This window comes from Microcebus murinus, chromosome 23, assembly GCF_040939455.1.
Source record: "Microcebus murinus isolate Inina chromosome 23, M.murinus_Inina_mat1.0, whole genome shotgun sequence".
NCBI classification, from domain to species: domain Eukaryota; kingdom Metazoa; phylum Chordata; class Mammalia; order Primates; family Cheirogaleidae; genus Microcebus; species Microcebus murinus.
The window spans coordinates 34,541,454-34,685,632 of NC_134126.1; the positions used below are offsets into that span (position 1 = coordinate 34,541,454).

At 42.2% G+C, this 144,179-nt stretch overlaps 2 protein-coding genes across 3 annotated transcripts in view; one reads left to right on the forward strand and one right to left on the reverse strand.

Moving 5' to 3' along the window:
• Positions 1 to 231: 231 nt before the first annotated feature.
• On the reverse strand, positions 232 to 112,624 carry CRB1 (crumbs cell polarity complex component 1). The gene is made up of 11 exons (XM_075996990.1): positions 112,465 to 112,624; positions 77,146 to 77,715; positions 62,691 to 62,886; positions 59,434 to 59,573; positions 53,008 to 53,181; positions 19,704 to 20,666; positions 16,368 to 16,918; positions 14,297 to 14,462; positions 10,671 to 11,586; positions 7,120 to 7,248; positions 232 to 3,141 (listed from the first exon to the last, which is right to left on the reverse strand). Exons 1-11 carry the CDS (start codon positions 112,532 to 112,534, stop codon positions 2,892 to 2,894), a joined length of 4,125 nt encoding a protein of 1,374 aa, XP_075853105.1. The 5' UTR covers positions 112,535 to 112,624; the 3' UTR covers positions 232 to 2,891.
• A 19,703-nt stretch (positions 112,625 to 132,327) lies between these two features.
• Positions 132,328 to 144,179, forward strand: part of ZBTB41 (zinc finger and BTB domain containing 41) — a 36,245-nt gene continuing 24,393 nt past the window's right edge. Inside the window, exons 1-5 of one of the 2 annotated variants that reach the window (XM_012744379.3) lie at positions 132,328 to 132,426; positions 133,048 to 134,288; positions 140,011 to 140,218; positions 140,939 to 141,008; positions 142,702 to 142,849. In XM_012744379.3, coding sequence (XP_012599833.2) covers positions 133,166 to 134,288; positions 140,011 to 140,218; positions 140,939 to 141,008; positions 142,702 to 142,849 — 1,549 coding nt within the window. In that variant the 5' untranslated portion in view covers positions 132,328 to 132,426; positions 133,048 to 133,165. Of the gene's footprint in view, positions 132,427 to 132,455; positions 132,838 to 133,047; positions 134,289 to 140,010; positions 140,219 to 140,938; positions 141,009 to 142,701; positions 142,850 to 144,179 lie in introns of those variants that run through there. The other variant, XM_012744380.3, reaches the window with a different exon arrangement.

Here is a 144,179-nt window from a genome sequence, read left to right on the forward strand (position 1 = left end):
GTGTGTGTGTGTGTGTCTGTGTGTGATGTGTGTGTCTGTGTGTGTGTATGTGTGTGGTGTGTGTGTGTATATGTGTGGTGTGTGTGTCTGTGTATGTGTGTGGTGTGTGTGTCTATGTATGTGGTGCGTGCCTGTATGCATGTGTGCGTGTCCAGCTGGTGGACATTCTACTGTGCAAGACACAGTCCAGGCAAACGAAGGCACGTACGTCAGAGGATGAGAAACAGAAGATACAGAAACAAAGGTTTTATTTTTCTGTGCAAACATGTAAGAGCCACAGTCACACACAGGGCAGTTGAAAATACAGAAGAACAAAGAGAGAGGGGACAGCTTTCTAAGTCAGATATCGAGTGACAGCAAGACATTTGGAAGACTGAGAAGCGGTTGACAACTACAGTGACAGCACACAGAGGAGGACTGTGAGTGGCTGTTTCTTACATATGTTTGGTGAGGGACATCTTACATCTGGAACGACCTTCACCAAAGAACGGGCATGTCTAGGAGGGCAGTAAAGGTGAAAACTACACACAGGGTCTTTGGCGATAATCTATTTTTTGCTTATCGAGAATACTCGTGAATGCAAGTATTGATGGGGAGGTTTTCTCCAAGATTCTCGCCACAAAATCTAACTTTGGGACGGATCATCGGAAGCAGCAGTCTTGGAAGTGAGGGAAATGGGTGAGTATAAAAGGAAGTTCAAGGTGAGTCGCTCCCAGGTTGAAATGACTGCCCATCATCCTCCAAAGTATGAGTTTGCTACGTAAAATCTCCTATTACTGTTGCAACATAAAATGGGATACATTTCCTTTGCCTTTGTAGTATTCTGTTTTAGCTTTGTTTGTTTGAATGGTATATTTAAATTTACCTTGGTCATTTCCACAGAAAAAACAACTTTCTTAAAACAATCGGTGTTCAATGAGCATTGGATATCGTCCAATGAATAGATCATCCTCACATTTTCAAACCAGGGCAGCTCCTACAGACATTGACAAAATGACACTGGCAGGCTGTTGTTATTCTAGTTGCTTTCTGAATTAATTCATAAGATCAAACTATCTTCATTTTAAATGAATATAAATAAAGCCTCCTTTGGAAGGATATGTCCATACGAAGATATTTAGCGTAAATGATAACATGTCAGTAGAAACCATAAAAACATTAGCAAATAGCCTTTTTCTTCTTACTATTTTATAATCTCTATAATCTTTATAATTAAGAATATATTAATTTTTGTATCTCATTAATTTACTTTATGTAGCCATCATTCCAGACATACATTTCTTTTGAAAAATTATAATGCCAAAGATATTTTTATCATAATAGGTACTATGTTTTTATGGTTTTTTTTTTTTCCAGAAAGATACTTGAAGAGTATAAATTTGCTTGCCGATTTCAGATCAACATGCCTCTAGGAAAACTCAAGTTTTGTAATATATACCTTTTTGGTGTGTGCAGAAACTACAGTCCTTATTTTCATTAAATATTCTGAAAGCAACTGAAATCAGTCCAATAGAGAACTCAACAAGCTCACAAATTCATAAGCAATTAACAAAAAATTTTTTCTATTTGTGAAAGGGAAAATATCACAGGAAAAGAAAGAGAAAAAAGATTATCACTTTGTTGCAACAGGGTAGTTTTATGGAATCAAAAATTATCTTGGTGAGGAATGATCTGAGTATTGATACCAGATAATTCTCTTTCTACATCTTTAGGGATGATTTGATGTGGTTCCCTGCCTTCTCTTTACATATTTATCACGCATCAGAGAACTGGCAACAGTTCATTTAAATAGCTTTGTATGAAAACATAAATGAATATGCTCAGTAAGCTTAATCAGGAACTTTCAGATTTTCATGCCATGAATAACAGATGAGAATGGAAGAACATAAATGAAAATAGAATCGTGGTGATTGAGGGCAACTTACAATATGAACCGACTTACGTACACGGAATGGAGTGGGAAGAGAATGGCTCCTAACTGCAGACGGTCATTCAAATATAGAAGGTGTTAAGGATTATAATATACCTGTACCAAATACCCTCAAAAATGAGGTATTTCTGATTATGCAAAGAAAATATTTTTTTTCATATTTAAAACTAGGGAGGGAAAATATTTTATATGCACATGAAGTGCTTGTGATATGCTTATACGAGGTCTTGAATTTATTCTAATTTTCAAGATGGTTTCTCCCCCCCTTTTTTTTCAGAGATCTGAAATGAGTCAAGGAATTTCTTCTTTCTTTGTTTCTTTGTTTCTCTCTCTTTCTCTCTCTCTCTCCCTTTCTCCCTTTCTCTCTCTCTCTCTCTCTCTTTCTTTCTTTTTTTAGACAGAGTCTCACTTTGCTGCCCAGGCTAGAGTGCCGTGGCGTCAGCCTAGCTCACAGCAAACCTCAAACTCCTGGGCTCAAGCGATCCTCCTGCCTCAGCCTCCCGAGTAGCTGGGACTACAGGCGCGCACCACCATGCCCGGCTAATTTTTTCTATACAATTTTAGTTGGCCAATTAACTTCTTTCTATTTGTTCAGTAGAGACGGGGTCTCGCTCTTGCTCAGGCTGGTCTTGAACTCCTGGCCTCGAGCGATCCTCCCGCCTCGGCCCCCTGAGTAGCTGGGACTACAGGCGTGAGCCACCGCATTTGGCTAATATTTTCTATATATTTTTAGTTGTGCAGCCAATTTCTTTCTATTTTTTTTTTTTAGTAGAGATGGGGTGGGGGGGTGTCTCGCTCTTGCTCAAGCTGGCCTCGAAGGAACTCCTGGCCTCGAGTGATCCTCCCGCCTCGGCCTCCCAGGGTGCTGGGGTGACAGCCACTAGCTGCCGCGCCCTGCCCATTGAAGGCATTTCTGGAAAGCCCGTGGGGGCTCTGCCGTCGGGGGGTGCCCAGGGCCGCGCTAATACTCCTGCTCGCCCCACTCGACCACGGGCTGGTCGCTCATGCGCAGCAGGAGGTAGGAGAGCAGCTGGAAGAGGTTCTGCCAGAGCAGGAGGGAGACATAGAAGGACAGGCCGCTCACGTCCAGCTCGCAGCGCTCGCCCGCGAAGGCCGCCCCGCACAGGCACTGGAAGCGGCCGCGCAGGTCCCGGCACCGGCCGCCGTGGAGGCAGGGGCCCGAGGCGCACTCGTCCACGTCCTCCTCGCACCTGGAAGGCAAGCAGAGGGGCAGACAGCCGGGGCCCCGCCGGGTAAGTCGGCTGCAAAACAGGGAAAGGAAAAAACAACAACACAGAACCCTAACCCTCAGCCTCTGCCCGCTCCCACACAGTCTCTCTGGGCTCCACGACGCGGGAGACGTCCCTTACAACTCCCGTAGCCGGCTTTGGTTTTAGCGGAGACGGTTTGCAGTTTCTGATTCTCGTTAGAACGAGAAAACGTGCAGATACCGTGTTTCCCTGAAAAATAAGACGGGGTCTTATATTTATTCTTCCTCAAGAAGACAACCCAGGGCTTATTTTCAGGGGATGTGTCATTTTTTTTTTTTTTTTTAAAGCACGGTACAACCGTCTACATTTAAATTCAAATAGAGTGAAGTCGTCTTCTTCTGGAACATCATCATCACTCTCCAAACCCCGAATCCCATCCTGAATGTCTTGCGACTCTATTTCCTTTAGAACCACTGGCCCGAGTCTCTCCTGTGGAGCCACAGAGCTCTCCTGGGGCAGATGGGAAGGGCTGCTCGGCTTCTTTCCCGCTCCGCGACGACATGCACGGGTTGTGCAGATGCGCTGCGTAGCCACGCCCGTCACTAGGGCTGATTTTTGGGGTAGGGCTTCTATTGTGCACATGCTTAGAAATCCTGCTAGGGCTTATTTTATGGGTGGGTCTTATTTTCGGGGAAACACGGCATTTAGAAACCAAAAGGAAACTGGGCCGTGCATGGGCCAATCTCTCCCTCAAGAGCATCAATGGGGTTGCCACTTCACCCTGACGCTCGGTTCATGAGGGGCCCACTGGGGTCACGAGGGTGAGGCTGCATTTTGCCAACCGGGAGTCTGCAGAGCAAACCCGCATTCAGGCTGTCTGGACTCTGATGCAGCAGTTCCCTCCGGCTGAGGGGAAAAATTTACCAAAGATAGATTAAAAAAAAAAAAAAGGTTTATTTTGGGAGATTCTGAATTATTTTCTTTGAAATGCCCCCTCCCTTTTTTATTAGCAAAAGTAAATACTTCGAACATTTTCCTTGCTAATAAATGTGTTTCCATAGCCAACCATAATTCCTGAATGTTGGTAGAATGACGTTCAAAAAAGCCAAATTTTGCAAAGCAAGAAGACATCCATTCTAAGGTAAATTGAAGGTTTTCCTTTCCCTGGGACGCTGTCATTTTTTTTTTTTTTTTTGCCTAATTTCCCACCAAGCACTTCTTTGTCTGTGTAGTCATTGATTCATCCCCCAATCCTTCATTCAGTTACTCAGTCGATATTTATTTAACACTTACTATATGCCAAGTACTCTGCTAAGATCTTGGGCTAGAGCACTTACTGTTTTACTTCGGGAAATTCATACAAAAATCTTAGTTTCGGGACTCTCTGCAGTGCAGCTTAGGATGTTGAAAAGTTTGATATAAATGACTTTTTTTTTTTTTTTATTTCCCCCTTTTTCTTTCCTTTACCTCCCAAACGGTAAGACTGGCCTGTCTTGAGTCAGAGACTCGTGGCCAGGCGCAGAATGAAAGGGGGTGAGGTGGCGAGCACGGCCAGCCCAAGGCATAAAGGAAAACAAAGATCCCTTCCAAGAAAAACAGCTCCTTATCCCGCGGGATGCCGAGCATAGCTGAGACATTCTGTTTTTCCTTTTTTGGCTCATGCTTCTGGGTTGGAACAGACTCCTGTGATTAGGTCGGAGCGGGACTTGAGGATCCCCGACGCCTGCCAAGCACTCTGTCCTGGGTGGGCCGAGCGTTCGCGCCATCTATCACCCCAAACCTGCCGGGACGACACCAGAAAGTTGGAGGTTTCTGCGAGGCCGGGGGGAAGCCAACTTATTGGAGGATAAATATCTTCAGTGTCCTCAGGCGTTGTGGAAGGCACATCTTCCTGGGCTGTGGGAGATTGCCCACTGTTTTCTAGTCTTCCTCTAGCTAGCTGCCCTTTTTTTTTTTTTGCTTTCTTACCTATTTTTTCTTCTGAACTAAACAGGGAACAACACACACACACGTGCATTATAAGCATCATTGGAGCTTTCATGATTCATCCAATTAATGGATGCAAAGTAAAAATAAATCCATTAGCAGTTAGCGAAGGAACAGAATGGTGGCTGAGGTTAAGGACTTCGTGAGAACAGAACCTATTGAACACGGGTTCACCGTTTGAGAGATAATTTTGCCTCAGAGACGTTTATCCAGATGAAAGGTTTACTGGGAAAGGGGAGTAAAAAGTCTGAGCTTTCTTTCCTTTCCACGTTTCAAATCAATCATTTGAATTTAAGTGCCAAATATAGATTTTTTTTTTAAGCAAATACAGAGGAAAGGGAAACATTTGTTGTAAATAGAGACAATGTGTGAGTAGCAGAGAAAAATCCTGCAAGGCTTTGGAAGAGCTGTAGGCAGTGTGCCATGAAGCGGAAACTGTGGCCATCAGCCAGGAAGTTACCAGCCCCTAAAGATAGTTAAGGAGTTGTTCAAAATGTAGGACAAAAAACAAAATGGCAATATTTTAAAGATACACAGAATTGGAGGCCAACCGAACGGTTTCAGAGTGAGTAAGTTGCATGACAGAAATCGGTGCGGTGGAAAGCAGCATGTGACTTGGACCTGCTCCTTCCTTCCGCTTGGGCTGCCTGCGCCACTTAGCGCCCAGCGTGGAGGGCAGGCCGCAAAAGGAAGGATTAGACTGGCCATTGAACGGAAGAAGGGTAAAGGGCAAGCATACCCCAGGTTCCCTGCTGTTTTGTAAAACTGGCAAAAAAAAAAAAAAATCTGTATATATGTGTGATACCAAAAGAGCCAGCTGAAAAATAGAAAATTCAAATTAATCCTAAGTGTAATCATTGTCATGGAGCACATGCTTTTACTAATTACCCTTATGGGGAATTTAATTCAGTCAAAATCTCTTTGTCAAATGTGTTTGATTTTAATTTATTTAATTCGTTCAAGGTAGAAAGCCTGGTCAGATATCACTGTATCTTACCCTGGGTGGTATAGGAGACAGAGGAGCACTTTTTCCACTTTTAAAAAATTACGGTGAGCAAGGAATTATTCACACAGTGTGGCCGGCACATGGAACAGATGAGCAGAGGCCTTGAAGGCAGCTCAGCCTTACTGCATGCAGCCTTACTGTTCCTTCGGATCGGAACCTCGCCTGTCGCTTCTCAGCCTCAGTTTACCCACAGGCAGAGCGAACACCGTAAAACCTTCCTTGCAGGGCTATGAGGGTCAGGGATGGCGTTTGTAAGGTGCATGGCATAGAGCTCAACAAACGGTTGACTGCTTATCATCTGTCTATATAACGCCCGTATTCAGCAGAGCCCTGGTTTGCAACTGTTTTCGGAACCGAGGTCCCTCTGAGAATCTGATATAAAAGCCATGGAGCATGCAGCCCTTCTACCCTCGCCCCCACCCCTGGCCAGTCAAGGACATATCCGAAACGTGCCACATTTTCAGCAGGTCACAGGTCACCTGAAGCCATCGACCAACTCCGTCGTAATAATTCCTGCGCTGGTTGAAGGGGAGTCTCCTCTGGGAAAGGCAGACTCACCTGGATCGGGTGCATGCACTTTCTGGGTTGTGGGCAGTTCTGTGGGGCCGTTCTTTCAGGTGCGTTTTATTCTACTTCAACAGCCAGCATATTGGCATCATGTGTTAGAGTTAGTGGGGGGAGGGGAAAAAAACCCTGAATTTTTCTTGTAAGCACAGAAGTACTTACAAGAAAGAAAAATAGCACATTTTGCATTTTTAAAAATCATATTTTCCCATTTGCAGTCTTGGCTGATAAAATGTTCTCTCCTTTGACCTAAAGGGTAATTTTTCTTCTTCTTTTATTGCTTGGCTCTGTCTGGACCCATATTTCAGCACAGATTTTCCTATGGGAACCGAGATGAAAAGTTGGAGGGAAAAACGAACTTCGAGCACTCCCACCGTTCTTGAGCCCGGAATTCTCTTCCAGGAAGCCCTCACGTGACTCACCGCTCCCCGGCGAAGCCTTCCCCGCACAGGCAAGCGGGCCCGGCCGGCAGCTCCGTGCAGTTGCCCCCGTTGTAGCACGTGAGGTTTCTCTGCTCGTTCCCACAGACTGTCGCGGGCAATCTGCTCTGCCTGGAGAGATAAGAGCAGCAGTCACAGCTGTTCATCACGTTCATTTCATTCAGGAAAAAAAAAATTTCCGATAAACTCGTATGCGTTAGTCCCTGCCAAACTAATCAAGCACTCGGGCTGGAGGGGCTGCACATGCTGAATTGTGCTGTATTCTTAAAAGCATCCCTTTCTCCAGCAAAAACCTCCTGCCAGAGGGTCCCGAGACAAGCACGGGCTATAGATCTTCCGTTTCTACGCAGTTTTCATTTCTGAGACAAGATCTATGCCACCAGGCGGCAATAAATTCAGGGGCTGGAAAAGAACTCTTGCTATAACCGGATTTGCCGCTGCTTTGCGAATAAATCAAGCAAGGCCATAGGAAAATCGCATCTCTGTAAAGGCCAGCGGAGCAAGGCCAGCACTCTGGTACCCAAGCACTCATGTGATTTCTCCACTGGCTTTCGGAGCTGAACTCCGGTTGCCCTGCCAGGGCTTGCTGCTCCCTGTCTAGTAAATCACAACCGCACAGAACGCGAGCCAAATGCTGTCCGGGAGGTTTGTGTGTAGCACTGGACGGTGACTGCGTGTGAGTTCGGAGAGTGGCTGTCTTACATAGCAACAGAGCTGTACGTGTTGCAGAGTCCTTGCAGAAGGAAACGAATTGTTAGCAGATCAGCAGAGCTTATTTGCAAGACAAACTCCACTGGTTTGGAGGCACCCACTTTTGAAACGATTTGAACGGTGTTGCTCAGGCTCTCTGGCACACCGTATAGGTGCCTGACATCTGATACCTAGTAGACGTCCAGGAAGTGTAAACATGAATCGAATTCTGTCCTGTGGCGTGTGCTGCGGCTAATTTAGAGAAACGGACTGCAGGATGCTAAGTGTGTCTCTTCCCACAAGAGCTAATCAATGCTACTTTTAAAAAAGAAGATATCATAAGGACTTTTCAAAAGAGCCAAAAATGTCAACCAGCTTTGAAAGGCGTCGATTAGCAATGCAAATATCGAGCTTCCCTATACGTCTTAGGTTTAATAAACAATTCCTGCATCTCATTAGAAGGTGCTTTTGAGAACTTGAGTCTTTGAGAACTTGACTTTGATGAATTAGGAAGGAAAAAAAAAAAATTGGGGAGCTAGTTGCTAGGGCCTATATGTTTCTTTTGCTCATCAAGAGTCACTGTGGAATACTACTGATCTTGATCCTGAATTTCTCTTGCTTTTATATAAGCAGATTATCCATTGGCAAAGGAGTTGGCTAACTCATGGGAAATAATACCTCACAGGAATGTCAACACTTGGCGCCTGTCACTGTGTCTTGCCTTCATAGGCTCTGAGCTACAATAAACGTTACGGAGAGATACAAAACTTCTTTTGGGTGCGGCTAAATGTTATGTCTGCTAGGAGATTCATGCAACTAAGGTGCCACCTCTGAATCAGTGTACTGTCTACAGGCCAACCCACTCCAGGTGTTCTTGCCAAAGTCCTGGAATGCATTACTTGTTAATAATAACCCTCTCACCTCCCCATAATGACTCAGTTATTTAGTAAGTTTAAAGCAGTGTAAGTTGTAAAAACAATAACGACTTCTACTTACATGGAAATATTGAAGCAATGTGACTTAGAAGGAAAATATTTTTCTTATCTCTGTTTATATAACATGAAATGGAGGTGGTTACCAGAATTAAAACACTGCTTTTGCAGTTTTAGGGAAAAACTGGGAAATACTTTGAAATGGGTAAGAGATGACTGGGTATTCTTTCAGTGGAATGCTAGGACCCGCTAAGGATGCCTGATTTTGTAGTGATGTGTGCTTTAGATTTTCTTTACCTAAGCTATAGAAGAATCCTGTAAGTTTTAGAAAATGATATTAATATGTATGAACCTTGTTTGCATCAAAATGCAAATGAATTTGTAATGAGCAACACAGTTGATTGTCAGATTACAGAAAAGATGATTTCAAACATCAATTTTCATTGCCTTATAGGATAGTAAGCAGTTTTGCATTTATTTGTAAACTCATTTCCTTGTTCTTATGTAAATATAAATAGACCTCTCTCTCTCTCTATATATATATATGTATATATATATATATTCTTTAGATTGTCTTTTGACCAGGTTTTTATATAAGTTCCCTCATTAAATCACAATAAAATTATCAAAGCATTTTCACTTTATATTTGTCTGGGAGTCATATTTCACATTTTTGAAATTACACTTGACCTTGAACAGCACATGTTTGAATGGCAGAGGTCCACTCACACAGAGTTTCTTCTGCTTCAGCCAGCCCTGAGCCACCAAGATCAAGCCCTCCTCTTCCTCCTCCTCTTCCTCTTCCTCAGGCTACTCAATGTCAAGACAAGAATGAAGACCTCTACAATGATCCACTTCCACTTAATAAATAGTAGACATATTTTCTCTTCCTTACCATTTTCTTAATTGCATTTTCTTTTCTCTAGCTTACTTTATCGTAACACATACCCGAAGCATGCATTAATTGACTGTTGATGTTATTGCTAAGGCTTTTGGTCAACAGTAGGCTATTGTTTGTTTTTTTGTTTTTTTTTTGAGACAGAGTCTCGCTTTGTTGCCCAGGCTAGAGTGAGTGCCGTGGCGTCAGCCTAGCTCACAGCAACCTCAAACTCCTGGGCTCAAGCGATCCTCCTGCCTCAGCCTCCCGAGTAGCTGGGACTACAGGCATGCGCCACCATGCCCGGCTAAGTTTTTTCTATATATATTAGTTGGCCAATTAATTTATTTCTATTTATATTAGAGACGGGGTCTCGCTCTGGCTCAGGCTGGTTTCGAACTCCTGACCTGGAGCAATCCGCCCACCTCGACCTCTCAGAGTGCTAGGATTACAGGCGTGAGCCACCACGCCCGGCCAACAGTAGGGGCTATTAATGATTGTTTTGGGGGAGACAAAGCTATAAGTGGGTTTTCGACTGCACGGGGGTAGGCACTCCTAACCCTGGAGTAGTTCAAGGGTCTGCTGTGTCCTGTAACATAGTCTCGTCAGGATTTTAACATTTACCTGCATGAAGTGACCCAGGGCATTATTTTAGCAGTAAGAGTCATGCCTTCCCTGACAGCACTCAAATTCAACTTCTGTATGTATTGTAAATGTACCTGTTTCCTGAGGCCTTAAAGCCGTCAGACCCTGGGGCTGCAGGTGATGAGAGACACTCTAACACAGACGGCCGAGAAAACACTTTGCTTAAAAGTCTGGTGGAAACACCACCGTTCCCACTTGTGGAACACCCCAGCCAGTGAGACCCTGTCCTGGCGTGAGCAGATCACGGTACAAGTGACCAACCAGTGCCGGGCCTGTCCAGCACGGCACACGTGCGTACATCGAAGAGAGAACTTTCTGGTCCGACAAGAAAAACCCATGCAGAGAGCTCAGCTCCAAAGACCACCCTTCACGAGGACGTTAACGCTCACCTGCAAAACCTTCCTGTAAAATTTCCAGGACAGAGGCAAGCATAGCCGTGAATGCCACTGAGGCAGGTGGCCCCGTTGGCACACTGGTGGCGCTGGCAGTGGTCTGTTTCCACCTCGCAGTTCGCCCCGGCGTAGCCCGGCTCACATCTGCAGAGGTAGGCCGCCGCGGCGCCCGCGGCGGAGCAGTTGCCATGGATACAGGGGTTTGGAAAGCACCCGTCCAGGCGGAGCTCGCAGCGTGCCCCGGACCACCCCAGGGGGCAGGAGCAGTGATAGGAGCTGTAGGCGTCTTCGCAGTCCCCCCCGTGCAAACAGGGGCTGGAGCTGCAGGCATTCAGCCGCAGACACCCCGTCGCCACGGAACGGGCGGAGACCCTGAGAAACTGCTCTTCCTGGGGTCTACTGGCGGAACCACGAGCGTCTCCAAAGTACGGGAGGTGGATGCCTCCGATTTCTATCGTGCCGAGGCACCCCTCCAGGCCCCCCGTGGTGTTGCCAGTGGCCCGGTCGCCCACGTGGATGTCTGTGTCGTCCTTCAGAAAGGCGAGGCTTCCAGCCGCAACCGCGCTGGCCACGGGCGGTGCCCGGCTGTCCACCTCCATCCGCCACCCGGAGGCCTGGGCCAGCGGGTCTGCCATGGCAAACGTCACCTCGTGCCACGTGCCGTCGCTCACCGGCTGCGGGCTCGCCAGGCGCAGCACGTAGAAGCTGTTGCCGCTTTGCAGCTGAAAGAATAACCTGGAATCCCGAATGCTGATATCGAGAAACTCGGGCTCTCTTTCTGCGTGCAGTATTATGGCGTTCTCGTCCCTTGTCCTGAAGCCAAATGTGATGTTGGTGAGTTCTCTGGTGATGTTCCCGTTGCTCCTGAACACGACTGCACCGCTTTGCCCGTGGAAGACGGCATTCGCAACGCCTAAAGACAGAAGGCAGTGCTGATCAGCAACTTCGTTAAATCCATAGTTTGCTTAAATGCCTTTATTAACAGTAATGACCATCATGTTAATGACATCACATTTTGACTGAGACATGCCAGGTACTGTGACAGTTGCTTTCATACCATTCCTAATATAGGACTCCTCAAGACAGGTCTTATTATTGCCATTATCCCTCTTTTACGAAAGGAGAATTTGAGGCTCACGGAAGTTATTTGTTCACGGTCATGTAATTAATAGATAATAAAGGCAGAATGTCAAACCTGGATGGTCTGACACCAAAACCCAAACCACACGTTGGTTTTCCGTTGAAGTCCTAATAATGCATGCCGATTTTTATTTCGCATTTGCTCCCACAAACAAAGCATGCATACGTTGTCCATTTTATACGTAAAGAAATTGAGCACAAAGAAATTACACATCTAGCTACGGTGACAGACCAAATTGACAATGGAGTCTGGTTTCTGATTAAGCCAATCAGCAGGCAGATAAAAACAGTATTCCAAATTACTGACCTACTTGCCTGGCAAAACACCAAAATTACGTGCCAAGCTACCAGCTCTGCACTCTACCCAAGGACTTTCACATGGCTGGGAGGAAATATGTAATCGCGTCCACTGCTTCGCTCTATGCCCGTATATTACATGGGAGCAGGAACTGCTGGGCAATCTTATTGCATCTCTCTATTAGAAATATTCTTTCCGTTCTGCAAGGTCATTAGCTCACAGCTTGTTCTGTCTCTTAGAATATCTGATACTATCTCAGCGTATTATCTACAGTGATACTTTCTTGAGAAAACAGGAGAAACAGTGACTGTTCCTGCTTTCCACCAGATCTGGAAAACTAACGGTGTCTGGACGCTCTCTGCCCTCCGTCCGGTTACAACGGATGCGCTGACTGTCCCTACTCCCATCCTAGACCAACCTTCTAGTGGTGCGCCGGAGCCCTTCCACGCCCACCTTTTCGAGGCGTGATCCCTACAGACAGCCTCGTTCTGTGCTGCGTCTCCATTTCCCCTTCCTTTTCGTTGTTTCTCATCAGTATGTGCAACTAGGCTGTAACTGTTTCTCGATCTTAGAAAGTAAAAACAGGCACAAGACCCAGAAACACTACCCTGGCATCCCCCACCCTGCTGCTTTCTTATTTCCTTATTCGCTTTGCCAGCGGAACTTCTCCCGGTCATTTCATGTCCTCATCGTCTCCACTTTCTCACGTCCCAGTTTCTCTTTCACCCACGCCACTCCAGCTTTCGTCCCGACCACTTCGCCGAGACCACTGTCGCCAAGGTTACAAGGAACGATGTCACCTTACTCAATCCAGGGGCCAATTCTCTTTTCTCCTCGCATTCTGCTTTTCGGTAGCGACTGACCTTAACCACCTGGTCATGACCTCGCTTGTCAGGCACGACACCCAACCCTCGCCATCTTTCAAACGGACGGACCAATCCTTCTCGGCGTCCCTGGTTCCATCGCCATGCAGACCAACACTCAACCGCTCCTCAACCCAGGCCCGCGTTGGCCACCACCACATCTAGAGAGAAACCCTAGATTCTAAACACCCACAAGCGTGGTAAGTGATATCAAGAAATATGAAGCTGGGCCGGGCGCGGTGGCTCACACCTGTAATCCTAGCACTCTGGGAGGCCGAGGCGAGAGGATCGCTTGAGGTCAGGAGTTCGAGACCAGCCTGAGCAAGAGCGAGACCCTGTCTCTACCAAAAATAGAAAGAAGTTAATTGGCCAACTAAAAATATACAGAAAAATTCCATGACTGTGGCTCCTTGAGGGCTGGGTCCTGAAAAAATATATATATATACAGAAAAAATTAGCTGGGCGTGGTGACACATGCCTGTAGTCCCAGCTACTTGGGAGGCTGAAGCAGGAAGATCACTTGAGCCCAGGAGATTGAGGTTGCTGTGAGCTAGGCTGACGCCATGGCACTCACTCTAGCCTGGGCAACAGAGTGAGACTCTGTCTCAAAAATAAATAAATAAAAAATAAAAACAAAAAAAATGTGTGTGTATGTGTGTGTATATATATATACATATATATATATATAATATGGTTAATATGTGGATATGTTGCAATTGTGGATATAGGATAGTATGCAAATTGCTAACACTTGGGGAAGTGTGTTCTGCAGAGCAGAAGATGGGCGGGAAGGCATTCATATTGAAGGCAATTCCCATAATGCATTTGACTGCCTACACAGGAGATTATATAATCATCACAAAAATATCTACAAAATGGATATTGTTATCTCTCTTTTACAGGTGAGGAAGCTTCAGATCAGAGAGCTCACCTGAATTTCCTGAGACCTCACGGTTAATAAATGACAGTGTGCTCACAGGAGCACATTTGCTCTGTATTCTCAGTAGAGAGGAAAAGAAGGTCAAATATGATGATCCCCAGCTAATTATTTCTTGAGAAGTCAGCTCTCAGTGATCACACATCTAGCTGTGGTGCCGCTGTGGCCTGCATGTGCCACGCAGACACCCTCAGGGCAGGTGAGACAAGAGGTCCGAGGGGTCCGTCATTCTGCCCATCTCAGGCGCGTGAGCCTGCTCAGCAGGGGAACAGCCCAGATTCGTCTGGTGAACTGGCTGTGTCTGTGTGCTTTTTCTGCGATTCCTCCTGGGACAAATAAGATGCCCCAGCTTAGTCGAGGGGTGCTGGGTTTGAACTGCACCTACATTCGAATCCTCGAGGCACCGGCTGGCACTGGGCTCCGGGAGGGCAGGGGCTGAGCTCGCACCACCGAGCCTCCTCGCACGTCTTCCCGGCGGCGTGCGCGGGGCAGGAGCACGAGAAGTCGTCCCACAGGGAACGGCAGGCGCCTCCGTTGTGGCAGGGCTTGGACTGAGCGGAAAAGAAATGGAAGGCAACTAAATACGAAAATGGTGAAGCTGAGAACACATACCGCGTTTCCCCGAAAATAAGACAGGGTCTTATATTTATTTTTCCTCAAAAAGACACCCTAGGGCTTATTTTCAGGGGATGTGTTACTTTTTTTTAAGTACAGCACTGCTATCTACATTTATTCAAATACAGTGAAGTCGTCTTCTGGAACATCATCATAACTCTCCAAACCCCGAATTCCATCCTGAATTTCTTGCAACTCTATTTCCTTTAGAACCATCGGCCCCAATCTCTCATGTCGAGCAACAGAGCTCTCACGGGGCAGATGGGAAGGGCTGCTCATGTTCTTTCCCGCTCCGCGACGACATGCACGGGTTGTGCAGACGCGCTGCGCAGCCACACCCGTCACTAGGGCTGATTTTCGGGGTGGGGCTTCTCTTGCGCAAATGCTCAGAAATCCTGCTGGGGCTTATTTTATTGGGAGGTCTTATTTTGGGGGAAACACGGTACCTGTTATTTTGAAACACTAATTTCCCTGTATACTTACACTTTAAACTTTTAAAAACCACTGTTTATTAAACAGCATGAAACTGACTACTCCCATTGCAAACTCCTCTCTCAAAGAGAGTGAGGGAGAGAGGGAAAGAGGAGAAGGAGACAAAAAATATGTAAAATTGATCAATAATACAAGGAGGATTTTTAAAAGTATAACCATACTCTCTGTGATTTACAAATCACCAGCTACTTTTTCACATGCACTCATGATCATTTTAGGTAGAAGCTGTTAAGTGTTTATTATACACATGAGGAAACTGAGGCCTCTATAGTTTCCCAAGATCTTATAAATGGGTGAAATAATGAAACTTGGTACTTAGATCCTCTGGGTCCCAATTTGGTGAACGCCCCAACCCGCCTCCACCCCCCACTGGTCATTCTACCTCTGAATCAGAGACATGCTGTTATGGGAGATCTCACAAGATAACTCACAAAGTATTCAAAATAAAAGTATTTAAAAAGAGCTTTATTAGAGCTTGGACTGTATTTGTTCCTAATTCACCATTAACATGTGACTTGGGCTAGTGACACGACCTTTCTAACCTTCAGTTTCTTTATCTGTAAATAACATCAATTGGGACCACAACGCCTGCTCTATGTAGTTAGTAGTCCTTCAGCAGAATTAAATGGATTAATTCATGCGGAAATAGTGCCGGATACATTGTAAGTATTCCTATAATAATGTTACAACAATTCATTTGTTTTGCGTTTAGAACCAAACTTAATGCATGAAAATGGTTGGAGACACACATATAAATATGTTTCTTTCTTTTCCTTCTGGGAGGTCATGCAGGGTTGACAATTTCTTATATTTAAGCAGCTCTTAGAGGAGCACACAAAACATGTAAGATAAAAGCATGGGCTCTGAGAAATTACATTTCAGAAGATTTAAAACCCAACTACCAAAAGGAAGTTACCTCTCAGGTTTTCTTTCCTTGTTAACTTAATCAGAGATCAAAACAATAGTAGCTGGACATTTAAGATAAAGTTAATGGCATCTTCCTAAAAACGTTAATTATGTTAAACCTCCGGGATGTCATTAAGAATTTAGGAATGAAGATGCTATTATTGTTAAGTAATCTGATTGTCGTGAGCTAGGAGAGCCCTGTAGCTGGAGTTACTTTGATTGCTTAAACAGACCATGATACCAGTAAGATGAAGGTCGTGTTTCTGTGGCTCGCTGTAAACTGCCCAGTCTTGCTGGGGAAAACACACAGGAAGCTGTATTCTGTGTCTGAAGGCTCAGTGGCATTGTCTTCACGGACCAGGAATGGTTTTAACGAATTGTTCTATTCAATAAAACAGAAGTTTAGCATATGATAGGTGCACTGTTGGTACGAACACTCCTACCTTACACATGTCGTCTCCAGGGCAGCCTTGGGTCACGTTGACGAGAACAGGGTTGAGAGATGCATCATTATCTGTTGAATTGGGGAAGAATTCCAGGTTCTGACTGTTCAGTCTTACATCTTGGATACAGCCTTTGAAAAACCCGCCGTTGAGCTGGGTCTCTTGCCTGTCAGGCAGGCCACCCAGGTAGACCACATCTCCCCTTTGGATCTTCCAGGCGGGAGCAGCAATAAATCCCAGGCTTTGCGAGGACTGATAGAGCTCAATTTTGCCTGGCTCGATTCCCAGAGACACCGAGTGGACATGTCCGTCACTGATGGCAAACTTCCCGGCCAACCCGGGGGAGCCTGGAGCCAGCATGGCCAGCCTTCCGTGCTCTATCCAGACGCGGACCTGTCGCCGGGCGCCGCTCTGCAAAGCCAGAAGCAGGCCCGACGGCCGGCGCGTGCGGACGAGCATGGAAAAGCTGACGTTCTCCATGTTGCTTTCCTCAAGCGGGAAGGCAGCGTACCCCGTGGAGCCCTCGTGGCCGAATCTGCCCGCGACGTGCTCTTCCGTGGCAACATAGAGGAGGAGGAGGAAAAAAAAAAGAAACATCTTGAGACTCTGAAGTAAGAAGGGAACAGAAGATGAATATTTTGTATACACATGTGAAAATTTTGCACACACACACACACAGTTGTACATACTTTCTAAACTTCAAGGCAGGCTTATTCTATAGAGCAGGGGTCCTCAAACTTTTCAAACAGGGGGGCCAGTTCTCTGTCCCTCAGACCGTTGGAGGGCCGGACCATAGTTTAAAAAAAAAAAAAAACTATGAACAAATTCCTATGCACACTGCACATATCTTGCCTTGAAGTTAAAAAACAAGCGGGCAAAAGCACCCGCGTGTGGCCCGCGGGCCGTAGTTTGAGGACGCCTGCTATACAGTAATGATTTGGCCCCATTTTCTGATCTTCCGAGTACATCCCTCAAATAACTACATTTTGGTTTATAATTTAGAGAAGAGTCCCAGTGATTAAAAAAGAGACAAAGAAGACCTCTGCACTGATGAACTGAAGAACCTCCCCTTCTCGGCCCCCAAATGCCGGGGCCTAACGGTGGAACGTCAGTGCTCTAACTTGGTGGAAGGAATTTCAGGGCAAAGCACTTCACCTAACATCTGTAAGCAGACGGTTCAGGCAGTCGTAACCTCTGCAATTTGAAGGCATGCTGAAACAAACCTGTCATTAAACTTGATTTACTCTTTGCAAAGAACAGAAATCAAGAATTAGATGATCATATCCTCTTTGGGTATAATTTTTTCCTACGTATTTTTAGTTGGCCAATTAATTTCTTTCTATTTATAGTAGAGACGGGGTCTCGCTCATACTCAGGCTGGTCTCTAACTCCTGACCTTGAGCGATCCACCCACCTTAGCCTCCCAGAGTGCTAGGATTACAGGTGTGAGCCACCGTGCACGGCCTAGATGATTTTTTTTTTTAAAGATCAACTTTAGAATATTGGAAATGCCTCTGTCTTTTGTGTTTGCTCATCCAGCTCGATCCTCTGTCCAGTCTGATTGGTCATTGCGATGTGTCCCATGGTTGGGAAGCATTGAGCCAAAATCATGAATTGGGTCAAGTCTGCCTTTGTGCTTTAGTATGTCTCCTCCCTACGGAATATACACGTACGATGGCAGGAAGACTTCACCCTCCCATTGCTGCTTTGAAGCATCATTTGTAATGGGAACAAATTCTCCAGAAACATTCTGAGGTGTTACGAAAAAACATATAATTTCCCTTAAATTTTATACCAAGAATTTTCAGAAAGAAAAAAATTTTACAGAACTCCCTCCCTATAATCTTTTGAAGCCAAACATTTTCATGAGCAGTTTCGAATTGTGTAGGGGGAAAGAAGCTGAGAGAAAGCAGAGGGAAGGGTCACCCATTCAGGACCTTGGCTTAAAAAGTTCATGATTTTCCAAGTTGGAAAAAAATAAACTAAAGAAAAAAACCAGAGCCCACTGCCCTGGCATCGCCTGAACCTATTCACCAGGACAGTTCAGCCTCACCGAGGCCAGTATTGACCTCACGGGTCACTGCGCCCGGAAGCCGGTCAAAATGAGCCGGCATCTGTTTGTTATTTTGTATATGTAGTAAAAATATTGCCTCAGGTCAATTAAATTTTTCTTCAAAAAGTGAACATGGCCTGAGCATGATTTCCCCCTTTTCTCCTTTTAAAAAAAACCACAACACAACTTGCCATTCCATGTAAAATATTACATGGAGCTAGGAGATGCCATACCTCATCCTCAAACAGGTCCCTGATTTGTAACGAATACTGTGGTCGGGAGGAAACCCCTGAGTAGTTTCTAATAATTCTTAGCCATTTGAACAAGGCGTAGGGTATAGGCCGAGACTGGTTTTAATTTTGCTTCATATAAAGCAGGGAAGAGTATTTACCAGATGTTGTCCCCCTTCAAGGGACTCTCAAGTCTTGGGGCAAATTACAGCTGCACTTCAAAGCAGTCTGTTACAATTACCTCTCTGACTTTTTTAATGCATGATAATAATAATAATAAAAAGAAACAGGTATGTATTGATCACCATCAACAGCAATCCTTGGAACCACGTTGGAAGTTAAGGATTTTGAAATACTTTTCAAACGGTGATTTGCTAGAGAAACTTGATCAATTCGTTTACGGCATCTACCAAGTTTTACTGCTGTTACTTCCACGTTTCCTTCCTTTCTTTATTTTTTTCCCCCTTTAAGATGCCTAAGTAGACTATCTGTTTTCTCCAAAGCCACCCTAGGAAACATGCCTTTGAATAAAACTGGCGTTTTCATAAAAGCGCTAAATTTAAGTAGGACTTTGGAGCAAGTGTGAATTGCCTAGAAAAGAGAGCAAGGGAGTGAACATTTACCGAGAATTTACAGTGCGCAGATATCTTGCTCGTACGTGGTGGCATCGACAAGTTTGGTGTCTAAAAGTCCTTTTTTTGTTCCCCCCAAAAGAATTCTCTTTCAGCTCAGATTTAGGACACATTTCTGATGTGCAACCAACGGTTACATTGTAAGGGCGTTTTGCAAACGTCAAGGCGAAAACGCGTTTGGAAAGGAGCTCTCTGCTTATTGTTTCACCTCTCTGTAGAAGCGAAACTCTGCTGCCAGAGGCATCATCCACTCGGAATCAGTGAGCGCACATCACCGCCCTCTTCCTTTCTGTCTCCTCCCGTCCCGGGCACCCGGCACACAAGCCCTGCAGGACCTCAGCGCGGGCAGAGGCAGCCCCGGCCGTTTCCGCGGCGACCGCCCCGCTGCTCTGGGGATGGCACTGCAGGTCCCCGCACCTACCTGCCAGGCAGCCGGGGCCGGCGTGGGGCGGGTCGCAGTCACACAGGCGGCCCGGCTCCAGGTGGGCGCAGTGGCCCCTGCCCCCGCAAGGCTGGCCGTGGCACGGTCCCCTCCTGGCACAGCCTGCCCCGACGTTCAGCGACCAGCCGGGCGACACGCTCTCCAGGGTGACGCGATGCCCGTCGATGGTGACGTCTTGGAGGCAGCCCTCGAACGGAGGTGCGGGTGGCACATCGTCCGCGCCAAGCAGAGCAACGCCGAGGCTAGCCATCCCCGCGGGAAAACCACCCAGAAAGGAGCTCCGGAACGCACAGGTCACCTGGCCGCCTGCGAACGGAGAAGGGGCCTGGGCGACGCAGCCCTCCTCACAGGCGCCGCCGGTCAGGCTCAGGGTCACCGTCTCTGCAAACGCCACCTCCACGGCGTGCCACTCCCCGTCGCTGGTGTCCCGGGGGACGGACAGGAGCACGCCCGGCCCGTCCCGGACCCGGGCCGACAGGTGCAGGCGGCCACCCAGCAGCTCCAGCTTCACGGACGCGTCCCCGTCGCCCCGGAAAAGCAGGAGTGTGTCTGGCCGGTCCGTCTGGAAGCGCAGGGCCACGTGGCACGCCTGGCCCCGGGCGGGGGCCGCCGCAGGGCCGCTGGCCACCCGCAGGAAGCCATGGCCCGAGAAGGCCAGCGTGGTGACGGCTTCGCACACGGGCCCGGCGTGGCCGGGTGGGCACAGGCAGCGGAACCCGTGCCGGCCGTCGCGCAGGTGGGGCACGCACGTCCCCTGGTGCAGACACGGGTGGTGGGCGCAGCCCAGGAGCACGTCGGAGCAGTCCCTCCCTCCGTAGAACGTTCCGGAAGGGCCGTCCAAGGGGCAGCGGCAGGTGTAGCCCCCGGGCAGGTTCTCACAGGTGCCCCCGTTCCGGCAAGGGTGTGAGGAGCATTCGTCGATGTCTTCTTCGCAGTGGATTCCTGGGAAATGACAAAAAAATATATATATAGGTGAAAGTTACACACATTCAAACCAGACACAGGGGTTTCGCGGAATTCCCGCCTATAATCTTGCGGAAGTGCGGAGCCCGCCCAGGCCACAGCCGGGATGCAGGGAACCGCATCGGTTACTCAGGAAACCAAGATCGGTTACGCCGCCCCACAAACGCCGCGAAGACAAACCCGCAGTCACGGCAGCCTTTGAATTCTGCCTCCAGAAACAGATAATTTGCCAAATTCAGTCTTTTACTCCAGCTACTGTTGCCAAACACGCGAGACAGTGAATGCCATGAAAATGAAAACGGTTGCCACTAGTGAGGCTGGGCACAAAACGATGCATCTGGGGACTCAGTTTCCCTGATACCGTTCTCCTGTCCCGGGAGGCAGACTTCACTCCGTCCTGTTTGGAAACAGCGATTTGGCCTCCTGTCTTCTCCGCACCTCCCCGTAGCTCCTGGGACCGAAGTTTGCCGGATACACAGACAGTCTGGAAACTCCCACCAGGGAGGATTTCTCAATATGCTTCACCAGGAAAGGTTTTCCTTGCTTCTGGGTAGAGTCCCCAGACTTTTCTGCTCACTCCTGCATAAGAGTGCCATGATCACTTTTAGAAAACCCACAGTAGGCCGGGTGCGGTGGCTCACACCTATAATCCTAGCACTCTGGGAGGTCGAGGCAGGAGGATCGCTCAAGCTCAGGAGTTCAAGACCAGCCTGAGCAAGAGCGAGACCCCGTCTCTACTATAAATAGACCTCGGGGTGCGTGCACCTTGACCTGGAGTCAGAGGGGACCTCAGGGTGCATGCACCTTGACCTGCAGTCAGAGGGGACCTCAGGGTGCATGCACCTTGACCTGCCATCGGAGGGGGCACATTCACTCTGCAGCTCAGCATCAATTCTTTCACCCTCCGTCCTGCCGCCTCAGGTCAAGAGTCAGCCTTTCATCTGCAGAGTCCTCAGGCAGGTGGAGAATCTAGTCTGAGCTGCCCATTCCTCCCCACCCCCAAGTGTGGGTGACACTGGGGGTTCTTTGAGCTCCTCTCACTCTGCCTGGGAGCTCCGAGAACAGCTTCCAACCCTAAATCCCACGGGAAGGGGCACAGCGGCGAGTCTCTTCATAGGACAATGCCCTCGAATTGCCTCTCGAGAACTGTCACCAACCCTGGAAATGAAGAGAAGCCTGAGAGGCCCATGCAGTTTGACGTTCTGCATGTTGGTCCCTCTCATAATTCCCAGTGGTAACTGGCAGCGACCACACTGCGACCCCCTAGCTGAGACTTCAATGCGCCGTCCCCTCACATCTGCAGAGCGCCCGTTCCGAGACCGACTCCCAGAGCGAGCTGCAGAAGATACCAAGCAGAAGACGCCGACCTGGCCTCAGCAGGTCGGCCGTATAGTGAAATGACAAAACGCACACTTATGGAAACACATTGTCCGCGGTGGCTCACGCCTCTAATCCTAGCACTCTGGGAGGCCGAGGTGGGAGGATCGCTCAAGGTCAGGAGTTCGAAACCAGCCTGAGCTAGTGTGAGACCCTGTATCTACTATAAATAGAAAGAAATTAATTGGCCAACTAATATATATAGAAAAAAATCAGCTGGGCATGGTGGTGCATGCCTGTAGTCCCAGCTACTCGGGAGGCTGAGGCAGGAGGATCGCTTGAGCCCAGGAGTTTGAGGTTGCTGTGAGCGAGGCTGACGCCACGGCATTCACTCTAGCCTGGGCAACAGAGTGAGACTCTGTCTCAAAAAATCAATTGTCCAGGGCAGGTTCCCAGTGGATGTGGATAACAAGTGAGAATCTAAGCGCAGGCAACGTGAGAGCATGTTTGGAGACGTTTTAGGGAAAAGGCTTTGAATGGTAAATAACACTAAATCTTTAGATGTGAAAACTATGAATTAAGTCAAACAAGCAGATACTGACTGTGTATCTGCAAGTCACAGTCAATATCTGTGACTTGCAGATACTGTGCAAGATGTGGTGGGTAGCATGGCATATTAACTAGTCCCTGCCCTCAGTGAGTTTAATAGAAAAGTAAGACAAATTTGTGAAAAAGCAGACGATAGTGAAAGTCAAGATAACACTGAAGAGACACCACTAGGCAGCATATAAAGTATTCTGAGTTAATTGTATCGTCAATAGCTGCTGCAGAACCTGGAGAAAAGTATCTCTTGAGGCTGGGCTGGGAAGGTTTCCATGGAGCTGGGACTTAATATACAATTGCAAGTACCAATCAGATTAACAAAGTCGTCATTGTATGTGAAAGTGAGCGAATAAGCAAAATACTCCTCAACAATGAGTTTGCCAATCCGATCAGCACGGAGGATTCATGTAGAAAAACCAACTCAGAAAGGTTATATTTGGTTAGCCAGACTGGAGAAGGTCTGGGAACTCAAGATTTTTATTGTTTTCTTTTATTTTTACTCATTTACTGATTAATTGTCTGGCAGTGGCTAATCACAGGTAACTGTTGAACAGAAGACCCACATGGTCTCTCCTGAGGACCCATTTCCCAGGGAAATGTAACACGGAACGAAGTGAGAAGAAACTAAAGACAGGAAGACCAGCCAGGCAGCTACTAAGACTACTGTGGTCTGAAATTGGATGTTTATTTCTTCAAAATGTACAGGACTCTTTCATTTCTCCCTGATGAGCACATAAGTGCAGATGGTAGTTAGTGTCTTCTTGACTGTTGCTGACTGTATTTTTTCTGATAATTGCTAATGTTTCTGAATTTGATCTTTCATAAAATAGCTACCAATAATTTGATTATGTATTTCCTTTAAATATAAACAGAGAAACTAGTTTTAAATTTTTATCATCTTTTAACAAAAAAAGAAAAATAGAGAGGAGAGAAAGCCTGCATTAGGGTTAATGGTCTGAAGAACAATAAAAAGAACTAGGTATGAAAAGGAGAATGACAAATAGTGATTTATGCCTTTACCTCATTTAAAATCAATTCTATTGACATCTGCAATGTAAAATAAGGTCAGACGTAGTCATTTGATGAACCCAGAAAACTAAAAGTGGGAAAAAGATCAAAATTTCTTTTATTGGTTATTTGACTAGCTGGGCAAAGAACAATATCTGCTGTCAATCAAGATAAAAAGATTAGGCGATATTTATGGGATTATCTGGGCCATTCAGTCTTCTTAATTGGGTATTTTAGTTAACTATGAATTGATTGTTTATGTCCAGATATTTATAGTATGGGGTGGATTACTTGAAGCTTATTGTTATTCTATGTGAGGTCCATTCATTTAATTAATTAAAAGCTGTCATTTCATTTTATTTTTCTAAAATTCTTTTAGTTTAGCATTTGACTCTATAATAATACTGTATTTTAAAAATAATCATAACAGGAAAAATTTCTACTATCTAGTATATCTCTTATTTTCATCAGAATAAATTAAATTAATGGATAAAAAAGATATCGGCTTTAGGTTTAATATACATATAATTGGATATGGAGATGATTTTGCCATAATTCTCACTTCCTTGAAAGTCATGGTTAATGAAATAGCCAGTAGAAAGTTACCTCTACAAAGACTTATACACAAATAAGTTCTAGCTTGATCTGTTTTAACTGACCTAAACTTTTTCTATTTTAATAGATAGAAATCCAAGAAGACATTATGTAAGACCAAGGGTTCCATGCGTAAGTACATCCACTTTTCCCTACCCGAGAAAGTTCTGATTTTCATTGGATAGTAATATCTGTCATAGCATTAAACATTGGTTGCTAAATACACATCTCAAAAACTCTAATGATGGTACAAATTAGCTTACATAAGTAATAAGGAAAGAGGGAGTTACCTATGAGCATGGCCACGAATATCTGAAAACCATGTGTCCTGGCGCCAAACATTTTCTGTAGAAGAGTAAGATCCCTCCAAACACCTAGTAGGTCAACAGAATGCGTTTCTGATTATGTTGTACCATTTCCGAAGCTGTGGGCTTGTTCTTCAATGTCACCTTCTTCCTTTCAGGTAGAGAGTACGGGGAGCCAGTTTGGACTCATTTCCCCCAAGCTGGATCAGCAGGGCTTAGGGTAAGACTCATCTGTGCTGCTGACCAGGCAGGCCTGTTGTATTCTTAGATCCCTCCCTGCTTAACCCATGTGCCTCCTCCCAAGTCACGCTAACGGACGTTCACGCTATTGTCATGGGATCCCAACACAGACTGGCATTCTGGGCAACTTCTATTACAGAAAACTAGGATTTGCTTTGATTTTTCTCCCCTACAATGGAAATGCTGTTTTTTTGTTTTGGTTTTCATTTTTTTTTCTTTCTGTTTTGCTTTTGAAATGTGGTTATGAAATAAATATAAGGCAACTTCAAACCTATTAGATATCTATGCACGGAATGGAAAGGAGAGTATAATTAAGAAAAAAGAAAAAGGAGCAGGGGCTTTTATCCATTGAGATTGAGGCAAGAGTTCCTTGCCTGGTGCTCTCAGACTTAAATCCTACCCCGTATGAAAAAATAACTATGCTCTAGTTTTAGATCCGACGGCATTTGATTTTGTACAACAGAATCATTTGAATGTGTGAGGTGCTTGAGATATACTTAGAGTAAGTGGTACTCGACGGGTTTTTTTTTGAACATCTTTTGAAAAGGGGGAACCTCATGATCTGTAGAGGTCTCATGAGGCAGTGCAGGCTGGGAGGTCACTAAGCCCTCCCCAACTCTTGCAGCGCCTAAAATTCCTACCGCTAGAGCAATTTCCCTAGGTTGAGACCTTGTCTCTCAGAAGCCTCAGAAGAGATACGAATGTTACCTGAGAGGGGAGCAACTGCACCCCGGGGCAGGTGTTAGCGCCCTCTCACAGAGCAGTATGAGAACTTGAACACCTGCAAGCAACCGAGGTCAGACTGAAGGAAGAAGTCAATCCACAGGACTAGGTGGTGAGGGGGAATATGAGAGGCACCATATCCAGAGCCCCGATCAATGGATCAGCGTGGAGAGAAGTTTCTAGCAGTCCCCAGGGAGCCAGAGTAATGAAGCAGAGTAAACACGGACTAGGACTCAGACTAGCAGTCCCCAGCTTTGATACGAGGCTGTGACAACTTGGGCAAATTGGCTAATTTCTATGTCTATAAAGCGAACATAATACAAAGGCTAGTGAACAACTATTTTTGTTCTGACGAAATGAGATAACTATAAATGCTCCGCGCATACCAGTCCTTCAGAGTAGTTTCAGTGACTTTTGTGGGCTGCATAAGTGAACTCTTGGACACAGATTACTCGGATAAAAATATAGAAGGCATTCCGGCGGGCGCGGTGGCTCACACCTGTAATCCTAGCACTCTGGGAGGCCCAGGCGGGAGGATTGTTCAAGGTCAGGAGTTCGAGACCAGCCTGAGCAAGAGCAAGACCCTGTCTCTACTAAAAATAGAAAGAAATTAATTGGCCAACTAAAAATATATATGGAAAAAATTAGCCAGGCAAGGTGGCACATGCCTGTGGTCCCAGCTACTCGGGAGGCTGAGGCAGGAGGATTGCTTGAGCCCAGGAGTTGGAGGTTGCTATGAGCTAGGCTGACGCCACGGCACTCTAGCCCGGTCAAGAGAGTACGACTCTGTCTTAAAAAAAAAATATATATATATATTAAAAAATATAAAAAATATATAAAACATATATATTTATATATAATAAATATAAAAATATATAATATATAAAATATATATATAAATATATGGCATTCTTATCAAATTGATGTGAGCCTGTAGAAGGCCATGACTACTGTGAAGCAGAAATACAGTTGCTGACCTGGTAGTCATTCCCCAACACGCCTTCCCACTTCCCTACAGGTAGAACACGCCTCCCACCATGAAAAACGCAGGTGACGAACATATTCAGATGCTGACACTCAACCAGGTGGTGGTTGGTACCCAGTTTGCCTAACTCCTGTGATGAGACCTTTTGTTTCTCTATAATACGCTGCCTTCAAGGAAAATAATATGATGATCTGGCATAAAATGATATAAAAAAGCACAGCAGTGTGGAGATAATTGAAAATATGTGCAAAATCAATAAGCAGCATAGGACAATCATCAATAACAGAAGTTATCAATAAGATAAACTGTGTGCAATATTTTTTAACCAGAAATACAATAAAATGATATAATATACTTCTGAAATATTTTAATGTGAAATGATTAAAATAAAACAATTTTTCCTACTACAAGAATTATAAAAATGTATTAATGTCAAAAGCTCTTTTATCTGGGGCACCTCCAAACTTAATGATTTCAGAAAAGCGTGGTGTTACTTTTGGTAATTTATTTTATTTTGTATATTAAGATTGTGAATACGCACAGCATAAAGCATGGGATTGTTTCTTCAGGATCCATTCTTTTGCTCTACTTTATTATTATTATTATTATTGGTGTTTGGTTTTTTTTTTTTTTTTGAGACAGAGTCTCACTCTGTTGCCGGGCTACACTGCTATGGCGTCAGCCTAGCTCACAGCAACCTCAAAATTCTGGGCTCAAGCGATCCTCCTGCCTCAGCCTCCCGAGTAGCTGGGACTACAGGCACGCACCACCATACCTGGCTAATTATATATATATATATATATATATATATATATATATATATATATATATTTAGGTGTCCAGCTAATTTCTTTCTATTTTTTCTTTTCTTTTTTTTTTTAGTAGAGACAGGGTCTCACTCTTGCTCAGGCTGGTATGAAACTCCTGAGCTCAAACGATCCTCCTGCCTCAGCCTCCCAGAGTGCTAGTATTACAGGCGTGAGCCACCGAGCCTGGCCTCTACTTTATTATTACACGATTATAAAGGTACGATGCAAGACATGCATGGGCACACTCTCCAGACCTGATATTTGTTCAGAAACATTTGGTAGCTCAGGTAAAAAATACAGAGCCCGGAGGAAGACCTGATTTGGACTATTGTGCGAAAAGTATTCTGAGATCTTCAAACGACAGACAAAATAGCTGCAAAAAGCTGTGCATTTCAGCTCCACATTTCGCTCGATTTTGCACTTCAAAAGTCGCACTTTTGAAGCCCAGTAGATACAGGTAAGTGATTTTCAGCTATTTTACAGACTAATAACTACAGTGTTGCACATGCTCAACTGTTGTTGACTTCACTTTGAAAAGTAATTTCAGAGAAACTCAACCCACTTCAACCAGAACCATCCTAATTGGCTTTGATCAGTAAATCATCAGAAACCTGCTGTTGCTCAGTCCTTTTTTTCCTTCTTCTTGTCAAAAGTGAGTGATTAAACACTCAAGTTACCGTGAATTACAAAAACCTGCTTTGTATCGGGTTGGATGTGTCGCTAAGCTAAGTAATGTTTGCTTTCTTTCTGCTGTGGTAAGAATCGACTTAATGTTCTTTAGTAGAGCTGTTTGACATGTCTCACAAATTTATTAATATTTTTGTTCTGTACAGCTATGGAAATGTCAAAGGCCAAGTATATTATTGACCTGGTAAGACCTGACATCCCAGGCCCCCTAAAATCTGGCTCTTATTTATCTTCCAGGATGACTTTCCATTGCCCATTACATAAATGGTTGTATTAAAACATATTTTTAGTAGAATAAAAATTAAAACACATCCAAAACTTTCTCTCTCCCTCTCTCTCTCTCTCTCCCTCTCTCCACTTATTCAAAACCCCAATTTTCTTTCAGCTCAGCTACTACTGACCCATACTGAAATGCCTTCCCTTAATAACTCTTACTCATGTTTGTTCTTAAACATCTGGGGCTTACACATACAAAACCCAGCATGCAGGACGTTGTGTGGCTATTTATTGTTTAATGTTTGTGATTTACTTTCCTTAACTGTGTTGTCAGACTTACCAGTGTGAGTTTCTTTTTCTATGTTTGCTTCCTAGCGTGCTGTATTAGATAACACAGCATATGGTCCTATACAATAATACAGTGTTTGGTGTATATCTTGACAGAATGTTTGCGATGCCATCATCAATTCCATAAATTAAAACAAACATGCATTCCTTCTTTGCTCATGCATAAAGAATCTAATGTATGGGAAGACAAATCTAGTCTTTATTCAGCACAAATGTTGCATACCTGGTACTCACAGATGCCTTTGTGAGTATACATTACGGGTCTATAAATTATTTGAAAGTATATGCAATATTTTGTGATTTATTGTTTTTGCATTTTCTGGGGAGACAATTTATAGCATTAGCTCTTTAAAATTTAATATCGTAAGAACCCCTTATTGGGGTGGGGGTGGTTAAAAATGATGACTCTTAGGACACATTCCTAGAAATTCTGACCCTGTGGATCTAGATTGGGCCTAGATATCTGCATTTTTTTTTGACATCTGCATTTTTATAAGCACGCTAGGCAATTCCGATACTGGTGCTCCTTAGACCTGGTCTAAAACTTCAACAAATTTTCAAAGGAGTATTTGATCCAAAAGAGCTCTAAGAAGCTCTGATTGAAGGAAATAAAATTCTTCCAGATATATGAATTGTATCTACCCTTGTAAATATGCCAAATCAGGACAGCTGGCTTTGGGTTGGCATTCAAACTGTCCCTAACCAATAGAAATGACTTTTAGAACAAACAGATTAGCTGACAGAGGTTTCTTGTTAAAAGACTAGAACTACTTCACTAAAACATTTCTTTAAAATTTCTATTAATATTTGGCCAAAACCTGAGGTCCTAACATATTGTGTATCACAACTTAGCTGCCAACTAAATGAGTAGATTTCTTTATCGCCTTCATAAAATAAAAATAATGTGTTAAATATGCAACAAGGAATTTCCCTACACCTTTTTTATTTTTTTTATTTTTGAGACAGAGTGTCGCTCTGTTGCCCAGGCTAGAGTGCGGTGGCGTCAGCCTAGCTCACAGCAACCTCAAACTCCTGGGCTCAAGCGATCCTCCTGCCTCAGCCTCCCGAGTAGCTGGGACTATAGGCATGCACCACTGTGCCTGGCTACTATTTTGTTTCTGTTTTTAGTTGCCCGGCTAATTTTTTTTCTATTTAAGTAGAGATGAGGGTCTCCCCTTTGCTCAGGCTGGTCTCGAACTCCTGACCTCAGGCTCGTAGCATCTCTTTACCTAGTCTCTGGACCATCAGAAACATCCTACTATTTTACACAAGGAGTTGTTTGGCATCAGTTAAAGAACAGCAAGTTCACACAAGCTGTGTGTGCAGAACCCGGGCATGGGCACCAGCGAAGACAGGGTATTGAGTGGAGCATACTTAATGCTCTCCAGGGAGGGCTGGACAGAGAGATCAGGTGTTCCTCAAAGATTTTTTTTTAAAAAAATGGGGGAGAACGGGTGGCAGCAAATATAGAATCACAACTTAAGTTATTTTAATATGGTATTTCTTTCATGTTCCAAGGTGGGACTTTATTTCCAGGTAATCTTCTCTGTTTGTTTCACACGTCTGTAGTGCCTGTAATGCAATATTCTAAGCAACTCACCCGAGCAGTGGACATCCACATGTAACTTTTGACTCCCCAAAACGTAACCACTAATAGTCTGCTGTCGACTGGAAGCCTCACCATTAACATAAACAGTTGATTGACACACGTGCTATATGTTCTATGTATCATATACTATATTCTTGTGACAGAGAGGATGGCTTCAAAAATGGCAAAAATATTTTCTGTCTCTTTAAACATCTTCCACTCCTCTCTGAGAACTAAAACCTGCATCCTGCCTCAGGCCCGTGGTTGGGAGGGGCAGGGTAATATCCTTTTATTCTTTGTGCTGCAGGAGTTGGCTCAGCCCAACCTGGCAGGGGGAGGTCCCGGGTGTGGAGGTCATGGGGTTGTCTTCAGCAGAGACGGGACAATTAGAATCATCAACTGGGCCAGGCGCGGTGGCTCACGCCTGTAATCCTAGCACTCTGGGAGGCCGAGGCGGGCAGATCGCTCAAGGTCAGGAGTTCAAAACCAGCCTGAGCAAGAGCAAGGCCCCGTCCTACTAAAAATAGAAAGTAATTAGTTGGCAAACTAAAACTATATAGAAAAAATTAGCCAAGCATGGTAGCATATACCTGTAGTCCCAGCTACTTGGGAGGCTGAGGCAGGAGGATCGCTTGAGCCCAGGAGTTTGAGGTGAGCTAGGCTGACACCACGGTACTGTAGCCCGGGCAACAGAGTGAGACTTTGTCCCCCCCCCCCAAAAAAAAAAAAAAGAATCACCAACTGCAGTTGAACAGCAATTGCCTGAAGCTGAGAACCCCTCGCCCCCATAAAAGCTCTGTGTTTCTGCTTATTGTTAGGACGATGGCATATTTCAGACAGTGGCCTCCATGCTCCTGTTTTGGTGGCAAAGTAATAAACTTCTCTTTCCTTCTCCTCAAACCACTTGTGCTCGTTCTTCCCATGAGGCCCCGAGGACAAGTGTCAAGCTTTCGGTAACCTTCCGACAATCAAGTAAGCCAGAGGAAACAAAATGTCATTGAGAAAATAATAAGAAAGAGAAAAAATATTTTCTATTCATTCAGTGAAAGTGGGTCATCGCTTGTTGTCTTCACACTGAGAAGGGGAGGAAGAAGAGGAGGGATTGGTCCTGCTGTCTCGGAGTGGCACAGGCAGGATAAAATGGGTGTACAAGTGGAACCATGCACTTCACACCATGTTGTCCAAGGGTCAACTGTATACAATGCCACCCACAACATCATAAATATTGATATTATGGAAATTTTAAGTATGCCTCAGCACTATTTATATACAGTGAGACTTTAAAATTGGTCTTGAGATCATTATTCTAGTTTTTGGGGAAAAAAATGCAGAAGCACCTTATGTGACTATGCATTCAACATATCTTTTATTCTGTTTTCTCAGTGCTTACCGAAATGCATTTTATAAAGCCAAGCAGTTTGGGAAAACTAGAATAAAAGAACAGACGAATGTGACTTAATCTTCATAAAAATTTAATTCTTGCTGATGGAAGTAGAGTTCACAATGGGCAACGATTGCAATAATGTGTACATTTTAAATTGCTTTGGGTGAAAGAAACATGAGCTGTAGTATTAGGTTGAACTATTGGGGCAATACTTTTTTTTGGCAGGAGTTTGATCATTCAAATCCTATAAATCCTTAGTCCTTTTCTAGTAAAATAATAGTATTTTTCCCCGTCGGCTTCACCTCTTAAATAATGACGTTTTTATCCTTTGAAAAAAGGACTCCTTTTCAAGCAATTACTAGTGCTGAGAGTGCTTGGCATGTTCACTTAGGTTTGCAAAGGAAGACTGGAAACAGTCTCGCTGTTATATTTAACTGCAAGTCTTAGCTACTGAGCAACTCTAGCCAGCCTTCCTCCTGTTACGTTGTAGCTGGGCTCTACTGATCCTTATTTGTGGATTTTCCATCCAGCACGCAGTGTAGACTGAGGTCCTGAAGCCATTAACTTAGCAGCAGCAAACCTGACTCTAAGAAACCCTAGTTCATGTAGTCTCCATCACTGCTTCTAGAAAGGAAGACAAACCCCTCAACAAGCAATCCTATTTTTCCATCTTATGTTCATTCCTGTGCCTCTTTTGCATGTGTTTTTTGATTCTAATCGATTTTTTTGTCTCTATTTTTAACTCTATAAAAAAATACCGTTTAATCTGACTTACGGCTCTAAGTACATTTATGTTTTAAAAGAGATACCCAGTCCGATTATCTACTGCAAATTCGGATCCTACACAGTATATGCATTTACACATACATATATTCCCTGGGAAACAGTAAGTACCTTTTCTGTGGACGTTACTTCATCAAGTGCCGGGTTTAAAAGCTGCCTGCGTTTGTAACCCGATCCCTGCTTGGCTACTGCTGAGGCAGGTCCAGACAATGAACTCCCCAAATCTGCACTTGCCCTTTCTCCTTTCGAATAGGGCTAAATTTCCTGGTCCGCTGAAGAGCTGGTGAATTTTGCACATCTTACATTTGATCCATAGTATTTTTAAAGTTATATTTTATTAGTAGTAAAAGTGCTCTGTAGTCACACTGAGTCATTTAAGCGATGCGTCAGAACTCCAGAGTTTGTGAAAACAGTAGTTTCATTAAAAAAAAACAACAACAACAACAATTCATCCTGATTACTTTTCCCCTTTTAGTTCCTTGGGTCCCTTCTTGGGATTCTACAATATTGCCAGCAGAGTTTGGAAAGTGAATACCCAGTCTTGGTACCAGGAGAAATACTTATTAAAACCTGGCTAAACATAGCTTAATAATTCCAAATATCAGTGTAACAATGCATTTGTTTCCATTTGAACTCTTTTCTAAAAAAATTAGGTAGACTTTTAAAAATCCTGCCAATCCCTAAATTGGTATCAGTTATTTTTATATTGTGCTTAAGCATACATTATTCTGTATATTCTCTGAGCAATCTATTTCTTTACTACTCAGAGTATGTTCAACTAAAAAGGGTCGAAATATAAAAATTATGGAAACAGCCGGGCGCGGTGGCTCACGCCTGTAATCCTAGCACTCTGGGAGGCCAAGGCGGGCGGATTGCTCGAGGTCAGGAGTTTGAGACCAGCCTGAGCAAGAGCGAGACCCCGTCTCTACTATAAATAGAAAGAAATTAATTGGCCAAATAACATATATATAAAAAAAACTAGCCGGGCATGGTGGCACATGCCTGTAGTCCCAGCTACTTGGGAGGCTGAGGCAGGAGGATCCCTTGAGCCCAGGAGTTTGAGGTTGCTGTGAGCTAGGCTGATGCCGCGGCACTCACTCTAGCCTGGGCAACAAAGGGAGACTCTGTCTCAAAAAAAAAAAAAAAAAAAATTATGGAAACAAATGATCTGAGTTATCGTCACAGCATCTGCTCTATCCCCAGCAACCCTTTCTCCAGCTGTCTGTAATTACGATCCTGTTGTCCTGGAGGTTTTCTCACCCAGCTGTGCAGACTTTGAGGCCTTAGCTAGACCAAGATATTTTCAGCACTTTTTCTCACTTTCAAGTGGGAAATCATGTGTGTGAGTGTGTGTACTGTGTGTGATAACACATATATGTTATATGTGTGTGTTGGTTTCCTTGCCTTGTCACCAGAGTGAAAAATCAGGAGCTCAGGCTTGGAGGAAGAGGAAGGACAGGAAGGACTTAGGTGCGTGTGATAAGGACCTCTAATTGCATGTGATGAGACGATACCAGGATTCCTTTTCTTTTTTCTTCGAGACAGAGTCTCACTCTGTTGCCCAGGCTAGAGTGAGTGCCGTGGCGTCAGCCTAGCTCACAGCAACCTCCAACTCCTGGGCTCAAGCGATCCTTCTGCCTCAGCCTCCCGGGTAGCTGGGACTACAGGCATACACCAGCTAATGCCCGGCTAATTTTTAATATATATTTTTAGGTGTCCAGCTAATTTCTTTCTATTTTTTAGTAGAGACGGGGTCTCGCTCTTGCTCAGGCTGGTTTCAAACTCGTGACCTTGAGCGATCCTCCTGCCTCGGCCTCCCAGAGTGCCAGGATTACAGGCGTGAGCCACCGCGCCCGGCCACTACCAGAATTCTTAGGTTCCCCCTTCCCCAGGATTCAGGCAGGCACTACCTGACACCAACTCCTGTGCCACTTGTAAGCCCTCTGCTGGCCTCATCCGCAATTTCTCAGTTTCTTGGATACATTTCCCAGAATAAAACCCACCTTTGCACGGGAACCGTCAAGTTTCAGCGGCAAACTCTACAAGGAGATCCACTCTCACACTCAGACCTTCACTCTCTCGGATACTGGCTCCATCCTAGACTTGAACTTGCGTTGTCGCCTGGTACGTATTACCGAGGGAGAGTCTATTGCTTCCTCCTCACATTTTTTTTTTTGTTTGTTTGTTTGAATTCGTGTTTGTTCTACCCACAGTCTGACTCACCGATGGCTCTTAGAAAGCCTTTTAGTTATGGCAACACACTACTGAGACCCGGGTAAGCTCAACTCCAGTAAACAAGAAGTCAGCCACTTGGAAGTCTGTGAAACCCAAGAGTGGAATTTATTATAAAGTTTCGGGATGCGACTATCAAAAGCAAAGGTGCCTGCCAGTCTGTGGAGTTATGGATGGCGTTCGCTTTGCTTGTTATCAGCAAACTACAAGGCAACTACAAACATTTTTTTTCCATTTGAACTTCTTCTGATGTAATCATCTTCCATTACAGTGACAACTTCACAGCAGAAACTTGGTTTGCTTTCTTCACACTCTTCAAAATGATACCATTAAACAACTCTTCTGAAGGGATCAGAAGAAACCACAAGAAATTTATGAGGCTCCGTCTAGCTGTAGACCCCTCGCCCCTCAATCAAAGTGGGTTGAAATTAGCCTGTGGGATCGATAGTTATTATAGGAGGCGGACAGGCCAACAAGGCAAGTGATCTTATACGGTTTCTTTCCTGAGGCTACCACACTAAAAACAAATTTGTTTTCACTCCAACAACCGCTTAAGGGAATTCCAGGGGTGTTCGCTGTTTGATGAATGCCACTGTTGAGGAAGATTGGGAATGCTTCTGACATGCCATAAAAGGAATTGTGTTTTTGGTCTCCGGGTGAATTCTCTTGCTTGTCCTAATTGCGATCCGCACGTGCTTCTCTGTGCTGTAACCTGTGAAATGGTTTCTGCCTGCAACCCTTGCTTGGGGAAATAGTTTCCTGAGAAAGTATTTCAAAAATTCTTAGAATTTTAAAAAATCTTTGCCCCAGAATATATGAATCTGCAATGGATAAGAGACTAAGGTTTATATAACCTTATTACCAAGGCCTGCTATTGTATATTCTTAAAAGCCTCAGGCTAGAAAATGACAGTTTTAACAGGACATATCTCTACCTAAACAGAGATCAATCACCAAGAATCAAGTAGAGACCCCTGGATTATCGTTTCCACGGGAGGAAAAAAGGGAATTAAAAATATTTTGATTTGCTATTTTCTTACATACAAATTACAAAGGTTCACGTCCTTAATTTAAAAATTTCTGAGGCAGGGCGTGGTGGCTCACATCTGTGTTCCCAGCACTTTGGGAGGCTGAGATGGGAGGATCACTTGAGGCCAGGAGTTTGAGATCAGCCTGGGCAACATAGCGAGACCCCGCCTCTATATAAAATTTTTTAAAAATTAGCCAAGCATGGTGGTGTGTGCCTTTAGTCCCAGCTACTCAGGAGTCTGAGGCAGGAGCGTTGCTTAAGCCCAGGAATTTGAGATCACAGTGAGCTATGATCATGCCACTGCACTCCAGTCTGTGGGCCAGAGCTAGACCTGCCTCAAAAAAAAAAAAAAAAAGAGTACAGCAAAAATGTTTGTTGTCTCTTTGGCCATGTGTCTCCTCTAAGCACAGGAGTATTTAATTATTATAACTACAGCTGAATTTCTTTCTTTCTCATTTGTTATTTAAGGCACACAAATGTGTTTATTATGTAGTGACTCAATAACAAAACAAAACTTTAACGGGTATATTTCCCCCACCTCTTCTCTGGGCTCTTCTCCCTACCCTCCTCCAGGAAGCAGATGCTAACACTGTCCCTTCTAAAGATCTCACTTCCTATCTGCAATATCTCTCTTCCCTTTCTTGATATAGGTTGATACTCATGGCTACAGAAAATAAATCTGCAGATATAACTATGGAATCGCCTTTTATAATAATTATAAAATCAATGACAAATGAGTAAGTTACTAGACTAGTAAAACAAGGAAAATGTTCATTCTGATTTTTTTTTTTTTTTTTTTGAGACAGTCTCACTCTGTTGCCCAGGCTAGAGTGAGTGCCGTGGTGTCATCCTAGCTCACAGCAACCTCAAACTCCTGGGCTCCCGCCTCAGCCTCCCGAGTAGCTGGGACTACAGGCATGTGCCACCATGCCCGGCTAATTTTTTCTATATATATATATTTTAGTTGTCCAGTTAATTTCTTTCTCTATTTATAGTAGAGACCGGGTCTCGCTCTTGCTCAGGCTGGCCTCGAACTTCTGACCTCAAGCAATCCTCCCACCTCAGCCTCCCAGAGTGCTAGGATTACAGATGTGAGCCACCGTGCCCGGCTCATTCTGATTTTCTTAAGAGAGCTTAATATTAATATATCCCTAAAAAAAAAAAAGTTTAAACAGAGAATTCAGTAACACTCAACGTAGCAGACTGCTTATTTTCCCTCCTATTTATTCACCCCTTCTTTCATTGTGTGATAGAACTTCCTGAGCTAACCAGGAGCATGTGATAGCCATATAAAGACTGTCAATATAATTCTCCCTTGCAGCTGGTTTTGACCATGTGATTAAATTCTGAGAAATAGAGTATGTGGAAAAATAAAGTCATACAACTTTCAGATCATGCCTTTTTTTTTATATCAAAGTTCTATGAGAGGTGAATTCAGGTGAGTGCTGTTTGCTTTGCACACTAAGACTCTTTTCCTATAGTCTGCAATAAGCTGACTGGAGGGTTGGTAATTGAGGCCTCAAAGGTCTGGGAAAAAACCGACAGTTTTGAAACCCTAAGGAGCATGAAAAGAAATGCAAAGATAGTGAATAATAACAGACATTTACAAAGCCCTTACTGGGTACCCCAAGTGTTCTAGGAGCGCTACATTTATCACATCGTTCGATCCTTTGTCATTAGGTCCATTATGAGCACGCGGCAAGTAAATATCTGTTCTTGGTTACACAGCAGGAATGTAGCAAGGGCCGGTTTCTGAGCCCAGGTGACCACATTCCAGACCCCAGGCTCTCAAAACACCCTCTGACCGCAGAGGGTATGAAAATAGACACGCGAATGTCAGAACGCATCCCTGTACACATTGCTCTAGAAGCATGAAGATCAACAACCTTGCTGGAGAGTAGGCGGTCCCTCTTAGAGAAGTTTCAAGATAATTGAATCTAACTCAATTACAATTTCAAGTCCTGAGACTTTAAAAAAAAAAGAAAACATTTCTGATTTTATTAACACCTTTAACAAGAAAAGCTCTAAACTCATCTTTGTCTTCTTTGGGGCATTAAAAAAGAGATGCTTAAATGTTAACTATTGTTTTTCATCCCCAAAGTGATCATTACGAATATCGGTTCACAGGGGTTCCTGAGGTGTTCGGCACGCCTGCCACTGCGTCCGAGCAGCCTTTTCCAATCCAGGAGAATTACAGATCGCCTTAAATTTGCAATAGTGATAATAACAACGGCATATTTATAATAGTATGATCATATATATTCTAGCATATTATTATTGTTATTAACGGTAACCTGTTGAGCTTGGCTTTCTGAAGAGTTGGGGTGATATGGGGAGAAGGACTTTGGAGGAAGGAGAGAAGTCTGACCACTTGCTCCCCGATCCACAGTTTAGGGTCCTGCATCAGAGACACACACCTTCTTGATAGAATATAAAAGAGAAAACCAAACAGCAGCTTTGTATCTACATCTAAAACAAAGCATTGTTTTTTTAGGGGAAAGCAATTTTCAACTGCTTTTTTTTAAAAAAATTACAATTTGGGAATCGGTAACGCACTTTCCCCAAAGGAAAATGCACAATCAATCGTGCGACTAATCGGCAATAGCGGGTTTGTCTGGGGGCTAGAAGTCGCGGTTCGGGTGCAGGTGGGGGCCGGGGGGAGGCGATGGCTGCATTTCAGAGGAAAATTCCCTTTTCAGAAACAAGTTACCTGAATTAATGAGCTTAGCCGACTCGCTGACTAAATCATATTCCTTTCCTCCCTGGAAACTCCTCAGATAGAAAAACCCTTCAAAGCTTTCTGCTGATCCTCTGAAGTGCAGAGCAAGCCTCGTTTTATTAACAGCCTTTCTACCTTTAATGAAGGAGATTAGCTTTCCTTTTGCTTTTTTTTGTGTTTTTTTTTTTTTTTCTATTTCAGAATCTTTAACAGAGAGAACAGACAACTGACAGAGAACAGGTGGCACACGAGTCTTTCCGTAGCAGTCGCTGCTGCCCACGGGGCAAGCGAGCACTATAAATATGCAAATGTGGCCATGCCTGTCCTTACCATCCACAAACGCTAAACAATTAAGTGCGAAATGCTCTGGGGAATAACCGAGGCAAAACTGCTTTTAGGGGCTGCGCTGCGGTGAAATGCAGTCGGCTCTCCTTCGGCCGTTTTGTGGTCCATGCTGAGGGCGCCACAGGAAGGAAGCTACAGAAGGCCTGTGGGACTCATCGGCGTTCATTAACTTCCAGCAAAGGCCGCACCTGCAGGACGTAGAAAGTGCGTGGAAGACCCAGCTCCCGTCTCCAGATGATGCTCGAGGGTCGGAACCGAAATGCCTGCGGACACAGGTGACGTCTGGAGGGCCAGCGTGGCTTTGGTTCCAGCCACCGATGCCAGATCGGGAAGCGGGTCCGTGTTATCAGGCGGGACCGCGGGTCTAGGCCTCTGGACCGCTCTTTGCAGGTGACAGCATGGCCCACCTGGGAGTGCCTGGAACCTGGTCGTCCAAGTTCAGGTCCTCGCTTTGCCACCTGACCCTGGGTGACCCTGAAAAATAAGCTATGGAACCTCTCTATGCCTTAGTTTCCCCATTTGTGAAACTTGGATGATGAGGATAATGGTACTTTGGAGGATTTTTTTTTTTTAAAAGGTCAAATGTTAAAACAGAGTCTGGCACAGAGAGTACTTAATTAATGGAAGCCGCCCGTTATTATCATTTAAGGGAAGCCAGAAGTCCAGGTTCGTATTCTAAATCTTCTTTCAAATGTATTGGTAACTTACTTTTGTCCTAAAAATTATTGAGTCTGCTTAGTAAATCACACCCCAGGGCTCTCAGTTTGTGGCTTCTGCATTAGGCTCATTGGAGTCTGTTAAAAAGCTCTTGCAACTTTCCACACGTTTAAAGGCTCGGTAGCCATCATTCAGAGTCACTTACTTGCGTACACAGTCTCTCTACTTGCCCAAAGGACTTTTGGTAGCTTGCACTAAGAGGCATAGTTTCAATTGAACTGGTAGTCAGTAAAATGAAATAAAAAATACAAGAGCCATATAATAAAGACGCATCAAGAGGAGAGAAAATATCCCAGAAAAACCAAAGCTCAGGAAACCTACTGACATCGAGGAGAAAAATAAATAAATAAATAAACTCTGAGTTTCCTGGCGGTCAAGACAAAAAGAGAAATACTGTCACGAGTTTGTTCTGGTCACATTGCTCAACAGAAGGAAACAGAATATCGGATTGTCCAAAGAGATCTCTTTCCACTTTTAACTCTAAAATTCCTCAGAAGAGTCTTTGTAAAAGGGACACCTGAAAATTTAATAAAGAATATCTTAAGCAGCAGTTGTATTGAAAAAGCAGAGAAGTTCTGCGTGTCGCAGCTCCTCAATCCATCCTTCCGGACCAACTCCCGGCTCACTTAACTCACAGTCCCTGAAACACATTTGCAAGCGGCAGAGATTGGAGACGGTGGTGGGTCCAGGGGCACCATTTTTAAGGTTATTGACAGGTCAGAGATGAAGCTCAGAAAATTTCCAGGGATGAATTGTCAGTATGATCCTTCTTTTAGTTTCCCCAAACATCAATAATTTCAGTTTGAGTTCCCATGGAAACCCTGTGGCTATTATGGATACCTTATCTGTTGACCAAAAGATCCCACAAGAGGGGGGTGAGTGGGGGTGGGGGATGGGTGAGCGGGAGAGAGTGGGAGAACCCCACGGAAGGGCCAGGAATCCTCAGAATGTGACTTCGGACCCATTCAAGTCCTTGAGAGATTCTACAACAGAGGTCTAGGATCTTGCACCAGAAACAGAGGACAAGTAATTTTAGCCTCAAATTTCTGAAGGGGGTTCCCGATTTTGTACGTCTGTTATAGAAGGACCTTAACCTAATCCCCGCAGAATGGCTGATGGCAGCAGGCCTGCTTCCTGCGAGGTTGGGCTTTGGAAAGAGCCGCAAACAGAGCCCTGAGAACGGGTTCTTGTGCGTGAGCTGTCCTCGTTTCTCTCCCGCTGTAGAACGTGAATCGCACAAGCACAAGGATCACTGTGTGTCCGATATTTTCTGTGCACGTGAAAATGCCTGGTACAGAGCCTGCTCTTAATAAATACTTGACCAGAATGTTTTGTTACCGTTCATCCGGATACACACGTGCGTCTTATTTTTTTTTTAAGACAGTTTTGGTTTTGGCATATTTTCTGCTTTGCAGCTTCCGCTGGATACAATGGACAAACAGATTCATCGGATACTTAAACCGGGCTACTTCAAACATAGACATTTCTTTGGAAAATGTCTCGCCATCTTTGAATCATCTCTGTAGTGTCTTTTCTGAGATCTCCTTTCTTATTCTGATAGATACATAAATCACTGAACGAATTAGCAAATTAAAATGCCCATGGATATTGTTAAAAGCATCAAGATTTTCTGACTGATCTGTTCACCGATCACGTATCTCACGGGTTGCCAAGTCGGGGCGGGGGTGAGGTGTGGTGTCGGGTTTTGGAAATACTTATACTGGGCTTTCCGGGCATTTTGAACACACGAACTCGCTTATTCCGTTTACAACCCCCCTGTAAGTTAGTGGCCGTTTTTGTCCGTACTTTGCGGATGGAGAGACGGAGGGACGCAGGGAATAATTTGCGTTCACCCCGAGAAGCCTGGCTGGGCGGCCCAGGATCCCAGTCCCCGCCGCGATCTCACTCCAGGCCGCCGAGGAAGGACCGGCCAGCCCCGGGCCGGTGCACCGCGAGTGTCTGAAAGTCCCGCGGCCTCGTGGCCCAGGGAGGAGAGGCCACTTGGAAGGCGGCAAGCGAGTCTGCAGGGAAGAGCTTACTCCCCACCACCCGCAAATTATCCGGCCCCTGCACAGTAAAGAGCAATAAAGAGCGCAGGGCGTTAAGGAGCTCGGCTAATCTCCGAGGTTGGTATGCAGCAGCTCTGCCAGTCGGGGCGCGCGTTTCTAAAACTTTTCACGCTCCTTAGGTGGCAGTGGAAGGTGTCCGCGTTCGCTTGAGACCGCAGCCCTGCTCCCTGTCGCAGCAAGTCACGCCGCCGGCCGACAGGTGGAAGGCTGGCCTCTCGCGTGTCCTCAGTCATTCCCGACAGGTTTTCTTGGTTTCACCGAATTAAACGCACACGTTACAGCTGGAGAATTCACTGCCAAGAGCAGAGAGGACCGCGTTCGTTGAGGAGACGCTCTTAGTTACACACACACACATGCACGGAAGTGATGCCTGGATTCTTCGCAGAGAAAACCTTTGTGAGGAACTAAAGAAAACAATTACTGATTCCGTGCAACCGAAACCGGAATCCTGCACGTGATTGTTATGTCAGCGTGCTTATTATGACCGAAATCTCCCCGCAGAATGTGGAGTCCATGGGCATGTTCTTTGGCAGACAATCTGAGTGACTCAAGTACAGTCCCAGTCTAGCCTCCTTTTATTTCTCTATTACAGCGTATTTCTTAAACCCACGGAAAAATTCTCTCAACATCCCAGTGCACGACGTCTGAATTGGCTAAAATATCAGCAGGAGGAGGAGGAGAGCGAACTGGAATGAGGGGCTCATTTCACAGGAGCCGGCCACAGGCCCTAGAGAGGTGCTGCTCAAATGAACACTCATCACAAGCACGGTATTAATTAATGACTTCTCAGGATCTAAGAGTAATAATTCCAATGGGAACGGTTGTCAGATGAGATATTGGGGTCGTGGAAGGAAACACATCCTTCACTAGAAACAGGGACAAGCCAAGGAACCTCTTTCCCTTTCCTACTGCCATTTTTTTTTTTTTTTTTTGAGACAGAGTCTCACTCTGTTGCCCAGGCTGGAGTGCCGTGGCGTCAGCCTAGCTCACAGCAACCTCCAACTCCTGAGCTCAAGCCATCCTCCTGCCTCAGCCTCCCGAGTAGCTGGGACTACAGGCATGCACCACCATGCCCGGCTAATTTTTTCTATATATATTTTAGTTGTCCAGCTAATTTCTTTTTATTTTTAGCAGGGACAGGGTCTCGCTCTTGCTCAGGCTGGTCTCGAACTCCTGACCTTGAGCGATCCTCCCACCTCGGCCTCCCAGAGCGCTAGGATTCCAGGCGTGAGCCACCGCGCCCGGCCTTCCCACTGCTTTTAGGGGTGTGCTTTTTGTGCTGAAACGTCCTCACCAGCAAGGACAGCTCAACCAGGGAGACGCTCCAGATGGACTTGGGCTGGCTCCCGGGCCTTGTCCGTCCTGCTGGGCTGATTTGTGCAGCTTGGCACCGGGATCTGCCCAGACAGGGTGGATCAAAGCACGCAAGAGCCGACTATGAGAATTCAAAGGCAAAAAAAAAAAAAAAGGCTTCAGACGATCTGAAAAGCATCTTGGCGTAAAGCTTCCTGGTGTTTTAATTTCTTGTAACATTTCACCTTTGGGGGCTTCACAAAACTTGACTACAGTCGAAGTTAAGTGCTCAGCTGGGGGCTAGCGTCTGTCGCTTTTCCTAATGCATGTACTACGGGAAATGCTCAAGAAATTGGATTACCTTATTTGGATTTTCTTACCTATTTGTCTAAAGCTGCTCACATCTTTGCACTGGAACAAATTCACTGAGCTTCCTCCTGCTTCTGTGGGAAAATGAGAGATACAGGGACGCCCTGAGCTACCAGATAAGTCTAGCTATTCTTGAGTGAATGACCACAGCTGGACGCTGCTCCAGGCAGTGTTGTTAGGAAAGGGGGTTAAGACAAGAAATATAGGCCCTTGTTAAAATTTCAAGGGCGATGGAGACAGGCAAAATATAATGAATGGTGTTGGAGTTCAGCCAGGTCAGTGGTGTTAAAACTCACTGAAAGAAACAGATAAATTCGAGGCCCTGCTCTCTGTTTAACCTCCCACCCCCCAAAAACGACTCTCTCTGCCAAAACTTTTGATGCTATTCCAGAGTGTTGTCTCGGAAGGTGACTGGGAAGGAATGCTGCCCCGAATCTGATCACCTTTGGCTCTGAGGAGCCCAGGTGTCAGGTAGAAATCAGACCATTTTTTATCTTTAGTTGCTTTTTTCCCCCCTGTTTATTAAATCACTGAAGCAATTAAAAACATTTGAAATCGCAGAACGAGATGATCACACAAGGCAGAATAACAAAGAAACAAACGTTTTGTGAAAAAGTGCACGAAGATGAAATCTTAATCCTGTTGTTGAATCTGGGGCGCATGGCTGCAAAGATTTTGTTTTTGTCGCCATCTAAACCTAACGCTTTTGTGCTAAAATAAACCTATGTTAGCATTAATAGGAAGAGACATCGTCATTTCACCATTTGCCAACGTTCATCCAGGGTAGAGAACAGGATTGAATATAAATCTTCCATCTTATGAAATTGACTATAAATTTTCCCTTCAGACTTCGCTGATAGAATCCTTCACTGATATCCTGAGAAGGGTGAGTTTTGAAGAAAGCTTATTGTAGAAGGAAGTAGACATACTGCAGCGTATCTGTGACGCTTACAAAATGTTTCCTCAGACCTCCTTCCTTGCTGGGGCCAAACTACCAGGGCAGGAAAATGAGCCTGAAATTTGCACCGCTGCAACCCAGAGGCACCAAAAGTGCCTCTTTTGTCAGGAAGTGTTGATAGAGTTTTGGAATTTGAGAATCCTTCCTGTGATGGATGTATCCAGAACCATTATAACTGAGAGAAAGAGAAAGCAAGAGTGAGCAAGAAAAAGATTAAAAAAAAAATAGAGAAAAATGGAGTAAATCAGGTTGATCAATATCTACAAAACAGCAATATGACTACCTGGAGACATTCGATTATAAATACATCTTGATCTAAACTGTGAATTCGATTTAAAGAAAAATTAGCTTCTTGGGGAGAAAGAAAATTCTGCTTGATTGAATTTGGAAAATCTCAAACAGTTGCTCAGCACCTGCGTCATTAGATGATCGCAGGAACTTGGAAAGCGTTGATAGTTTTGCATGTGCCAAAAAGGGCTTATTCATATATAGCCTTATTCTTCCTATCCTCCTGCTTTTTAAAACTCTATAGGAGATAAATGTGGAAGTCAAATTGGAAAAAACAACCAGACAACATTGCATGTCAACAAAACCTTGAGGCTCCGTCTTGAGAAGCCAACTCAGCAAGGACGGCTCTACTAAAACATCTAACTGGTAAAATTACTTTCATCATAAAACAATGAATGAAAAATACATACATGACTCAAAGACAGTGCCAGAGGAGAACAGCACAGAGCTGGACCAACTTGGCTCTATTACCCAAATGATGCTAATCACATTCCCAGTAATAACTCCTGCAGATTTGGCAAGACCCGTTAAAAAAAGAAGTCATGAAATCATAAAAGAGGGTTCCATAAAACTTTAAAGAATTTCGTTTTTAACAAAAGACTCTGTCACAAAAATGCAAGCTCTTATTTTTGAGTTTTTCTTTGTAAACTTTTAAACTCTTGATGGGAAGAAAGTGGAGCTGAGGAACTTGAAGATAAGGCATTAGACGCTCCTAAAAATTGAAGATCAATCAGAAGTAAGGAGAACACATTTTTCAAATTATAATACGTCAACTAGCATGGAAAACTTAATTCATCAAAATTGGCACAGACTATAAATCGGAGCAAGAATTCCAAACCTCAACTAATTGCATCTGGTTTAGAAGAATGAAAGAATCTTCCTAAGGCTTATGAAACTTTTTAGCTGCCCAGGGGAAAACTTTACCTGATATGTGTGAGTTGATGATCAATACTTGCCACTGAGAGCCCTGAGATTTCACTAAAGCTTCAACGGAGTGATTTTAGCCTTTTTTATATTCAACATATAACATGTTCGCCCGTGATGAGCCGGGCACTGGGCCAGGTTCCGGAGATGCTTAGTCAACTTGGAGGCGCAAAGTCTCCTTCGTGGTGGGCAGTTCTAGTCAAGGCTGAGAGAGGGGAGCTAAAAAAGAGACAGACGTGTGTGTGTGTGTGTGTATGTGTGTGTATGTGTGTGTGTGTATGTGTGTGCGTGTCTGCAACTCCTTGCCGAGAATGCCAGAAAGGCAAGGCCCCGACTGCTCTCTGCCCAGCCATTCTGGAGGGCTGGTTTTGCAGCAAGCAAACCTGAGGGATGAAGTAATGTCTTCCTCTGGGATGAGGAGCAGGCTTCTTACTGCTCCCCGTAAAAACAGCAAATCCCACAACTCAGTGTTGGTGGCACAAATCTGCCTGCGCAGTTCCCATCTGGGCCCACGCTGTTCCCCTCTGGGAGTTGGGTGCGAGAGCTATCGACATAAACATGAGGCTCGAGCTGCTTGCCGTGCCTTTTTATCCTGACCCGAAGGTTTTTTTTGTTTGTTTGTTTTTGAGACACAGTCTCGCTCTGTTGCCCGGGCTAGAGTGCCGTGGCGTCAGCCTAGCTCACAGCAACCTCCAACTCCTGGGCTCAAGCAATCCTCCTGCCTCAGCCTCCCAAGTAGCTGGGACTACAGACATGAGCCACCATGCCTGGCTAATTTTTTCTCTATAGATTTTTAGTTGGCCAATTAATTTCTTTCTATTTTTAGTAGAGACGGGGTCTTGCTCTTGCTCAGGCTGGTATCAAACTCCTGACCTAGAGCAATCCGCCCGCCTTGGCCTCCCAGATTGCCAGGATCACAGGCGTGAGCCACCGCGCCCGGCCAACGCCAAGGTTTGGTTCCTTTCACCGGCATCCGCAAACCTTCACACGATAACTCATGAGCTTGTAGAAAGAATGAGATCAGATCTCAGAGCTGGCGATACTTCTGGTGGAGGGAAGACGAGGTTGTCCTTTTCCCTGAGTAGAAGTTTAAAACTTGATGATCCACTCAGATGACAAAGAGGGGGGAGGTGCTGGCAGTTGGAAGAAAGGAAAGATATAAAAACGTCATCTCTGGAAGAGGGGTTCTGAAAGGTTGTTGTGTGATGCTAAAGTCCCCCTTGAGATTTAGGGCCAGAAATGTAAAAACGGCGCTCATCGGTTTGGGCTACGACTTGTGATTTCGTTCTCCGGCCACATTGGAATTGTGTGTGGGTGCAGAGAAGGTGGATGGTTCCATTGAACCATAAGTGTTCTTTTTCAGTGCAACGGAGAGAGACAGAATCCAGGGAGGATTCTGAGGCCAGAGGCCGGGGAAAGTTACAGGGCTGGACCCTGGAACCTTAGCTGAGACGGGAGGCATGTGAGAGGCAAGGAGTAAGGAAAATGGTGAAGACAATAGCCTGGGAGCAACGAGGAGAACACATTGGAGTAGACACAAGCGCACCGGGGAAAAAAATCGAGGCTCTGGTCAGGGAACAGCATGATTTAAAGTGGGGGTTCTAGGGAGGTGACCGGAGATGACAAGGTTTCGGTTGTGACCAAAGACGTGGGCAGAGGTCGTGGAGCGGTGATCGCCGTTGTCGGAAATTATGAGATCAAATGACAGGGACACACAGTGGCCTGCGTAGACTGTCTACATGGGTGTCGCCGCCTCGCGATGATGACAAGCGGAAGAGATTAGATAGTCGGAGACTGAAGGGAAGGTGCCAGGAGGCAGAAAGAGCATGGCAATAAAGAGAGGCCACGGGCAGCCTCGTCCAAGCACGTGTGCCACAAAATGAGCCGGGGGGGTTGAATGAAGACGGAGAAGGAATGGCCTGCACGCAGCCACGAGGTGAAAAGGGCATTTGACTCTTGAAAAGGGGCAGGGAAACACGGGGTCTCTGAAGGATAAAAGATGCCGCCATTTGAGGGGAGCGCATAAGAAACAGCGTTCCGAGAAACACAGCGAGGTCTCAGCTTAAGCAAGGAGGCGAAGGAAACGTTCAGAGAAGAAGCGGAGGACATCGGCGACCGCCTGGGTGTGTGACCGACTGTGGGATCTTCAGTGTGTAGTGGGAGGTTCAGAAACGGGCGGAAAACGGCACAAAACTAGGGAACGTGCAGATCATTCTGGGATGGGAGACCAGGGCTTGTGCGGGGACCGGGGGAGCCAGGACGTCTGGGGGTGACTGAGGGAAGCAAGTCAGAGCGGGCCGGTCCTGATCGACTCTAGGGCAAGTCACAGTCAATTTGGGTTATAGCCTCTTCGGAAATTGTTGCTTGAGCAGGGGCAAGGGGGTGGGCGAGGAGGAGAGATAGGGGCGGATTTGGCAAGAGCAGGCACAACGAAACCTCTTTTGGGAAAGAGATTTCCAGCCCTTCAGTAAGGTAACGGGTTGGTGTAAGGTTTGGGATACCTCCCTCTGGACTGGGACTTGGGGTGCTCAGAGTGAAGCTCCAGATGACCGTGCATGTCGTGCGTGGTTGGAGAGGGCCACTGACGTTGTTCTTCCTGATTATTAGCATGTTTGAAGAAAACTTTGGGGGACCGTGGGCAGCTGGAGAAAGACGCGGGTTTGCGGCGTGGTCTGCCGTGAGCACAGTCCCCGGTTTCCTCAACCTCTTCTCTGCACGTCGCCTTCAACTTCTTGCTCTAACAAACACCTGGCTCTTTTAAAACAGGGGCGGCCCATATGGCAGAACCCCGGTATGAAAATCTACCGTTCGGGTCTTCTAAGTGGCGAGGATAGCATATTGGTTTTATTCTTTTTGTTTGTTTGTTTCAGAAAACTAATTTTTTTTTCCTAATACTCGCTGGCCATCATTCTTAATTATTTCAGGGAGTGTAGTAAAATCGAAAGTAACACAAGCAGCAAGAGTTATACGCTCTACGAATAGTTTTGGTTGTAGACATTGACATGCCTAGCAAAGGCAAAGGTAAATGAATTAGATGAATCTATTGAAAAAATAAACATTTAGTAAATAAGGATTGAAGCACAGTTTATCTTTCAGAGTTACAGTTTTTATAGGCATATCAAATACCAGAGCCATTTAAGGTTTATGGTCTCAAACTTGAAACTGTAAGTAAGAAAAAAAATGCATCTGTAAGAACAAGGAGCCTAAAACGTGAAGTTAGCACGTGAGGACATCCTACCGAAAGTTTCTCTTTAGGCAGGATATACTGACGGTCCCACACGCCCCACTCCTTCCTGAAGCTTTGAGTGATACGTGCTTGGCCTTACGTGGCTATTTTAGTTGGATTTAAGTCAAGCGACGGGGTTTAATTCTTAAGGAAAAGTGAGCACTTCATTTTCGGCAATATTGTGCTCGAAGCGGACGAACCTGAGAGCCAGAGCCTCGCGATCGTCACTGCCAGGTGGCTCTCATCGGGGTGTTTACTGCTGGGAGACCGCGATTTCTGCCCGAAGTCTGAAGCCAGGGCTTCACGCGCCCCCTGCCGCGGAGCGGACAAATCCCAAACTAGAGGCAACGACGCCGCCTTCCAGACCAGAGGCTTGAATCGGTGCTAATTGGAGTCGGTGGGCGAAAGTCAGAACTGAAAACTGGACTTGGCTTACGGGACAGTTTGGGAACTTGTTCAAGGTATCGCCATGGCTGTATTTGGATGAGCAGAGATGAAATGTCCACATGAAAAACACGAGTTTCACGATGGCTTTCCGTGCATCTTGGTGGGTTAGAACAGGATGGTCCGAGGGTGAGCACAAAGGCCATGAGATCTTTTTTTTTTTTTTTTTTAATTTTCGGTAGTGACATGTTCGCTTGTATTAAAAAATGCTAACATAGCAAGTTGTTTTGCGGCTTATCACTTCCACCACATTCTATCTGCGTAAACAGCATAGCTAGCTCTTGAGTTATGCGTATGATTATGCCTTTTTGTGTCTCCACTCCATGCCAGTTATCATATCGTCCTACACTTTTGTGCGTCTTTTTTCTCCCTCCCTTTCAGTTTCCCTTGGGAAGACACCGTGTATCTTCACCGCTATGTCCCTAGACCCGAGCCCGGCGCGCTGAACTAGAAACCAAAGCACAACAGGAGGAAGCAGCCAACATTCCTCTGGCAGCGGTCAAGGGTGGCCACACGAAACGAAGATAATTTACTGATGTTGGAATGAACCTAACAGTGTTAGTCCACAAAAGCCCTTCTCCAGCTTGGCTGTAGTTAGCCTCCCATGGAAATGAAGTGGGTGTGTGGTTTAAGCAAAGGTGGGGACCTTTAATTTAGATCACTCGAGTGCTCTGTTCTCATTGTAACGTGAGGGTCGCAACTATGGGCACAAATAGCTACGACAACACGTGAGGCTGGTCTCGAACTCCAGACCTCAACTGATCCTCCGGCCTCAACCTCCCAGAGTGCTGGGATTACAGGCGCGAGCCACCTCGCCCGGCTCATTTAAGTGTTTTTTAAAAATGTGGCATAGGGACTTCCAGTGAGCACAGGTGGTGCAGACTTCTCTCTCCCTGCCCCTCCACACCGAGCACAACCGCCAACTAGGCGCAACAACCAGAGAGAGAACTGTGAACGGTGGAAGAAGGTGGTGAACCGGGCGAGGCCTTGGACTGAGGGAATGACAAAGCGTCAGGGCTTCTTACGACTCCTAGCACATCAGCGGAATGTCCCCAGTCTCGCTGTTTCCTGGGCCCCGGTCAGTAGTAACAGAAGCAGCAGCAGCAGCCCAGGTGGGCTCGTTCTTTCTGCGGATTGCATGGGAGCCCCCTCCCCCAGGACATCAGGTGTGCCCAGAAGAACCGCGGCGAGGGGGACTAGCCAGCCCTGCTGATGAAAAGCAGCGAGAGAAAGAGAGAGAGAGAGAGAGAGAGAGAGAGAGAGAGAGAGCTGTCCTGCTCTGCTGCGGGGCCTTCCCCACCACCGGGCTCACCTAGAGACACGTGCCAAGGCGGCCGCGGCACAGGGAGTCATGTCACGACAGTGGGCTGGTGTGTGACGTGTGTCCCTTCCTTAGCAGACTGTGCGCTTCCGTCAGGAGAGACCCTGTGGCTGGAGGATCCGCAGAGGGGCCCCGCACCCATCAGCCTGAGCCACACTCTGCACCCCCAGTGGCAGGGAGCAGCCACCGCAGGACACCCCGAAAGGAGCCTCCTCGCCCCCAGGGGTCTGGGACTCCCCTCCCGGGGCAGGCCCGGCCTGAGGAAACACCTTCCACCCACCCGGGAATCGTCAGCAGACACCCGAGGGAGCCCCAGGGGTACGAGATAAACGAAGATTGCCAAAATAACACTGCGAAGACTCTCAAAATCAACAGAGCGTTGCTGCACCCACAATCCACGTGACGTAGGCCAGGACCTGTTTTCCGAACCTAAGAAGGTGATCGAATGATAAATTCAAAAATTCAAAACAATGCTTGAGGTCTCCTAACATGGTATCCAAAACGTTCAGCGTGCGATCGCCCGTCAGCAAAAGAACCAGGAAAACCACAGCCTGGATGAGAAACGGAAGTACCTGGTGCCCATCCTTAGAAGAATCAGATGTTGGAATTATCTGGCGAGAATTTTAAAGTTGCCATCATAAAAGCGATTCAATAAGCAAATTACAAATTCTCTTGAGATTAAAGAAAGACAGAAAATGTCGGCAAAAAGACTGTCATTTAAAAGAAGAAAATGGAAATTATAGAATTGAAAAATAGACAATAGGAAAAATAAACTCCCTGTCCGGTTCGATAACAGAGAGGAGATGAAAGCGGATAGAGCTGGTGAGGACAGATCAATACAATTTGCCCAATTTGAGGAACAGAGAGAAAATAGGAAAAAGAAAATCAAAACAAACAAAAAAGCCTCAGGGGCCCATGAAAAAAAAGAGCAAAAGACCCAAAGTTCGTATGCTCCGAGTCCCAGAAGTGAGAAGAGAGAGAATGGGACTGAAAGACTATATGAAGAAAAACTGGTTCAAAATTCCCCAAATTGGGTCAAAGACATCCATCCACAGATATGAAAAGCTGAGTAAATCTCAAGTAGGATAAACCCAAATGAGCGGACATCGAGGCACATTACAAACGAGCTTCTGAAAACTACAGAGAAAAAAAAAACCACTGAAAGCAGCCAGGGAGAAATGGTGCATAATTAGTGCAGCTGCTGTGGAGAGCAACACGCAAGCTCCCCACAAAACTAAGCACAGAGCTACCACACGATCCGGCGATCCCACCGCAGGGTCTGTGTCCGGAAGAAAGGATGTCAGTACACCGTGCAGACGTCTCACTCCTGCTCCCTGCAGCACTGTGCACGGCAGTCAGGACATCGAATCTGCCCGAGTGTCTGCCGGTGGATTAACGGACAAAGGAAATGCAGTATATGTACACGGTGGAATATTGTCCAGCTATAAAGAAGAATGGAATGCTGTCGTTCACAGCGGCATGGATGGGACTGGAGGACATTATGTCATGAGGAATAAGCCAGGCACAAAAAGATAGGTAGTGCATGCTCTCTCCTGGAGACAGGGACCAGGATTATGGTGACCAGAGCCTGGAAGGGGAGTGGGGAGGGGGGTAACTAGGTTAGCGGGTGTAGAATTGCAGCTAGACTGGACGAATAAGATCTAGCAGTTGGTAGCATTCATACAATAGGGCAGGGGCCCTCAAACTTTTTAAATGGGGCCAGTTCACTGTCCCTCAGACCGTTGGAGAGTGCGCACCGTGGGCCCGGGACGGGTCGGCTGCTAAGCAGGACAGGCAGTGGCAGCAAAAACACCCGGAGGGCTTGATAAATGTCCTCGGCGGACGGACGGCATGTGGCCCTCGGGCCGTAGTTTGAGGACGCCTGCAATAGGGTGACTATAGTTAACAATGATTTTAAAATCGTGTATTTTAAAATATCTGAAAGAATGGAATTGGAATGGCCCTGACACAAAGAAATGATAAATGCTTGACGTGATGGACAATCCAATTACCCTGATTTGATGCCGGTATAAAATACCTCATATACCCCATAAATATGCCCAACAATTGTGTATCCATAATAATTAAAAATAAAAAAAAATATTTAAAAAGACATGGAGAAACATTTTGCTGAAGGAAAAAAAACACAGATGTCAAATAGTTCCATGGAAAGACGTCACAATGAACAGGGCACTGCCTCACAAACCCTGAGAGCCTTCAGAACACGAAGCAGACGCAAACACGAAGCAGACGCAAACACGACTGTTCATTGGAAAACATACGTGCAAGTGTCCTTTGGGTTTTAGGAGTAAGAAAGTTGTTTAAAAAAAGATAGAGTAATTTAACTTTGATATATGGAACGACGTTAGCTATAGAACCCTTGAGGAAGATCACTTAAAACTCGTTGCCAGTGTAAGTGTAAATACATAGAATAACATTTTTAAAGAAAATTTGAATATTATAAAATTCAACATCATGATCAATTTTAACCACGTAAAAATCACAACATTTTCTGTTTATAAGGTTCGAGAGGCACTCTAAGTCCCAGCATAACGTATAAAAATACTTCCCCTTACATCCCTATTGCATCCCTATTTTTGACATCACCCTCGAGAACTGAGGGATGTTGTGTGCGGAACGAGGTATTTTTCACGCCCACCAGGGGGACCCTCTGCACCATCGCAAGGGAGTTCTCTCCGCACAGGTCTGGCTGCCTGTGCACCTGCTGGTGGTCAGGTGCGTGGTCTGCCACCACATGCCAGAAAGCCCAGTCATTTCCCGCCTTCCCGGCCTTACCTGTGAATCCAGGTGGGCAGGTGCAGACGTAGCCCGGGGCTCCGGGGTGGCGGAATGAGGGAGGCAGCCCCGCAAGGCGCCCAAACGGCTCCAGCTCCACGCACTGCCCCCCGGCCTGGCAGGGGCTGCTCGCGCACTGGTGCACGTGGCTCTCACACTGGGCGCCGGCGTACCCTGCAGGAGGAACGTCCGGAGACGCTGAGTCAAACCTGCTGCACCTGGAGAGCCTGTGCCTGGCAGGCAGAGGACAGGCGGCCGCGCTGGCGTCCTTGTGCGGCTCCCAAGGAACCAGCAGGGGCAATCTGGGAGGAGGAGACTTACCTGGACGTGAATAGCAGGAGTCATGACATCACTTGCATAATCTTGACCAAAAAAATTGTTTAGAAGGATTTGACTCAAGAGGGTTGAATTAAAACGGGATGGCAGGGCCGGGCGCGGTGGCTCACGCCTGTAATCCTAGCACTCTGGGAGGCCACGGCGGGAGGATCGCTTGAGGTCAGGAGTTCCAAACAAGCCTGAGCAAGAGCGAGAGACCCCCGTCTCTACTAAAAAATAGAAAGAAATTAATTGGACAACTAAAAATATATAGAAAAAAATCAGCCGGGCATGGTGGCACATGCCTGTGGTCCCAGCTACTCGGGAGGCTGAGGCAGGAGGATCGCTTGAGCCCAGGAGTTTGAGGTTGCTGTGAGCTAAGCTGATGTCACGGCACTCACTCTAGCCTGGGCAACACAGTGAGACTCTGTCTCAAAAAAAAAAAAAAATGGGATGTCAGGATAACCTGGATTCAATCTAATGCAAGACGCCCATTTTGCAAATATTCCACACCTGTGAATTTTTATTGAGAAAAAAATGGAAATATTTTCCAAGAGAAGAGCTGAAAAATCAGCAAGTATCCTCATAGCCAAGCCTAAATTCTTCTTTCAAAACTCAGAGTAGGCCGGGTGCGGTGGCTCACACCTGTAGTCCTAGCTCTCTGGGAGGCCAAGGTGGGCGGATCGTTTGAGCTCAGGAGTTCGAAACCAACCTGAGCAAGAGCAAGACCCCGTCTCTACTATAAATAGAAAGAAATTAATTGGCCAACTAATATGTATAGAAAAAATTAGCTGGGCATGGTGGCGCATGCCTGTAGTCCCAGTTACTCGGGAGGCTGAGGCAGAAGGATTGCTTGAGCCCAGGAGTTTGAGGTTGCTGTGAGCTAGGCTGATGCCACAGCACTCCCTCTAGCCTGGGCAACAAAGTGAGACTCTGTCTCAAAAAAAAAAAACAAAAAAAGAAAACTCAGAGTAAAGGTAAATGGTTATTTCCTAACACTTGAGGAAACATAATAGTAGATTATTTCATATCTGCATGGACTTAGCCGGATCGTTTTATTTATTAAGGCCAGGAATGAAAACAGTAAAATATAATTTATCACTTTATAAAAAAATTAAAATATTAAATATAAATGAAAGTTGCCTAGTCAAACTGGTTCCTTTTTGTTTTTATACACATGTGCAACTATAAAAAAGTATAGTTTTATTGTACGTGTGTGTAACATAACTGGAATTGTACTATATGCATCCTTCAACAACTTGCTCCATTCACTTCCTTGCCCTATCTATCCATGTTAGTAACAGAGATCTAAGTCATAGTTTTTAACTACTCCCAAGTATTCCGGAATGTGGATGTTCCATAGTTTAACCATTCTCTTATTTGGATTTATGTACATTTTTGCTATTACAATGTTGCAATGAATATCATTATAAATGACTACATATGTAAGTGTTTGAGTATAACCGTAGGGTTTGTGCCCAGAAGTAGAATTTCTGGGTTATAGGTTAAATACATTTTTTATTTTAATAGACTGGCAAACACCTCTAAGGTACCTGTACCATTCGCATAGTACCAAGAGTGGATGAGTGTGAATGTTGCCCCAAGCCCTTGCCAAGTATTTGCTGTCATCAAATATAAAATTTCTCACCAGTTGGTTTGCACTTCCGTTTTGGTTTACATTTTCCCTGAGTTACTATTGAGCTTAACATTTTGGGGATGTTTTTTGGCCATTGCATATCTCTTTCCTGTCTTATCATGAGACTTTTTCTTATTGATTTATAAGAGTATTTGTCTGTTGTATAGAGTGCTAGCCCCAAAATGTAATTTTAGTAGGACATGACATAATGCTGATGGATAATAGGATAACGTCAGCTATTTTGTGAGATGGCAAGAGAGATGTATGCTCCTTTCTAAAGGAACACAACACTTTGGGAGGCCAAGGCAGGAGGATTGATTTAGGCCAGGAGTTCGAGACCAGCCTGGACAACATAGTGAGATCTCGTTTTTTTACAAAAAGAAAAAAAAATTTTTTTTTAAATTAGCCAGGCATGGTGGCATGTGCTGTAGTCCCAGCTGCTCAGGAGGCTGAGGCAGGAGGTTTGCTTGAGCCCAGGAGCTTGAGGTTGCTGTGAGTTACCATGATGCCACTGTACTGTAGCCTGGGTAACAGAGTGAGACCCTGTCTCATTCATTCATTCATTCATAAATAAATAAAATCATTCAATGGCTTCCCGTTTCCCATAGGATAAAATCCAAACTCCATGCATGATCTATCTCAATATTCCTACCATACCCCATTCTCTCTCTAACTCCTCATAATGCTATTCTCTCTTCTAGAAAACTCTTCTCCAAGCATTTGCTTTGCTAACTGACTCAGTTTCAGACTCTACCTTGTGTTACTTTCCCTTATGACAGATCGAAATGAGATCCCCTTTTTTTCTCTCCTGCCACCCAAGTATTTTCTTTCATTGCTCTTAGGATAACTTTTTATCGTGCATTTATTGTGTGTATAGCTGCCTCCCTCCGCAGATGGCAAACTCCACGAAAACAGGGACCGAGTTTGTTTTATTCTCTGCTCCAGGGCTGAGCGGTAGGTAAGCAGTCAGCCTTCAATCAATAGTATCCCCCAGCGGTTGAACCTAACAATTCAGGTTATAATCCTCATTTAGCCCATACACCAGAAAATTGACTTTTAATAAGCCAATGATGAGAGTATAATGTGGTTGCTCATTTTGTGATTTTAATAAAACCCAAATGAGTTCATGTGTCAAATCATAACCGCGGCGTAAGTTCTGTTGCTCAATAGTATGATGTATTTGTTACGTATGACCTATGACCCTTGGGCCTTTCTCAGCCACCTGAAGAAGAAACTTATACTCGAAAAGAAAAAAAGAAGAAGAAGAAGAAGAAGAAAAGAAACTAAAAGAACATTCTGGATTGGGGATCCCACAATCCTTTGTAGTCGACCCCTGCAAAGAAAGAACCCTGTAGCCTCCTAAACTTGAACGTCTAATTCTTAAGTACTATTACTTCATACTTAAGGGTATATGGATACATTAGCAGTATTCACAACAAGATTTTATAAATTGTTATTTGTTGTGAGACAGCAGACTTCCTGAAGAAAGCTTGGACTATTTTCAATTTTCTTCCCGCTCTAAGACCCAAGGCTCAGACATAAGCCGGGTTCGGAAGTGATTTAGAAGCATCATAAATCCTGCTTTGCTTTTCCGGCTCGCGCATTCTCTCATTCCAATCATGGACATCGGGAAGGTTCTGATTTATAGTCTTGCCAGTCCTGTCTCCACCCGTCCCCCCACCCCAAGGCCCTGAGGGGGTTTTATTTGCTGTTCTCTGTTATTAACCATGCATGTAAATAGATTCCTTCAGTCCAGGCTACATACAAGATAGCTTTAACAAGTTTTTCTATAAAACTCTGTGCAAAGAAACAATGTGTAACTGAACCAAGTCCCCGGGTTTCTTATAGGATGTTCGTTTGTTTTTAGCAAATCCCATCATATCTGGGCATCAGGAAAACTTTTAAGGTAACTGACACTTCTTGCAATTAATTGATTACTTTTGACATGAGGACCCTGGGCAGCTGTAGTGGTGGATTCTTGCCCCATTGTGTTCTGTGGCTGTGGTTTCATGACCCAAAAGAATGCTCTCCTTTTCTTCGGTATAGCGTAGTTTGCAGCATTAAATCACCTTTATACACAACGGTGAGAATAGGGTATGAAAATATCTTGAATTTTCTTTCTAGGCAAAACCACCATCCATTCAGTGACCAAGACAGAGAGCCCAGAGGCAGAACTGTCCTAAATCTGTGCCCCTTTCCTCCTCCACCTCATTTCCACACCTCCCACCTGACTCTCACCATCACCCACCTCCTCCTCCACACCCCGACCACTCTCGTCTTGGTTCCGACAAACGGGCTCATCTCTTGCTGACACGACTGCAGAATCCTCTCCCTGGATCCCCTGCCTTTGGTTTGATTCCCCTCAATCATCTTCTACTAAGCCAGAGAGATCTTTTTTTTTTTTGAGACAGAGTCTCACTCTGTTGCCCAGGCTAGAGTGAGTGCTGTGGCGTCAGCCTAGCTCACAGCAACCTCAGACTCCTGGGCTCAAGCGATCCTCCTGTCTCAGCCTCCCGAGTAGCTGGGACTACAGGCATGCGCCACCATGCCCGGCTGATTTTTCCTATGTATTTTTAGTTGGCCAATTAATTTCTTTCTAGTTTTAGTAGAAACAGGGTCTTGCTCTTTTTTTTTTTTTTTTTTTTTATTTTCTGGTGAAACCTTCAGTCCAAAGGGTCTCGCTCTTGTTCAAGCTGGTCTCGAACTCCTGAGCTTGAGCGATCCTCCCTCCTCGGCCTCCCAGAGTGCTAGGATGACAGGCGTGAGCCACCATGCCGGGCCCAGGGAGATCTTCTTAAATCAAGTCAGATTCTGTCACTTCTCTTCCCGCAGTTTGCAGGGCAGACGCGTCTGTCTGTGGTCTGGCTTCAGCCTTGCTGCCCAGCCCCATCTCTCCACCCTCAGCCCGACAGAGTCCGGCATTTTGGGACAGTCACTCAGAGTCCCATAGCTGGACATGACCTTTTCTACGTGTGCCTGCTGCCCCATCCCCCCCCCCTGCCTCAGTAAGCATGGGTGACCTCATGCCACCTGCAGGGCCCAGGACGGTCGGCCTCCGAATTTCAATCTCCACTTCACACGTACTGAGTGCTTACTATGCTCCAGGCTGAGCTAGGGCCTTTAGGTGCGTTACTAGATCTATCTCCAAAACAACTCTATAAGGCAGATATCATAAATGAGGAAAAGGAGACTGAGGCTCAGGGCAGTAAAGTCACTTTTCCGAAACCACAGAGCCAGTGAGTGGGTTTCTGGAACACGCTCTGCCATCGTCCGGGTTTTCTGAAATGTGATCAAGCCCTCTATGCCCTTCTTCTCCTCTTATTCCTTTTTACGGAATTTATTATAGCTTCTTTTCTTTTTTTTTTTTTTTTTTTGTGACAGAGTCTCACTCTGTTGCCCAGGCTAGAGTGAGTGTTGTGGCATCAGCCTAGCTCACAGCAACCTCAAACTCCTGGGCTCAAGCAATCCTCCTGCCTCAGCCTCCCGAGTAGCTGGGACTACAGGCATGTGCCAACATGCCCAGCTAATTTTTTCTATATATATTAGTTGGCCAATTAATTTCTTTGTATTTATAGTAGAGACAGGGTCTAGCTCTTGCTCAGGCTGGTTTCAAACTCCTGACCTCGAGCAATCCACCCACTTCGGCCTCCCAGAGTGCTAGGATCACAGGCGTGAGCCACCTCCCCCAGCCTATTATAGCTTCTTATTGCACCAAAAAAATGGTGCTGTGTATTGATACCTTTCGACACATCTCCCTGCTAGAATTTAAGCTCCTGGACAAAGGGACTGTCCCTTTTTGATTCCCAGACTCCTAATGCATACAGTTGGTGCTGAAATCCACGTGGCTTGAAGGACTGAATCACGAATGGGTGGAACATACACTGGGTGGGGTTTTTTTTTTTTTTTTTTTTTGGCTTAACTTCATTTACATTGCAACACCTAGAATATTCCTACTTCTGGGATATCACCCTACCCTCTCCACAGACACCCCGTTACCACATTCATGTCATTTCGGTCCTGACGCTTCCTGCAGACAGCAAAGCGTGGAGGACGACTGACTGAATCGTAAGAGAAATTGCGAGCAGTTTAGCATCGTTTCGTGCGTTTCTATACTTTCCTGGTATCTACGAGAACATCGTGGAGGACAAGAAAGCATCTTCCAGCGAATGTCCCTTCATGAAGACCACGCTGAATTTCATCTTTCCATTGATTTTTTTTTCCTTCCTCTCTGTCTCCTCCAGAGGGTTTCGATCATTAGGCGCTAGCCAGGTCCTCTACTTTGGATAATACGCGGCATAGAAGTAAGCCCGTGTGGGGGCACGGAAGAACGCACTAAATTAAACGACGATCGTTAGAAGAAGGAATTGGTTTCAAACACGGAACAAGAAGTTCTAGTTTTAGCTGCTATATATAAGCAGAACGTTTCTAGTCTCAGCAAAAAAAACCAAATTGCAGGAAGATATTTTCTTACTTACCAGGCAAGCAGTGACAAGTGTAGTTGTCACCACTGTCCTCACATGTGGCATTGTTGTGACAGGGCTCTGACCAGCAAGGAGGCGCCAGGGTCTCACAGTGGGTTCCCGTGTACCCACTGCCCGAGCAGTCGCAGCTGTACCTGGAGAGCAAGCGAGATTTTCACGTCAGCCCCTGGTCATCGTGAGATCGGGTGTCTTTATACCGTCTCTTCCTCTGTCCGTCACCCCGAGACCCCCCGTACAATTGTAACACCTCAAAAACCCGGAGGAATCATCTCTGTAGGACTGAACACATGACGTGTTTCCATACTGAGGCCTCATCATCACCTTCTAAAAATTTGACAGTACAGAGCTTCATGCAGATGTATTTGAAAACCACAATTACTTACTTTAGGCCAGGGGTCCTCAAACTTTTTAGACAGGGGGCTAGTTCGCTGTCCCTCAGACCATTGGAGGGCCAGACTATAGTTTTTTTAAAAAAAAAAACTATGAACAAATTTCTATGCACGCTGCACATATCTTATTTTGTTTATTTTTTTTTTTTTTTTGAGACAGAGTCTCACTTGTTGCCAAGGCTAGAGTGAGTGCCGTGGCGTCAGCCTCGCTCACAGCAACCTCAAACTCCTGGGCTCAAGTGATCCTCCTGCCTCAGCCTCCCGAGTAGCTGGGACTATAGGCATGCACCACCATGCCCGGCTAATTTTTTCTATATATATATATTAGTTGGCCAATTAATTTCTTTCTATTTATAGTAGAGACGAGGTCTCGCTCTTGGCTCAGGCTGGTTTCAAACTCCTGACCTTGAGCAATCCACCCGTCTCGGCCTCCCAGAGAGCTAGGATTACAGGCGTGAGCCACCGCGCCCGGCCTTCATACCTTATTTTGAAGTAAAAAAACAAACGGGCAAAAACACCCACATATGGCCCTTGGGCCGTAGTTTGAGGACGCCTGCTGTATAGGCTCTTTGTCTATGAATTGAAGACCATACTACCTACATCACAAGGGTTATTTTGATAATTAAGTAGGCATATAAAGAATAGACACAGTATCTGCGGGTACTAAATAAATCGCTACTAAGTAGTACTAAATAACATTGTTGATATTTTTAAGGCGAGGGAGAATGATTTACACCCTCATGGTACTCTTGTCTATAGAGAGCCCGTTAATAAGGGCCCTTAAGAAACGTGAAACAATAAATTATGGAAAACTCAGAAAACCACCTAGTTAGATAAATCGTGACTTATGATGTTCTCTTATTTTTAGATTACAAGAATATTTTAGTCTTGCTATTTCTAATCCTTCATCGATCAAGTGGAATTATCTGACGGCTCCAAAATACAAACATGAGTTGGTAACTTTATTAAGAGGGGGGTTTTAAATTAGGAGGGATCTCCTCGAGGATTTAGTGTTGTAATAAATGCACCTGAGCACTCAGCTTACATTAAATGAGGGTTTGGGGACGAGGGTACGTATGAGTTTGTAAAGCACTTAGAGTCCTGTTCACCAAGGCTGTGTGTATATTTACCACCAAACAAAGACACTAGGCCTTTACTAAGGAAACTGAAATAGCAAATGTTACAACTGATTGCAAATTTTTATATGTACTGCTAGTTAGAAATCTTCTATTCACTGTTATGTTTGTTTAATTATAAATAAAAAAATCTACTACACGTACGACATCAGAGACCAGAACCCTACTACACTCAAGGTCCTTGGCCGGCTGGCTAGGGAACCTCCGTTTATATAGAATTAGAAACTCCATTTTCACAATTTTTTTGGGTCTGCAAGAAACTTCTTTCTGGCTTCCTCATATACCTTCTAGCAAATGTGTTAAGTTTTTTGTGAGAAAATAAAGTCCGAGCATATCGGTTGACTTCGTGATTATCTTCTAAAAATTTGGGTAATAACAGAGATCAAATGGTAAAATAGAGATGGTGTTCAGGACATAACTCAAGGGGGGAGAGTAAATGTGGGCTAAGTTTCAGCCTTGTTTGGTTTGCAATTCCACAAGAATCAAAAGCTGTGTGTCATTTCTGTCCTGGTGCTCTCTGGGAGACAGCCAAGCGTGGAGAGGGAGCCTCCTCCTTTTCCATGGTGGATCTTGTGTAGAACCCTCCATCCTGGTCTACCTTTGGGTTGTCCAGTTACCTGTCTCCAGGGCTGTGGGTTTGTGCCACCAGAGCCTTACTTGGGTACAGCAAAAAGTCAGAGACAGGACACGGAATGTGACTAAAAGTTATGTTTTACATTCTATAAAAGAAGTGCACAACCCCATTGCCCTATTGAAAATTCTACTATTAAATTTCTCGTTGGATGTATTCGCAACACACATGCCTTTTATTGCTCTCCTTTTGACTCTAGTTCGCTTTGAAATTAGATTTGGGATAAATTCTGTCTTATTCACTACATAAAGGGAAACCGGATTCTCGTCCTCCTTTTGCAGATGATTAACTGTGTGAACTTGAGGGAGTTTTCTAACTTTGCTGAACTTTAGACTTTTCGTTGTAATATGTAAACATTAATGCTCATCTTGCCTTTCACTGAGCTGTTGAAGGATCAAACAAGACAATTTTAAGCGCCAATGCTGTTAAAAATTGTTATGCATTTGGTAAGTCGGTAGTTATCCTAGAAAGTTCTTTGTAAAATATTTTATGTGAACTCAATTATCGTTACATAAATTTATTATATTCATCATACTAAGGTGTAATTTATTGTTGTTATTTTTCGCCTGAAAGCCAATGATAGACTTGGATCTGGAGCAGAATCACTTGGCTACCTCTCACCGTGATGCTTTCTCAAAAGTATTCTCCCAATTAATTCCACAAACACCTGGAAATTCAAGACATACATAATTTATTATGTATGTCTTGCCCTTTCCTACACTTTATACAAAATTTCTAAAGGGTTTATTTTTGCCACTTGATTTATGTCCTTGTCATCGTAAAGATAACGACCTTATATTCACATGGAGAATGATCTCCAGCTTTGTTTTTGTGCTTCCCTTGGCTACAGCACTTTTATTTCGCGGAATCGAAGACTTGGTACTTTTCTGTACTATAAGCAGCTCTAAACGAATGGCTTAGAAACCCGTCCCTTTGGGGACAGAAGATGGATTTTTTTTAGTAAGATCCGAACGTCACAACTTTCCATCATTTGAAGCGTAAAGTAATGTGAAAATGTTAAACTGCGGATGTGAGGTCTCGGAACTCACCAGGGAGGTGCGTCAGTTTCAGTGTCGGACGTAGGAGGAAACCCACCTGTTCCCTGCGTCCACACATAGCCCTCCGTGCAGACACGGCCGACTGGCGCACTGGCCCACGTCCAGCTCGCAGCGAGCCCCCAGGAATCCCGGGGCGCAGGCACAGACGTAAGCCCCCACAGCGTCCCGACACGTGGCGCCGTTTAAACAGGGCTGGGACCAACATTCGCCAATCTCCAATTCACAGTTTACGCCTTTCGGAAAAAGTCAGCACAGAGACACAGAGAAAGTTTTAGTGGAGTGTTAACACTGCCAATATTTGGCTATTTGACGACGCTTTTAGGCACCAAAGCACTAGTCAAATGGCATGCCACCCAAAATAACTCTCCTCCGTCACGGTAATCGATTTTCACGTTGGGTGTGCTTGCGGGGAGCTGGGCAGAGCCCAGCGGCTGTTGCTTGCAAAGAATTATTGCGCACAGCAGCTTGCGGCTTTTTGGTCTTCGGAAACAAACAAACAAACAAGTCAGTTTGGGAACAAATTTATTGTGAGCTGTACTTTTGTTGGAAGCCTCAAACGGGCTGGCCAATGTTTTTACATTGTTTTTAAACACTTAGTTTAATCAGGCAGCAAATCGAATGGTGGGTGGAAGCTCAGAGTCCAAAGCCAGACAGCTCAGGCTGGGTCCTGGCACAGACACTCATTAGCTGTGTGGCCTGGGGCAAGTTTCTTAACCTTGCCAAAATTCAGCTTCCTCACCTGAAGAATGAGAATAATAGTTGCAATTACCTTATAAGGTCATCACTATAATTAAATGTGTTCTAAAGTGCTTATACATTATAACAGTACTTACAATAGTACTTGATACATTTAAGTAACTGCTACAGAAAAAAATAGCACTTGTTTTTCCACAAAAATCTATTGTAAAAATGTGGTGTGTGATTATTTACCTAAGTGCCCCTTTTGCATAGCAGACGTTTTCAAGTTTTCTGTTTGTGTTACAAAATACTACTTTTAAATATAAAATCAGTTTGTGACAAACTTATGGCAACATGAGAAGCTACTTCATTTTAAGGTACTGCTACATGAAAAAAAAAATCTATGCTTATCTTCCCAAAAATAGTAGGTGAAGATTATTTGCTAAGCAAAATAAGTTTCGGATTTATAAAAGTTGTAGTCATATTGGGAGAACAAACTAGTCTACCAAATCTGGCGAAATAGTATCTGATATACGGTAATAAAATTTGTAAACTGGTCTTAAGAGACAGAAAAGGAGAAATATCTATACTTACTCATCTTTATTTCTGTGTCTATATCCAAGAATAATAAATTATGCACTATTAATAAAATGATATTGAGGGATTTTCAAATAATTCAGAAGCCGTTAGTAGTTTGATTGATTTTGTACCCTTTTTTCTGATAGAAGATGCAGTAGGATATTCTAACACCATCTCTTATTTACAACTGTTACTAGAGTCCGCAAAGATCCAACTTAACAGGGATGCCAGCATATTAAATGTGATTGTTTTTGAAAAGAAAAAGAACTTAAAAATTTTAATTTATACCAATAAAAATGGAAATTTGTACAATAGCACCTGTTTCTAGATAAATGGATTGCTCTTTTAGGCTTGGCTACTTCTTTCCCAGTCTGTGAACGAGGTTTTCTACATCTGTGTTATTTGGCTTCAACGAATTCAAAGAAAAGAGCCCGAAACTGGCCAGCGCAACCAGACCCGGGTTCTCATTCTCTTTGTGACCGTCTCTCTTTTCAGCAATGTTCACAGATCTTTACTTCTTCTGTGTAAAATGAGATAACAATAGATACCTGTTTTTATTTTCAAGAGTGTATGAAAAACAGAAGTGAATAATTCTTTAAATAATTTACCTACAATCATCTTTAATATAGATATTTACTGACACCACCATGTGCTAGTACTCAGTAAATTATAAGATGCCAAATTAATGCCCCTAAGACGACACTGTTTGGTCCTGACTGTAGGCAGAGTGAAGTGCATTCACCCAGGAAAGTTTAGTCAGCGTGGATGCCCATGGTGATTCCTGTGTGGAGGAAAACCAGCATCTACTGACCGCCTACTGTCTACACTGGCAGACCACAGGGATTTCACCTGCATTCCTTTATTTCGTTCCGCACGCTTAAGGCACAGATAAAGTGAGACTCAAAGATCCTCACTGCCTTGCGTGTGTTCCCCAGGTAGCGAATGACAACATTTCTGCAATTCCTGTCTCGAGTGCGGCTCTGCCAACGCCTTTGCATCTCAGACACTGGATTACGTCATCTGATGTTTTAGCCAGGAAGTATTCACATATAAAGCCAAACCAGCGGTTTAGAACTTGTTGATGCTTTCCTAAGTCTTATCTTTCATCATTACAATAAAATCCATATGTTCACCTGCTATAAGCCCAGGTTACTTTTCCTAATATATAAGAAATACATTGTAAATAAAACTGTTATTTTAAATCTGCAGCTCCATGTATGGATTGCCGTTTACATATTTCGGCATTAAAGTGATCCTGACGCCTGTGCAAGAATGTGCTTCAACAGCTTAAATACAATTGCGATTCAAACAAGTATTGCTTTAGGGTCATTTATTTGTATTAGTCTTAATATCGCTTCCCAATATGATTTTTATTGTAGAGTATCGCTGTTACAAATATAGACTGCATAGACTTAGCTGGGCCTCAACAAATATAGACAAAATGATTTGGTCTGCATTGGCCTGCACTTTGCCAAAAAAGAAGAAAAGTGCTAAGTCCAGCCAGTCATCCAGATATTTTTCTATTTCCAGATACTTGGCTTCACAGGTAAAACATGTATCTGCCTCAGAAGCTGCTCCCTGTGCTCTCAATATTCCCTTTAGCATAAATGAATATATTATATTGCACTACAGTTACTTACTTGTCCATTTTACCTACAAAAGGGTGGGCTCTTTGAGGTCAAATTCTTTGTCTCTTAACAACAACATTTGTAGCATTTAACACATTTTCTTAAACATTGGAAATGCTCAAGGAATTTTCTTTTTTTAGAAACAACATCTTGCTCTGTCACCTAGGCTGGAGTTGCAGTGGTAGCATCACAGAGCTATGATACCTGCAGCCTCGAACTCAAACTCCTGGGCTCAAGTCATCCTCCCGCCTCGCCCTCCTGAGTACCTGGGACTACAGGCACGCTGCCACACCCAGATAATTTTTTAAAAACATTTTTTATAGAGATGGGGTCTCACTATGTTGCTCAGGCTGGTCTCTAACCCCTGGGCTGAAATGATCCTCCCAGCACGGCCTCCCAAAGTGCTGGGATTACAGACTTGAGCCTCTGTGCCCGGCCCATCTCAACGAATTTCAAATGAGCGAAAGATCGAGTCACAGCTATGGCATATTCTGCCACGTCTCAGGGAACAGGAGCTGGTTTGCCAACACAGAGCTTCCCAGGGCTTCTGCAAGCCCGGGCACACTCTAAACCAAGAGTCATAAAGTTAAATTTGTGGCTTTGGCAAATGTATAATAGATTATGGTTCCTGAATGGTTGTGCCCCGAACTTCTAACTAGCATTTAGAGATTTTGTGCTTCAATACACATCCCTGAGCAATCAGATGAATGTTGACATTCTGTTCCATGAGATACTGCACATTATGTGCTATCAGCGTGGAGCAGGTCTCGTTCCTGACGCCGTCCTTGTCACTCATGACATGGGACAGAGAGGGAACCATACCTGGGGCGTGGCACTGATAACCGGCTCTGGACACCTTCCTCATTATCTGCAGAGCCCATGCTTCGAAAACAATTGCACTCTAGCTTCGGGATCTCATCCTAAATTTCAGATTATTTTAACCCATTATATTTGATACCTAACAGGGCTGTATGCATAATATTTTTCTTTTAAGTAAGAATGATGTGTGCAGTTCTCTATGTTAATGACAACAGTCATCGGCGCAAGTCTGCAACACAAGTATCAGTGCGGAGAGCAACTGTGGCGTTCAGTTTCGCTGCAGCGATAGACTGACAGCAAGTTCTCCCCCAGATCATAGTCACCGTCTTTTCAACATCCCAGAGCAACCAGGAGAGGCTGGATGACCTCCTGCTCTGATTCACAGGATCAAGCAAGTATAATAATGTTTAGCGAGATGTTATGAAAAATGAAGGGTGGATTTGTTATTATTATTATTTTCAGTGGGAATATCTTTGGAGGTTCAGCCAGTAAGATTTCTGGCTTGTGGATTTAGACACACTTTTCTTAAGGATCCTGAAAAACAACAAAATCCTTTTTAAAATCATTGACATAAAGTAGACTTTACAAGGCCAGGATTCTGTCTCTAAAAAGCACTGCTAAATTTTGTCAGTTCTAAGACTCCTCTTGTCTTCTTGACTTTTTCAACTGGAGCGAGGAAGCTCTTCACAATCAACAGTGTCTTAGTCTTGTGTTGTGTTTTAGCTGAATCATTTTTCTTTCTTTCTTTTTTAATTTTTTTTTTGAGACAGAGTCTTGCTTTGTTGCCCAGGCTAGAGTGAGTGCCGTGGCGTCAGCCTAGCTCACAGCAACCTCAAACTCCTGGGCTCAAGCAATCCTCCTGCCTCAGCCTCCCGAGTAGCTGGGACTACAGGCATGCACCACCATGCCCGGCTAATTTTTTCTATATATATTAGTTTGCCAATTAATTTCTTTCTATTTATAGTAGAGACGGGGTCTCGCTCTTGCTCAGGCTGGTTTCGAACTCCTGACCTGGAGCGATCCGCCTGCCTCGGCCTCCCAGAGTGCTGGGATTACAGGTGTGAGCCACCGCGCCCGGCCGATTTTTCTTTATTGATGATATATGACATTTATGTAAAACCAATTATGTGTTAACTCTGATGAAATACAAAAACCGATTTATTCTTTTACCATATTTACAGGTATTGTGAATACTTCGTCATTTTATCATTATTTTATTTAACTAACCTCACTATCTGTCATTATTTTGTTGTTACGACTAATTATAATGCTTTTTGTTTCTGCAGGTTTTGCTTTCGCTGGGAGACAAAGCTGGTTTCAATATCAAACATGTTTTTTGCTGGTTTCCTTAATCCTTGCCATGTTGCGTCCTCTTCCTGACTGCTGTTACTATCAGTGAAAGTTTGAGAATGTTCTTGGCACTTTCCAGAACATTCCAGAATATTCATGGAGGCTGAAACTGGCTCTAGGAAGAGAAGGGACAGTTCCTCTTTGCCAGCCTTGGGGACAGAGCGTGGAGAGGGAATTCTCGCACTTCCTGTATCTAATGACGCTTCCGAGACTAGAGTCTGTTTGGAGAACTCTATGCGAACACGTCCTTCATGCCTCCTCTCCAGCCATTTTTCTCTAAATTCATCTCTATGTCATTCCTTCCACTTTACTCTCATTATAAATGTCATAACATCTACCATGTCATTGGACTGTAAAATAGTATTTTCCAATGTCAATAGGCATGGCTTTTTTAATCTAATGACTCTATTTTGTATGTTCATTCATATGCACATTTTTTAAAAAAACAATTATGAAAATAGTAAGATATTTAAGGGCCGTCCGGAAAGTATCCAGCCACGGATACGACGGATACATGGATACAATGGCTGGACACTTTCCAGACAGCCGTTGTATATCAAATATCTATCAAGTGTAAGAAGTCAGAGTAATCTATTTCAGGGTCTCGAAGGTGCTATGTTTGAAAAACACGGCACTTTTATGAATAGTTTATGCCTTTCTTAGTTTTGTAAGTATCTTGGGAGGATTATAGGAAATTTACAATATTTTTATTTTATGTTAAGTATGTTAATATCATATATTTCATGCTTCCATAATTATAATGTTTTAGACATAGCAAATTACTCCTGTGTTTCTCTTCATTAGGGTAATTGTTATTCCTAAATATTTAAAAATGTTAAAATATTAATAACTTTTTAAATCTTTTTATTTTATGATATAACAGTCTTAGAAATTGAATTTTTGGCTAGCTGTGTTATAAGACTCCAGTTTAAACTCTAAAGTGGAGCAGAGAGTTTGACATTCAATCTATTTCTGAGTCTGGTTCTGACAATACTCAAAAAAAAAAAAAGCGAGTCAAGTCTAAGAAAATGATACCTATAAAAAATGTAGATAAACATAGTTTAAACAGCATTGGCACTGGTAGCTATGCTTTAAGATGTAGAAATGTTGACAATTAGCACTCTCAAAGCCTAAATCGTTTATGGAAAAATTTTTACTAGATCCTTTCATTCTCACTATGACCAAGAGTTAGGTGGTCCCCTCATGCCTCTGTCAGAATGAGGAAGTGGAGGCTCAGAACTGTTGCTATTTGTCAAAACCAAACCACCGGAAAACATCAACGCCTCGGCTGGAATCCTTGTCATCTCCTTCCAAATTCCATAGCCCCTGCATCTGTCCCGCGTGTTACTGTATATCTGCAGCTCACCCGCTTCGAATTCAGCCCTGCACTCGAATTCTGCTGGTAACTGGACGGGCGTTAAGGGAAATAGCGGTAGCAAGACAGAAAAAAAGCCGCTTTTCTGGTTCACAGACGGCACCTTCCTTCCCTGTCCTCACATGGCGGCAGGGGTGGGGGGTCCCTCTTGCACCTCTTTTATAAGGGCTCCTATCCCATTCACGGGGGATCCCCATGACCTCATCAGCCCCCAAAGGCCCCACCTCCTAACACCACCTTGGGGGTCAGGATTTCAACACGTGAAGTTTGGGGAGACACAAACGTTCAGACCGTAACGACCCCTTTGCAAAACGTCTGTGAGATCCTTCTCCCTTGACATTCAACATGTTATTATTCAAATGATAATAACAAAAACAAATGTATCCAGAGGACAGAAGTTTCAATCCTACATCCTGAAAGAGGTGTATTTTTGCCCTACTCATAAGCTATTGTTTTCTACGAAACATTTCCTGACTCCAAGAAACACCACCAGCTCCTCTCTTGTGCTTCCTCACTCTCCGTTCACAGACGGATTGTAATTTTTGTTAGCTCTCCTGCTTGCTGAATAAACTGTGCACGTTTTGTCTGGGGCAAACTCTGTCTTGGTCACCTTTGTGTCTCCAAGCTCCGGCACAGTGGCCGGCGCGTTGCAAGGATAAATATCTGCTGAATGAATAACATTCGTTATTTCGTGTACTCGTTCAACAAACCTTTGCCAAAAGCCAGAAACTCCATTTCTTCGCAACAAGCATTCCAAACGGCTCTCGTTCTGAGCAAAAGCCTGATCATGTGTTGAATTTTCTTCATAGGACACTACAAAATGATCGATTTTATGATGAAGAGCATATAAAAATAACCTCTTTCCTTTGATAAAGTGATAACATCGTTTCTCTTGAAATAAGCTTATATTTTGTAACACATGATAGTTTTATTTCCCCCCAATTATTTCCCATTAGCATTAAATTGTCCATATGATTTGCCATAGATGGCTTCAAAGGGATTTGGTTGATCAAAACATATTTGGAAAAGAGAAAAGATCAAGTCCAAATTCAAATCTCCATATCGACTAGGATTTAAATTGTGCTCTTTATAAATGCCACTGTAATGGCACTGTTGGCTACATCGTACCTCTTAGACTTGTGCATCAGAGTGGAGGACTATTGGAGAAGGCTCAAGAAGAACATGAAATATTATTAAAAGGAAAAGAAGGTCTTGATAGGAAATTTTAAATGAGTAACCATCATGTAACCTAGATAGGTGGAATAAGTTTGAGTTGTACCTATGAAAGACACTGCATGATAACATGGCTATATAAACTACTAAGGAAGACTGCATTCTTTCTAGAAATGTTCTAACGCATGGACCCATTCTGAAGAACACACGCTTTTGCTTTGTTCGCATGATCCATGATCCTTCTGTGTTAATTTCTATCTTAAATGTTAAGAAGGGGGCAAAGTGTTATTGTTAAAACTTGATACTTTTCTCTCATTCCCCCCTTATCAAAATAGTCCATTTGCTTGGATTATTGTATCAATCCCCATTGGACATTCTAATTCTACCCTCATCACCCGCTTCCGTGTATTTTCAACATAACAAGCAGAGCGATCTTGCTAAAATGTACGTCCAATCATCTCAGTCCTCTGCTCAAATGGCGCCAATAACTTCCCATCTCACTTAGAGTGAAAGCCAAAGTCTTCACAATGACCTACTATATATTTTATCTACTACTTACTGATTTTACACACATCTATATCCTTCCTTTAGAAATAAGAGATTTTTCATCACTTTTTTGCTCTTGTATTAACAGAACGTAGAATAAAGTCTGATCCATTGAAGTCACTAAACAATATACGTGTTGAATAAATTAATGACTGATGAATCTACGTTTTTTTGTTTTGTTTTTTTTCCTATATCACATATCTTAACCCATGCTGTACTGCTATAGCAGAATTCCTGAGAATGGGCAATTCATAAAGACCGGAAATTTATTTCTCACAGTTCTGGAAACCCAGAAGTCTAAGATCAAGGTGCAGACAGGCTTGGTGTCTGGTGAGGGACCCACTTCCAGGACAGCACCGTGAAGGCCGCATCCTTCAGAGGGTGGGACCGCTGCTTCTCACCTGGCGTGAGCCGGAGGAGGTGACCCCCCTCCCCAAAGCCTGTCTCACCGTGGCCTTGATCCACTCACGAGAGAGTCACCCCATGCCCTAAAAAACATCTCCCATGAGGCCATGCAACCTCCCAGCACTGCTGCATTGGTGACTCAGTTTCCAACAGGTGAGTCTGGGAGAGGACAGCTGTTCAGATACAGCATCGTGTGTCTAGAACTGTCGCCAGCAATCGGCGCTTTATGTAAAAGCCCACATTTTATTGACTTCCGATTCCTGGTCTCACAGACTTTGGGAAATAAGAGCCAAAGGTGTCACGTGAAAGTCCATGTAACTGTCCACGTCCCTGGTGTCTCCAAGCTGTCCCCCGGGCCAGCAGCGGAGCGCCACGCGGGAACTTCTTGTACCTGCACATTCTCAGGCCCCACCCAGATCTAGTGAATCAGATATATTAATGATGAGCCCCCAGGGCAATCTGATGGACACTACAGTTTGAGATCCACTAATTTACCCCGTAAGTTTGCTAAATTAGAAATGACAAGGCCGGGCGAGATGGCTCACGCCTGTGATCCCAGCACTCTGGGAGGCCGACGCAGGAGGATCGCTCAAGGTCAGGAGTTCGAGACCAGCATGAGCAAGAGTGAGACCCCCGTCTCTACTAAAAATAGAAAGAAATTAATTGGCCAACTAAAAATATATAGAAAATATTATCTGGACATGGTGGCACATGCCTGTAGTCCCAGCTACTTGGGAGCCCGGGAGTCGGAGGTTGCTGTGAGCTAGGCTGACGCCACGGCACTCACTCTAGCCTGGGCAACAGAGTGAGACTCTGTCTCAAAAAAAAAGAATTGACAGTTCAGCTTTTTAATGCATACTTTTTTTTCATGCCAGAATTTCAAGTTTTTTGGGAGTAAAATACATTTGAAAATATTCTGACCGTGGTGAATGCTCCATGAGTCTTGTTCTTCATGACTCTATACCTGCCCTCACCTTTCCTGCCCACGGCCATCCTACCAGGCCAGCTCCTGATATCTCACAGGCAGGTTACCACACTAGCCTTCTAACTAGTCTTCATGCACTAACTAGTCTTTTAACCACTCTCCATGTGCTAACACATTTTCTTGAATATAGAATACATTTTCTTAACATATTTTTTGTTTCTGAAATAAAGACTCACCTTATAATTGAAGAGCAAATTTCATGTAGTGTATTTTCTAATTTCCCAAAAGATTATCTTTATGCCAAGGATCTATCTTATAATAGAGGAAGTAAGATATTTTCCTGCACCAATTTGTTTCATCGTACATTGAATTGCCCTATCCCTGCCCTTGCACAGCCCTATTTTCTCATACTGCCAGGCATCTTAGTGCGAAAAATGTGAAAATTAATCAATCTAATGTTAAGGAAGACCTCGGTTACAGAATGATTCACTGCGTAAATGTGACCTAAAAGCAGTCACGTGCTCAGAGTTAATAGTCTTTTCGTTTAAAAAGAAAAGTTTGCAGCTGCTCACTTTCTGCGCCAGTTGGAGTTTTTGCTTACGCCCAGCAGATTCTCGCCAGCATCTTCGGCGGCTCCCCGAGCCGGTTCCTGGGGCCCATGAATCACTGCTCGGGAAGCACCAGGCAGCACACGGAGAACTCACGCGGTGTGAACCCCTGCCCGCACCGCAGCTCTTTCCCCGTCTCCTTCTCTGTCTTCTAAAATTTATTGCCGCCTCTTACTTTGCTGCTGCTCAAAGGAACACAGGTTGGTTCCTGCAAGCCACGTTTTTTACGATCACCCTAAATTTGGACGCAGCGCACAGCAGCTGGGTCATTGTAATACGGTTCCCAGGATCCACCAGGAGGTGCGGGTTGAGTCAGCGCACCCCGGCACACCCGCGCCGATCGCTCGCCGGTCCTTTTCTTCTCAACTTTGCCTTTTCCCTTGGTTCTAGCGACCTTCTTCGGGGGTTCTCGCTAATCTGCCTGAACTGCCACAAAAAATGGTACTCACAGGATAGCAACGAAGCAAACCAACCTCCCTGTGTGTCTATGTGACAGTATAGTGCAAGAAAAGTTTCCAAATTAAGCTCACATAAACTGAATTTTTGGCTCCCAGCTCTAGCTGTACATCGGGACCATCAATTAAACGTGACCCTCTGGAGGTAGGGTACGGCCACCTCTGTCTCAAATCTCCCCGGGGCAATTGCTAATGAGAACCACTGATGAGCTACCGGCACACGGGCGATTCTGCTTGTGAGCGAGCCCACAATCGCATTTTTGTACCCGAACTAATCCCAACCAGCTAATGACAGACCCAATTCTTACTGCCGCACGAGCCTCTCGTTTGAATTCTGTTTGCAAGCAAGCTGTATATATGCCGTCGGAAATATAAGCTGAAATAATGAAATTTAGCTGATTTCTTGGAAAACAAGGAAAGAATATAGTCAAGAAGGGAATAGCATCGTTACATCAGGGATTGGCAAGGAAAGCACCCGCGTGGTGGACTTCCAGTGTTACAGTGAGAGAGGGGTGCTCACGCTCACTGGGATACTTATTACAGGACGCACAGCATAAATGCGTTCATTCGTCGTGGGGTGAAGCGCCTTACAGATGGAACTTGACTACATTGCACACTGGGAATACACCCTTGACATCCTTCATGCCTTAGACCCCTGAAAGGATTCATTAAAATCCAATTAAATTGGAATGCAAAAGAAATGCACGCATTACAAAACATGATTTTTCAAGCCCTGTTTTTGCAATTATAAAACTATTACGGAACACCGCAGTTAAAAAGGCCGAAACGTTAATTCGGTCTCAGATCTGTTCCTTTTCATCATCTTTCACAGCATTAAAATAGCAGCAAGAAATAGACGATGCTAACTTCATGAACGGTAGTGAGTTTTTTTAAGTGATCGCTCTAAACAAAAGCAATCCAAAACCGGGCCCACAACAACTTATTTCTTATTTTCACTCAAAAAAATTCTTAAAAAATTGAAATTTAATTGCTATCACTCTAATGAAAAGAAAATTGGCACAATAGTAGGGCATATAAACAAGGAGGTTTTCATGTATAATATTTTATCAGCTCCTTTAATATTACCCATAACTTTTAGTATCGTATCGGCAATTAAGATGCACTCGATAAAATAATTTTCCACTGACACAAGCATTCTCCCATCATAAAGTATATATGAGGTAATAGACAAGGTAAACTCCAGTTTAATATCTATTTATCTCAGTTTCATGACCGGGAGTACACCAAGAAATACACGAAAGAATTTAAAGACTTAGAATAATTCAGTAACATAGATCGTGTGGCATAGGTCTACTTTAGAAGAATTATTTATTTTATTTTATTTTTTGAGACAGAGTCTCACTCTGTTGCCCAGGCTAGAGTGAGTGCCGTGGCGTCAGCCTAGCTCACGGCAACCTCAGACTCCTGGGCTCAAGCGATCCTCCTGCCTCAGCCTCCCGAGGAGCTGGGACTACAAACTCAAGCCATGATGCCCGGCTATTTTTTTTCTATATATTTTTAGTTGTCCAGCTAATTTCTTTCTATTTTTAGTAGAGACGGGGTCTCCCTCTTGCTCAGGCTGGTCTTGGACTCCTGAGCTCAAACGATCCTTCTGCCTCAACCTCCTAGAGTGCTGGGATTACAGGCGTGAGCCACCTCGCCCGGCCCTATTTTAGAAGAATTATTTCAAAGGCAATGCCCAGAGCAACTTGGAACAGGTAGAGGCTGGAAGTGGACAGTCTGGGAGGCTGTCTATATTACACGTGACAGAGGAGGAGGACATGAGCCAGGACACAGGATGGATGAACCCAATTCGGAACACATCTTAGATGTCAAAACAGGAGATTTTGAAGACTGACTGTAGGTAAGTAAGGGATGAGGGACAGGGAGCAAATTTCATTTCGGAGCAACTAAGGATACGTCTATTTTGTAAAAGAGATATTTCCAGAATATGGACTAGCAAAATGATACTGGAGGCTTCTGATGCAGATGTTGAAGAGGAATGTTTTCCAGATAGTTGTGTTGCTTCGTGCTCTTGCAAAAAAGAATGAGAAAAGGAAGAAGTGAGTGTGAAAGGGTTGGGAGAGGAAGGCAAGTCCAAAGGCAGAAACACAGGCGGCTGCGAAGGTGACGAGAGCTAAGGGAACAAGCGGCATCAAAATGCGAGTGATGCCTTGGAGGTGTGAGTGCTGAGCCGAGGTCGGAAAGAAGGAGTGCGGGTGAGCACAGACCAGCAGCTGCCCCTCACAAGCAGGTGGAAGCCCAGAGAGTAAAGCAGAGCAAGGTGGTCATTGTGAAGAACTGACTGAATGAATTAACCGTGATTCAGGACGGTGGGAGGATCAGGACTGAGTGAGGTGACGTATGTGACTTGGTAACCAGTTGTCAACTTGTTACTTTTTTTTTTGAGACAGAGTCTCACTCTGTTGCCCAGGCTAGAGTGAGTGCTGTGGCATCAGCCTAGCTCACAGCAACCTCAAACTCCTGGGCTCAACCGATCCTCCTGCCTCAGCCTCCTGAGTAGCTGGGACTACAGGCATGCACCACCATGCCTGGCTGATTTTTTCTATATATTTTTAGTTGGCCAATTAATTTCTTTCTGTTTTTAGTAGAGATGGGGGTCTTGCACTTGCTCAGGCTGGTCTCCAACTCCTGATCTTGAGCGATCCTCCCACCTCGGCCTCCCAGAGTGCTAGGATTAGAGGCGTGAGCCACCGCGCCCGGCCCAACTTGTCACTCTTAATAAAATTATATCAACAGAAACATTATGATAAGGAAATACATAGGAGGTTCTATTATTTGTTCTTTCCAAGAGATGAAACAATAACTGGCTTCCTTCTTAATAAAATGATGGTTTATCTGATGACCATGCTTGGTCAGCTCCCTGTCACTGGTTTGATGATCACATTTCAGCTTTAGAACCCACCAGCTCCCAGCAGTCCACAATGTCGAGTTTTGGGCATTACAAAGACCTGAGCTACAATGAAAGGATTATGCACCCACGAGGAAAGCTGGCTGTCCCACCTGGAAGGCCAGGACCCTTGGGGGCCGCTAACGCTAGATGGAATCTCAGCTCTAAATCATGCAGATCTCCATGTGAAACAGTGGCAGTCCACAGCTATTCAGAGTTCAGTGGATTCTGTCGATTTCTACCAGCTTTGGAAGTTTTCCATATCGCAATTAATTATTGTCAAGCACTTGGCCATTTTCACAAATGATTGGAAGGGACATAAACACGTCACCTCTGCTTCTGCCATATTTAAGAAAGAGGAAGCTACAGAAAGAAATTAGCTGGACAACTAAAAAGTGTGTGTGTGTATATATATATATATATATTAGCTGGGCATGGTGGCTCACACCTGTAGTCCCAGCTACTCAGGAGGCTGAGGCAGAAGGATCACTTGAGGTCAGGAGTTCGAGACTAGCCTGAGCAAGAGTGAGACGCCATCTCTACTAAAAAATAGAAAGAAATTAGCTGGACAACTAAAAAGTATATATATATATATATATATATATATATCTCAGCTGAGCATGATGGCGCATGCCTGTAGTCCCAGCTACTCGGGAGGCTGAGACAGGAGGATTGCTTGAGCCCAAGAGTTTGAGGTTGCTGTGAGCTAGGCTGACACCACAGCACTCTAGCCCGGGCAATAGAGTAAGACTCTGACTCAAAAAAAGAAAAGAAAAAGAAAAGAAAAAGGAAAGAAAGAAAGAAAGAAAGAAAGAAAGAAAGAAAGAAAGAAAGAAAGAAAGAAAGAAAGAAAGAAAGAAAGAAAGAAAGAAGGAGAGGGAGGGAGGGAGGGAGGGAGGGAGGGAGGGAGGGAGGGAGGGAGGGAGGAAGGAAGGAAGGAAGGAAGGAAGGAAGGAAGGAAGGAAGGAAGGAAGGAAGGAAGGAAGGACCGACCGAGGAAGCTGGTCTCACAGCAGGCCCTGGGAGGCGGCCCCACTCACCGGAATACCGGGGGGCACAGAGGCAGGTGTACCTCCCTACCCCGTTGACGCAGGTGGCCTGGTTCCGGCAGGGCTCCGAGGCGCACTCGTCCACCTCGCGGTCGCAGTGCCGGCCTTGGTACCCGGGCACGCAGAAGCAGGCGTAGCCTCCAATGCCGTCCTGGCACACGGCCCCGTGGTGGCACGGGCTGGAGGCACACTCGTCCACGTCCACTTCGCAGAACCTTCCGGCATACCCGGCAGGGCAGACGCAGACGGGGGGAGCGGGGTCCTGGCGGCAGACGCCCCCGTGCTGGCAGGAGCTCGGGCCACAGGGCCCGGCGGCCTCACAGGTGACCCCAGGGGGACACTGGCACAGGAAGCCCCGCTCTCCCGGGGCGTTCACGCACGTGGCGTTCCCGCCGCAGGGGTGCGAGAGACAAGGGTCCTCCGTGCGGTCGCAGCCTCTGTCCCCATCGCCGGCCTCGTCTGAACAACGGCAGTCCCTGTCCTTTGAGAGGCCCCTGCACGTAGAGTTGCTTTGGCAAGAACGTGAGATGCACCTGGTGTCGTTTCTATGGCAAAAGGAATCTACAAAAAAGTAAAAAGAAAAAAAAAATCAAGATTAAAGTTGCGAATGGTTGAGGATGATGTCAGAGAACTTGTTTCCTTCGGACCCTTGGGCCGCCTCAGACAAACTCGCTAATGGGAGACACGGTGGGTCCAGCTCCGACGCAGCGTTGTCATTTCCCGTTTGTCAGAGCTTTTCGTGCGGTTGTTAGAAGCAAACCGGTTTGCTGGTTTGAGATTTTTTTCCTCCTCCTCCACATTCCCTTTCTTGGGGGTGAGTGGAGCTGAGGACTGGGGCGAATTGAAGCAGCTGTTACACTTCCCTACGTACACAGAATTCTGAAATTCATGTTCTCTCCTGGAAGAGTTTGGGGAATCCTGGGTGATGAGTTACAAAGCTAGTTCTGAACAAGTTGTCTCGCTGCAACTAATATTGAAATAAATACCGTAACTGGGTTTATGACTGCCTCATCACAACACGATTTCATGCTCTAAACAAAAAGCCAAAGAAATTTAAAGAAAAGAAAAAATAATAAAATTCTGACTATTTACTGAAGATCCACTCTCTGTACTAAGCATTCTAGGGTATTTCACATATGTTATTTCTTTTTTCTTTTGAGACAGAGTCTCGCTTTGTTGCCCAGGCTAGAGTGAGTGCCGTGGCGTCAGCCTAGCTCACAGCAACCTCAAACTCCTGGGCTCAAGCGATCCTCCTGCCTCAGCCTCCCGAGTAGCTGGGACTACAGGCATGTGCTACCATGCCCGGCTAATTTCTTTCTATTTTTAGTAGAGACGGGGTCTCCCTCTTGCTCAGGCTGGTCTCAAACTCATGAGCTCAAAGGATCCTCCCGCCTCAGCCTCCCAGAGTGTTAGGATTACAGGCGTGAGCCACGGCGCCTGGCCCACTTATATTATTTCTTATCCTCACAGAAACACAACATAATTGTGTACATTTTGCAGCTGACAGATTAAGTCCCTGCAGGAAAATTGATGTAGTAAAATTTGCAAACTTTCATCTTCCTGAAAATCATCTCTGTTCTAGGAATAGATTTTTAAAATTCTAATTGGAATAATAACCTTCAGGAAAGCAATAATTCTATAATTCCCCCCCCCCAAGTTCACTGGATACTTGCATGTGTGTAAATTCTCACTGAATATACACACGTTATGGTCACAACATTTCTATTTTCGTAATCGTATACATTGAGAAGCTTTATGATTTGGCAACTCAATGTACCAGTCCACAAAACACTTTCTTTTCATGTGGATTCATCTAATACATTATTCCCTTATTTTTACTTCGTTTCTCAAAACATTGCTCACAAACATCATAGCAGATAATAGTACAGGCCTATAATAAAAAGGTTATAAAACACAGAGTTTGCTCTTAAATCATGAGACACAAATCAGCCCTTCACAATACCATGGACAAACTCCTTATGGTAAAGCACTCTTTCCCTCCATTTCCTCTTTCCCTCTCTCTCTCTCACTCTCTCTCTGTATATCCCATATATATCATACATACATATGTAGATGATACTCAATTTAAGATGGTTCAATTTTCAATTTTTCAATTTTACAACTGTACCCATACAACCATTTTGTTTTGCACTTTTAGCACAGTATTCGATAAATTACATGAGACATGCAACACTTTATTATAAAACAGGCTTTGTATCAGATGATTTTGCCCAACTGTAGGCTAATGTAAGTGTTTTGAGTCCTTTTAAGGTATTTTTTAGGCTAAGCTGTGAGGTTTGGTAGGTTAAGTGTCTTGAACAAATTTTACACTTAGGATATTTTCCACTTGCCATGGGTTTATCAGGATGTAATCCCATAGCAAGTAAAGGAACACCTGTGTGCGTATCCCGTTGGTTCTGTTACCCTGGAGGACCTCAACTAATGCAGATTTTGGTGCTGAGTTGTAGAGGACAGAATTTTACGAATGAGTTTTCTGAATCGGTGCTGGGGTTTCTGGAATTGGCTTCCCGATTGGATTAGACTTAGAGACGCCGCTGACTCTACTGCCAATAGTGAAGACAGCACTAACAGTCCATGGTGTGACCTGGTAATAGAGACACACAAAGCATCTACAGTGCGTTCATCTGGTCAACCATGATCACCAGGAAGCCGGAGATCATGCATTTGATCCTCCAGAACATGTTTGGAAAGCTAACAAATGGAACGACATTGTCCGATCATTTTAACCACACCCGCTCGCTGTGCCTGCTCCGGGGTGACCTGTGTCATTGGTGCCGTCTGCTACACAGGTCTGTGGTGTGCCCACAGGTGAGATGCTAACTGGCCCCGTGGGAGGGCAGCCCGTGACGTGGGCGTCATTAACTGATGCTACCGCAGAGCTGACCGCACTGAACAACCGGACAATCACGCGTCAAAGTGAAAGTTCTATTTTTCAGACATGTAAATGAACTGCAGTTTATGGCATTATTAAAACTAACTGACTAAATAACCATAAATAAAAACAGACTGTGGTCAGACCCATGATGGGAATGTCATGAGGCAAGGATGATGATTATTCCAATTTTTGTAGCCATAATTGAAAAACACGTGATACGTGATTACACCTGGCACGTTGCATGCGTCTTTAGTGAACAATACAGCACTTTTCACAGTGACGACACCTTTAGAATAAGACTTAGACACACTCATAAAAAAAAACAACAAAAAAACACAACCTTATGGATTATTTAAAATTGCAATTGGAATTTAGTTCCTAGAGAAATGACCATAGAGAGATTTTTTCCCCCCAGCTTTCATAGGAGACTTATAGACTTTTACTGGCCGTGGAGGGGAATTGATATTTTCAGACCAATTTATTTAAGCTGCAAAATTGTTTCCTTGTAGTAAAGTTCGCCATCTACTGGCTGCCGTAAGAAGTTCTGCAATAGCAGGTGTCAGACTTTTTCTTTTTGCTCTTATTCTTTCTTTTTCTTTCTTTCTTTCTTTCTTTCTTTCTTTCTTTCTTTCTTTCTTTCTTTCTTTCTTTCTTTCTTTCTTTCTTTCTTTCTTTCTTTCTTTCTTTCTTTCTTTCTTTCTTTCTTTCTTTCTTTCTTTCTTTTCTTCTTTCTGTCTTTCCTTCTTTCTCTCTCTCTTCTTTCTTTCTTCTCTCTCTTCTTTCTCTCTCTTTCTTCTTTCTTTCTTTCTTTCTTTCTTTCTTTCTTTCTTTCTTTCTTTCTTTCTTTCTTTCTTTCTTTCTTTCTTTCTTTCTTTCTTTCTTTCTTTCTTTCTTTCTTTCTCTTTCTTTTCTTTCTTTTCTCTCTCTAAGAGCAGAACTCCTTTAAGAAAAATGTCACGAGTCACCCCAAACGCTCCCCATGTACTCCCACCAGTGGATACGAAGTTCTCTGGGCTCCTGGCTCTGGGGCTTGTGTTTTTCTGGGTTCCTCCCTAAAGTATGGGGAGACGGGCAAGGACTTGGGGACATCTCTCATAGAGGTGGGAGAAAATATGCCGGCTGTGGTGTGGAGCAATTTGTTTTTTCAGTATGTGTCACTGTCTTTATGTGAAAAATGGAGTCATTTTTTTTAAACACACAAAGGAAAAGCTCTCGCTATGTTAATTCTATCTTTAATATATGTTCAACCTAAATGTGTTTTACCTAAATAAAAATGAAAGAGGAACAGAGGAACTGTGAACATAAAACTTGATATTCCCAACAACATCTAATGAAGGGTTTCTTATATTCTTTTATATAAAAAATCTTTTCATAAAGATTATTTAATACACATTTTCTAACGAAATGCAGTTAGAATGAAATGGAAATTATAAACAATGTTATTGGAGATAGAAATGTCAAAATTTTCCTGGTCTAAGAATTTCAGTTGATGAGAATAAAGTGGTTTGTTGAATTCTCTTTAGCTTGATCATTTTCTGCAGAGAATGACATTTAATTCCAGGGTTGGAGTTGGAGGAAGGTGGCATGGGAGACCCATGTCTTTATTCAGGACATAGAGGAAATGACTTGAACGTGGTAGGTAGTCAATAGAAATTTGTTGAATAATGAATGAATGAGCAGGCAAACCTGAATCCTCATTTAAGCCTTGCTGTGAAATTCTTACTGTGGACTTTTTTGATAAAATCAAGAAGAACAAATCATGGGTTAAACCACTTACTTTGATGTACAGTGTGGTAGAATCCACACGGAGTTAAAATAAGATGCAGATAGGCTCTTTCTGACCATTCCTTTCCTTTGCATTTCTAAAACTAGGCATTTACAATCTGATGTGTTGTTATTTTCTGTGTATAGGGTCTTAAATACTAAATGGAGGCCAACTTAATATAATGGGAAGAGTACCGTTTCATGGTCAGAGATTTGAATTTTGGTTCTGCTATTCACCATCTCTGTGACTTTGGGGAGACCATTTGTCACTGGGCCTCAGTTTCCCGATTTCTGAAGAGGGTGATACGTACAGTAGCCGTACGCACAGAAGGGGAGAGCATGGCCTTGGAGCCTGGGTGTAGATTCTGGCTCTGCCACTTGCTAACTCCGTGTGTTCTATCACAATTGACACCTCTGCGCTCAGTTTCCATCTTTGTAGAAATGACACCTGCCCTAGAGAGTCGCTGTGAAGTTAAATGAATGAACATGAAATTCCTGGCAGGACTGGCACAGAGAGAGCCTTCATTGTTGGCGATGGTGTCGTCATTACCATTAGGAGTAAAAGATACATAAATTTCATTGTGAAAATCAGGGATAAAGGAGTTTTTAAAATCAATATCATCTGCCTTTTCTTTCCATGCAGGGTCCAAAGCATGTATATCTTGCCACCTTCTATTGACTGGCAAAGTACCACGAACATAGCTGGTGCGTGGTAAATGCATGCTTAAAAAATGAATACATTCAAGAAAAAGGAGACCATATGATATTGGAAGGAGAGTTTTGAGGCTTGGGGTTTTTTAAGAGGTATGAATACAAGTTTGTCATCAGCACACATTCCCTGAGAATCATACTTCAAAATCCAGGTTAAATGCCCAATATCATCAACTTAATATTCACCATAGTTAACTCACGTGCAAACTCTCTGAAACACAGTTTTCTTACTCCAGTTGAGAGAAGATTGTTCGTGTCCAAAGCTCATCAGTGTCACCTGTAACTCAATATCCCTATTCAACTACCATCTCCTCTTTAGAGGGTCCATGGCCTGAGAAACTTTTCTATGAACACATATTTTAAGTCCCCTGTATATGACAGGCATTTTGCTGGGTGCTTTTGTGCGCAGTTTCTGGTCATGAGCATCGTCACAGATGAAATCGGGAGGCTGCGGAAACAAAGACTTCTTTTTCTCTCAAAGCTTCTCCATGAGAATAAAGCCTCTGGGTCCTCCTCTGCAAAGCCCATGCACTCAAGCACGGGATCCGGCTTGGATCAGGTCTCCGGATCTAGGGTTAGGGTGGCAGACCAAGTGCTTTGCCGTTGGCTGCAGTCACCCACCCTTAGCTCAGAGAAGATGACCTGCCCTTTGTCATCCTTAGAACACGACTAAATAATGTACATCGTGAAGGTCACTTTTACTAAATGTCAATCACCAAAAATTCTAATGAGGGTCTAATTAGGTTCCTCTGACATTAAATTCATTTAAAGCTAATCAGGCCTGAATCCACTGACCTTATTATAATCCATGTATATTTTAATAATGACAGGCTTCTAAACGACCCCTTTTACTTATGGAAGAGACGTTCGTGTTGTTAGCTCCTTTGCCACTAGGAAATTGAAATTCTCACAATGAAGCTAAAAATGTTCTGAACAAAAAGAAAAGTAAAAGTTTTTTACCACTCCAAAAAGCCATGTTTTTTTTTTAAAACTGATCAATGATTTTACAGATACAGTTTCAACATCAATTATAAAACAATGGCTCTGAAAATTTTAGCTACACAGCACTTTTGTCCTAAAAAGAGATTTGAAAGTTTTAATATTTTCAATTAGATTCTTATCAGTGTGCTAAGTATACCACACACAATGAAGGTTAAAGGAAAAAATAAGCAACATAGAATAAATGAAAGCAGCCCTTCAACCTCCAGCCCATTCCACTGTATACCAAAATAGTATGGGCAATCCATACAAGAATGAAAAAATTAGAATAATCTAATGTTGCAACTTTATTATTGGTATTATACAAATGTCTCTAATATTTTGGCTCCTTGCCTAACCCTTGTGTTTCATTTAACCCCTACAGAAAAATTGTGGGGTTGGAGGCATCATGCCCACTTTATAAACATGAAATTGAGGTTCAGGAATGTCAAAGAACTTTCCCCGGGTTGTGCAGCTAATACATGGTAGATCAGGATGTCAAGAAGACTTCGAAACATTTATTTGAAAAAATCCAAAGGAATAGGAAGAAGGAATCACACCTAAAAAGAAACACCTAAAAGACGATCCGGATCAGCCTTGCCAGACACCCACTGAGGATCCGGTCAAACTGCAGATTCAGGAGGGCGGGGCTGCAGGTTGGCATCTACAGCAAGCTCCAGGTGATGCTGATGGCCGCCCCACAGACCACACCTAAACCACAGCGTCTACACCAGCGCCGTCTGATAGACGGATTCTACGAGCTGCGTCTGTAACGCTAAGTTTCTAGCAGCCACGTTAAAAAGAAAAAACAAATAGGCAAAGTTAATTTTAACATATTTTAATAGCCCAGTATATATATATAAAAACATTAATTACCATTTCCATATATAATCAGTATAAAGAATTATTAATGAGATAGTTACACTGTTTTCATTTCAGGCCTCGGAGATGCCGGGTGGGTGCGTTTTAGACTCCCAGCACACTTAATTCCATCTAGTCCCATTTCGAGTGCCCAAAAGCCACACGGGACTAGCGGCCGCTACCTTGAACAGGGTAGCTCTGGACAGTTTCTCCTATTTTTGGTCTAGAGAAGTAACGTGTGGTAAGACATTAGTGCCCTAGAATCTAAATTATCTTCTATTATGGCATTCTTGCAGCAGTAGCCATGAATGAAGACGTCTAACGTGCTTTCTGTGTGTCGGATTACGATGCATGTTCAAACTGTGCACGTCCCGAGAAGCCCAGTGCAAGGTGCACTTCTTCCAGGAATCTCTCCCATATTTTTGCACGCTTGACTCCTGGCCTGAGCAACCATAGAACTTACCATTGTTAAGGCACAAGTTAACCCTTATCTAGATATTTCCTAAATTGTTCTTTATTGCATAGATAAAGACTTGTTCTTACAATAAGCAAATAAGCTCTTAAAGTTCAGGAACTCTATAATACGAGCTGCTCCCGTCTGCCCGTGTGCATGTTCTCTCTGTGCTCAGGTGTCGACTGTTTGCTTTGCTGATGAATTCGCTTGCTTACTCTGTGCCTCACTGCACATCCGCAGAGGGAATGACTGGCTTCTGTTGGATCCCTCTACGTTGTGAGCCCAATTTGGGGAAAAATCAGGTTACTGTGGTTACCGGGTAACTGGGAAGCCATCGTGAATATAGTTCATTTTCTTTTTATTCGGCTAAGTCTCATGGCACTGAGCACAGCGACCACGATGCCGTTGTGCCTTTTTGGTCTGGATAAGATTGCGAAGAGCTCACGAGCGGCTCCCTGCCCGGCGTGTTCCGGCACATTCTGCCCTGAGCAGGCCCTCGGTGCACACAGACAAGCCCCAGCTCATCATCCCGGCCCCGCGGAGATTCCCCACGTGGAGAATGGGCCTCGATCTCCCGGGGACACACTCTACCCGGGAAGGCCACGGCGAGTGAACACGGGATGGATTCTGAGGCTCCGCGGCCGAGCATGAAACACCAGGGAAATAGCAATATTGCAGCTCTGTTTGAGATCACAGAGACACACACACACACACGTTTGCTGACGTCCTTCTGAGAGTTGAAAGGGAATAGCTCGTATTTTGGATTGGCAGCTTAACTGACTAGAAGAGAATAAAAGTGTAAAGATCGCTCTATTGCAGGAAAGGCATGCGATATCAAACCTTAGATTAAATCACTCTTGCCCGAGCGTGGCCACAATACTCTCCTTTAGGGGCCCATGGCTATGCCTTTGTGCTGAGAACGCTTTGGGGGTTAGTAGGGAATGAAGAATGAAGTCAAGCGAATAGTTCATTAATTTCAAATCAATAACTTTAACAAGTTAATCAATGTTTTGTTTAATAACATAAAGTGCTTTACTTGATATATCTTTTTAAAACTAAAGCCCATATTGTTTGCGTCACTGTATACACTTCCAGTATACATCATAGAGTGGATCAACAATAATTCACTACTGGCCAGGCGCGGTGGCTCACGCCTGTAACCCTAGCACTCTGGGAGGCTGAGGCAGGTGGATCGCTCAACGTCAGGAGTTCGAAACTAGCCTGAGCAGGAGCGAGACCCTGTCTCTACTAAAAATAGAAAGAAATTAATTGGCCAACTAAAAATATATATAGAAAAAATTAGCCGGGCATGGTGGCACATGCCTGTGGTCCCAGCTACTCGGGAGGCTGAGGCAGGAGGATCGCTTGAGCCCAAGAGTTTGAGGTTGCTGTGAGCTAGGCTGACACCATGGCACTACCCCTGGCCACAAAGTGAGACTCTGTCTCAAAAATAAATACATAAATAAAAAATAATAAAAATAATTCCCTATTGATCTGAACCAAGCAAGTTAATCCTCGTCTCCCTAAAGTTAAGTATTTGGCTAAACTCAAACCTTCCATCTTTCTTTCACTTGAAAAATTATATCCAGACCGCCGCAGTCTACTCTTGTACCATGTGCCTATCGTAGGTTCTCCTTGATCTTTCACTTATTGGGGCTCTTGATTAACACTTATCTCTGACATGGGGGCTTTTGGGGTTTTTTTTTTTTCTGTGTCACTTTTCACTACACTAAAACCTAATAAATTCAGGAAACTTTTACTAAAATTCCTCTTATAATGCTGAATGAATTATAAATCAAATAGGGACCACGCCTAATTGAGAGCACATTGAACAGCACAAAGAAGGATGGGTATTCAGTCTCCACTGGTTGGCGTAGGAAAAGCGCCCCCACCAGGCAGCCCAGCAGGTGTAATAACAGTGGTGGGAAGTTTCACCGTTAGTGAAGAGCCTTTGGGTGATCTACGAGAAAGTTAATAGACTTTATAATCAGGACTATTTGCTGTTTTCCACAATTGCGTTGAATACTATGAGATCTACCGCTTTAAGATCATTTCGGTTGCATGTGCAGAAATAGAGGAGGGATGCTATCAATTATTTCCAGAAGTGCAGGAGCCTAAGATCCTATCAGCTAAAGCAGGGTCCTTATAGGATAATTCACCATTTAATCTTTACAAAAATAAAAGCCATATTTAAAGACCTTCTCTTCAAATAAAACCAAGTCATATTTATCCTCCAAGAAGATGCTAATCCTATGGTACAAAAGGGGTTAAGAGACCTTAAAGAATCCATGTACCGCGGGTCCATTGCTACAGCACCCCTTCAGTTGTTATAGAAACCACTTGCAGCTGAAAATCTCCCATCACGATTATTGCTATAGTAACCACCAAAAGACAAGAAGCCGGTTTTTCATACATTTGCCATCGTCCCCTGCTCCCCAGGATAGCTTTTCTTCTAAATTCTCCTATGTTGCTGGAGACATGGGGGGGGGGGGAAGAGTAAATAAATTTGATGGGGAAGAAGGAAAGAAAAAGAGAGAGAAATAAGGACACCTTATAAACAATAAACTGATCATAAATATTTTGTTTACACTTTACAGTGAAAAGAAATTAGACAAACCAGCATTTAAATTGGTGACCAAATCTCTTTATTTCCATCTGTTCGGACTCAAAGTGAGCATTAAAAAATTAGATGTAAAAACATTCTCATATATTTAAAGGCAACATTGGACATTTCAGAGAATTTCCCAATAATTTGCCTTTGTCTAATATTATCTCTTCTGCTACAAATCAAAGTAAGTATATAAGGTGATTTTCTTATAATAGTTTATTATAGGATATTATCAGGTTCTAATACAGTAACGTGCTTAAAAAGTCAATTTTTGATAACTATAATCCAATTAATCTCTTTCCCAAAGCATGCATTTATTTCTTATATTTATTTAAATGTTTTTCAAATTCATAATTGACACATAATAATGATACATATATATGGTATACAATATGATGTTTTGGTACACATATATATACCTTAATGATCAAACCAGAGTAATTAGCATATCCATTGCCTTAAACACTTATCATTTCCTTGTGATGGGAACATTCAAACATCTTTTAGCTATTTTGAAATATACAATACATTGTTGTTAGCTCTAGCCATTCTACTACGCAACAGAACCCCAGAAAGTATTCCTCCTGTCTAACGTAACTTTGTACACATCGACCAAGCTCTCCCTATGCGTTCTCCATCCTTTGTGTAACCACTACTCCAATTCCTACTTCCATGGCATTTTTTTTTTTTTTTTTTTTTTTTTTTGAGATAGTCTCACTGTGTTGCCCAGGCTGGAGTGCAGTCATGGGACTGTAGCTCACTGCATCCTCTAACTCCTGGGCTCAAGCAATCCTCCTGCCTCAGCCTCCTGAGTATCTGGGATTATAGTTATGCACCACCACACCCGGCTAAATGAGAACAACTTTTTAGATTCTACATATGATCATGCAGTATCTGTCTTTCTGTGCCTGGCTTATTTCGCTTAATATAGTGTCCTCCAGGTTCAGTCATATTGTCCCAAATGGCAGGATTTCATTCTGTCTTACGTCTGAATCATGTTTCCTTGTAAACACATTGCACATTTTTTTTTTTTTTTTGAGACAGAGTCTTGCTTGTTGCCCAGGCTAGAGTGAGTGACGTGGCGTCAGCCTAGCTCACAGCAACCTCAAACTCCGGGGCTCAAGTGATCCTGCTGCCTCAGCCTCTCGAGTAGCTGGGACCACAGGCATGCGCCACCATGCCCGGTTAATTTTTTCTATATGTATTAGTTGGCCAATTAATTTCTTTCTATTTATAGTAGAGACGGGGTCTCGCTCTTGCTCAGGCTGGTTTCGAACTCCTGACCTCGAGCAATCCGCCCGCCTCGGCCTCCCAGAGAGCTAGGATTACAGGCGTGAGCCACCGCGCCCGGCCTGCACATTTTCTTTATCCACTCATTCACTGATAGACATTTAGATGGATTCTGTATCTTGGTTATTGTGAAGGGTGCTGCAACAAACATAGTGCAGATGTCTGTTTGACACAATGATGTCACTTCCTTTGAATATATTCACAATAGTGAGATTGCTGGATAATGTAATAGTTCTATTTTTAATTTTTGAGGGACCTCCCAACTGTCTTCCATAATGGCTGTACTAATAGATATTCCCACCAGTAGAATGAAAGGTTTCCCTTTTCTCCACCTCCCCATCAACACTTGTTATTTTTGATTTTTTGATAGTAGATATTCTGCCTGGAGCGAGATGATCTCTCATTGCACTTGTGATTTGCATTCCCCTGATGATTTGTGATGTTGAACATCTTTTTCAGATACCTGTTAGCCAGTTGCATGTCTTCTTTAGGGAAATGCCCATTTGAGCCTTTTGCTTTATTTTGTTATTATTAAATTGTTTGAGTTTCCTATATTTTTTTTAGCTATTAAGCCTTTATCAGGTGTATAGTTTGCCTCTTTACTCTTAAATGTTTCCTTTGCTGTGCAGGAGCTTTTTGGTTTGATGTAATATTTGCTTTGGTTGCTCGTGCTTTGAGGTTGCACTGAATCTATAGACCCCTTTGTGTCATATGGACATGTTAATACAATTATTACAAACACAAGATATTTGTGTCTTCTTAGATTTCTCCCATCAATGTTTTATAATTGTTACTGTAAAGATATTTCACCTTCTTAGCTAAATTTATTCCTAGCTATTTTTTTTTGTAGCTACTATAAATGGCATTGCTTTTGTGATTTCCTTTTCAGATAATTCACAAGTGATGCATAGAAATGCTAGTGATTTTGTATCGTGCAACTTTACTGAATTCGTTTATTAGTTTTAATAGTTTTTGGTGAAGTCACTGGGGTTTTCTATATATAAAATTGTGTCATCTACAAACAGGGACAATTTACTTCAATCAACATTAAAATCAAAATTTGGCACTATTTTGTACAAAAATGGCCTGTATGTACAATGGAAATCAAGCAGGTGGGAGTGGGGAGGAGGGGACAGGTGAAATCCTACCCAACAGGTACGATGTGCACCGTCTGGATGATGGGCACACCTATCACTTTGTCTCAAGCAATACAAAAGCAATTCACCTAACTAAAATACCTGTACCCCTGTAATATTCTGAAATTTTAAAAATGGCCTATATAAATTAAACCAAACATACTTTCTCTTTATTTTCTCGCCTCAGACTTCATTCCTTCATATTGACCTGCCTTCTGTGTTAATAACAAGCAAATTTGTTAGCTGGATTTTATGTTTTTTAGTTTTTACGTTCTAGCAGACACATATATTAATCTGACTTTGAAATAGTTTAAAATTAGAGTTTTTGAACCAAAAACTCATGTGATGGGAAGATAATGCAACGATGATAATGGGCAACGATGTCTAAAACCCCTGTCGCTCCAGTGAAGATCTTAAGATATTTTTGGGGGTTTTCTTAATAAATCAAAACCTGTAGCAATGATGCATTAGCTAAGAAAAGTGTGTTGCCAATCAAATACATGAAGTCAAGATAAACATTATACACTGCTATTGACCTCAGTTCACCTCTAAGATTATCCTTTTAGAACGTCTAATGTAAGAAACAATTGCTATTTTCTAAACATTTTATTTGAAAAGGAATAGCTTAGATTATTCAAATAAGTGTTGGCCATTTTCAGGATACCCAGAGTACAACCAAAACAAAAAATAAAAATTCATGTAACTGATCATTCAAACAAGAGTAAGGCACTTAGAACAAATCGAACAACTCAACTCACTACACCGTAAGGTTTTTTTTTTTTTTTTAATTAAAAACATTTTTTAGAAAAATCTAAGAAAATATATGAAGTTGATGCAAATGCTTCTTTGCTTCAGCTGGTTGTCTTTGGGTATTTGTATTCATGAAGCGTCATTTCGCTCTCGGAGGGTCTACATGAATGGGAAAATTAAATGTTGTTTCTGACACTTTTCTCCACACGTGTGGATTTCTGTAAGTCTCAGCACTTTCACTTTCCATCTGTTTATCTTAGCTTTACGAAGGCACGGCTTTGGAGCTGAGAGAAATAAATTCTCTGCGATTCTGCCTTGGGCTGCACTGTGTTGACATAGTATTTACAGTCTACTCCAAGCTTTTTCCAAAGTGGTTATAATAAAATAACCAATAGTGTACACGTGTAAGATAGCACTTGACGCAAAGACGCATGGGGAATGTTTGATGCCTTTTTGTGTGTGATCGGAAACTAGTCGGGCCATTTTGACTGAGTTGACTAGTTGTCCAATGCTTTCCTGCCATTACTCAAACCAACTGAAATGATGGCACTCTCCACGGCTGTAGACAGTGCACACACCCTTTTTATCTAGCATCAGATCACATCTTTCTCACACTAAATACATAGTGTAACCAATTCGCATTTTCGGTTCATTAAGCTCCTGCGAAGTGTCTAGTAACCTTAAAGGGCAGCTGCCTTTCACCACCTCCACCCTGGACAACACAGGGTAGCTGGCACCTGACTTAAAGTGCAACCTGACAAAACCCTGGGGATGCTCATGCATTTGATACGTTAAAGAGAACGAAACTTTGCTGATTGCTTCTGCTGTCAGCGGCCAGAACCAAAGCTGGTACCTCCTTTTCGTCACCCCCAGGGCCTGGCGTGCCTTTGGCATGCATTATTTTGTCAATCAACATTCATTAAACTCACCGAATGGCACAAATTAACCCATTTAACCCTTCAAAAAAGCTGTAAACCAGCTTTTGCCATCCTCATTCACAGCTGTGAAAATTGACGACTGGGGAAGTAGTTCGTTTAAGGTTCCAGTTGCTTAAAAACAGGTCTGAAACTTGAATCCTGCAGAGCTGACTCTAGGTCTAAAGCTTTCACGACTCAGTTACTGAGCTCTATGAAAACTTTTGCATACGCTATTATCTGTAAAATTCAAGGCAAACACAAAGTGCTTAATAAATATCAGGCTTTTGGTTTTTTTTTTTTTTTTTTCTTTTTTCTTGCTGTTGTTGCTGTTGTTATTTGCCTTTTGCCCCCAGGAACCACTTGGATTCAAAAGAAATTTGAACAGGACAAACAAAATTAAGGCAAAGAGATCCAAGTTTTCGCACAATATTCATTTTCACGGTAAGAGGGGAAAGAAGGTCAGCCTACACAAAACAAGTTTCTTTTTTCGGTGTGCTGCTAAGAAACACAACGGAAGCGCGACGTGACTGGAATACAGATGGTCCCTGAGCTGTAACGGCCAATTGCATTTGTCCTGCCGCAGAGACGAGCACCTGTGGGCTTTTGTTCGCAGTGAAAATGTCCGTAGATGGCAGGAAAGCAAAGCCTGCTCGACTCTGCGTGTTTACATCATGCCTTTCTGTGTGATTTCCCTTTTGGTGCAAGCGAATTTTCACCAAAGGGCCAGTTTCTCTTGCTTCTTTGATCTTTGTCTCTTGGGGTTTCTGTTCCTGGGTCTTGCTCTCAGCACAGAACTCTCTTCTCAGCGCCGGGTGCTCCACACAACCCTCCACTAAAACCCTCATTTGCCGCCCACTGGCTGGGCCAGCCTCTCGGCCTCTGAATATAGATTCCTTCTCTCAGCGTAGGGCCTTCCCCTGCCTGGTCCGTCTGTACTGTCCACCGGTGGTAGGCCTTCCTTCCAGACCATACTGTGAATAGAAAGCCCAAAATCTGGCTTAGGAAATCCGCCTCTGTCACCAAGACGATTCTCATTCCTGACACTTCAAATATGTTCTCTTTGTTTTTCTCCTAATTTCTTTTGACTATTGGCTGGAAAATTATTTTTCACAACTCTTCTCCTTTGACCCGTTAATTTGACTCAGACAACCTGGGACCTACCCATGCTCCTACATTTAAGGCTTTACAGCTTGCTGTCCGGCATTGGCATCTCCCGTTTGAGTGTCCGGAGGCTGCTGGCCGGCTGCTTCCCCGGGAGAACATGGCCCCGTGTGCTCATCCTGCCGTCTCCCTGCACCGACTCTCTTGCTCGCGTTCCCTGGTGCTGTTCGTTTTAAGATGCTCTTCACTCATATTAGGAACGGATGTTGTAGTTCCTTTCCACCCCTAACCATCTTTGGTTTCCCTCCCATTAATGTAGTTACAAGGGTGTTCCCAGAATCGAGCCAGATAAAGTTGGGAGCTTGTACACGGTTCTCACTTTTTCAGCTTGTTTTGTTTTGTTTTTGGAAATTGGATCGTAAATATCAGTTTCTAAAGTGAGTAATTCATCACCCGCATTGTGCAGCTCTTTCTGTACCCCATTCTGTAAAGTAGAAACCTTGCCATCTGGAGAAACACCCACAGTGATGGAAGGTATTTGAATCTTTTAAGTTCAAGAAGAACGCTAAGTCCTCACAGGCAGTTAATACTGATTATCAAAGACGTTGAGGAGGTGATTGGAAAATCTAGTAGGTATTCAGGTGCTATAATAGCTAATCCAAGATAAAAGTTGTAAAAACATCCTGGTGAAAATCTGTAGGTTATTAGCAGTTACCCAGGGAATTATTATTTCTCTCCTCTCTGTCTCTCTCTGTCTCTCCCCGCAGGTTTGAACTGCATAGGTTCACTTATATGTGGATTTTTTTCCTAATAAATACAGTTGGCCCTCTGTACGGGAGGGTTCCACACCTGCAACCAAAGGCAGGTGGAAAATGCAGCATTCAGAGGATGCAAAACCCAGACATGGAGGGCTGACTTTTCATTATCTGGGTTCTGCAGGGGGACTTGAGTATGTGCTGGGGTCTTGGGACCAATTCCTCACAGATACTGAGGGATATATATTTAATATATTTAAATACATTTAAAAATATTTAAATATTTATATATACTTTATATATGTATATATATTTATATATAATATATATTTATATATATATAAATTTCATCATTATCCTAACCCAAAAAATCCCCTTAGAAAATATAATTAATCACATATTCTTAAATCGACTTCAGATATTCTAATTCATTGTATTATTACACAAAATATTCTTTCAAACACACATGGACACTCCTTATTTTTAAATAGCTGTCTCAAGATCTGTCCTTGTGCCTTAATTACAGGCCGTTGATTCATTAACAATCAGGTCCATACACTTGACTCCCATATACTCTACACCAACCAGGATAATTATTGGCTAGTATTAAAATTACATTAGGAGGCTGGGCACGGTGGCTCATGCCTGTAATCCCAGCACTCTGGGAGGCCGAGGTGGGAGGATCGTTTGAGATCAGGAGTTCGAGATCAGCCTGAGCCAGAGTGAGACTCCATCTCTACTAAAAAAAAAAAAAAAAATAGAAAGAAATTGGCTGGACAACTAAAAATGCATATAGAAAAAATTAGCTGGGCGTGGTGTCGCATGTCTGTAGTCCCAGCTACTTGGGAGGCTGAGGCAGGAGGATTGCTTGAGCCCAGGAGTTTGAGGTTGCTGTGAGCTAGACTGACGCCACGGCACTCTAGCCTGGGCAACAGAGTGAGACTATGTCTCAAAAAAAAAAAAAATTACATTACAAATAGATTCTACATAGAGAGAAACTGATATTTAAGAAATTACCATAAAAACGTTAGAAACCACATAAGGAAAGTGCCCCTGTGATTTAGAGCACAAAGCGAGCTTAGACATCAGGGTTCAGAGCAGGACACAAAAACCCACTCAAGACATTTTAAGCAGAAATGGCTTTAATTTTGAGAATTAGATGCAAACATCACTGGGACGGCTGGAAGAGAGGGCTCCAAATGGGCTTTTAGGAATGACTGCCGGAACACTCCACACTAACTCCGAGGCTGCTGCTGGAGTTGCTGGGGACCAGACACAAGGCCACAGCCAAGACCCAGGGATGAGGGCCTGTCTGTCCCTGCCACCATCGTCACGGTCCCTGGACAGTCCCAAAGCAGGGGGACAAACACTGGCATGTGGAAGGGCCACTGCCTTTGCCACAGCCTGCTCCTGACACCCAGTGGCTGGACAGGGGACAGGGAACAGGGGACAGGGGACAGAGGATGGGGGACAGGGGACAGGGGACGGGGGACAGGGGACAGGGAACAGGGGATGGGGACAGGGGACAGGGGACGGGGGACAGGGGACAGGGGACGGGAACAGGGGATGGGGACAGGGAACAGGGGATGGGGACAGGGGACAGGGGACGGGGACAGGGGATGGGGGATGGGGACAGAGGACAGGGGACGGGGACAGGGGACAGGGGACGGGGGACAGGGGATGGGGACAGGGGACAGGGGACGGGGGACAGGGGACAGGGGACAGGGACAGGGGACAGGGGACAGGGGATGGGGGACAGGGGACAGGGGACAGCTGACAGGAGATGGAGGACAGGGGACGAGGGACAGGGGACGGGGGACAGGGGAATGCTGCCGCCAAACCTGCCTGTCATCACCCTGCGTAGACACAACCCAAAGGAGGACAAAGGTCTCCACGTTACTTCTGCCTGTCAAGTGTTTTAAATTTGTGAAACCTAGTTTATACCGTGTTTCCGGGAAAATAAGACCTACCCATAAAATAAGCCCTAGCAGGATTTCTGAGCATTTGTGCAATATCAGCTCTACCCCGAAAATAAGCCCTAGTGACGGGCGTGGCTGCACAGCACATCTGCACAACCCATGCATTTCATCGTGGAGCAGGAAAGAAGACGAGCAGCCCTTCTCATCTGCCCCATCATGACAGCTACTGTCCCAGAGGTGACCGGAAAGGTGCGGGCAGCCCCACCAACAAGGTCGGCTCCCCCTGTCAGGTCCCGGCCATCCTGTGTGGGCTGCAAGTTGAGGCTTTGAGGGGAAAAATAACACATCCCCTGAAAATAAGCCCTAGGGTGTCTTCTCAAGGAAATATAAATATAAGACCCTGTCTTATTTTCGGGGAAACCGGTATGTAGAACCCTAGCATGAGAAACTGAGAAATGTAGATGTTCACTTTCCGGCATGTTCAGTCCAGAGAGGAACACAGAGGGAGGGCAGGGTGAAGGCTGAGCAGGTGGGTCCACAGAACCCACCTCAGAGACGTCGAGACAAATCTCTCTACCTTACAGATGCCGCACATGAAAATCACAGAGATTAAGTGGGGACACGCCAGCACCCACACACGAATCTGTTTCTACTAACACGGGTGTTCTATGTGCCACTCCTCACTGCCACTTACAGACAGTCCCTCCCAAATGGGGTAAAACAATTAATGTCATTCAAAATCAAAATCGATACATTTTCAAATGTGATCATTAGAAAAGCAAATGTCAGATTGAATTGGTTTATGTTGAAAAATTAGACATTAAAAGGCATATTACATTCAGTTTTTGAGAGATGTGCTTTGAGGATCTTAGGAAAGGGTCATTTGTTAGTGCTCATGATGATCTAGAATTACCTAACACTTCCTGATCCACAGGTAGGGTGATCACACATCGATCGACACACAGCTTCTTGTATTTCGCAAAGGCTTACGGAAGATTTGCTGAAAGATCTTTTGAGTGCTGCCTTTCCATTTTTTCTAAAACACAATCCCTAATTTTAAATGTTATGTTTTGAACAGTGTTTTTCCCAAGCATATAATATTCTCTTCTAATGCTACGATAAAAAAAATAAGTTTAGCTTCTAGAAAAAGTCAAAATAGACACGGGAAATCTACAGAAGCTTCTTTAGGTTTTTATCTAAGCATGGCATAAATTAAAAGATCTGAATTTTTGTTAGGTTCTGTCATCAATTTAGTGAGGACAGGTCACTTATGTTCTCGGGGTCTGAATTTCATGACCTTCAACGCCAGGATGATAATATCTACCTGAGGTACCATTTGATAGAGGTGTCAGGGAGAATGAAGCTAGATGATAGGTAATTCCAAACAATGTCAAAAGCTATATAAAAATATAAGATGGCACTATTGCTATTTTATATTCTACTTCTAGTAGTAATAAAACTCTTTTATTTCAGAGTAAAAATAAACAGAAAAAAATGAACACAGCCTTTTTTCCTTAGGAATAACTGGACTATTCATGCGGATCTGGGGCTCATTCTAGCGAATAACCGATAATGGAAAAGTGGGATGTTAGAGACCAAGTTAATGACACACAAAATGCTCGTACTTAGTGCAGCTTCATTAATGATGAGAAATTTAGGAAATGCGTGTGGTGTGCAGATGCCTTAGGAAGGTTTCTTAAAATATTAAGAACTTGTATCTTCTTACTTCCCTTCAGTGGTGTGAATGGATATTTATCTTCACTGATGTGTTTGGTTTCTCTAATTTTAATTTGATGTGGTTTCTAACACCGACTTCAGGATCTAAGGCAAGGCAGTTTTTGATAGAAATCCATCGATCTAATTGGATACTATAAGTAGAAATTAAAATTTACTATGACTATGTTCCAGGTAGAGTTTGGCTCTGTTCTAACTGACCATTATGATGTCAATTAAGTTTTATTAAGGAAAAGCATGGTGTAAGTATCATCATTATTCCCATTTTATAGGTGAAGAAGCTGAGGCTTGCGAAGGCAATTGTCTAAAGTCAAACATCTGGAAGGTAGAGGAGGGGGGATCCAAGCCCAGCAGTCTCCTTGTCAAGCCCCCGACTTTCCCTCCTATGAGAAAAGTGTTTCTTGTGACTACAGCCATGAACAGTATTTATGCCTCCATTCCCCAGATGGAAAAACAGCCTGAGAGTGATTAAACACTCTGTCTTTTGTAGTTTGGACAGTTCCAGAGCTCAGATCTCCAGTCTGGAGCTCGTACTTTTGCAGCTTTCTTCTGCCCATAAAATATATCAATGAAGGCGTTAAGTCCTGTCCTATCTGAAAAGGAGAAGTCTCAGAAGAGTTGGGGCGTACCTCCTCAGACCACAGGCAGAGCCCACAGGAGCCCCTCCCGGCCCCGTGGAGCCGTGGTTCACGGTGAGCCCGGCTCGGGTCCCGGTGAAGACAGAACACTCTGTGAGGATCATCCCAGGCATGTCAGGTCTCAGGCTAGAAACAAGATTAGATCCTCAGCCATATGTTGCACTTAGGAGAAAATCTGAGTCGCAGTCTTGTACAGCCTGAAGAATATCTCCATGAACCAATCTTTTTTTTTTTGAGACAGAGCTGGAGTGCCGTGGCGTCAGCTCTTAATATATTTTATATTTTTCTTTTATTTTTAAAATGAATGCATTTAAAATACCAAAGAGTAAAATACGTTTCAATGAAATAATCCTCCCAGACTGACCGGCACAGTGACAACATTAGTAAGCCATAAGGGCTAACTTGACAGCTGCTGCACTCATGATTTAGTTCTAACTTCCCCCGCCTGACTGGCACCGCTAGTGCACCGGGCTTGCTGGACAGCGTTTTTGGTGGTACGCCAGTCTCTTATCAGCTTTTGACAGTGGTGCACTGTGTTTCTGTTTGAAGCGGAATTTGTGAAGATTTGCATAGTTCGACAGTATTTTCTAATTCTGTCTGCTTAACAGCCCATCACGTCAAAGAAGACCAAGAGAATGCAGGAGGAAGCAAACATATTTTTCAATGAGGATTGAGAACTGTAATGTTATCTTGTTCCTGCTAAAGATAAGATGATTTGCTTGCTTCGTGATACTGCAGTATCAACATTAAAGAAATTCAATGCTCATCAGCATTATAACACTCATAAGGACCACAGATATTTTAAATTAGAGGGAGAGGCATGAAACATTGTATTGCAGAAATTAAAAGATGAAAAGCAGAAGCAAAGACTATTCATTCAAGGAGCAATAAGACCTGGAAATAATGCCACTGATGCAACTTATAAAGTATCTCATATACTGGGGGGGGGGGGGGAAGGGAAGCCATTCAGTGATGTAGAAATTGTGAAAGAGTTCAGTGTAGGAAGTTGTAGGACCTTAGACCCTGATAACATTTGGAAGTAAAAACAACTGCCTCTTTCAAGGAGAACCATAACTGACTGGCAGCATGAATTAGCCTTCAACTTAAGAGAACAACTTCATGCAATACTTCAAATAGAAAATACATATCATTCCATCGCTTTGGATGAACCAACTGACACTACGGACTCAGTGCTGACTTCATTCAGGTCATAACAGAAGATTTTCTTTGCTACAAAGGGTTACTTGCTTTGGCCACTCTTGGGGACAGAACATGGGGAATAGATATCTTCAGCAACTTGCAAGATAAATGCTGTGAAGTTGGACTGCATTTGGTAAATTTAGTGAGTGTAAGCGCAGATGGTGCACCTGCCATGCATGACAGGAAAACATGAAGGGTTTATTGCACAGACAAAAAAATAAGAGCCATGTCAGTGATTTCTTCATAAAATCATAGAGCTGAAGGATGCATTTAGAGGTCATCGAAGGTACCCAGTTGTCTTCAGGCATTAATGACATAAAATAGTACTGCAAATTAAATCTAAGAAAACTTTATTATAGTCTGTGAAAATGTGCTTCAAAATCTGCAGGCCCATTAGTAATTAGGATATTTTGGACAGAAAAGCTGCAAACCTGTTACTTCGTTATTACAGAGAAGTTGCAAACAATAATTATTAAACATTTAGTTTTCTAAGATCTGTATTTGTTAAGAACTATGAGGTTATTCAGTGGGAATAACAAGAGGGCTTAGTTTAACCCTACCGTGTTTCCTCCAAAATAAGACCTACCCATAAAATAAGCCCCAGCAGGATTTCTAAGCATTGGCCCAATAGAAGCCCTACCCCAAAAATAAGCCCTAGTGACGGGCGTGGCTGCGCAGCGCATCTGCACAACCCATGCGTGTCGTCGCGGAGCGGGAAAGAAGACGAGCAGCCCTTCCCATCTGCCCCGTGAGAGCTCTATGGCTCGACATAAGAGATCGGGGCCAGTGGTTCTAAAGGAAATAGAGTCGCAAGAAATTCAGGATGGAATTCGGGGTTTGGAGAGTGATGATGATGTTCCAGAAGAAGACGACTTAACTACGTTTGAATAAATGTAGATTGTTGTACTGTACTTAAAAAAAATAACACATCCCCTGAAAATAAGCCCTAGGGTGTCTTCTTGAGGAAAAATAAATATAAGACCCTGTCTTACTTTTGGGGAAACACGGTAGCTTTTACTTACTTTGTTAAATGGGTCCAATCACTTACTTTCTATAAGAACAATTGTATCTTTTGCAAATAGATAACAGGTAACTTGTTTTATAAGGTTTATAAGACTCAGGGACTACGGATACACGATTCCGAGCATTCGGTCCTTAATAAATGAAGTCGTTGTTCTTGCTGTGGGGAAAGGACTTTGCCCTTTAAAGGAAGCCTTCTCCCTGTTATCTGGAAACAAGCTACAGGTCTGATGCCACAAATGGAAAAGAAAAATATCTTTTTTTTTTTTTTTTTTTTTAAGCTCTGCCCAGTTCTGGAGCATCAAACCCCAGCTTTTCCCTCCTGCAAAGACCACGAATGCGCTGAGAAGCTGGAATCCCACTGAGCCACAGTGGGCGGGGGACAGGTCTACACTGTCTCAAGTAAAACCTGCGTCAGAGCGAACGTGATGGCCTCACGGCGCTGGGTGAGAGACCGTGGGACACACACGGCCAGGGAAATTTAAAAGAGAGTGAGATTAAAAAGAGAGACAGAGAGAGATCGATCCTTCTCAAATTTGGAAAATAACCAAAATGAAATCAACTGGTAATTGTTGAAAATCAAGATTTATGGGCCGGGCGCGGTGGCTCACGCCTGTAATCCTAGCTCTCTGGGAGGCCGAGGCAGGCTGATTGCTCGAGGTCAGGAGTTCGAAACCAGCCTAAGCAAGAGTGAGACCCCCGTCTCTACTATAAACAGAAAGAAATTTAATTGGCTAACTAATATATATATATAAAAAAAAATTAGCCGGGCATGGTGGTGCGTGCCTGTAGTCCCAGCTACTTGGGAGGCTGAGGCAGGAGGATATAAGATGTGCTATATCACCGTTGAAACTGGTATTTTTCTAATATAAGTTTTCAGTATCTAAAAACAATAAATATTTGCTTAAAATGTTTGCCTATATATAGCTACTTTGGTTACCAGCTCTGTGACTTAAAATGTATTGTCTGAATATCTAAATTATTTTAAAATAAAATTTATTATAATATAAATGATATTGCTTTATGTTTTTGTTAAAGTTATTTTTCCTACTTATAGAAAATGTAGAACCGATAGCAAGATTAAAGAAAACCATGGCAATCCTATGCAGTCCCAATGCCCAGTGATAATTGCTATCAAATTTCTAGGATATACCTAAAAGAGCTAAAAGTTGAACTATCATTTGATCCAGCAATCCCATTACTGGGCATCTACCCAAAGGGGAAAAAATAAAACATTCTATAAAACAGACATCTGCACTCAAATGTTTATAGCAGCCCAATTCACAATTGCAAAGATGTGGAAAAAACCCAAGTGTCCATCAATGCACGAGTAGATTAATAAAATGTACATGTATACCATGGAGTTCTACTCAGCCACGAAAAATACTGGTGAACTAGCACCTCTTGTATTTTCCTGGATAGAGCTGGAACTCATTCTACTAAGTGAAGTATCCCAAGAATGGAAAAACAATCACCACATGTACTCACCAGCAAATTGGAGTTAACTGATCAACCCTTATGTGCACATATAGGAATAACATTCATCGGGTATTGGGCAGATGGAGGGGGGTGGAGGGGATGGGTATATACACACATAACGGGTGTGATGTATATCATCTGGGGGATGGACACACTTGAAGCTCTGACTCGGGTGGGGCAAAGGCAATATATGTAACCTAAACGTTTGTATCCCCACAATATGCTGAAATAAAAAAAAAAAGTAAACTAAAACCAACAGTAAACCCATTAAAAATTTCTAGGATATTTTCCTCTAGAATTTTTCTTTTGCTGTCTATACATATTTTTTTTTACACCACAAATTGCATACTGTATTATTACATACAATTGGACACCCTAGTGTGGTTTTTTTCACTTCATTTTTGGGAGGGACAGAAATAAACTTGAGTAAGTGTTGACATTCTTTCCTCGTTACTTGCCCACTAGAACACATTTGCTTTGTTTGCTCATCTGCCCTGCACCTCCCCTAACCTATATAAAAATGTTGTCCTTGCCAGCTTTGTTCCGGGCTATTGTGATGCAGAATCAAGATAATTGGAAAGAAGGAAATGGAATTTGGGAATCTAGGACAGGAGACTTATATAAGAAAGAGTAAACATTCATTTCTAAGAGGGGGGAAAAGGGAGAATCTATAAGGACTTTGAGAGGATCTGTGGAGAGGCCAAGAGACTGGACTTCAGGAGGTGATGAGAGGTACTGAGAACATAAAAATGGAGAGCGCGTATTTTGCAAGCTTTCCTGTGCATTATATTCTGTGTTGTGTGTGTGTGTGTGTTTAAAGAGACCACAGGAAATATTTAAATTGCTTTGATTTACTTTCGATTACTGGCTTGTGTTTATTTCTTTGAATGTAACTCTAGATAATGGAACATACAGCTACCCAATTTCTGTCTCACACATTTTCTTTGTGCAAACGTGGTTGATAATATTAAGGTTACTTCTAATTTTTCACTACTATACATAATGTTATGGCTACCTTTACATGTTATTTTTTACCCTCATTTTCAACTATTTCTCCCCGGAGAGTGACTGGGCCAGTGGGCAAAAACATTCATATTCCAGCCTCTGATCCATAGGTTAAAATTATTTCATAGAACTTCTTTCTAGATTTTTTTGTGTGTGTGTTCCCTCACCCTATTCTAAGAAGTAATCCATAGGATGTTACTGAATTAGTGAGTAAGGACCCAACTCTTTATCTTCTGATTGGGTTTCTCCTTTGAACTTCAGAAGGGCACCTCCAACTGCCTGCTAGATAGCTTCACCTGAATGTCCCACTGATATTTCAAAATAAACAGGTTTACATTAAAGGACTCATTCGAGGCTGGGGCGCGGCGGCTCACGCCTGTAATCGTAGCACTCTGGGAGGCCGAGGTGAGCGGATTGCTCGAGGTCAGGAGTTCAAAACCAGCCTGAGCAAGAGCAAGATCCCCGTCTCTACTATAAAAAATAGAAAGAAATTAATTGGCCAACTAATATATATATATATATATATATATATATATATATATATATATATATATATAAAAAATTAGTCGGGCATGGTGGCGGCATGCCTGTAGTCCCAGCTACTCGGGAGGCTGAGGCGGGAGGATCGCTTGAGCCCAGGAGTTTGAGGTTGCTGTGAGCTAGGCTGACGCCACGGCACTCACTCTAGCCTGGGCAACAGAGTGAGACTCTGTCTCAAAAAATAATAAATAAATAAATAAAAATAAAAAATAAAGGACTCATTCGACATTCTTCCCTGCATTTACTATTTTGGATTACATCATACCGTTATTTAAGATGAGGAGCCTGGAAATAGTTCTTTACTATACTCCCTCTCCCTCACCATGTCCCATCAAACACTAATTTCCCCCCTAAATACTCCGAGCCCACTCCTGCTGCATCCTTACCGTGGCGGCACTGTCGACGCCAGTCTCTCCACCCACAGCCTTGCCCCTCCTGAATCCGTCCTCATGTGGCCAGGTCTGAGCATCTCCGGGTCCCTACCTCACGCCCTTCAGCGGCCTTCCGTCCTTCTCAGCGGCACTTACCAACCTGAGTGCGGAGGGTGGGTTAACAGGTGCCAGAGCTGCAGGGCCCACACCAGGCGGTCACCTCTGGTTGCCACCAGTCCTGGCTACAGGAACAGGTGTATGTGCATGCGTTATCCTCTCTCTATGGGGCGTGATGTGCAAACATTTGGAAAACTCTGACCATGAGATAACTCTAGTATAAGATACCTTACTAGAGCACTTAAAGCATTTTTTAATGTGGATGCTGCCCACACCCCTCATCTTATGTCACGTCCCACTATCCATTATGTTATGGACAGATCTCAAACGCACTACGCCCTTGGTCGCTTCTCACCTTTTTCTTACCCGTTGCTCCCCTCCTTTCCCCCTTCCTCCCCCGCATCAGTCTTCCCAACACTTTGAGAACCGATGATCCACCACCTCCCACTTTGCTAACCTGAGGATCAGCTTCTTTAAGTCTTGCCTGTCAATGACGTGCATGAGGATTACACGAGACTTGGTTTTTTAGAAACTGATCCCTGGGTCCCATCGAGGAATACTTAAATGACAACACCTGGAGTTGGAACCCGAGACCCATCACTTCAATGAATCCCCATCTGTTTGCTTTACCCATTCGATGTTGTAACCCATTGCTATAAACACAACCTCACTGATGTACTTCACAAAATAATGATTGCATATTAACATATTACATATGAGAAGCATATTGAGTTAAATAAGACATATTTAATTCTTCATAAATATGAACTCACTAGCTTTGAACGATGAACAATGAAATATCTTTCAGGAAAAGAACGTAATAAAAACTTCCCTTCACCTAAAAAATAAATTTATATTGGTGGCAGTGACAACAGCTGACCTTAAGAATTAATGAAATATATCTTTGTGACAATCTGTAATCTAAGACATTCCAGTGTGCATGACTACCTATTAGAGTAAAAAACTGCCTTAGAGAAATGTGCTTGCTAGCATACGTGTTTGGTATGATATCTGGATTTTTAAAAGCCAGTTCATACCCAACGCTCATGGGTCTCTGAAATTCTATCAGTCACACAACAAATTCCCTTTGAGGGTATACAGTGTGTTGATATTTGAAATCATACTTGTAGCACATGCAGCTGGTGATGAATACATGATAAATAATCTGTAATACTCTTATTTCTTATGGTTTGAGCAATAGATCATTATTCACAGGTGGAAAGTATTTACAAGCTTGATTGATGATCTATTCTCCGCATCTCTCGCCCTTGATTATGTTCTCTGATTTACAGTTGCCAATTATATTTACATTAATGTTTCCCTTCATAAAGCCAAAACTCGGGATGCAGAATTCTCATGCTGTATCTATCTAAAAGGCTATTTAATTCATGGTGACCAAAAGCCTTAAATTGTCCAATTTACCAAGGTTAGAAGGTCTTATGAATAATGAAATTGGTATTTCCAAATCCTGGCTGTGTGATATGGCTGTGTAAAAACTACTCTCATTAAAATTAAAAACTTTAGCTGTCTGAATCAAGTACTTAGTGGCTTTACTTGCACTCTAAGGCTTGGATTTCTCTGCAAAATTGAAATAATAGCATCTTCATCACAAGCTTTGAATTAGATGAGACAAACTGTGTAAAAACACTCAGCTTAATGTCTGACACAGAGAAAATGGATAATGAAGTTAGTTGTATCTGACAGGCAAGGAAAGCATGAAGCAGAGACTCCTCTAATTAAAAAAAAATGGAGATATATTGTCTCCCAAAACAAGGAATATGAGAATACAAAAGTAGGGGGTTGACTTTGAGTCCCTCAGGATGGACGCAGTTGCATCTCTTCTCACTCCTCCAAGCCTGGGGAAAAACTAAGTTTATGCAAGCTTAGCCTTAGCTCCACAGCTATTCTGAACCTAAGGCCATTTTTACAACTAGTCTGCTGAACAGAAAGAACTAAAAAGCACACACATTCCCTGTTTTAAGTGCTCCACAGAAGAATTGTAAAAACAAAGCCGGAAAACAAAAGAAATTAGATATAATGAGGTTACTGAAGAGGAGAAAATTTCTATCTATTTCCATAATTTTTAAGTTTATAAATAGAGAAATTAATTTTTCAATTATTTAATGATTACTAACTTTAGGAGAAAGTATAGAAATAGCACCAGTACTATAAAGGGCAGATTGAAGAGTCTTCTCTTGAGGATCTTAGTCCATAAAACAGCTCCTTGTAAATAGCGTGTTTAATGCAATTTTCAGGCATTGATACCTAAAATGTAAAACTTCACACTTAATTTCTCTTTTCTTTCCTGACCCAGCCTCTGATACAGGTAGTATATGATACACGAAATAAGAGTGGAGAGAAACAGGAATTTCTGATCTACAAACCGGATACACTATTTCCCAAATATAACCTCAAAGCATGACAAATATTATCAGGGCTAACGATTTCAAAGCAAGCTTGATCGTATGTCTTTTTGGAAAATATTTCTCCATATTGCCCGACTGGTTTGCTTTTTCAGAATAAAATTTCTACCTCCATCTGTGTTTGAAAAGAATACTCAGATCAATGCACAGACTTCCGACAATACTTTTAAAGTATGGTTATTCCCTTAGGAAACAATGTGCGAACAGCCTTTACACACGTGTCCACCTGACTAGCAAGTACATGCCTGGAGAACCGTGCTCTTTGCTCACATTAACCTCTTAATAAATAGTTGCTGAAGTAAAAATTGTCAATGTCTTAAATTTCTAATATTTACCTTTAATGGTTATTGAAATAAATTGCCCCCTGGAAGTTAGAAACAAGGGGAAAGATGGAGTATAGCACACTATTTTTCCTGATTATTTTCCGCCAATATATTTCCCTGGACCAATGACATCCGGCCTAGCCACGTGACCTGCTTTGGTCAATGAAATGTGACCCACGGTGACCCGGTCACAGCTGAGCTCAAGCTTTGAGAGCCATTGCCCAGTTCTCCATCACTCTTCTCCCAGCCACGAAAACAGCGTCCTTTAAAAAGGTATCATCCCTTCAGCCTTGTCCCAAAATGAATGTCTGAAAGTCTGTCTGGGTTGCCATGACAGACACCATGGACTGAGCGGCTTGTGAATAAGAGAGATTTATTTTTTACAGCTCTGGAGGCTGGAAAGTCCTAGATCAAAGTCCCAGAAGATCCGGTGTCTGACGAGGGCCACGTCCTGGTTGATAGACAGGTACCGTCCTCTCCCTGGGGCCTCACACGGATTTCTTGAAGGTCCCTTTTAGAAAGGCACCAACCCCACTTACGAGGGCAAAGCCCTTATGACCCCATCGCCCACCAAAGGCCCCACCTCCTGGCATCATCACACTGGGGATTGGGGTCCCAACACATGCATCGTTGCAGGGTGGCACAAACATCCATCGCTAGCAATGAAAAGGACAAATGAGATAGAGCCGTAGCCAACCGGCACTCAATCTACAGTGCGGGCAAGCTATAAGCCTTGCTGTTTTATCAATAACGCTACGATGCTGGGCTTGTTTGCAGTTGCAGTATGACCTGGTGAGAGCTGGCTTGGACCCAGTGAGGTCACTGAGAACACTCTTCGCTTATCAATGTCTATGATTGGATCGCTTAAGAATAATCGTGAAATCATAAAATGTAGACCCTGGTGGAAACTTGGTAATTTTTATATCATCTAACTTCTTTATTTCACAAGTGAGAAATTATAGACCTAGAGAGTTTCAATGATGCATTTATTGGACACACAAATAACTGTGGGCCAGACCTGGAATCTGGGTTTGCTGACCCTACTTATTTAAAAATTGATGCTGGATATAAATATTTATTCTTCGACTGTATTAAAAGAAAGGGTAATGGACAGCTAAAATTACAGATAGAAATTAAATTGTCATAACACATTACCCATTACCCGTGTGTAAAAAAGTTATTGCTGCAAACCCACAGCTGGCTTCTTCAATGGTGACACTGATGTGCTACGAGCTAATTTTCCGTTTTCTCTCCTCGTGTTTAAAACTACAAGTTTGAGACCATCCTACTAGACACGATTACGTGCAGCACAGAGCTGGTCTCTGTGCAAAGCAAACTGAATTGTGTTGAGGCCGAACCATAAACTCAGCCTCATTAGCACCCTGCTCGCACCAATTCTCCTACAATACACATGTCTCAAAGGTCCAGAGAATTTGGAATGGAGAGAAAAGAATCATCCATCTGGGAATTATTGGGACAGTTACGTGGAGAACCAACAAGACTACAGAACACGGTTTATCTAGGTTATGTATCAGCAATTTCTGCCTTGGCAGATTTTAGTCCTAAGAGTGGAATAAGATAAGAGTTGAAATTGTAAACATTTTGAATTTGGAGAAGTCTCAAAGGTGTCATAGATATGTGATTATCTAGGACTAACTTTGTTTCTAAAATCCCACCACTCTCAAACTCTAATTTATGGTGTTTGCCGAAATCTATGACTAGAATAGTCATACCCAACCCCCAGCAGCAGACCAGACACCCATCTGTGGCTCCTTAGGGACCCGGCAGCAGAGCTCCTACCCCCGTCTGGGGAAAAATCGTTTTCCATGAAACCTGTTCCTGGTGCCCAAAAGGTTGGGGACCGCCACACTACTGCATTGTCAGAGCCTGGAACAGCGTCAGACACGTAGACTTATGGCCCTCAATAAATACTGTGTTTCCCCAAAATAAGACCTACCCATAAAATAAGCCCTAGAAGGATTTCTAAGCATTTGCGCAATAGAAGCCCTACCCCGAAAATAAGACCTAGCGAGGGTGTGGCTGCGCAGCGCATCTGCACAACCCATGCGTGTCGTCGCGGAGCGGGAAAGAGACGAGCAGCCCTTCTCACCTGCCCGTGAGAGCTCTAGTGCTCGACAGGAGAGATTGGGGCCAGTGGTTCTAAAGAAAATAGAGTCACAAGACATTCAGGATGGAATTCGGGGTTTGGAGAGTTATGATGATGTTCCAGAAGAAGACGACTTAACTATATTTGAATAAATGTAGATTGCTGTACCATATTTTAAAAAAATAACACATCCCCTGAAAATAAGCCCGAGGGTGTCTTCTTGAGGATGAATAAATATAAGACCCTGTCTTATTTTCCAGGAAACACAGTATTTGTTGTATAAATGAGTAAATGAAGAAATGAGTGAATAAATGTTAAACTTTTAATATTTATTAATTATCCTATCTTGGACTGGGGATAACTAGCCTTACTCCATTTCCCTCTAAAACCAATAAACTTTCTGCTCCTTCCTCAAATTTTACTGTGTGGCAGAAACATAAAAGGAAAGTAAAGGATGGCATTATAGTAATAAACACAGCAATCAATACATGCACAACAAAGACACTTATAATCAGTGTTTTGGATCACTAATGAAAGACATCATAATCTTTTGGTAACCCAAGTAAATGAATGTAGTTTATGGGGAAAAAAAAAGTAGGTTAAAGAATTGGACATTCATATAAGAAAGAGAGCTATTTGTCCTAAGAAAATATGAAAACACATTTATTCCATTTCTACTGCCACCCTGTATATTAATCAGATTCTAAATTAATTTCATATGGCAAATTTAGGTAAAAAAAAATTTCTGAGCACTTAATTCGAATCGAGCATGTGGAGAGTGAGGACAGTGTAAAGAAGGGAGAAAAATAAGAGAAAAACATGGGCACATTGTTCAGTATAATCTTTCTTATGTCACATGTTAATGCATGGACACTCATAGCACATCTCGTGATGTGACTCATCTATTTGTTGAGCCCTGGCTATGCTTTTAAAAATACCATTATAATCCAATTTGCATACAAGGTTAATTTTGCCCAATAAAAGTGGTATTAAACAAGTAGTTTTAGTATACTTCTTATTTTTTTATTTTATTTTTTTTTTTTGAGACAGAGTCTCACTCTGTTGCCTGGGCTACAGTGCCGTGGCGTCAGCCTAGCTCACAGCAACCTCAAACACCTGGGCTCAAGTGAGTCTCCTGCCTCAGCCTCTTCCGGAGTAGCTGGGACTACAGGTACATGCCATCATGCCCGGCTAATTTTCTCTCCATATAATTTTTAGTTGGCCAATTAATTTCTTTCTACTTTTAGTAGAGACGGGGTCTCGCTCTTGCTCAGAGCTGGTTTTGAACTCCTGACCTTGAGCGATCTTCCGGCCGCTGCCTCCTAGAGTGCTAGGGTGACAGGCGTGATCCACCGCGCCCGGCCAAGTCATTTTAGTATATATCAGAGTTCTGTTCATAATAGATTTTACAGGTTGAATTGTACCCCGAAGATGTGTCAAAGTCCTAACGCTCAGTACTGGAGAACGGGACCTTATTTGCGAATAGGGTCTTTGCAGATGCGATCGAGTGAAGGTGAGGTCATTAGGGTGAACCCTGCTTCAATATCACGGATGTCCTTACCAGAAGAGTAGGTGAGAGACAGACAGATGAGTGAGAACACACGTGATGGCAGGGGCAGAGACTGGAGTGAGAGAGTGCAAGCCAAGGGACTGAAGGCCTCCACCAGAGGCTGGGAAAAGGCAAGGAAGGAGTCCAAGTAGAGTCTCAGAGACAACAAGGCCCTTTCACCTTTTGGTTTCAGACAACGGGCCTCCAGAACCATGAGAGAATAAACTTTGTTGTTTGAAGCCACCCAGTTTGTAGTACTGTGTTCTAGCAGCCCTAGGAGACTAATGTAATAACTCCAAAGTGGAGGCAGCCAAGAATGTGTCCTTCAACAGGTGAATGACACACACACTGTAGTACATCCATGCAATGGAATATTAGTCAGTGTCAAGAAAAAAAGAGCTGGGCCGGCCGAGGTGGCTCACGCCTGTCATCCTAGCAGTCTGGGAGGCAGAGGCAGGTGGATTGCTCGAGGTCAGGAGTTCAAAACCAGCCTGAGCAAGAGCGAGACCCTGTCTCTACTATAAATAGAAAGAAATTAATTGGCTAACTAATACATATAGAAAAAATTAGCCGGGCATGGTGGCGCATGCCTGTAGTTTTAAACAGAGAGCTTGTTACACTGTAAGTTCCTAAGATCCTCTCCAGATACACTAAATATCTGAGGCTAGACTTGAGAGGCTGCTGCTTAAACAAACATGCCAGCTCTCTGATGCAAATGAAGTTCGAGATATACCGGTATAGTGATGGTCTTGATTTCCTCTTTTGTAAAAGGTGGGTGATTATAATAGTATCTGTCTGATAGGATTATTGCAAGAATTAAATTGAATATAGCATATATCAAATGCTTAATACAACATTAGCCATTTTTACTATTAGATACTGTTTTATTCCTTTGGCTGGAACATAGGATTTATATCAAGAGTATTATGTGCTAAGAGTTGGAAATGAAGGCTGACGCAAGATTGCTGAGAGTTTTAAGATCAGGCAAAAAAAAAAAAGTCTAAACCGTGTGTTTTTACTAAAAAGACAATATTGTCACACCGTGCCAGCAAATACATTGACAGAGAAAAAATGTCTGTCTGCTTTAAAATTGAAGAAAATGAAGCTTCAAAGTTTCTTTTTTAAACTAATAAAAAATATTATGCTGGGGAAGAAATCAAACAATTACAAAGCACACGAATGCATAAATAAATATCAATAAATTGATAGACTGTATCAATAAAATCCCCCACTCAAAGATAGAGAACACAAATGATGTGTATATAATTACCAGTTCATAGTTGTTATATCCCTAACAAAAAGAGATGCATGCTTTAGAGGTTACATGTCCATTTCCTTTAAAGCAGCCTGCTGCAAACATGTTGCATCGAAATGACAAATCTTTGCTACAAAATGAACCATAAACTCACTTCCCTTTCCACTTTCTAGTCTTCCCTCTTTTCCCTTTCTTCTCCCCACATGCACATCTCAACACAGCACTTCTCTTCCCCTGCTTTCCATCGAGTGGGGCACACTTTAAGTTTCAAAGAGGGGGAATGACTGTTTCAATAAGGACTCTTTAACAAATATAGCACTCAAAAAATCATCTCTGTGTGTGTGTGCGCGCGCACACACATGAGTGTTGCAATCAGGTGTCTTACGATTCATTTGTTTAAAGTTCGACTTCTCTGTACTTGCGTTCAGCTACCTGGCCACAGCATCTACCTGCAGCTGCGCCCAATCTCCGAGACGTGCTCGGCTGTGAACTGCGCAGGTAACACGCTCGCTGGGGCAGCCACAGGTGACCCAGATCGCACCACGCTGCGCACTGACGCCAAGTGGTCTCGTGCAGCCGCGGCTGCTCTGTGCTCTGCCTTATTGATATTCAGATTCAACGGACGCAAATCACACACGGCCCCTTGGACAAGCACGCGCTCTCCCTGTCTTCGCTTCGAGCGTGTTCGGTGGCTGCCAGTCTCCATAAACACACAGCTGGGGCCACTTGGTCTCCTCTGATTTTCCACGCTGCCGCAGAACTGGCAAGATTGCCCCGGAAACACTGCCCTTGTTTCTATCTGGGGAAGTTTATGGAAAATAGGATCTTCATTTGTAAAACCGAAGCACACAGAATAGCCCATTTCTCTGGTGAAAGAAATACTTTGAACCATTCGTTATTCTTTGGAAAGCACTGTGACTACCCCCCTGATCATGAGAGCAAATGTTGCAATATGGTGCTCTTGAAAAGCGGAGGTAAGTATGTGGGAATAAAAGGCAACAGAACTTACAGATAAAGGATAGCAATTATAAAATTCCAGATCTATGTTGTAAAAGTGCAAACACAACAAGATATCTTCTTTTCTAGGCGACTATTTTGCTCTCCTGTTCCCCCACCACTTTGAAAGGTCAAGGAAAACAACATTTTCTGGACCTAAATACCTACTAGAAATCACAGAATCACAAAACCGACTGTTCCCATTGACTGGTATTGCTGATTTCTTCAACACAGGATGCTCGCTCACACCCAACACATAAATCAATAAATAAAAAAAACTTTTTTTTTCTTAGTATTTAGTGTTTTGGAGAGCGTGCCACAGTATGAACTATTTGCAAGAAATATAATAATATAATAAGCGAGAAATAAGCCAGGAAGAAGTCCCAAAAGCTCGATAAATGGGAAAGACTTACTTTTTATGGAGATGAGCACGGAGCAACTGAGGCAGGAGATGAGAAGGTAGTTGATTTTCCTAAGCGCCATGGTCTTACGTGGACAGCATCCGCTGGCGTGCCGCAGGTGGTCTGGTCCAGGCTGGCTCCGAGCCCCGAGTGTCTCAGGAAGGAGCCGGAGCCCCAGAACCCGCAGGTGCCATCTCTGCCCAGATCACACGGAAAACCCAGGCTTAGAGCTTCTCTCCGCATCTGACTCACACAGGAGGATGGGGTGAGTCTTCAAACCTGGGACAGAGTTTTTTCAGGCTGGACTGGATTCATCCCCCACCTCAAGCCTTTAGTTTTCTTCTGCTAATAACAGCGCCTCCCCAAAAGGGCTCCCAGTAGGTGGATGTCTCCAATTGCTGCTAACAGAGGAATTAATTTCTGACAACTGACCTGGCTCACAATTGTCACCATCTGGCAACCCTGAAGGGACGCCCTATACTCCTGTGTATCGACCTTCGTCTTAAGAGCACAGTTCACAGACAAGTAAATTTTTCTGTTCATAAACCCGACTCTTCCTTCACAGCTCATATGTCTGTGGTTGGTAAATGAAGCCAAGAGAGAAGAAAAATTAACCTGTCACATAAAATGGACAGAGTTCTGGAAATGATTTAGGGGTAGTTTTTTGTCCATAAACTCATAGCTCATTTTATACCCTGATCTTAATATTACATCTTCTATGATTTCTTGAAGTTTTGTTTTACCATAATTAATAAATACAAACATGCTTGCTTATTTTTACAATATATTTATTTTAAATACTACGATACAGTCCCTCCGATTAAACTGTTCAAGCTCTTAAAATTGTACTCTTCTTGAAAACATGTGTTAGTTAAAATCAGCATGCCTTATTCTCTGATAGGTGTTAGTACTAGTACACAGTCTTTTCCCACTGTTAAAACTGATCACTTAAAACACTTAAAATACTATATATATATAACTGGTTTTGCATAAAGCTCTGTCATATTTTTAACTCTGTATCACATATTTTGAAGTCTTTTTTCCTGCCCATATATCTGAATGGGGTCTTATACTTTGATACTTAGCTTAATATTTTTTACTAACGTTATTCTCTGACCTACTCGCAAGGGATTTTACTTGCTGAAGTGGAGTTTATCCATTTAAAATTAGTTATTTTTTACAGAATTCGTGATAATTATTACTTTTGAAGATTTGTTTCCCTATTATGCAAATAATTTAACTTGGGTGATTTAACAATTATAGTAAATAATTTCAGATTGCAGGAGCAAACTGTGGATGGCTAGGTCCAGTGTGAGGTATATTAATGGCTTTAGGCATTAACCTAGTTCAAGTTCTGGTAACTATAAAGATCTGGTAACTATAAAGATTTGATCTTATTGAAAAGTGGATGAAAAACTGAGAACAACGGTGGTAATCTATACCGCAAAAGAGACATGTTTATCCAGAGAGACAGGAGTGTAAGGTGCTTGTAGACATTGATCACAACCTGCTGTCTTAGCCACAAACATTCCCAGGATCACTCAGACTCAAAGTAGCCCATACACAGGGGAAGATCATACAACCTGTTCCCCAGCATTAAAATTCACCAGATACTTTTACTAATTCTACTCTTGATGAATTTTTGTCCGCTGTATATACTGTGAGAGTATTAGCTCGCTTCCCTCATCTGAGTTAATCTTCCAGAATTTAGGTCCTGATTTCCCACCTGTTCCTTACTACAATTTTTGTCTTCTCTGATCAAGCCATATTGCCAAATTATATCTCTCACACTACTAGTTTTATTCTAACTAGAAAAATCTTATAATGCTCTTTCTCAAATCTCCTAACCACTTCAGCATGCCAGCAGATAAGACCTCATTCTCAGACCATTCACCTTTCTTCAACACCGTATACACACCATTCAAAATGAATAGGCTTGGCCGGCGCGGTGGCTCATGCCTGTAATCCTAGCACTCTGGGAGGCTGAGGTGGGAGGATTGCGTGAGCTCAGGAGTTCGAGACCAGCCTGAGCAGGAGCGAGACTCTGTATCTACTATAAATAGAAATAAATTAGCCAAAACAACTAAAAATAGAAAAAATTGGCCCCGCATGGTGGTGCGTGCCTTGTAGTCCCAGCTACTCGGGAGGCTCAGGCAAGAGGCTCGCTTGAGCCCAGGAGTCTGAGGTTGCTGTGAGCTAGGCTGATGCCACGGCACTCTAGCCCGGGCAACAGAGTGAGACTCTGTCTCAAAGTAAATAAATAAACAAATAAAATGAATAGGCTTGTATCAACCTTTCTTAATTTGAAAATTCCATGTTCCATGTAGAAGATTATTCATGATTTTATTGTAGTTATAAATGTTTAGAAAACCTCATATGTTCATCAAAAGGGGGCTGGTTAAAATGCAGTCTGAATATTTAATAGTATACTAAGCAGCTTTTAAGCAAAAAAAAAAAAAAAAGATAAAAAGTTCTTTAGGTATTTGCCCATAAAATCTCCAAAGAATATTGTGAAAAGATGGTATGAAAGTTATATATATATATAGTATGTGTGCAATATTTATGTTACAAAAAGAAGGGATTATAATTAAATATGTCCAAATTAAATATATCCATTTACATATGCATAAACTATCATTATAAGAAATTTTTTAAAAATCCAATATCTTTATTTCCCTGTGGCAAGAACACTGGGAGAGAGGGATGAGTTAGATATTTTTTATAATACGCATTTTTATACTTACTTTTTTAATTTTGAAATTTATAACTATAGTATTTATTTAAAAATTAAATGCAGGTAAAGTTTCATGATCTAGTTTGAAAAGTGTTTATTCTGCATCCTTTAATCACATTTTGTTTTAAAAACCTTTTTGTTTTAATTGTGTATCAGAGTGTAATCGTTGTGAAGATGTTTTAATCAATAGTGAGGATGCAAATTCAGGTTAGAGTTCGCCTGCTTGGAGGGGGTCTAAAAAGTTGGCAGTTACATAGACAATGCTAACTGCATCGTAATTTAATCATTATCTGATTTATTGCCCATTTATTCTAACATCAATTTCAGAAACATTAAAATGTGAAATAATAAATTTTATTATTATAATAAACAGAGTTTTTAAGGCCAAGCCCAAGTCTCAGCTCCAGTAGACTTTCCCCGTCTCAGAGAGCTTCCCTGTAGGTGTTTTTCTGTATAATATTTGAAGAATTTACTACACAATTTGGAGTTTGGTTACAATAATCATTTACCTACGACTTGTCCCAACCCTGTGTGTGTGGTAGGCAGTATCTTCCTGTTTTACAGATGAGTAACTGAGGCCTCGTACCTAGTTCCGCAATCACAAGGACTCAAAATCCCCAGGTTTGTCTGACTGCAGAGGCGAGCGCTTCCACTCAGTTGTGTTTTGTTTTGTACAATTTCTAATTATTTAGTTTGCTAATGTAACAACAAATTAGCAGTCAGTCCTTCGCACATGGAAACGCTGTGTTTAGTTTCGGCCATCACAGCACCAAGCCCAATGCTTGGAACTTTATAAAATTCTTTCAGATGATGAGGGTGTATTCTGTTGAAAATTGTGACATTTGGGAAAAGAGCCATTAAATATATGTTTATAACTGAAATGTGAAAATGCCCTTCCAGAGATGAAAGACGCAATTTTGATTGATATTAATACAGTGATATTTTCGGTGTCACAATATTTAGAAGTGGAAGTATTTACAAGAGTTGACAACATTTATAATTCCTAAATTGTCAATATGAGCGTCTGCTCCTCTGCTTGTAGATTGGATATTGACAAGGGCACTTATTCATGATCAATTAGATCATGCAAGGTGCAGATTCGTGAGGTTGGGTGTTGTTCCAAGATTCCAAAGTTTAAACTTTCTTTAACATGCAAAATTCCCCTGAGCATTTTTCATTTTACAGACCAAACAAACTGGCTCAGATAAGATGCTAGCTGTTCTCTGGGGAGCTCCGGAAAGCAATGGCGTGTGATACAGCTCTGCTCATTTTTGATGAATTCCTCCATGAAGAACATGTTTTCTCCGCCTGGCCCGTGGCTGGTACCACCAGGGAGCAATTCCACTGTCACTGATGAATGCTAGCTGGGTCAGCCCTTGTCAGTGCAGATGAAAGTCTTGTGATTAGTATTCTGTACCTTCTTACTAATGAACCTTCTAATCATGAAATCTGTCTGTACTTATAATCTTCTTCTAACTGCTAAGTGCCCTTGAAAAGTTAAATAAGTGGGAAATAGAACCATTGGTTGGGCTTTTTTTTTTTTTTCTTGCTTCATGCTTTCAAACTTAGTGTTGCACTTGCTGTTTATGACTCTCAGGATTCGAGTTGGTCGATATTATGACAATAATGACTTTGGTTATACAGTTCCAACATGCAAAAGAAGTTACAAACACATGAGAACATTGATAAGCATAATAAGAAATATTTTTTGGAAACATTCAGGTTTCTTGGAGAACATTTTGACAGTAGAAAAAATATGTAAGGATATTTGTAGCCGACCTTGCTGAAAAATATTAATTGAAAAAAATATAAATAAAAAAATTTGCACTAAATGACAATTTAAAAGGCGTGATTTGGAGGTCAATGTCTAAGGAAAAGTTATTCAATATAATCGGATGAGGTTTTGGCTTAAACTGAAAACTATATATATATTTTTTCTTTTTAACTGTACAAGGATTCATTTATGATCATTCCCAAATTTAGCAGAAAACATAAAACTACGAATTCAAGAAGCTGAACAAATCCTAAACAGAATATATTCAAATAAATATACCAAGATAATCATTATCAAAATTTTGAAAAATAGAGGCAAAGAAAAAATCTTGAGAGCAATGAGAGAGAAATTACACCCTCCTTATAGGTGAAAATAATCTATTTTTACAACAGAGGCTTTCTCATCAGAAACCAGAGAGGTCAAAAGCAAATATGCTGAAATAACAACAACAACAAAAAAAGCAAATAAGAAAGTATTTTTCAAGTTCAAAAAGAAAAGAACTCTTTACTCCAAGTCCTATATTCAGCAAAAATGTCCTTCAAGAATAAAACAGAAATCAAGAGATTTTCAGATGATCAAAAACTAAAAGAATTTGTTGCCAGTAGACCTACCTGAAAAGAATGGACAAAAGAAGTTAAAGGAAAGTATAAAGGAAGCACCATTGAAATATCAGAATGGAAAACAGAATACAGTAGGAAAAAACTACCGATGAAGACAGATTTTCCTTCTCCTTTTGAGTTTTCTAAGTTGTGTTTGATGGTTGAAGCAAAAATTATAACACTATCTGATGTAGTTCTACCTATATATGGAGGAAATATTTAAGATAATTATATTATAAATGGGAGAGGGTAAAGGGATGTTAAAAAAAGAGGTAAGGTTTATACACTTTATTCCAGTTGTTAAAATAATAACAGGCATCAATAGACTGTAATAGTTATATGTATATAGTAATCTGCATCAACTATCAAAAAATTATACAAAGAGATAATTCAAAAATACTATAGATACATCAAAGTGAGATCATGAAAAATGTTCAAGTGACCCACAGGAAATTAGAAAAAAGAAAATAGGGAAATAAAAAAATAGAGAAAACCAACAGAAAAAAATCTCAGAATTAAGCCCTAACATATAAGTAATTATATTAAAGGTAAATGGGCAAAAATAGACCAAGTACAAGACAGAGATTTGCAAAGTAGATTTTAAAACATGACCTAACTGTATGCTATCTATAACAAACTCACATGGACTATGACAATATAGGCAGGTTGAAAATAAAAGGGTGTAAAGTGATATATCATATAAATACAAATTAACATTAATATATAAGATATAGTCAACTTCTCAAAAAAGAAAATTACCAGAGAAGAACATTAGACATTGCTAGAATACATTGTATTCTTAAATATGTATGCGACCAAAATCAGAACAGCAAAATATGTGAAGCAAAAAATGATAAAATTTAAAAGACAAATAGATACTTCTATAATTATAGTTGGGAACTTTAATACCCATATCAAAAACTGATACAAATATTAGAGAAATCAGGAAGGATATAGAAGAAACTCAACAACATGATAAACCAATATGATCTAGTTGATGTTTATAGAACACTCCACCCAACAACAGCAGAATACACATTCTTCTCATGCCCACACGGAATATATCCCCAGACAAGCCCTGACCTGAGCCACAAAACAAACTCAACAATTTTAAAAGAATTAAAATCATACAGTTTTTTCCTCTAACAATAAAATCAAACTATAAATTAATGAAAGAAGAATAACAGGAAAATGGCCAAACATTTGAACACTAAAAACCATACTTCTAAATAATCCATGGATCAAACAGGAATCTTCAAGGGCAATAAAAAAAGGTACATTGAACTGAATGAAAATGGAAATATTAACACAACATATCAAAATCTGTGGGACACAGGTAAAATAGTGCTGAGGGGGAAATTAATAACACTAATTGCATACATTGGAAAAGATAAAATCTCAAGTCAATAATCGAAGGTACTACCTCAAGAACCTAAAAAACAAGACCGAAGTCCAAAGCAAGCAGAAAGAAGAAAACATTAAAGAGCAGAAATCAATAAAACTGTAAACAGAATAGAGAAAAATCAGTGAACTAGAGCAAATTCTTTCAAGCAATCAGTTGATAAACCTCTACCAAGATGACATGTATAAAAAAAAGAGAAGACACAGTAACACTATCAGAAATGAAAAGTGACTCATCGCTACTGATTCCATACACAATAAAGAGGAATACTATGAATAACTCCATGCCCACACATTTGATGACTTCCATGAAATGGACCAATTCCTTTAGAGAGACAAACTACAAAACTTACACAAGAAATAATAAATAATTGGAACAGGTCTCTGGTCTAAATGTTGGTGTCCCCTCTACAGTTCATATGTTGAAACCCAATCCCCAATGTGCTAATATTAAGAGCCGGGCCTTTGGGGAAGTGCCAAAGTCCTGAGTCCTCATGAGTCTTCCCTCATGAATGGGATTATTGTCCTCATAAGAGAGGTTAAAGGGAGCTGCCTTTCCCCTTCCACCATGTGAGGATGCAGCAAAAAGTTTCCATCTATGAGAAATAGGTCCTCACCAGATGCCAAATCTGCTGGTGTCTTCATCTTGGACTTTTCAGCCTCCAGAACTGTAAGAAATAATTTTCTGTTGTTTATGGATTACCCAGGTATTTTATGGCAGCCTGAATGGACTAAGACAGGCCTATATCTAATTATGAAATTGAATCGATAATTAATAATCTTCCAAGAATTAAAAGCACCATGCCCTGTTGATTTTACTCATAATTTTTACCAAACATTTGAGTAAGAAATGATACTGACTCTCTAGAGTCTATGCTAGAAAATAGAAGCAGAGAGAATATTTCCTAACTCATTCTCTGTGGTCAGTATCACCCTACTGCCTAAAATAGGTAAAGATATCCTAAAAAATAAAAATTACAGACCAATATCTCTCATGAACACACATGTGAAAAACCTCAATGAAATACTAGTAAATTGGATTTTTTAAAGTATTTGAAGAGAATTACATACCACAACCAAATGGGATTTATACCTTGAATGCTAGGCCGGTTCAACGTTTGAAAACCAATGTAACCCACCACATCAACAGGCTTATAGAACAAAATCATATTGTTAGATGCAGGAAAAAGGCTTTGACAAAATTTAACTCCCATCTGTGATAGAATCTCTTAGAAAGATAGGAATAGAGGGGAACTTCTTTAACTTAATAAAGGGTATTATAGAAAACCCCACAGCGAGCTTTTCCTTAGTAGTGAAAGATAGAATGTTTTCATCCTAAAATTAGGGACATGTCAAGAATGTCCACCCAGACTCCTCTTATTCAACATGACACTGAATGTTCTAGCCAGTGCGAGAAGGCAATAAAAGAAAATAAAAACCATACAGATCATAACTACGTGATGGGTACAGGGCTACTTGTCAAGTTCGTCCCACAATACATATGGTTATAATAACACAGTCTTACTTCTGTCCAAAATGTGTGTGTGCCGGAGCTCATAAGAACACAACCATGTGCTAAGATTAAGATTCTCAAGCTGATTTCAAAGTAGAACCAGGCGAAAGATAACATGAAGCAGGCTTCTGGGACATGACTTCAGGTTAAGCCTCACATAAAACAGAGACCCACAGGAGTCACCTGTAGTTTCAATCAAGTCACCAGGATAGTATCGTGGTAAACGATAAAAGGATTTGATTCAGAAGCACTTAGAAATAATAAAGAATGTCCATTTTCTTAAAATTATCCTTGAGTCATATAGCTTTTGAGAAAAATAGCCACAGTATTCTGGCTTCTAAAGCCCTTCTCTTGACAAGTTAGTTCTCATGTCAGCTCCCTCTCAGCTCACTCCGTCACAAACCGCTGTAAACCTGAGGAACTGCCTTTGCAAGATGGCGGACCGCAGACCCCACCAGCCAGAGTGTCCCAGCAAGGAGGAGAAGTTTTAGATGAAAGAGAAAAAAATGCACAAGCGGACAAACGTAGACCATTCTTCTAAGTGAAGCATCACATGGCTGGAAAAACAAACACTACACGTACTCACTAGGAAACTGGAACTAATTGATCAACACTTTTATGCACATGTGGAAGTAAAACGCAACGAAAATCAGGCAGGTGGGAGGCGGGAGGAGAGGTTGGGAAATTTGCACCTAACAGTTCAATGCACACTATCTGGGTGATGGACACACAAAAGCAGTATGTGTAAGCAAAATGTCTGTGCCCATGCAATATTCTGAAAAAAAAAAAATGAAGCAACAATAAAGTTATCCCAGAAAAAAAAAAAAACAAAAACGGAGGTACTTAAAACATTTGTTTAACTCATGATTCTGTTGTCCAGACCCCCTCAGCTGCTCTCTGCTTGGCTTGCTCATGTGGCCGCTGTACCCAGAGGGGGGTTTGGCTGGTGGCTGGATAACCTGAGAGTCGTACTCATATGACTGGTATTGGCAGCCTGTCCACTGAGGCACATGGACAACAAGCCAGGTCAGCACAGGCTTTATTTATCACATGGTGATCACAGAATTCCCAAAGCAGCAAGTGAGCGAGCCACAGGGCACTAGCATATCTCAATCTTCTGCAGTCCTATCTTTGCTTAATAATTTGGTCTGATCACATAGTTCAGGATGTTGACTTTGCTCCCTGCCTGCTTGTCCCTTAGATAAGCATCCCAGTCCTTAACATGTTTGGGTGTTTACCTTTCCCCAGAATATGGTTACCCAAACAAATGGCCACAGTCCTACTGTAGTAGTGTTAGGTAAATTGCTGTCACATACTCATTTTCCGGGAGTCCTTCTTGTTGGACCTGGCCTCTCCTTCAGTCAATGAATTTGGGATTTGAAAAGTGGCTCAGATCCAAAACTTAGATCAGGAATTTTAACTTTTTATTGAAGTGACTAACCTCAGCCTTCCGATCATCTATCCTTGATTTCTTTTCATTGTCCAGATTGAGTAGCATCCTTGTGGGCTGCCCATATTCCTGCCCCTGAGGACACCGTGTTCTAGTAGCCATCCCTGTGACACTCTGTGGTCACGTCTTCCGGCCACAACCCAACCTCACTCTTCTTTACCATCATTACGCCCACCTGACTCCTTACTGTTAAGCATTGTCATTCTGTCCCCATTGTCCTAGGGTGTCAGTTCCATCAGTTAGCCCCAACTGTATTGGTTTTCTATTGTTGTTGTAACAAGTTACCACAAACAGCAGCTTAAAACAACACAAAATCTATTCTCTTGCAGATCTGGAAGTCAAAATCCAAAGTGTATCTCACGAGGCTAAAATCGATGTGTTGGCTACACTGCATTTCCTCTGGAGGCTCCTGGGAATAACCCACTTACTTGTATTTTCCAGTTTCGGGCATCCCCTAGTTCACAGGCTCATCCTTCCAACCTCTGCTTCCATCCTCACATCTTCTCTAACTAACTCCACCCTCCTGCCTCTTCTTTACAACGACTGCTGTAATTACACTGGGCCCACCCAGAAAATCCAGGGTAATATCCTCATCTCAAAATCCTTAATTAAATTGTCACCATGAAGTTTACACATTCACAAGTTCCAAGAACTAGGACATGGACATCTTTGGAGGGGGTGGGAGAGGGCATCACTCAGCATCCCAAGAATAGAATCTCCCACCACCAGCCCACCACAACTAGCATCTCCCACCACCAGCCCACCACAACTAGCATCTCCCACCACCAGCCCACCACAACTAGCATCTCCCACCACCAGCCCACCACAACTAGCATCTCCCACCACCAGCCCACCACAGCTAGCATCTCCCACCACCAGCCCACCACAGCTAGCATCTCCCACCACCAGCCCACCACAGCTAGCATCTCCCACCACCAGCCCACCACAGCTAGCATCTCCCACCACCAGCCCACCACAGCTAGCATCTCCCACCACCAGCCCACCACAGCTAGCATCTCCTACCACCAGCCCTGGCCCATAGGACACAGCTGCTGCCACTGAGGCTCTCTCTGCTGTTGGTGCTCTTGTTATCAGCATATCTCTGATCATACACAGAGAACCTTCCAGGCCCTCTGTGGAACCCAGCATCTGGTGGGCCTTCTCGTCTCACGTGGTATGTCCACTCTAGCACGTCCACTTCACCTAGTCCTTTAATCCCTTCCACCATTTGGGATGTCAGTTCTGGCATTTTCTACCTTGCCTACTGTGATTCATCACTTTCTTCACACTACTTGCTTGCCCTGTTGCCCAGGGTCCCGGGGTCCTTGCCAGGGGTTAGATCCTGTATCCTGGGAGAGTGATTCCACATTGCACTTTGTCCAACTTTTGCATGCACCCTCCTCTGATTCCAGTAACCCCAGAACCCAATCCCCTGCCTACTGCCCTGCCCTTTCATGACGAGAGGAGTCTGACAGCAGGCAAATGTCAGACATTATTTTTAAATTTTAAATGTGATTTATGAAAAGTACCAGAAATAAGATGAGGAAGGGTTAGTCCTGTTCTACGTGCATTGGGGAGCCCTAAAACTAGTTTTCTGGCATTGTAATGTATGGTTTAAAAGTGAAGCAGGAGTTATAATCTGTGTATTAATAGTATTTGAGATAAAATCTGAAACTTTTTACAAAACATGTTGAAAGAAGCTGTAATATCTCCTGCTATTGTTTTGGTACATGAAACAATTATAAATTGTTAATGATGTATATGTTTTATAGTATTTCCTCTCTGTATTAGGAAGCAAAATCTGTCAATAACAGTTAGCATTTATATAATACTTAATAGTTTGCAAAACACTGCCCCTTATATTTTATCACTTGATCCTCATGACAATTTTATGGGAGATATTATAATCAGCTAACTTTAAAATTAAAGTTAAAAACTTGACTCTCCAAGAGGCTAAGTAACATGTCCAAAGTTTTTTGATTAATCAATTGCAAAACCGAGATTTGACCTAGATCTCCTGACACTAAAATAAACGCCCTTTATATTTATCTCTAGCCTTTAATTGGGTAAATTGTCTCAGTCAGGTTATTTGATCAATCTGGCCATTATTTTTCTCCGTAAAATACAAGGAGTATTTCCTTGTTTTTGAAGGATCTTTCTAGCCTGACATATCATTTTGTTTTGTATGCTCTTTGTAGACAGCGAGGTGGATAATTTTATTTACCTGCAGGACCAACCATAAATGAAGAGAATTAGACATAATCAACACCTCATCAGATAGTTACTTTGCCACATGGTTTTTCTTTCCCAAGACTGAACCTAAACCTGAGTTGCAATATCTATCCTAATACCTATATACAATGAAATCACATAAAAATAGAAAACATGAAGGATTTGAATAATTACTATGAATGTTTCTTTATAAATCACTTGATCCTAATTAAATCATAAGCATATTGTGCAATAAAGCCCAGATTCCTACTGGTTAAATTTCATTTATTTAAAGTTTCTTAAAATCTGTTCGGCATCCTATGTTAGTATCTTGGAAACAATCAGCTCTCTGACATTATTTATAAAGTATACTCATTTAAGGAAATCTCAATACACTGACAAATTGCACCCTCCAGTGGAAAAAATGTATATTCATATTAAAAAAATCTAATGTGTTTCTGTGTTGCAGCTTTGATATATTCAAAGGTGCTTCTGCCTAAAATTTTTAAAAATGTAATTATGTTTTGGGACCTTATCTAATATATATTTCACCCTACTAAAGATATATTATACTTTCTGGGTCCCCGGGAAATTGCTCTGAGTTTCAGAGTTCATTATGTAAACAGGACATCAAATGTCAGAAAAGTAAGAGAGCTTTAAAGGAAAATTTTAAAGAGAAAAGTAAAAGGTGTCATTGGACCTTATATACAGGCATATGTGAATAATTTCTGAAAGAATATCCTCCACTATTTATTTCATACAGAAATATTTTGCATATATCAGACCTCTTTGTGTTAAAGATGTTTAGTGACTATATTAGCAACTTTTATCTATTTTCTTATGAGCAAAGTCTTTAGTTGGGAAGATCTGTAGTTGCTCAATACTGGAAGAAGAATTTTTAAAAATGGTTAAATAAAGGCTGAAACATCATCTATTCCTGGCATAAACTGAAGGGGGACAGATAGGGAAAGGAAAACAATACTTCTGAGAATAGACCACACGTTGAGATCAGTGCTAGGTGCTGGACTCAGTACCCCCACTGCACAGCCTCAATTTCATAGTGATTAAAAACAGACTCATACAGGCTGTTATTACATTTTTATTTATTAAAGTTCTCCTAATGACAAAGAAAATTGATATTCATTGCAAGAAACATGAAAGCATAGCCCACAGCAACTGCCTATAAGCAAGAAATGTCTTTATTTTTAACACACTGACGGCCATGCTAGAAAAAAAATTTCCCAGGGCCACAGTGTTTTATGAAAACAAAATGATCCTTTTTAATTTGTCATTTTTTACTCTTTTCTATGAGTTACATGCAACACAATCCACATTTTCAGAATTAAATTATAACAATAAGAACATCAACAAGTAAGATTTTCATGAACCAACTACAGGGTTTTACTTCACAAGACCCCAGGCTCAAAACTAGCCTGAGTTAAATACAACTCATATGGCAGTCACTGTGTTAAAAAAAATCATCAGGCAAATGTTTAATTCCACTTGAATTACATGTGATTTTTTTTTCAGTGTAAAAATGTTAATTACTGCTAGTAAAATTATTATTTTTCATAAAGAACTGAAACACTGAGCATATCTCTATGTTTTTCACTCGAGTCTGAGAAGCAAAATTGCTGACACCAACAAACAGAACGTGCTGAAGTATGTTTTGAACACAGATGGGCTCTACTCCAAAGCCAAACTCATCCCACGATATTCTATGCTAATTTTATGGTTATCGACCTCTTCTTGTTCTGTCTTCTGTCTCTTATGAACCGATGTCACACTATCGAACTCAGGCATGGTTATCACCGAAAAATGAGATCCTCTTCTCATCTGTCATCTCTGCTAGAAATCAGCTTTCCTACGGCCGGCCTGGCTTTCCTCTCTCCACCACAACATGGCCAGTAAAAACCTCTTCTGTTTTCCTGAGCAAATTCAACTCTGTCCCTTCGCTTTGCACCCCTCACACACCCCAGGCAAACTGAAAGTCTGAAGTCCAACTGTGGCTACCTGTTATGTTCAGCAGGCTCTTGAGAGTCTCTTTCTTACAGGGAATTATGCTAATAAGTGAATTTTTCTCCCTATGTTACCACTTTGCCAAACATGTGCTGTTCTTGACAAATGGACCTAAATCTTCTCAAAAGACAGCAAACACAGTATTTTTCTTTGTTCCCTAAAGCCCCTGCAGCCCACTGCCTAATTCTGACACTTTCCCTGCTCCCCTCTTCTCCTTTGATCTCGTCTCATCCCAGAAGCCCAGAAGGAGCCTCAGCGGCCAGCAGTCAGGGAAGGTGGGTTCTGGCCCCTGTCGAATGCCTTCCTCACCCTAATCCAGTGTTTTCACCTGGCTGGCCCATGTATTATTTCTACTGCTTCTAAATGCTTTATTTACCTTACTCATTTATAAATCTTTTTACTTTATTTTACTTAGTTCTTACTTTTTGTTCATCTCTGTTAAAAACATAACCCTCACTTCCTAAACTTTTATTGGTTTTATTCTTTAACCCATTACTATGTTCTTTTTATTCCCTGTCTTTACCCATCTTAAGTGCACTTTTTTTCTTTTTCTTTCTTTTCTTTTTCTTTCACTCTTTCCATACTAGATAGTAGGTTAAGACCACAATGGAGAGCAAAGAAAGAAGAGTGTCGTGTGTCTAGTGGGGGAAACATATTAATTGGAAAACACACAAATAAATGTAAAACTATAGCTACAGCATGTGCTACAGAGAAGAGGTGTAGGGTTTTATGAGAGCATGTGACTGGGTTATTAGCCTCTTCAGAGCAATTAGCAGAAGATTCTCTAAAGAAGAGGTCTCATAAGAGGATGAAAATATGTCAGAGAGTGAATGCCACCCCCATAGGGACAGCAGGACAAAACCCTTGTGGGAAGAGATAGCAAGGAAGCTGATCTGCATGAAGCAGAAGGCCATTGTACCTGGAGCGCACAGAGATGGAAGCAGGAGACGAGATTTAGCGGCGAGTGGAGTTTGGATCACACGAGTTTTGTTGAAGATTTTCGTGTGTATCTTAAAACCAGGCAAGCCATTCAAATGATTTAGCAGAGGTGAGAGGAGTGATGTGAGATTTGCATTTGAAATCTTACTCTTCTACATATTAGTCATGTGTGTGACGTGACTTTAGGCAAATTTCTCAACCTCTCCTAGCTTCATCTGTGAAATGGCAATAGTAATAATAGCTGCGACAGTGGCCACAGTGTAAGAAGTCGTAATGACAATGACAGGTCAGCTCTGTGGACCACAGGCCTGCACTGGACACTGTTAGTGTGTCTTGTACCAGCTCTTTTAACCCTCTAAGAGGCCGGTACTATTATTAATTCTGGCATCCCTACTTTTCAGATAAGGAAAATGAGGTTTAAACCTCAAGTGAAACAAACAAAACAGCCAGTGGTCCTACTTCATAGAATTTTGTGAAGATTAAAATAGTTGATAGACTTACAGAATTCAGAGCATAGTAAGGATCTGGTAAGTATTGGTCATTGTGTTAGTTGTAATAGCTCTTTGTATATCCTGGATACCAGGGTCCTTACCAGATTCATGATTTGCAAACATTTTCTCCAATTCTGCGGGTTGTCTTTTCATTTTCTTGAAAATGTCCTCTCTCTATGGTACTTTTATGAGGTGAAGATGTCCCTTTATAACCATGCTTTCCTTACTTAGTCTGTCGTCAAGATCACAGAGTAAATTTCTTTCTCACAAATCACTAGGAACTGTCCTCATTCCTCACCTGCAGCAGCTAGCACTCATACAGGTCTGTCAAAGGAGCTTGTAGGCTCTCTATGGTTCTGGTCTCTTTATAGATCACTGTTGTTCTCTTAACTGCTGTGATATTTGAGTTCCAGTTTTATAAAACTGCCATTGTCCTACTTTAAATAAACAATCCAGTTCTACATCTTTTTGAATTATAATTAGTCTTTAGGCAAAGTAACTATCACACCAGGATTTATAATAATTTTGGATCCCTCCAGTGAAAAACCTGTATCTTCACACTAGCTTAAGGGGAAAAGAGGAGCACAATGTCAGCAAGAAACAGTGTTGTAGAAAAGTTCTGGCTTCTTGCTAATGATGCATAATTGACAACCTCAACGAGTTTATTTATTCAGAAGTATTTATTGACTTGTTATCAGAATCTAATCATTTTACTAGCTATTAAGACTATAGCAGTAAATTGAATTATATGGCTTCTGTCCTCAAAGATATTTTAGTCCTTTAGGTGAGATAGGCAAGAAACCATGTAATATATGAACTATCGAGTTTTGAGAGCAAATAAAGGAAGGATACTAATCGGTACTTGAGAAGATTGCAGATTTTTTCCAGGAAAAAATGCCTAATCTGAAACTATCTGAATCATAAAGATTAATGAGATTATACCAAATTGGGGGTAAGTAACATATTGGAGGAAGAATATTCTAAGGAAAAAATCTGTTCATTCAGAAGGGCAGAGGGGGAACCAAGTGCATGCTTTTAAGAAAGTTAAACGTGTTCTAAATCTTGATTTATATAATTAAGCCAAAACTAACAAGTAATTTAAGGATATGTAAATCAAAATAAACATTATCACTACAAAGAGAAAAAGCAGATATATGTTCTAGTAGGTAAAACTGAGACCCAGTTGTATTCTTTACTGACATATATTATTACTAGAAACAAGATATGACTGGATGAATGGAAAAGTTCCTAGTCATCAACTCTGGTGTCCTTTCAGCTTTTACACATTGACAATCACTTTGTCTCTCATAGATACATAACTAGCTCTTATTTTTCTATGCAACTGCATATTTTCAATACCAGTTACTTAGCAAAGGCAGTTGGTCCAGAACACAGTAACTTTGGCTGGATTTTCATTTATCTCTTTGCTCTTATAAATACCTCGAGGAGCATTGTGAAGGAGCTCAGGAAATTTCACCCCAAAGTATGACTCCTTGGTATAAAGAGTACTTTGAATTAAAAGCCCTTAGAGATCAACAGGCCCTTGGAAGGGGCTTTCTCTCTATCTGCATAACCAGACAGGACACATCAAAATATAATTGAATTCCCTTCCCTTCTCTGTTATTTCACTATACTGCAGAAAAGAAAATCAAGAATGCAACCAGACCTGGCCCAAATAATTTTAAATACAATACCTGTCTGTCAAGGTTAACTTAATTTGCAAAGAAAATCATTTATGGTGTTCCTTTCAGGGCTGTTAATTCAATAGGCCAAACTGTTTCAAAACTTTTCTTGAAAGTCAGAATTAAAGACCTTTTCCATAACTGTGTTTGAAATAAAAAATAAAATCACCAACACATTCAATCGAAAAAAAAAAAATCATTTACAAGTTTGTTTTCCCCATCCATTCATCCTCCCTAGCAACCATTTATTGTCCCTAATTGAAATTACCTACACTCCTTATCTCCCCCTGCCCTCTAAAAGGCAGGTATAAAAATATCTGGATTCCACTGGGGTAGTGGGTAATCACTCTGTGATTCTCTCTGCATGCATGGTAAATATATTTCTTTTTTTTTTTTTATTAATCTGCCTTAATTGTGAGTTGATCTTTCAATGAACTTTCCAGGAAAAGGGGAAATTTCCCCTCACCCCCACAATTGCAAAAGGAACCCAGCCAAGAGTCAAATCTTTAGGTTTAGAAGACAGAGGAAATAATAAACTAGCTGGAAATTCCAACAACGTTGGAAATTCCGGTAAGAATTGATGTGGTAGTCTTGAGTCCGAATTCTGTGGTGCAGCAGGTTGAAAACTCACACCACAGCTTCTAAGTTGAAGTCTCCGGGAAGAATGCCTGTTCTTTGGGAAACCTCATTCTTTGCTCTTAATGCCTTCAACTGATTGGATGAGATCTACCACATTAAAGAGAGTAACCTACTTTACTCAAAGTCTACCGATTTATGAAACATGCCATCACAGCAACATCTAGATGGGTGTTTGACCAAATATTAATCACTGGGCACCATAGCCCAACCAAGTTGACAAATAAAATTGACTGTCACAGCTGGTATAGGGAAATGCTATTTTATTTTGTATTTGAATATTGTATCTTATAACTTTATTAACTAATAATTCATCCCTAGACTTTTAAAAAAATTTACTAAATATCCACACATGTCTGCAATAAATAATGATAATTTTATTCCCCATTCCCTAAACTTATACTTTCTATTTCTTATTCATGCTTATTTGTCCTGAGTAAGGCCTCTACTAAAATGTCAAGTGATGATAGAATGCATGCTTGGTTCATTCTCAAATTCCATGGAAATTTTCAACATTTCATTAAGTATCATATTTGCTGGGGTTTTCCCCAGAAGATTCCATTTATATTAAGAAGACATTTTCTAGTCCTAGTTTAAGATTTTTAAAAAGTCAAGGTTAAATTTATCAATTATTTTTCTGTACCAATTGAGATGATTAATGGTTTTTCATCTTTCACTTTGTTAATACAAAGAATACACATTTATTTTCAAACGTTAAATTTTTTATTCCTCTGTTAAATCCAATTTAGTTCATTTGTATATTTCTTTCTGTTTCTTTCACACACACAGACGCATGTCACTTGTATTTGATTTCATTTAGGATTTTTGCACCTAAGTTTGTGAGTTTGACCTATAATTTTCATTTCCTGCAATGTATTTATCAAGTTTTGATATTATGATTATGCTTGTCTCATAAAATGAAGTGTGACCTCCCCCATTTTAATTTCTTGAAGAGTTTTATAAAATTGGCAATAACAAATCCTACCAAAATTTCTCAAGTTTTTACGTGTTCTAATACCCAAAGTTTTGCTGTATTGTTTCTTTATTGTACGTTTCACTATTTCATAACTTGCTCTTGTTAAAATTTTCCCCATTTCTTTGGATTTATTTATTTTCTATCTTGTGCTAATCTTTCTGTCATTTTAATAAGAATGGATCAATTTCCATCCATGTTCTAAGTGCTAATACAACGATAGCTTTCACTTCCAGATTATTCTTTTAATCTGTATATTTTCGATAATTTTCTTCATGTTCCTTCCAATTCTTTATTACTTTAAATAAATATACGTATTTTGTTTCTGATAATTCTAATATCTGCAGGCTTTGTATATTTAAAGCCTACAGCTACTGTTTATATAATTCTTTTACTATTTTAACATTTTATTCCCTTTTCAGTGTGGCTAGTTTTTGTGGGATGCATCATACAGGTGACAGGAATCTTTGTCTGAATCCATGTGAATGTAAATTTTTGCTAGGAATTTTCATGAAAGGTATTAAAATTTTATTTATTTTCAGTTCCCAAAGAAAATGTGAGATAGGCAAGTTTCCCCCAAAGTGTCTCTCTCTCTGTAGGAGAGAGTACAACTCTGTAGGAAGAATTCCTAGTCTTCCTGAGTTAGGCCCTCCTAGATTTCCAGCTGTGTTTGTGGTGGTGACATGTGGGTGGGGGAAAGGGTGGGGTCTCCAGTGTGGCCACCTATCCAAGTTTGTTTCATTCTTCATCGTTATTTCCCTCAGGTCTGCAAACAACACATGATCTAGGACCTTGCTTTTCATAATACGGTCGGTCCTCAGACCAGCGACATCAGCGCCACCCGGAACTCTCAGGCTTTGGCTCCAACAGCTGTCCTTGTGGATGTTTCTTTTGTTTTGGCTTCCCTTCCTGTCCTACCAGCCGTGCACTTGCATGCCCATTTTTCTGATTTTTTTTTCCTGTGTGCAACAAAAAGCTAAAATTTAGTAGCACCCGTGTTTAAATCAAGCCGTTTAAATCAGAAAAACAACCAGACAGCATCAACACCAGCTCTTTAGGTGCACGCCAGGGTATCTAACCGGGGGCTTTGGCAGTTGCTGTTTGGGTGATTACACCCGTGCGGATGAAATTGCGCCTCTGCCAGTTACTTCCAAACTTCCCATCCATGCTTCCCTCTCTCACTCCCCTCCGGCAGCAAACCCTCGCCGTTCCAGCCACGGCCTGTCACCACGCCACCGCGAAAACCCGGAGTAACGGACTTGCGGCGCAGCTAGGGTCTCCCAGGGAGCACTGAGAGCGTACGGAGCATGCGTGAAGAAGGTGCGCGCACATGCGCAGTGGCTCACACAGGGCCGCGCCGGTCGCTCCGGGTAGCTCGGAGGCGGCGCGCGCGGCTGACGTGTTCCGGGCCCACGGCGGCGGCGGCGGCGGGGCTCTGGGAGGGGAGGGCGTGAGGTGGGGGGCTGAACCCGGAAGTGGGTAGGCGCTGAGGCGAGCGTGCCCGGAGTGCAGCTCAGCGGCCGGGAGCCAGCGGGGGAGCCCTGGGTTCCCGGTAATGGATCCGTGGGGCGTTCGCCCGGGGACCCTGGGTGGGAAGGGGAGCGGGTTCGCGGCTGACACGCGCATCGTCCGCCCGGCCGGGGCCTGGGCAAGCCCCTCCGCTGCCTGGAGTCGTCCCTCCGGCTGACCCCGCTCCTCTGGCTCCGCGCCCTGCCGGGGCGTCTCTCGGGGTGCATGCGGCCGAGGGGCGCCTTCTGGTCCCGAAGAGCGGTGCCTTGCCCGCCCGGGGGAAGCGTGTTCCTGGGGAGACTCGGATTTCGCGGCCGCAACGGCCTTATTGTCACCATCCCGGCGCCCCCAAACCACGGCTGCAGCCCTCAGCCTGCACAGTCAGTGATCTTGGAGGAATCGCTCCCTTTCCTGCCCGATTATTTCCACCCTGTTCGTGGATCAGGCCTGGAAGGTGCGCTCTGGCTTCCTTTAAAATTATTCTTTTGTTGCCTGTCTTTTCTAACCCGGCCCTCCTTGTTCTCCGCCCTAAAACCTTAGCCGTGAGTGTAAACTATGACTTTATCCTCATTTTTAGGTTATAATTTAGAAAGAATTAGTTGACGAGCGCCGTTACCTAATTGAGGATTCCTTATTTTACGTGGTTCTTACTCTTTTTTTGCAGACCATGAAACCCTGGGGCACGCCCCTCCAGAAGCTGTTATTCAAGACAATCTAGTTTTCCCTTTGTACATCTCTTAAGATACTTATGAAGTTTCTTGTCCTGAAATTGCTGTACTGCAATGAAGAAGAGGAGAAAGGTTACTCCAAATCTTGACGAGAAGATCCATCTAGGCTACCATAAAGATTCTTCAGGAGGAAATGTTGCAGTGGAGTGTGACCAAGTGACCTACACGCATTCTACAGAAAGACCCACTTCTGAGGCTCTTCGCTGTTACCAGGAACTTCCTCCCTCTCCAGATCAGAGAAAGCTTTTGAGTTCTTTGCAGTATAATAAGAATCTGCTAAAATATTTAAATGATGATAGGCAGAAGCAACCATCTTTCTGTGATTTACTTATCATAGTAGAAGGGAAAGAATTTAGTGCACACAAGGTAGTGGTGGCTGTTGGCAGTAGTTATTTTCATGCATGTTTGAGCAAAAATCCAAGCACTGATGTTGTCACCCTGGATCACGTAACACATTCAGTTTTTCAGCATTTGCTTGAATTTCTTTACACATCAGAATTTTTTGTGTACAAATATGAAATACCTCTTGTGTTAGAGGCTGCGAAATTTCTGGACATTATAGATGCAGTGAAGCTGCTGAATAATGAAAATGTTGCGACTTTTCAGTCAGAGCTAACTGAAAAGTCATCACCAGAAGAAACACTGAGTGAATTAACTGAAAGACTATCAAATAATCATCAGTGCAAATTCTGTAGCAGACATTTTTGTTATAAAAAGTCCTTAGAGAATCATTTGGCTAAAACTCATAGATCCCTCTTGTTAGGGAAAAAACATGGGTTAAAAATGCTGGAGAGAAGTTTTTCCACCAGAAGATCAAAAAGGAATCGGAAGTGCCCCGTTAAGTTTGATGACACTAGTGATGATGAACAGGAAAGTGGTGAAGGGTCAGACAATTTGAATCAGGAAAATTTTGATAAGGAAAAGTCAGATAGAAATGATTCTGAGGATCCTGGAAGTGAATATAATGCTGAAGAAGATGAGCTAGAGGAGGAAATGTCAGATGAATACTCTGACATTGAAGAACAAAGTGAAAAAGATCATAATGATGCAGAAGAAGAACCTGAGGCTGGTGATTCTGTAGGAAATATTCATGAGGGGTTGACTCCAGTAGTCATTCAGAACAGTAACAAAAAAATATTGCAGTGTCCCAAATGTGATAAAACATTTGACCGAATAGGTAAGAAAAGAAAGCTTTTCTCTCTTTAATGACTTACTTTTTATGGATATTTTAAAGTTGATAATTAAAAACTAAACTTTGAAAGTAACTTTTAAAAAGAGCTTAAAGTAGGGAAGATGCTTTGGTTTTCAATACATAGTTTATCATGTTATTTTAAATTTGCTGTGATTCAATAATTAATTTAAGTATTTATATTGGCTTTTATTTTTTTCTTTGTATCCCAACAGTGACAAATCATTAGATCATGTATTTGGTATGAAAGACTCCAGAGTATCAATAATTATAGAGCTTAGACTTATATGAAAATTTAATTTTTCAGAGATACAAGTGCTATTTTTGAGTCATTAAAAAATTAGATTATATTGGATTTAATGATTTATATACTGTTTCCCCTTGTGTATGGTAGTATACTCTTTGGTTATTCTAATAATGACAAGTCAACTTTTTTCCTATTAGAAAAGAGTTTGTAGGTAATGTGGTCTCTAAACTTAAGTTTTATTTCAGTACATACTTAATTTTAAGATGTCTAATATTTGCTAGTAAAATAATTTTTGAAAGTGTCTTATACAAACTGTTTTAAGTGAATTTTTAAATTTCAAAAATTAAGCTACTTCCATGTAAATTGAAGTTATGAAATTGTAAAATGTATTCTACCACATATAATGATAAAAAAATACATAATTAGTGCAGTCTGACCTGGTGAAATTACTTATACCATTTAATATATCCCCATATGTCTTGTGTTGAGTTGCTCATTTGTATAGGTGGAAATTGGTTTTAAAGGCACTGGTAATCATTTGCAATCAAAATATGTTACAGCATGCATGGACATAACAGTGGTAACTTCTTTTTGCTTTTTATGATGACTATTGAATATTTTTCTCTTTAAATCAGAATACTTTTGACAATCCCCTTTAATAATAATTACTATTTTAACTATGAGGCTCTGTGCCAACATGAATAAAATAACTTTTCTTGTGTTAATCAATTGGAAGAGCATATGTATACAGGTAACTTCTTAAAGACAGGCTGGGTAAATGCCGTTGTAGAGATATAAACAAATACCATAAGGGCATGTATACAGAAGAGAACAGCTTTTTTGGGTTGAGGTACACACCTGAGAACATTTCATCTTTCAGTAAACTTCTTAGACTTTGTACTCTTAGCACATGCTTCCTGTATTTTGCCTTCATTGACCTAATTTGACTTGGAGGTAAGTAAGGAGGGGTCAGTTCGCAAATGGCATTGTGGGTCTAGCATGTGGGTCTCAAACTGTCCCCCTGAACACGATGGCTGTATAAGAGATGCTCTATAAAGAGAGGGCTTCTGTGTTCAAGTAAGATTGGGAAGATTATGTATAGTTCACAATCTGTATGAACTCTACCAGATTCTCTAGTAAAGAAACCTGTTAATTTTGTTTAACCTAGCATTTCGTCAAATCATTTTACCACAAGACACTTCAGGGGTACATTTTTAATGTCCCAGGAAGCTAGAGTTTTCTGCCTATAATTTGAGAAAACATTGCTCAAGATTAAGGTGCTGATATACCAAGAGACAGGCAAGGCATTTTGCAGCTTTTTTTTTTTTTTAAACCAAGTTCAGACCAGATAATTGTGGGACTCAATAGGTCATATTGTAGGCTTATTTCCGCCTACCTTTCTGAATGTATTTTACATTACACACCTCTTTTGTTTAGCTACATTAAGGCTGCTTATTTTTCACCTGTACTTTCTTATCTCCATTACATTAGCATATCTATGTCTATCTATATCCTATTCTTACATCATGCCACTTAAAAAGCATAAGTTATGGTGATATCAGATTGCCTGGATTTTTTGAATCCAGGTCTTAAACTCTCTGTTTTTGTTTCCTCATAAGTAAAGTGAGATGATGATAATAGTACCTTCTCAAGGGGGAGGGCGTTATGAGATTTAAATGGGATAGTTCTAGTGATCACTTAAAATGTTGTACCAAGTCTAGATGTTCAGGGAATGATAGTTATCTTTAATATTTAGATAATTATCTTTAATATATTTATTATACTCTGCCAAACACTGCTAAGCATATATGAAATGATGTATTCCATGTCCTCAAGAATGTTAAAGTTTAATGAGTACATGCAAAAACACAATCATGTTACATTAAATGTAATCTCATCAATATAAGTACAAAGGACTAGGGGATCAGGTTAGGTTTCACAGAGCAGGTAGTATTTGAGCTGAGACTTAAAGAATAGGGAAGAATTTACAAGGCAAAGGACCAACATGTGCAAAGGCATTGAGATGTATTGTGTTCTGGACATTGCTGAGGTGTGGTGGTTTCAAGGTGGGCAAGGAGGTGTGATGAAAATGACAGGAGATAAAGACGGGCAAGTTGTGAAGGTCGGATTTTGAATGGCCTGTATGCTATACAGAAGAGTTTAGATTCTATCCAGTAGGTGATGGAAACTGTTGAAAAAAATGTAACAAAGGAAATTACAGCTGTATAAGAGTTTTAGGAAGATCATGCTGGCTTCAGTGTGGAGAAGGATATTGGAAAGGGGAAAGGAAGGGATAAAAGCCAGAGAGGTAGGAGGGATCATGTAGCAAAGGACCAGAAAGAGAATACAGCTTAGACTAGAAAGATGGGGGACACTGGGAATGGGATGTAGGATGGAGAGTTACTCTGAACGTAGGCTAAATGGACTGGTGAGTCATGGAATGAAAAGGATATGTAGAAGAAGATTCATGTAACTTAAATGTCCTCTCCTATCATCTCTGTCAGAAGCCCTACTTTAAAAAAAAAAAAAAAAAAAAAAAAAAAACCAAACAGTTCAAGGGCTACCTTTTTCAGCCATCTTCACATCATCCATCTTTAATGGGATTTAAAAATGGCGACCCAGATTTTTGGTTGTTACTTATCTGTCTTATTAGATCATGATCCTGAAGGTTATGTATTTTTCTCTTGGTTAGTGCCTTTAGTATCTCAAGTCATTTCAAATAAGCTTTCAGTAAGCACCTGCTTGCGTGAACTAAGTTGACAGGTTGGTGTCTGACTTGACTTTGGGCGTGTAAGCAGCCAGGTAGGTGCACTTTCTGTGCTTCTAACTTGGCTGCCTCAGAGTGGGTTTATGAGAGGTGAATAAGCTCTGAGACCTGCTGGAACCATTGGCTCCACAATATGCAATCTACTAATTTGATTCCATTACTTTGGATTTTTTATCCTTTTTGGTGTATTTAATAGTTGCTTGGAGTAAGACTCCTGATCCAGTTATCTTTTTCCTTAGACTACCAGCTGTCCAATTCTCAACGGATTCTCATGCAAATAAGAGTCCTCTGACCTTTCCCCTTATACCAAAAACCTAGTGGGTAAAAAGGCAAAAATAAAGAGTTGACAGATGGGGTGAGACAGACAATTTGGATATTGTTTCTACAGGAACTAAAATCTTTCTCTTGGATTAAATTCACAATCTCCTCTAGAGGTAGAAAATGTTCTATACCTTTTTTTAAAAAATGTGACTCTCTTCCATCCTGACAGAAATTCCACTTGGCTCTTGGTAGAGGAGGGTTATAACAAGTGCACAGTTCTCTACTTTAAGGCTAAACATTTTAATTACATATTTTTAGGGTATGCCATATGAATATTTCAAGGTACATTTACGATTTAGCAGTATCAGATATCTAATGAACCAATTTGGTGATGTTTCTCTTTGTATAAACTGCATATAAAATCTGACCGTGGTAATTTTGCATGACCCATATGAGGGAATAAATTCTTCACAGGGTCAAATTTGTTTATATGACAATAGCTTTAGTTTATGACTCCTGATTTGAGACACAGTTCATATTGAGATTAAGTTAAAAAAAATGCTATGGATAAAATTTCTTAATGTTATGTGTTTTCTGTTGGCAATCAAAAATGCTTGGGTGTAGTTTAATATTCTGTGAAGGAATACTGTTTTTTTATGAAAACTTTGATAAGTTTGAACATTTTGATTTATACAGTATATTGAATCCCCTACCCCATAAAAATGAAGAAACAGATGTAGATGTTGACTTTTTTCTGAGGAATACCCTCCCTACACCCCTACCAATTATTTAAACATGAAATTTATTTGAAGATTAAAATTTATTTTCCTACTAGCCCCTGGAGATCTACCTAGCTGGGTCCAGCATTTCCTCAGAAGTTATGTCTCCTGTTCTTGTTCAGAAATTCAAACCCATGGAGAGAACAGTTCAAATCCTGCAATGCCTATGTGCATAAAATTTGAATTAGTAACTTAAAAAATTATTTAAATTCTTTAATTTACTTAACTTTTTATAGTTTCATTGGTCTCTTTGACTTTGCTGAATTTATTTAAAATGATTTTTAAAAAATCATTAGGTTTACCTAATTTTAGCTATTTCAGTTGAAATTTCCAAACTTTCGTATTTCTTTTTCTTGCTTAAATCTTTTTAAGTCTACTAGTCTTTAGAAAAGTGGAAGTTTAATAGTCAAAATGGTTTTAATTTTTAAATTTAACAGCCATTTCAGTGACTTTAATATTCAACTACAAATAATTTTTACTTGCAAGCAATGAGGAAATTCCTGACTTTAAATACAGGGAAAATGCTACTAATTGTTATTTTTAACATCTTTCCAGAAAAGGCATTTTCATAGAAAACAAAAGATTTGATGAAGAAATTTATACTTTAAGATTTTTTATTAAGTTACTGTTTCTGTTCACTTGGGAATAAAAATGAAGAGATTTAAGCATTCAGAGGTTGATAAGTTATCTTTCAATCTTAAGGGTCTGTGCTAAACATGTATAGTTAATCCCTAGTTAAGAATGGACCTGTTCCAAAGTTTACTTATAAGGTTATTTAAAAATCAGACTCTGTAGTCTTGATTTGTTTACATTTTGTTGTTGTTGTTTTTCTTACCATGAGTGTATATTATTTACATAATTTAAAAAGTGAGTTTTAAAAAAATGAAATGTGAAAACTTTCACAATCAAGGAAACTTTTTTTTAAATTCTGTATAGTGACCTTTATCTTTTCCCAGTATTATTAATAGATCTGATATCTTGAACTCAGCAGGGAAAGTGGTGATGGTAGGCTGATGCTTGTGTAAATAAGTGGTTGGATATGCCTTAGCAGTGGCAGAGAGGAAACAGAGATATTGGGCAATTTTAGCAGTGGCAAGGGGAAAAAAGCAAAGTCCTTCCAGTGTTCTCAGAGGGCTAAAATTCCAGTTTGATCTGTTACAGTGGATACTCATTAATCAGACTTATCTTTATGTATATTTGAAGTATACCTGCATATGTGTGTTGTGACTAGTAACCCATATGATAATAATGGCTTATATTTTTTAGTGCTTACTGTGTGCTGGGGTGTTTTAAGTGTTCTATATATTCTGTTAACTCATTTACTTCTCACAACTCGATGAAGTATTACTAACTCAGATACAGAGAGGTTAAATTATTAGTTTAATTAATTAATTGATTGATTTTCAGTCTTTCTGAACATGAATAATTGTTTTTTTAAATGACCCAAGTTTTTGAGGAAAAGTATACTTTGAGCAGTAAGCCCAAAGCAGTTTTTAAGGTTTATCAGAGGTAGAAATTTAGATAAACGTTTTGCTTGTTTTGTATGTGGATTTGGGTGTGCATTTTAAATTTGCTAAATCATGAGATTTTATTCCATTGTCAAATTTCAGTCATAGTGTAGTAAATGTACTGAATTTAATTTCTCTCTTTTTATAGGGAAGTATGAGAGCCACACCCGTGTTCACACAGGTGAGAAGCCCTTTGAGTGTGATATTTGTCACCAGCGATATTCGACAAAGTCTAACCTAACTGTTCACAGAAAGAAGCACAGTAATGAAACAGAATTTCATAAGAAGGAGCACAAGTGCCCTTATTGTAATAAACTTCATGCAAGCAAGAAGACTTTAGCCAAGCACGTTAAGAGGCAAGTATTATCTTGCTTCCATGTTGTGCCTTCTAATTTAAACATGTAGAAAGCTTAAAACATCTAGGAGTGCTTGTCTCCAATTCTTTCATTGCTTAACTTTTTGCAGAGACTACAAAGTAATTAAGAACAGAGCAGGAAGTGTTTATTTATATTTTTTATACATGCTATTGAGATGAAGTTTTTGATTGTTAAAACAAAAATATAGTCTATAAATGGTAGTTTAAAATACAGCATTTGGATTATCCTGTTTTATGTCTTGGGATTTGTCAAGGATGTCTTTAGAGGTAAATGGTTTTAGAACTCTAGGAAATTTGTTTCTCATACTCAACTTGTCTTTAACATGTAAAGGTTTGTGAGATAAAGAATCTTAGTACAAGATTGTGTATTTAACTCTAAAAAATTAAATTGACTGAAATCTAGACTTAAAGAAATCAGGTGAATTAACTTGTAGATTATCTGTAAAGAGCTAGGTTCCTGAATGTATTTAACAGATAATTAGACTTTTCTTTGACAATTTCTGCATAAATTCAAGTAGCCATATAAATTTATTAAAATAATAATAATGATATCTTTATTCTTAAAGAGCTTACATGTGCCTGTCTCCTTATGAAAGGAATCAGTACCTGATTCTTGTAATTACTATCAACAAATTCGTATGGAATATTTATTTAAGTAATATAATCTTTTTCTAATAATCTTTTTATTTTTCTCTGATAGGTTTCATCCAGAAAATGCACAAGAATTTATTTCCATTAAGAAGGCTAAGAGTGAAAGTTGGAAATGTGATGTAAGAGTTTTTAATTTGTATTAGAAAACCAAAGTAAATGTACTGTTGCCTTTTGTGAAAGTAAGGTAATTAGGTTTTAAAGTAATGTAATTTAGCTTATCTCACTTTTAGAATCTTTCTTTTCTACAAAGCTATTCTAATATTTTCAAAAATTAAGCATGGTAGTTTAGCTTTTAGATGATAGACCCAAGAAGTGGAAATTCTTGTTTTTACTGTAATCACTATGCCATGTATTTGTAGTTGTGTATAAACTGTGACATTACTGTTGTAGAGAGTATAAAGTATTAGAATTTCCAACTTATGCCTGGATATCTGCCGCTGCATAAAAAACACCTCAAAACTGAGTGGCTTTAAACAATCATTTTGATATGTCTCACCCTTTTGTGTACCAGGAATCCAAATTTGGGGCAATGATTTGCTAGATCATTCTTCTGTTCCATATGGTGTCAGCCGAATTCACTCTGCTGTTTTCAGCTGGTAGATGGTCTGGTCTTGTCTGGCGATACTTCCAAAGTGCTCACTCACATGGCTGGTGACGTGGTTTTGGTTGATGGCTAGGGCCTCAGCAAGGACCCTTGACCAGGAACTTCAGTTCTTCTCCACTTTGGTATTTCCATGAGGCTACTTGAGCTTCTTTGTAGCATAGCAGCTAGTTTCCAAGAGTGAGTGTGTGTTCCAAGAAGCCTTGGTAAAAATATCAGACTTTTTGTGGCCTAACCTCGGAAGTCCCAGAATATCACTTCCACCACATTTTCTTGGTCAGACAAATCACCACAACCTGGGTAGATTAAGGGAGAGGAATTAGACTCTAGTTTTCAGTGGGAGTAATAGTAAAGAATTTGTGGACATCTTTATCTACTATACCTCTAAAATACTTTTTCAGTCTCTCAGGGAATATTGTTTAAAGGAGTCACCAGCTGTTGTTTTGCCTTCTTTACTCCAAGAATTCCATTTATATATACAGCAGAATTCTCACCATTTCTCTGATTTCAGCTTCTAGAAATGGTGGTTAATTAACTATAGTATTTGAATCTGTATAAGATGATGTTTCCTCCTTACTAAGTTTCATCATCCTCAGCTATAAAATGATAATGATAAATTTATCTACCTCATAGGATTATTGTGTGAAATAAGTAAAATCTCTCATTTACTTAGAATTGTGCCTGGAATACATGGTACTTGCTGTATTGTTATCAGTGTTGTTACTGTGGCAGCCTACTCCACCTGTTTTGAAACATGATATATGTCAAATTTCTTTAAAAGTTGTATCTTCTGACCGCTTCAGAGATAATTTTGAAATGATTTCTTGTGGTTTCTTACTCATATTCTTAATCAAGTGTATGGTAACAATAAAAAAAGCCTTTTATTCCTGAAATATAAGAGACTTAAAATATATACTTCATGGATTTGGAAATCCTGACTAGAGTTAAGATAGTAAGATTATTCTGTAGCCTATTAGAAATGTAAAGAGTTGAAACTCAGCTAACTTTTGTACTAATTTAAAATAATTCCTTGCTGTATTTCCTCCAGGGCGTTTTTTTTTCCTGAACAATTAGAATTTAATTTTACTTTTTGTAAGTTTTCTATTGGGAGAAATTTTCCTTTACTTGAACTTATATTTTTCCTCATGATGAGCTTTGTATTTTAAATTTTGGTGTAGGTTCTCTTACATTGTGTCTGCATTTTTATTTAGATTTGTAAGAAATCTTTTACTCGAAGACCACACTTGGAGGAACATATGATTCTGCATTCTCAAGATAAACCTTTTAAGTGTACCTATTGTGAGGAACACTTCAAATCACGGTTTGCGCGGTTAAAGCATCAAGAAAAGTTCCATCTGGGTAAGTAAGTCACTTTTTCTCAAAGCCGTCATAGCACTCATTGATTATCACATTGTGCTGGTGGAGCCTGCTACTGTTGAACCACTCTTTTTCTGTTAAAAGCCTTTTTTAGAGCAGTTTTATGTTCATAGCAAAATTGCAAGAAGGTGCAGATATTTCCCACGTGCTCCCTGCCCCCACACATGCACAGCATCCCCCATTGTCAGCACCCCCCACCGGAGTGCTCCGTTTGTTACAGCTGCTGAACCTGCATTGACACATCACCATCACCCAGAGTCCATAGTTTACAGTAGGGTTCTCTCTTAGTTAAGTTTTGGTAGACTACATTCTGTGGTCTTAGACAAATGTATAGTGACATGTATCTGTCATTATAGTATCATGCATAGTAGTTTCACTGCCCTAAAAGTTCTCTTTGCTCCCCTCTTTATTTCTTCTGGCACCAACCCCTAGCAACCACTCATCTTTTTATTGTCTCCATAGTTTTGCCTTTTGCAGAATGCCATATAGTTGGAATCATACTCCCTATAGTTTTTGCAGATTGACTTCTTCCACTTAGCATGTTGCTGAATAATGCAGCGGCCCTCTGAATCCATGAGTTCTGCACTCACGGATTCAGCCAAGTACAGATCAAAAATATTTGGAAAAAATACAACAATAAAAAATACAAATAAAAATGTAGTATAACAACTATTTATGTGGCATTTATATTGTATTAGGTATTGTAAGTAATCTAGAGATGACTTAAAGTATATGGGAGGATAATGCACAGTTTATATGCAGATACTACACCATCTTATATAAGGGACTTGAGCATCTGAGAATTTTGGCATTGGTGGGGTAGTCCTGGAACCAACCCCTGTGGATGACTAGGGATGACTGTATTCCATTGTCAGGATGCTCCACAGTGTATCCATTCACCTACTGAAGGATATCTTGGTTGCTTCCAAGTTTTGGCAATATTGAATACAATTGCTATAAACATCTCTATGGGTTTTTTTGTGTAGTCAGAAATTTTCAACTCCTTTGGGTAAATATCTCCCCAGCACAAGCATCACCACCTCAGCTCACCTCAGATCATTAGGCATTAGATTCTCATAAGGAGCCACAACCTAGATCCCCTGCATGGGCAGTTTACAGTAGGGTTCACAGTCCCGTGAGAGTCTAATGCCCCCACTGATCTGACAGGAGACGGAGCTTATGTATGATGCAAGTGATGGGGGAGCGGCTGTCAGCACAGATGAAGCTTTACTCGTTTTCTGGCCACTCATCTCCTGTTGTAGCCCAGTTCCTAACAGTCCAGGACTGACACCAGTCCGTGGCCTGGGGTTGG

Bases quoted from the DNA above. Each gene is read 5' to 3' on its own strand.
- CRB1 (XM_075996990.1), bottom strand. From the start codon at position 112,534: ATGGCGCTTAGGAAAATCAACTACCTTCTCATCTCCTGCCTCAGTTGC. The intron at 62,887-77,145 runs GTGAGTGGGGCC...TTTTTCCGAAAG, and splicing joins CTGTGCCCCCCGGTATTCCG to GCGTAAACTGTGAATTGGAG. The intron at 3,142-7,119 runs GTGAGTCACGTG...CTTGCCTTCCAG, and splicing joins GAAGGCTTCGCCGGGGAGCG to GTGCGAGGAGGACGTGGACG.